Source organism: Pollicipes pollicipes, unplaced genomic scaffold (assembly GCF_011947565.3).
Source record: "Pollicipes pollicipes isolate AB1234 unplaced genomic scaffold, Ppol_2.1 Scaffold_4740;HRSCAF=5597_pilon_pilon_pilon, whole genome shotgun sequence".
NCBI lineage: Eukaryota > Metazoa > Arthropoda > Thecostraca > Pollicipedomorpha > Pollicipedidae > Pollicipes > Pollicipes pollicipes.
In genome coordinates, this window is record NW_023596545.1 from 17,345,998 (window position 1) to 17,466,876 (window position 120,879).

The window sequence follows — 120,879 nt, forward strand, 5'->3', positions numbered from 1 at the left end:
TGGCCGCGGCAGGACTGAGTGACTGCCAGTCGTGACTGACGCGGCTCCCGCGGACCACGCGAGATGGCCACAGCAGGACTGAGTGACTGCCAGTCGTGACTGACGCGGCTCCCGCGGACCACGCGAGATGGCCGCGGCAGGACTGAGTGCCTGCGGGTCGTGACTGACTCGTTGTTCAGCCCGGTGGCCTCTGCACTGCCCAGGCCATACTGACGCTTCACCACAATAGGCGTACCGTGCAGCGTCCCGCATAATGCGGACGGACATGCTCTCGACGAAGATCGCCCGACTTGACTTGGGAGCGGTCGAAACAGCAGCGACAGAGCCGCGCCAGGGAAACGTGCGGCGAATCGGTCGTCCTGCTCCGTTGATTAAAGCGTATGCCGTCAGACTCAGCCGCGAACAAAATTGAGAATGGAGGCACGGCATTGTTTTGTTTGGCGTGCTGGTAGTGCACCATTCTCGGAATCGTTTCCAAGGACGGTGCTTGCTGTAAAAGAGCGTGTGGTTTCGCCACTTTTTTGTCCCCGCTCACCCGATACCCACGCATAACGGCGTTATGAGCGACCGAACTGACCGACTAGGTGGCCTGCTTTCTCTTCACTTAAACGCTCTATTTACTTACTTTTTACCGGATCTCTCTCTCTCTCTCTCTCTCTCTCTTCTCTCTCTCTCTCTCTCTCTCTCTCTCTATCTCTCTCTCTCTCTCTCTATCTCTCTCTCTCTCTCTCTCTCTCTCTCTCTCTCTCTCTCTCTCTCTCTCTCTCTCTCTCCATTTCTTTACTCTTAAATTACGCTTTGCATATTGGGCTTAGAACTGGCTTCGCTTCTGAGACGTCTCCGGTATCAAACGTCTATCACTATGCAGCTTATGGCAGGCGCATGACATGCTTAGCTACCTGTCCACAGGTTTTATCATGATGATTGACTGTGATGCGAGATAATTCCAGGCCATGGCTTTGCCAATCGTCTAGCAAAAAACTCAAGAATTCCGATGCGTCATGAACAAGTTCTAGAACTATGTCTCTGCTTCTGAGACTGGACGACTTGTCCGCAGTATAAGCCGCCCATATCCGGATCGCATGGGTCGTTCTTGCTTACGACTGATGTTCTCTGGCTACGCTTAAGAACACTGGGACCGGTTCGTGCGGTTTAGTGATACTGAACTCCCTGATAGACGTACATGAGGCCGATGAACATGCTAATGGGCAATGGAGTTCCATTTAAACAACTGATAGCTGCACAGGTTACATACATGTGGAGACGTCTTTGTCGATCGGCAATCCTTGTCGGAGCCGACGCTTACAGCGCGTCAGAAGAGTTCGGTCATGGCGGCACAGCTGAGTCTTGTGACCCCACCGACGCCCACACCTGTCGTGCCGGCGGCCTCCGACCCAACGACACGCCTCAGATGAAGTGACACTCATAGGAACAACTCTTCAAGCGACGCGGCGACAAAAGCGGCGCCCCGTGCAGCTCCTGCTGACATAACCAAGAGAGCGTGTTGACGGCGCGTCTTACTGGCCAGCGTGGTCGTCTCTGTTTATGCCCGCCACATGCAGCGACAAACCACGGATCTTGCACGGCCCAGCATCGCAGTTTTGGTGGCTGGCGGGGGCATGGGCCGATCGGGTCACGTAGTCCATCCCCCTGCTGTCGGCAGGGCTCTAGTTTCGCAAAGTGGGTCGGGCGGACTGGACAATGAAGAAGATTCAACCTACCCCGGAATTACGACAAACGGGTTTTAAACGTACCCGCCTGCTGCTCAGAGTTGGGGGAGGAGAACTGGATCTCAAGTTAAGGGGCTAAGGCTCCACCCCAAATGAATAAGAAAGAACATCCCTCGATAAAGACCCGTCTACACCGCCGGTGATCGGTGTACATGGATTTGAGAGATCAAGGGGACCATAAGATCACAGCCGAGCTTTGGTGTGGGCACGCTATAACATTTGGACGTGTACTGTGTTAAAGCTTGGTTTGTTTGTTATCCCGTTATGCATGCGTTCACTGGATACCATTTAACAAAGCTGACGCACAAAAGCCCAGCTGCGGCTTTTCTGAGCATCCGGGTAGTGTTCCTGATTGGCAAAGTGGCTGCGGTTATGACATGGTTTGTTTTGTACGTTGTTAAGCGCATTTGCGAGCAACATTATTCACGTAGATAAGACAGCAGTAATAGCCTTATTCCTTGGAGAAAAGCCAAGAGAATAGAGATATAGATGCGTTGATAATTCGGCGATATTCGTTCATCGAAATGAACAGCAGAAGTGAATTCACTTCTGAATCTACAAGCAGAAGTGAATTCATTTCTGCTATTCGTTATATAAAGGCATGCTGCCGAAATATCATCACGTCTATATCTCCATTCTCCTGCTTTTTCCCGAGTAATACGGCTATTGCTACCATCTTATCTGTGGTTTGTTTCGCATGGAAGTCTTGCTAGTACTCCGTGCTCCCTCGATCACTTGCACTTTACTTCCCCCACGTCACTTCACTTGCCATCGGCGCCGCTGTCAGGCGTTTCTTGAGGAGCTGGGAGATCAATTAGAACTCATTACATGAAAACCGAATAAGAGCGCAGATTCGACTTGTTTGGACTTATCTGCTCCATAACGATGCATCAAACTATTGTGCGATCAGGCGTGCATCGATTTTCCACTCTCTGTCAGCAGCCAGCAGCCACCATGTCAGCAGGTAAAAGTTGTCATCATGTGTCACGACGCAAAAAATGTCAAAAAATGGATATGTAGGTCAAGCGGTATGCCCTCTTAGCTGCACCACTGCCAGCCACCATTGTTAAAGGAAGTGTCCCACCTTGAGGGCACGTTACAAAAACATACTTCGCTGAAACCTCAGGCCCATTCAGCCTAATAACAACCCGGGATAGTGCCACTGCAGCACCATGGAAATGTAATGAGATCAATTTTGAATAATGTTTGGTCCAAATTACTCTGTGTGTGATTGTTACAGTAGACGGCAAGGACCAGCTGCCAAGAAACGCACTGTTTAAAGTTTAAACCAGTGTACCACTATAGACCATGTAATACTCAGTGTCTGGTGTCTGGTGTCTTACGTTGTTCCCAATTTAAGGCCGAACCAAGGTTGCATGAGGCGATGAAAGGTAAGATCTGGCGCCATAGTAATAAATTAACAATACGGATGACATCCGGAAAACGTCTCTAACTTAAACGGTGGACTTCTGCGAAATGTGGCAGGGCGTAACAATGCTATTTTCCTGGATATTTTCCAATACATCAGAAAATAGCCGCTGTCACGATGGAATAATGCGCTGAACAGCTTCTCATTTTTCTTTTCCTTTTGTTTCTGTGAAACTTAAGTGCACATTTATTACTCCAGCAAGGAAAAAGTTGCATTTATGCAATTTCATTGACAGTAGCTGAACCACGCATATATGCGACAAAGTTTAAATTGATTGCATGAAACAACTCTTGACAGGTGTTTTGTATCCATTCCATGACTTTCTTTCACCCAAATTCTAGCAGTGCACCAGGCCTGAAAATCAGTCTTGTGGATCCCTCGAGGGCGTTGGACGCTAGCTGTGTCACAGCTGCTTACGTAATTGCTGTGGAACAAGGCAGGCTTTGAGTATCATTTAATTTAAACACCATCCATCGGGGCTAACGTTGAGGTATGTAAATCCGGTAAATACGATATACCTGTGAACAGGGCCGCGGCAGAATATAGGCGTTTGTTGTGTCATAACTGCGTCGAACATGCCAGCAAATACTTTTTAAAAGTTTCACAAATTTTCGGTTGGATGACATCTGGTACCATACCTGCCCACAGTAGCATGACCTCGCAAATCGACAGCCAACTGCAAATTTATCAAAATATAGCTCTTTGCGTATGTTTTTTTAAAACTTCTGTCTCGCATATCCAGCCGAAAACCGCTGACAGAGATTAAACCATTCAAAACGTGAAATTTTTGAAAGTTCTTTATGGCTTTGCACAGAGACCCTCCACGAAAACGAGTTATAGATCCACTTTTTTCTGCAGAAAACCTGACAAATGTGGATATGTGATTACGTCACGTACTGTTCATCCCGTTTCATTTTTACCACTTAGATTTACGGCACTGGTCGACAGTTGAGGGGTAAAACGACAGCACATCGGAAAAGTATGACAATAGCCATTTTATATAGCACGTGCGTGGCTATATGTATTTTGCAGTTCATTCAGCCTTGTTGTACAGACTTACCTCAGCTGCCTTAAGTGTCTGCTAAGCAGCGCAAAGATGGTAATCACGAAAGAAATGGGCCGCACTATGAAGGTCTGCTTTCACTAAAAATGCTGGCGAGGAGCTCGTCTTGTGACTGAGTTTCCGAAGTTTAAATGATCAAAACAGCTCATTAACCGGTTTACCCGGAAACTTGAGCAGACTGGCTCCTGTGCCAAAAGGTCAGGCACTGGATGGCCCAGGTCGGCCGCATCCGAAAACCGATAGGCGAAGTGAAGGAGCGGGCCTGCTGTCCAGAAGACCGGCGCTGAGCCCACCTGAGCCAACGCAGGGAGGTAGGGTCGCCATGAGTCTTCAGATTGGGCGTTCAGCGGCACCTCCAAGAGAATGAAAGCATTAGGCGGCTTACAATGCCACCGATGACTGGCCCCGTGCGTCAGGAACAGAACTCCCGGACCAGGGCCTTACACCAGAAGATTGGCGGCGACAAAGGCAAGGACGCCATTTGCACCGATGGCAAGGATTTCATGTTTGAGGTGCCGCCAAACGCTCAGAACTGCGGCGTCTGCGAAGAGTGAGCGTGCGGAAGGATTGAGACGTGATATTAGCATATCGAATGGCTATAGCGCACGCATGGCTTATACCTAAAAATTATCCAGTCCTTCCCAGGTCTCAACATAACACCTCACGAGGGGTGGAAGCCTAGCAGGCCGAAACGTTGTGTAAATACCGACACATCTGAAGTGAATGATAGTCTGAACAATTATTTCATCCGGTTAGCCTTGGCGTCTCGTGGGACGGAAAAGGGAGATTTTCTTTTTTGACATCGGAGACTTGGAAGTCCGTCTGGGTGGGCATATCCGCCCCCTGGAAGTAAAGCCGCCGGCATCCTGCAAGGAGCTCCGCCCAACCGGCTCCATTTTCCAGCCGACCGACTCCTTGTCCTACACAAGTCGAGCTACTCAGGAGCTCCTGCCTGGACGTTACCATCTCACGGGAGCTCCTGCCTGGACGTTACCATCTCTCGGGAGCTCCTGCCTGGACGTTGCCATTTCTCGGGAGCTCCTGCCTGGACGTTACCATCTCTCGGGAGCTCCTGCCTGGGCGTTGCCATCCCACGGGAGCTCCTGCCTGGGCGTTGCCATCCCACGGGAGCTCCTGCCTGGACGTTACCATCTCACGGGAGCTCCCGCCTGGGCGTTACCATTTCACGGGAGCTCCTGCCTGGGCGTTGCCATCCCACGGGAGCTCCTGCCTGGACGTTACCATCTCACGGGAGCTCCCGCCTGGGCGTTACCATTTCACGGGAGCTCCTGCCTGGGCGTTGCCATCCCACGGGAGCTCCTGCCTGGAAGCTGCCATTTCTCGGGAGCTCCTGCCTGGACGCTGCCATCTCTCGGGAGCTCCTGCCTGGACGCTGCAATCTCTCGGGAGCTCCTGCCTGGGCGTTGCCATTTCACGGGAGCTCCTGCCTGGGCGTTGCCATCTCACTGGAGCTCCTGCCTGGACGCTGCCATCTCACGGGAGCTCCTGCCTGGACGCCGCCATCCCACGGGAGCTCCTGCCTGGACGCTGCCATCTCTCGGGAGCTCCTGCCTGGACGCTGCCATCTCTCGGGAGCTCCTGCCTGGGCGTTGCCATCTCACGGGAGCTCCTGCCTGGACGCTGTCATCCCACGGGAGCTCCTGCCTGGACGCCGCCATGCCACGGGAGCTCCTGCCTGGACGCTGCCATCTCTCAGAAGCTCCTGCCTGGACGCTGCCATCTCTCGGGAGCTCCTGCCTAGACGCTGCCATCTCACCAAAAAGAACGAGTGGGCCGCCAAGTCTCCTGAACCAAGCACTCTGAACTAGACGTCCAGAACGCGCTACCAGAGGAAGTGTACCGGTATCGCCACCAGAGGTTCCTCAGCCTGAACGAGCTGAGGGAGGCCATCACTACCGCGTGGGAAGGTGTCACAAGGAGCGGTCCCGCCAGTGAAAGCACACCCGTTGCAGTGGTTTGGGCTAATGATGGCTTTATCCCTCACGTGTTTGAATAAAAGGCTGGCAAAACAACTATTTTCACACATCTTTGCTTCTGAGTTGGCAACGCAAACAAACCCGCCTGAGTATGCTGAGACTCAGTCCACACGCTCCCTTTCGTATCTTCTTTCTATATCCAAAATAAAATGCCCGTGGATTTAAACAGTTTTGAGACGTATATATATATATATATATATATATATATATATATGTATATATATATATATAAACATATACACAAATTTTAAACGCTTTTCGGGCTAGGCGGTATATCGTGTCAGTGGGGCGCCTTGCGTGGTGTAGGCAACAGAGGGGAAGTTTTGTTCCAATGGATCAGAACTTTCACAGAAAATCAGAAAGATCAGAAATCAAAACAGCTTTTTTGGTTTCAATGATAATTCAGTCTCTTGTAATCTGACATAACATTACAATGCCTTTGGATATGATTTCAAAGCAAAATGCCGTCCTTGACGGTTTTTACCCTCGATAACAAACTAGTTGCTGTCGCCATCGATTAGCAAAACGAATCTACAGCAGGGGATAGCGTGTCACGACTATGTTTTAACCATAAATTCCTTGAGTAACCAATGACAAGCAGACAAGACAAAGCACAATAGGGTAAAAGGTTATGTATGCATGGTATGTAAAAGGTTATTGTATGATATATAACAGCTTCCGGTGATATCTACTGGGTCATTGCTCACGTGGGATGTGAACTCAATGCTCATATTATTTATGGAAGTTGTTAAGTGCATTTGCGAGGAACATCGTATATATATATATATATATATATATATATATATATATATATATTACGAGAGACAGCGTCAATAGTCTTATTTCTCGATGAACAAACATGAGAGTGGAAAGATAGATGCCATATTTCTGCAACATGCCTTTATCATAAGCTAATTCAAAATTTCCTGCCGATCCTACTCTGTTCTTCAGTTTCAATTAAACAGATCAATGAAGCAATTTCAATTAGACACCGCGCATCATGCATCAGGCATCACTCACGCATGAAAACGAGGTTAAGCAGCATGCCTCACACAAGGCACTAGTCCCATTTGCACAATCGGCCATGATGAGCCCTGTACGCTGATATCTGGTCGCCAACTTTTTATAAGAATAGATTCATTTATTTTTTCTGTCAAGATTGCCCTGTGCTCTGTAGATGACTTGAAGCTCTGGAGCGGTAAAGGGTCCGTACCTCCCCGGATTTCAGCCTGACCGTGTTTTATCAAAAGTGGTCGCCGAAAGGGATACCCGCTGTTTTCTTTTGTTTTCATGATATCTCAGACGAAAAGGGCCCATGAACTCACTGGCATAGATTATACCCCTTCCATGTTTTTCACACAGTTTACACTAGGTAATTGCCTGTTAAACTACCTTAGGTCATATCATTTGTATCAATACAAAGGCAAGCAGGTGCGCTAGGTTTGGGGCGAGGTAAGAAAAGAGAAACTCGTGTTAAACCTCGGTAACGACGTCCGGTGCCTTCGTGACTTGCGTAGTAGTACTCAACGCGAACATTCTAGAATTAATTTGATTTTCATTTCACATTCTAGAATAAAATTGAATCGCGAACAAAATATGCGAATTTTATCACATGCCGGTGTCCCTCGTTCGGTGACATCACCCGCAACTCTCGGGAGCTATCGAACACAAGCCGATGACCTTATTTGGTCTCACTCCAGACAATCGATTGTGAAATTAAATACGTTCGATTAGATCTTCCGGCGCTATGCCATGGTAATTTGCACATTTTACCAGTGCTCTAAAGATGTTAATGATAGCAGTGCGGGAAGGGACTGCGGTGTTTCCTTTACCTTTCAAAGTCATGGTGGACTAGGTTTGTAGAACATTTCGTCAAACATTTGTAGGCATAGTTTACGCCATCGTAATGTCTTGACGCATTAGTGTAATAGTCCTTTACAGCGCGTCAATATTGAAAATCTGCCTACATCACTTGTTTACTTTTGTCGGAGAGCCTTATATCTTAGCAGTCCGATGACTCACCACGCAACCGTGCGCTCGGTTGCCATAAATTCAAAACGTTGCGGTGATGGCTGTCGCGTACTTAGTCACTTAAACGCTGCGGTATGTGATCAAGTCCTTATGATTGTTCTCCTAGCATGCTGGTGACAAGAAAATGGGTAAATTAACGAACCGAACTGAACATATATGGTGGGGATGAGTCTTGAGCTGTGTCATATAAGCAACCACGTAACGCGCATCTGGTCCAAAATATAGTCATTTCTGCCAATGGCGTGGGCGAACATGAAACAAGCGATTCCTCCAACATTTAGCGGTGGGGTGGCGACAGCAACGGTAGGGTTCATTAATACCTCCGATGCGTCACTTTTGAACATTGTGACGGTACTTCACCGCGCAGTCGTACGCGTGCAATTACAAGTTGGGTTCAGTACGTAATCTGACATGAATTAATGGGAACTTAATGAGCTCTTTAGGCTATCGTCTTGATGTTTCCGAGAAAAAACACACCTTGTTTATCATAAATAAGATGAGGTGACGTTTTATGTACTCAGAATATGTATCGGTGGGATCGTCACGCCGGCCTTTCTCACTGGGCCTTTCTCACCGGCCTTTCTCACTGGGCCATGCGGGAGTAGATCTGTGCTTTAACAAAAAATGCGTAAGCATATATTTGTATCTTGCCAGCCTACCTGCCTTCTCCCTCCGTATCATTGTGTGCCATTGCAATCAAATTGTATCACAATTGATTAAAATGTTATCCACATTTTTTATGTAATATGCAGACACATTGAACCTATGAGATATCCTGCGTTACGAGGCCCGGTCCTCGGGCCATCAGTATATTTCAGACAGGATTGGTTTGCTATAACTCCTATGCCGTAAAGCATTGGAAACCTGAGTCACACTAACTAGAACCTGATAAGAATAGACCAAAATCAAGACGGTTTCAAGTTAGGTAGGCCAAGACCAATAGGCCATGACGAAGACAGGTCTTGGTCATTCTGATGTTAATGCAAAGTCGCATGCCCAAGGGGCAGCAAGCCTGGTCCATTGTGTCAGCACTTACCAGTTCATGAATGCTGACCGAATGATTTCTTTTTAACGAAAAGCATTGCGTGAGAGCAATCAAGCACACCGTTGTATTTTATCATCTGCAGTTAGTATTGTAAATGTGCAGACATGAGAGCAAATTGACATCAAACATCATCCAAACATTATTTTAGCCCTTTTTTGGTGAGCTTGATTTGATCGGAGTGGATTTGGACATTTGCAAAGGCAGAATGGAGGGCAGATTGATTCTGAACAGGCCGGACCAGATGGAATCGGATTCCAAAGGTTCAATCTGCGAAGAGCTATAATGCGCAGACACGCATTATGCCTTTGCCTGGAGCTTGAAGAAGAACGTTATATTTCTACTGACCTGCTCTGACCCTTGCTTGAAACTCTCTACTCCTCCTTCCTTGCCAGCATCGTAAGGGTGCATAGAAATGTGAGAATTGGGCCATTATGTTACCGAGCAGGAGCCTTCATTCCAGCATATCAGACATTCAAGGAAAGAGTCATCTTTCAACGAACAACTGTCACAAAAATTGCGGGCGCCTCTGAGACCACCAAATACCCTGTTCACATAAATAATTACATCGGTCGTTTTTCATCGTATCTAACATCAATCATCCCGTCTTAATTACGACACGACGTGCTGCTGCGTTTCTGAAAAAGGCCATACATGTGTGCATCGTAGGTAAGTCCTTCGGTCGGCTGATTCGCCGCTGAGCCGACCAGGGCGGCCAGCAAACCACGCGGAGCCGCGCCGCTCAGCTGCATGCCATTTTTCTCAGAAGCGCAACGCCGCAATAGTGGATGAGCATCGCTCGGCCCGAACATCTGCACAATCTAAAAACTGCCGATGCTGCCTTGCAACGAACGAAACGAGGAAAGCCATGCACACCACATACAAGTGTTTCTATGGCGCCCCAGCGGCGGAGCACCGACGGCTCGTTTCGAGCATATCGTGAGGATCAGCTGCCACAGCGGGTGCCGGCCGACGGCCCACACACTTCTGAACTATCGGCAGATCACGCCCCGTCCCCCACGCAGACAGGTGCTAGGCTTCTGAGCCCATGCTAACGGGATTCTGAGCAGAGCAGGCCTTGCACTCACAGCCGCTGTACTCATGTGCACCGTGTCATATTCGGCTGTTTGCGCAGCAGGTCTTGCACTCACTGCCGCTGTACTCATGTGCAGCGTGGCATATTCGGCTGTTTGCGCGGCAGGTCATGCACTCACTGCCGCTGTACTCATGTGCACCGCGGCATATTCGGCTGTTTGCGCGCCGCGTGCCGGCCGGCGTGTTTATTTGGCTGCGGCGTCCTTCAGCGCGACGGCCCGGTCACCGGAGGGAGTGCCCGACACGAGCAATGCCTGCTGCATGTCCACGTCATCCTCGGATCGGATCGAATCGCTCAGAGCGGAGTTTGCCAGCTTCTCGTGATGACACCACGGAATGAGCCTTATTCAACGTGTTGCAGAAGGAAGATGAGCTTAACATGTGGAACAAGAGGACAAATGTTATCGATAGCTTACACTGTTCTTGGTGGTATATACCAGCTAGAGCACGCAGGCCACCGACCTTTCTCAACGCCTTGATTCACCGCCTATCATTATCAAACAGTCCCATAGACAAGCACATCCACTCTGCAAGTTTTTTTCTGACGACTTAACAAGTGCATATAACGGCTATGTGTCTCCTGGAATGCCTACAGCAGATACTGGCAATGCAAAAAACTTCATCGTGTTCCTGCGAACCCTCGCGTGAAGTTCGGATTAATCCCGTGCACTAAGCCCTCGTGACGCGGCTCTCAGCAAGAAATGACTGGCAATGTTCAGGGGAACGCTGATCACTGGAACCGGCGCATCCTGCAGACACGTCCGGCGCGTGCCACAGTCAGTCCGGCGGCCAGCTGGCCGATTATTTCGCCGCCGACGTGAATTGCTGCATGGCTGACGGTCGCGTCCAGCGATGAGGCAGGCTGGCTGTGACTCAGCCGTCCAGCGATGGGCAGGCTGGCCGTGACTCAGCCGTCCAGCGATGGGCAGGCTGGCCGTGACTCAGCCGTCCAGCGATGGGCAGGCTGGCCGTGACTCAGCCGGCCAGCGATGGGCAGGCTGGCCGTGACTCGGCCGACCAGCCAAACTTTCTTGTTAAAGGAGTAATAGTCAGGCATAACCTAACCCAACTCACAATTTAGCGATGAATATGCACTTGTCGGTTGAATATATATATATATATATATATATATATATATATATATAAATACTTGCGCGCCAGTACAGGTAAAACCTAATACGGCTTGCACATAAGCCAAATTTTAGGAATACAGATGATCGGTCGATGTGTAGGGTCTGCAGTTTGACTGCATTCGCGTATGTGTGTTAACTGAAACGGACATGGGTCTCATAGAAAAACAAACCGCGTTCAAAAGCGGGCTTCTTGTTCTACCGGATTACAGCATGCTGTACATAGAACACGGGGCCCTCACTTGGCGCTGTTGGCTGTCATGGGTGGAACGGCTCTGCAGCCCTTGAAGGAGACTTGGCCTCCAATCATTGTCGCGTCCCCCCCCCCCCATAACCCATATGCAACCACCATCACCATATGCATATATATATATATATATATATATATATATATATATATATATCATGTCCTACTAAAACACTAAAACACAGGCATAACATATATAAATTCAGGGAAAATCTAATATTTGGCTGCCGAATGAATTGTGATCGGCACAGCTAGTGGTGGTTGTCAACCTCGCAGTCCCTCCGGTGACGCAGACAGACGTCGATGACAACAGCGTCAACTTTGGCACGGCTAGTGATGGCTTGAATGTCTTGAGTTCCAGTTCATGTCAGGTCGCCGAGCTGTGACCGATGGTGCCATTTCTGAAGGTTTCCATAGCGGTTTTATGTCAACTGTCAGGTATTGATTGCGTTCAATGACAGCGCATGGGGTCAAATAATATCAACTGTCATGTGCAGTCACTGTAGAATGCTAATTTTGCTAGAGTAAAAAGGTCTTTATCATGTGGGCGACAAATAAACTTGGAGGCCGGGCCAGACTGTTTCAACTTTGACTTGAACCAATTTCAACGCTGATTCACATCCATCTGTCGAGCTCAGAATACAATGGCATCGCCGGTTCAGGCGTCGCCGGTTTACTTGATGGAAATCCCAACATTTTACCTGATGGGGACTGGCCACGTTTGATTTTTGGAAATTAGACGCGATATTACAAAGCTAACTTTTACCACTCCATAAAATTGCTCTAACGCCTTGAATTGTATCCGAAAAGTGTAGACATACAGTGAAAAAGGCATCATAAAGCTTACGGATAGCCATCACAAAATTTCAGCTCAGTTCTGTCCATGCCCAACCACTGCAAATATTACACAACGCTACACGTGAAAAACTAATATGCTTACTATCTACCCATCAATGCCGTCTGTAATAACAAGCCCATTCTTAGCAGCTTCATGGACGCGCTGGGGCATCACGAAACCGAATACTAGAGAATAAAAAGCCCTGGAGTGGACTGGGCAAACGAGCAGGTTCTGCTTGATACGAGCGGTGGGCGATCCGAGCGAATCGCGGCCGCTTGGTCGCACAAACCCAGGCATCGACATCGACGCCAATGGCGAATGTTAATATCAATTCGTGTTAACGTTTTCTCCCGTTAATGTTACCTCTTGTTTATCTTAAAGTGTCATCGTAAATATCAATGTTCATTCGAATTAGAGCACCGATTTGTATCAAGGAGCTTCTGAACCATAACCATGCTTAGCAGATCATCACTATTTCCTCACCCTGTTCACACGCTGGTTATGTATGTACATTTCATGGTTCCATATTTCCCGCCGTCGGCTTGTTCGTGTGGTTTCTTGGGCGAGCCATTTTTGACCGGCACAGTTGCTTGGACCGTCTTAAACAACTATGGACGTTATTCCTCAGCGTAAAGAGCGCAAGACGCGTCAGCGCCAAACCCCCTCCCGCAGTACTTCATCGCAATCAGCTGTAGTCAGTGCCTTTGTGTCCTATAGCTCGCGCGGCCTCCAGAACACCCGGTCGCATCATCACTTGCATGTTTCGCCAACTAAGGCGCGACTTAGTTGAGCCAAAAGCGTGCATCAGCGATCATAGCGGCAGTTGGATGCGGTTCACGATACCCGGCTCAGGCCTGCGATCTTTCAGCAAGTTGACCTAAGAGCTTGGAACCCGGGTGTGGCGTCGGAGACTGACCCATATGATGCACCCAGGGTGAAATAGCAATACCAAAGCCTGGTCATCTCCGCCCGCCCCTGCGTCGACCCGCAAACGCAGGTGATTGCACCCCTCTGGGTACACTGAATAGACCATAATGATGCCTCAGCACTGGACACCGGGCGGAGTGGAGTGGACTGGACACCGGGCAGAGTGTGGTCTTAGTACTGGACAGACACCGAGGGAGAGTGGTCTCAGTGCTGGACATCGGCGGAGTGGAGTGGACTGGACACCGGGCAGAGTGTGGTCCCAGTACTGGACAGACACCGAGGGAGAGTGGTCTCAGTGCTGGACACCGGGCGGAGTGGAGTGGACTGGACACCGGGCAGAGTGTGGTCCCAGTACTGGACAGACACCGAGGGAGAGTGGTCTCAGTGCTGGACACCGGGCGGAGTGGAGTGGACTGGACACCGGGCAGAGTGTGGTCTCAGTACTGGACAGACACCGACGGAGTGTGGTCTCAGTACTGGACAGACAACGACGGAGTGTGGTCTCAGTGCCGGACAGACACCGATGGAGTGTGGTCCCAGTGCTGGACATCGGCGGAGTGTGGTCTCAGGACTGGACACCGGGCGGAGTGGAGTGGACTGGACACCGGGCAGAGTGTGGCCCCCGTGCTTAGCCATCAGTGGCCGGCTATCAGCACTGTCTGGTGGTGCTCAAAGAGTGACGGAAGCTTTCTCATCACCAGCTACCACATACCGTTAGAAACGTTGCATTATAGCTGACACACTGTTGCCGTTTCTCACTATCGCGATGTCTGGATTATCGATCGACCCCAAATATTGACGTGTGTTGAGTGTTCTCCGTGTTCGGCTGACAGTAGTCGCCTCTTGTTTGGCGTTAGTGACAATCGTATTACAAACGGGGACATAATATTTACTGGCCAGAAGGGAAAGGCATTACACAGATCTCTGAAATGTGTTATTGTACGGATTTAAGGTCGAGCAGTATCATCCCTAACAGAAACGGTAGCCTTATTGGCCCGGTTTATTTTCTCAACGAATTAGGACGCAACCGACCCAAAGGATGGTAAGAAAGAATTGATGGTAAGTCGGCAGAAACGTGAATGTTTTGCGCCAGCCATAGAGAATATGCTCGTCTTTATCGACACGAACTTGGCAGTTGTGAGAGCACATGCTTTATTTCACGTCCTGAAGGGTAGAGGAGGGTGGCATTGCTGTGGCCCTACAAAACGCGTGCAGCTTCATCTAGGCCTAGTGACTCGCGCAGGTATATCATCGTGCTGGGCGATTGCGCACACATTTCTCTCCAGTATGAAAGAACGGAGATGCACTGTTCGTTTCGGATCAATGCATCCCGACGCTACGTTGGAAACCAAAGCCAGACGAATGTCTTCAAGGTGGGACCAAGCGAAATGCACATCGAAGTCTCAGTGAGGAACTAGTATTTTCACATAAGCTTCCTTTCCGGTTCGATCGGGAAGTCCATATACTTGGCAGAGCTGAAGGAAACTGCAATGTGTTATTTTGCCTACACATACGGTCATGAGATCATTCCTATTATCTGTCGATGAAGCCACACTATCCCCAAGAATGGAACACCACCTGCTGAGCTCCCAGCTCATCACCGCTGGATGCATACATGTCTCAACTCAATGAAAAAGCATTCGCGCATCTCTGTGTTAACACGCGCTCGGGTGGGGGTCAAATTGACCCCCCGAAAGTTTTTTCAGAATGGTTTCCGAACGGCGCAGCGTAGCCACGCCAAATTTTGCATAGCTGTAGAAAATTGAACAGCGGGTCGTTTTACATAAAAAATGTAGATAAACCTTGTAAGGTCGCTGACCTACGGCAGGTCAAATCAGGCCATGGTTTCAGCGAAGGCAATTTTTAGGGAATCCTTTAATCTGATCCAACAACGGAGTGTTAGACGAAGCCATACATCTCTGAGATGCTCTTTAAGGCAACACAACAGTTGAACGAGCAAATTGCATTGACCTAAGGTCAGGTATGAAGGTCACACCAAAGTCAAAACCAACCTGTTTTGTTTCTCTATGGCTTGCTGCGTGGGATAGTTTCTGCTGCTCATTTCCAATTTCTTGATTGCAGGAACTGCATTATGCATCCTCCATGCACTTCTTAGTGGTCAAAATACGTCATTGACATAAAAGGACCCAGGTCAGCATTTTGTTTTGGAAACATACTGCTTAGCGTAATCTTTGTCGCTTAGTCAAATGCAACACTCATAGCAATCTTGTATGATTTTGGTTACCTTGACCTTCAAAAGGTCAAACAAGGTCTCTAACCTTGAATGAGTATGTGAACTTTTGCTTAGAAATGGTTATCTAGTTTCTGGGGGCACTTAGGAGACCAACCAGTAACTTGATCTTGTTTGACCTCTTTTGACCCTAAGGTCATGACCTGGGAACCTGAAACTTTGACCTAACTGAGTTCACGTACAGGTCAAAACACACTGTAACTTTGGTGTCTTTAGCTCTGTGAGTTCCCGAGCGCGTGCTAAGTGTCAGAAAAGACAACAAAATCTCGCCTTACGGAGCCATGAAAGGATTGGTAGTGGTAGCTGCGTCGGATCTACCACCCGCGCGATCAGAGGCCGTCCCGGAGACCCGTGCAGGCCGTCGGATGCGCTCCGGCTCGACACATTGAGTCGGCGCCCGACACTGACCTGTCGGATGAAGCTGTTGGAGCTGTCGGAGACACTGCCATCGGAGCGCTTGTGCCGACGGCGGTGTCTCACTCCCCTCACCCTCGCCTGTGGGCATATAGGCACTGCTCACCAGTTGAGCCGAAGCTCTTGCACTCTCAGGCTAGCACGGCGTAGCAGACTCAATAAGTCAGCTGCTGGCTTCTCGACTCAGGGATAGGACGCTCAAAGCAGTTCCTACCAATCGCCGGCCTTATGCTTTGGGCTTTACCGAATCCACTGCACCCTGCTATTCGATCCTCGGAATCCTCCACAGCGCTACACCCACGGGCCTGTCTGACGGCAGGGATCAGCGAGATAGTTGACATCCGCGACATCCTACAATGTGCCAATGCTACCTCAACGTCACCTCTTCCAACATTCTCTCAGGTCGTTGAATAATGCCAATTTGTCTGGGTCGTTCAATGCATCCGCAACCAAGGACAACGAGATTCCGTCGTAGGTTGTGCGCATCAACATTCAGCAAACCGGCATGCTACTTACAACGATTGTGCTTAAATTTGCAGTCGGCTGCCTTCCGCAAGGCAGCTAAAACAGAACACAGCCTAATGCCAGCGCTGGAACAAACATTTTCATGCATCTTGAGCATGTTTGGGGGCAGGCGATTGGGAACAGGCCTCCAGTTGGGAAGAAGTCGAGTAACGGGATTCTTTGTCCACCCATTATTGATTACTATTTGGCTTTCGGTTGCGTTCAAGCGTCACGCTTATGCCCCGCAAATGATGACGCAGAATACAAAATGTTAATACTAACGACTCACACCAACAGATTCAATTAAACTGAAAGCTGTCTTAAGCCTCGCTCTGAGAATGTGCTGTATCAACGACAGCGCCACATTTAAAAGAACCTTTTCCGATGCTGAGCATCGGAATCGCGAAGCTTAAGGAGCCATCTAGATCGGAGCAAAACAATAAGGCCAGGTAGCCAATAATCGATGCATCAACTGACGAGAGCCTAAGAGCACCTTCATTAAAGGCGCCGCCGCCAAAAAGCGTCTGCGCCGGGACTTCGGCTCAGGCGCTCAGTCTCAGCCTTTCTCAAGCAAACCAGCACGTGTCTCTTGGACGTGTGCGTCTGACCAGGAGACATCTTGACTCCGGTGGGCGCCTGCCGGTGGCCGAAGCTAGACGCCGGCTGTGCCCAGGCCGTGTCCAGGGTCGCGGCCGGCGAGGAACGCGTGCCTTTCCAGCCGCCGTGCGCGTCACACCTGCCGCGCGGCGGCGGCGGCGGCGGGCGGCGCGGCGGCGCCCTCACCTGGATCTGGTCGCGGAAGAGGCTGCTGTCCTCCTGTTCGTAGTCGGCCTGCGAGCTGGGCCTGGACAATCGCGTTCACGACATGGCGGCGGCGGCGGGGCGTGCGGGCACCGTGTCGGCCCTATGCACAGCGATGGCGGAGGCACTGGCGTCGGCGGCGGCGCCAATCAATAGCGGCCGCTCGCCGATCGATGCCTCAGCTGGGCCGCCGCCGAGCCGGCGCGCGCGCGCGCCGCTCTCGCTCTGTCTGCAGTCGGTGTGTGAGTGCCAGTGTGCGCGGCGAGCGCCTCTCTGCGCCTATCTGAGCGCAGCATGTGTGAAGGTGTGGGAAGGGGGGGGTGCGTGCGTTTGCTTGTGCGCAAGAGTAGGGTTTGCGCGCGTGGGTGTGGGCATGACAAAGAGTGGAAGAGTGAAACTGAGGCAGAAGAATGGACACAGGTAGATGGACAGAATAAATGAAGTCAGCAAGAAAGGTGGACCAATGATGTGTTTACGAAACGTGCGACATATGAAAGAGGTTCGTTGTCGTCTACCATTCCGAATCCGCCTTGTGCAATGAGCTGCAATGGTTTTGTCGTTCTCGTCCATACAATGTTCTACGTAGAGCGCTCGCTACTTGTACATTGAAGGATGAACTATCACCTGCTCCGACATGCTGAATAAACTTTCCGCCTACATGAATGCGAGGGGCCCCACCTAAGGCTTGTTACTTATATCTCCCTGACATGTAACGCGAACACGCAATCAAATTTCCTGTACCCTCTGTGACGTTCCTTGCAAGTGTTCTACCGCCACAAACGTGTCTCTGGCCTTTCTAGTCTTAAGAAGTGTCACTTTATCTAAGATCTACCTACCTGCCCTGAAAATCACAGGTCTGTGTCTTTGCTTCCTATCTGCTCGAAAATATCTGGAGAAAATTGTGAACGAAAGCCTATTACAGGTTTGTCTTCCCACCCTATCCTCATCCCATCAAGGATTCCTTCCAAAGGGTTCCTGCGTCATAGATATTACATGCTTTCCTGAGCAGTACTGGGCATCTGTTTCAAAAGGTAATCAAACCGAGGAAATTTACACCGAGTACTCTTCAGGACTCACAAGCGTCAATCACCTTCTTCTGCTACACAATGTCTGCCTTTTTTGCATCATTGGCCGGGCGTATAGCTGGCTGGAGTCGTACTTGAACAATCGTTCACGATCGTTCGCAGCGCGTTGTAGTGAACAGCAAGAAGTTTGACTGGATTCCCTTGCGGTCTGGTGTCCCGTAACGCAGCATCCTGGGACCGTTGCTGTTCACCTGCTTTTTGGCTGATGTTCCAGACCATATTAATAGTGGATTTCTAATGTGCGCTGATGATGTGAAAACTTATCACCGAATTGACAACGTAGCAAAATGTCTCACACTTCAGGCGGATTTGGATTGTCTCCTGTGAATGGTCCAAAAACTGGGGACTGAAACTGAACCTAGCTGGGTGCAAAACCATCTCATTCACCATCTGTACGTCACCTGCTCACTACTCTCATGACGGTCATCGTCTAGAGACCCGCCAGCAGAGCTGCGATCTTGGCGGCCTCCTAGAAGCCGAACTTACCTTTGTCAATCACATAGGTACAACTGCCTTAAAAGTAAACAGGATGCTAGGCCTTCTCCTGCGAAGCGTGTAAATACCGTCGTGCACTCGTCAGGCGCGTTTTAATGATAAGACTTTGTGATGTGCCTCCAAAGCTTATGTAAGATCATCGACAGGATACGGTAGCATTATTTCGACCGGTGCTGCCGTTTCACATCTCGCTCGGTTCGAGCGAATGCAACACCTGTTTCTCATACCCAGTCATGGTGTCCTCTACTGGACTACGAGCATCTTTTTGCTTGCTTCAAAACAGCATTTATCAAGGTACGATTTGCTCAGTCTGAAATATTATTTATTCAACGCATATCATCAGAGAATTGACCGTGCAAACCTGACAGCACTGTTCGGTTAGACTACACCCGCCCGGCGCTCTCGGCACATCGGCTCTTCCACGAGCCATTTGCAAGGTTAAACACTGCTAAAAACGAATTTGTCACACGTCTACCAATTGCCTGCAACCGCCTTCTTCCACATTCTCCCTCAACCGACTTTCTCCAGCCAAGAAAGTCATTCGGATCTGGTTTATTCAGGTTGCCGGCACTCGTGGGACATTCTTTTGACCGTTTTGGTCCGAGTGTGTAATGTGTACGTGTGCCTGTGTGGGATGTGTATGTGTGTGTGTGTGTGTGTGTGTGTGTGTGTGTGTGTGTGTGTGTGTGTGTGTGTGTGTGTGTGTGTGCGTGTGTGTGTGCGTGTGTGTGTGTGTGTTGTGTGTGTGTGCGTGTGGTGTGTGTGTGTGCGTGTGTGTGTGTGTGTGTGTGTGTGTTGTGTGTGTGTGTGTGTGTGTGTGTGTGTGTGTGTGTGTGTGTGTGTGTGTGTGTGTGTGTGTGTGTGTGTGTGTGTGTGTTGTGTGTGTGTGTGTGGTGTGTGTGTGTGTTGTGTGTGTGTGTGGGTGGTGCATTTATGGTGCATTTATGGTGGTGCATTTATTGTTTCTAAAATTAGACTTCTTCCGAAACTGGACTTTCGCGTGCAGGCTGCTTACGCCCTAAATAAGCAAATAAGCAAACAAATAAACACTACAAGGCAATCTGCCGCCGGCGCGGGCGGCGCGTCGCCATCCGACGAATCCGGTGATCATGGGACGGCACTGGGACAAAACTGTCTCATCAGCGGAACCCAACCATGGCTGGAGATTCTGTGGGGCCTCGGGGGTGCGGATCACCCGAGTCCCGGAAAACCAAAAGTGTTAGGGGAGGGGCCGGGGAAGCAGATCCAAGGGCCCTTCGAGAGGGTTCTTGTCGGCTCGCACAGCGTATAGAAAGATCGCTGTATTGAATGAGAATTCGTTCAAAAAGACCTTTGCCAAAGTAGAAGCTGGGGAGATAAAAAAAAATCCCCCTAGGTGCTCAGTAAGCCCAATCTGGCAACTCCAGACCCTTCAAGCCTTTAAGGGGTCCATGCTCGGGGCCCTGTGGTCTTTTAAAGCCTGTTCAGAACACCAAGTGGACCTCGGGACTACCTATAGCTCTTTGGGCGCTCAGGGGTTGCATTGTCCACTCAGAGCCCTGTGTTTTCAAAGCTCCTCTGGCCGCTCATGGCTCATTTTTGTCATTCAAGGTGTTCCGGACCACTGGTCTCTGGCCATGGTTGCTGATCTTGCGGTAGTCTGGGGTCCGGACCACCAGAGCCCCAAAAACCCAAAATGTGGGGGGTCCGGGGTACAAGGGGACTTTTTGATAGGCTTCTTTTTGGTTCACGCAGCGCAAAGAAAAGTGACCGTACTGAATGAGATACACTTCGAAAGTTTCTTTTCCAGAAAAGAAGTCTAGACAGGAACAAATCACGCCCTCTAGATGCTCAGCAGCCCTATCTGAGGCATCTCGGGAACTTCAGGCCGCTCGGTGGGCGTTTTTGGCAACAGGGGAGCTAAAGGACGGGAGCTCCCAGCCACTTCGGTGTCTCTGACCATCCTAAATCCTCTCAGAACACTAAGAGCACCTCGGCACTACCTAACAGCCCTTCGGACGCTCAGGGGTCGCATTGTACGCTCAGGGTCCCATGTACTCAAAGCCGCTCTGGCCACTTATGGGTAGCTTTACTTGTTCAGGCCCTCCGGGTCTCTGAGGAAGTGAATTCACTTCTGCTATTGTTTCGATAAAGGCATGTTGCCGAAGTACTAGCCCAACTATATCTCTTTTCTCCTGGTTTTTCTCCGAGGAATACGATAATTGATACTGTCTTATCTATATTAATAATATTCCTCGCTAATGCACTGAACAACTTTATAATTATGAAAACAAGGCAATGATGATCGCTAATAGAAATACGATGTCTGGAGTTTCAACACACCAGATAAGGGTAGCGTACATTCATGCTAAACGATTTGTCTGCCGGGTGTTTTCTATCATAGTGATTCATGTATTGTGAATCTGCCATAGTTTTATTTTTGGGCCCCGTGTCGAAGCTAGAGCCTGACAGAACCTACAACGTAGATAACGAGTATCTTATAAAAATCACAGGAATTATAGGATGCGCTGTAGTCGACTATTTCACACCGCGCTATTTCATTGTGCAACATTAATGATTGCCGAAAAAAATATGGTGAGTTCAGAGTTCCTATGCTGACAGTGATCGACCTTCAGTATACCAAGAGGTATTGGGTCAGTTACGTTATTCCGTCAACACTGATCATATTGCTAAAGCTTATCAAAACATCACATTGGCGATATAACCAGTGCCTGTTTGATAACGTCCTTTGAACTACACCTCCTAGAAAACTGAACGTCCATAACTGTCAGCATAAGACCCCTGCACCAATAATGCTGAGAAAAATGGCAGGGGCTTAATGCCCAACTTGTTTGCATCAAGTTGGAAAAGATATGCTGTAACAGGAGCTTATGGCCGAAAAGAGCACGAGATGTCTGGATGGATCAATGACGTTACCGTAACGCCTTTGATAAATTCTTGCTGACATTGCGGGATGGCATTACTTATACGGCATTTGGTCCAAGTGCATACTTTTGCAATGGAAGCAAACATGGCACCTTCGATGGGTTTTGGCACTGTGTAAATTGGCATCGAGTTGTCTGGCTGGAATGGGTCTAAAGAACTCCAAGTTCTCAGTCCCGATTCTGTGTCCTGGTCAGTCCAAGAAGGCCAGCTCGAACGGGAAAGATGTCGAGGAGGAGGAAGTGAAAGCGCCTCTGGACACGACGCCCACCGTCGTTGAGGACACATCGGTGGAAGCGCTTGTGCCATCGTCAGAGCAGGAAGCCGGAAAGGGACCCGAGTCGCCGCAGCCGCGCCAAAGCGGCGACCTGCGCTCGAGTTCGCCACGTCCCATCACGTCAACGGCCGGCATCGGGTATGACTCGCGGCGCGCCAGCACCCGACCGCCCGTCGGCCTGGACGCCGGACGCCAGAGGCGAGCCACTCTGCTGGCGCCCATGACTACCAGCGGGACCGATCAGGGTGACACCAACGGGCCGCGCAACTCGGTCGTGCTCGAGGCGTCATCCATAGGCGGCATCGCACGCCCACCACGCACAAAGTCACCCCGGCTAACAGCGAACCGAAGCATCAACGTGTTCCACCTGGGTAACGAGGCACAACCCTGTGTCGCTACACTTACCATCCAAACAAGGCAACCCAGACAGCTAGGCTTTCTATTGGAGAGAGTCTTGCAAAAGCATGCTAGTGCAAATCGTTGTCAACGCATCGTTCAAAAGTACTTTTTAGATATTAACGTCTCATTTTTTCCCGAATATGGTGATTATCTACGGCTAGTTCACGTCTCATACCGGTTGTGCTTCTTAGCTGGCACTGTTCACATCTCTTGCCGCATAGTTTAAGGCGCACTTGTGAGATAAATGCCAAGTTTAATGCTCGATTGTGGAAGGTTTAAATAAAGGCTAGTGAAAGGTGGTGTACTTGAGTAGCGTTGGTATTCTCGGAATGTCGCATGGCAGCAGCAGTTTCAGACCCAGCCACCCTGCTAGCGGTCATCCATCAGCAATATTGAGTTCTCCGGCGACAATCAGACAACAGATCACCGCATATAGAGTATCTAACGGCCACACTAAGCTTTTGTTTTTAGCGCTGATCACGCCAGTGGCGCAGGGACACCCACGCCCCCTGTGCCATCGACGTAAATCAGCGCTAGTTCCCCTCCTTCGTTGGTTCCGGAGATGCCCAGGGACCCCACCCGTATGGCCGTGATCACAAATGTCAGTCAGAGGACCTCTCGCATCGATTGGAGACCGTTTGGACGGTGTATTCCCCTATTTCCGCCAGAGATCACCAACACCGGACAGTCGACTCTACGTCGATCTGAGCGTTGGCCCCATTTCCCAAGAGGGAGAAGGCTGTGCCACGACTGGCATTGGTCGGGGCTCCTGCAACAAGATGGGACACTGCGTCGGATAGGAGCCCGTAGTGTTAACACATGAGGTCCTGTACAGATGAGCGCTTAGGTGGTGAGAATGGCCACTGATAAATCAGAGCTGCCACTGGTGACTGGATGGCCAGTGACGCTGCTGAGCAAATGCCGCCGGCCAGGAGCTCCCCGGTGACCAGGGAGGTCCTCGGCGGCCAGAAGGGGCCTGAACAGCTAAAACGTCCCGTAGACGATCTTGGTTGCACAATCTTGGGTGTGAATGCGACCCCTGAACGGTTAAAGAGTCTCTTAGTAGGTGCAATTCAGCGCAGCACCCCTTCAAATTTGACGAGAACAGATTAAGGAGGTAATTATATAGCTCGATAAGGAACTAAGTGCAGTCGAAAACATGTGATGACGTCACAAATGCCTTCTTATCCTACTCTAGAGAAGACAGCTTGCCGAGTGTAATGCTTAACAATGTTTGAAAAGAGTGCATCGGGAAGCTAAGTACACTTTTTTGAAACATGGGTCAATATAACATCAAAGGTCCACTACGTGCATGTGCTGACCTATTTTGACTTTTGATTCCACTTTCTGAAAATAACGACTTTTTCAGTTCTCTTGAAACGGACATTCGACTAAAAACCAATTGTTTTCCGTTCAGACTAGAAAAAACTGGACGGCATCTCTTCTAGTTCGGTTGCAAATCGCCTTTGATCACTGACGGACCACGCACGGCGGCACGCCGCGAGCTGACGGACCGGTATTGGGTGATCGGGCGTGATCGGCTCACTGCGGCGGGAACTGTGGTCGTCACCTTTAAATCAACCGTGAGTGTGCAACGATGCGTAAACGAACATATTTCTCATCAACCTCTCGCACTCGGCAACCCATACCAAGATGGCAATCCAGACGTGTTTTCCCGTGATGTGTGACCGCAACTTAGACGTAATGGCGTGTGAATGACAACTGTAGCTGTGCGTTCTATTCAGCGTTTGTACATTTTAACCCACATTCTAATCATTGTTCCGCTTTGCGGATTTTGTCAGCTGTCGCCTGGATGAAAATTACGCCGACGAATAAAACGGAGCAGTACGGTAGACCACATGAGTTGCAAAACAAATCGTAGGCATGTGTGCATCGTCCTAACAGCCAAGCCATCATTGAAAGGCACAATATTTGACCTCTCCATGTTGTGACTCGCCGAGCATTTCGTAACCGCGCTCATAATTGACCTGTTCATCAGCCAGCAATGTGGTCTTTGCAGGTGCGGAACATTCATGTGACGCCAGGATTTGATCCTGTTCTGAGCATTACAGATATCCACATCCGGCCAGGCGTCTAACGATGCTCCCCACTTCGATGCATGGGCATTTCCCAGGAAAGGTAGCGAGGACGTGCAATACATACTTCAGGCCCAAATTCCCAGTATGGTGCCACATGTCGGGGAAGTTGCGTTGGTTCGATCTGGGTCAAACAACAACATGCAAAACAATGCTCTTGTTTTGTTCTTGGCGGGAACTTTATAACGTGGTAGCACACTTTTCTGGATTTGACTAGCACTGATGATATATAAAATTTTGCTAACGAGGTCAAGGGCCGTTTTGAAAGATACCATGAACGGATGCATGTTGATAAGTCACTACTCGCTCAGAAGGATTTTCTCAATGACACCCTTAAACTGTGTCTTGTGCGATAAAAAATAGCATATGGAAAAGTCGGTGGTCTATGGACGAACATTCGTGATGCACTTCAAGACGGCACCCTACTTTCGTTATCCCTTCACGTCCGCTACGTGTTCAACAGTTCCCAGCAACGACGAAGGATTAATGCACGAGCGCGTTGCGTTGTCAACCTGGCAAGTAAACTGAACATATGCTTAGGAATTGTGGCGAATTTTTCCTGGCAAGTATTGCACACAAACGCCACCAGCATTAATACTGCACTCGACTATCACACGCAAACGTATGGCAAGGTTCATCCCACCTGCTAAACATTCGCATGGACAAAGAATGTAACTGCTTTCACATAAACGGACGCTGGTTTTGTCCAGCCGTATGTAATTGCTCCAAGGTGCACCTGGTAATCATGATCGGGAGATCATGATCATAGCCAAATCATGAATCGCGAGATCATGATCTTGCAATGCGGTCCCGCACCCCCGTGGCCGAGCTCGTTGGTCAGGAGCTTGAGTACATAAATTATGTGACCCCGACATACCCACTCGTTGACGGACGGGATTGCATTAACAGTTGAAACGGCAGGTGCATACGCATTTTCATGCAAGCCCAATGCGATTTATCCCCAACGTCTACCACATCGTTTACAGGAGAGTTATCTAGAAAACTGTCGGTGACTTCGCGTAAACTCCTGCTTGTTGCGCTGTGCTTCAGATCAATGGGCTCTACAGTTGTCGTCCGTTTGGCATGAAAATTCGGAATATTTGTGACAGCTTTACAAGTTAACATATCTTGTTCGTGATGATAACAAACGGCTTGCATCGCACTCACCCTAATATCGCTATGCCACGCAGACATGTCTTTTGTTACTCTTTTTCACATTTCAACCTATTTTTTTATTGACCATTCTCTGGAGACACTTGCTGAAGCAACAAAACCGCAGTTTTTCATTTCCACCATCTCACGGCAATGAGACTTCTACACTGACCCTCCCGTGGGCCCCGGCCTGGTTTACTCGGAGACCGCGTCGAATTAGATGCGTGCTGCATCGACTTATATATGCGCTATTCCAGGTGCGGTGTGCCAGCACTGCTGCGGTCCAGGCTAGACTAGACATTGAATTGCAGCTCAGACCAATTGCCCCGCTTCTCCTCATTTTGAGTTTCAGTACACCTTTACATAATAGTTATCGATGTGCCGCTCGGGCTGGGAGAGCACGATGTTGGCATCTGCGCGACTCGTGAGGGACGACAGATACGCGAGGTCGATTAACACGCACCCGGAATGGAGACATTGTTCTAGAGTTCCTGGAGAATGTCAAGGTGACGGGATTTAAGGTTGAAGCGAGTGGTTTCAAGGTCATGGCCACAATCCTCGACGCTGTGAACCGATCGCGTCCGGTCATCCGATACCGAGCCGTCGGCTCCCGCCGAACCGTGCGGATCAACACGCGGGACACCGATGTGACGCAAGTGACACAGATCGGTCAGGGAGATGATAAAAACCATCGAGGGCAAGGAGAAGCGGATTCGGTCGTCAAAGGAGTCGGTGAGTTCATATATGTCAGAGATGCAGAGCGTAATTGAAAACGCTATTGATGGTGCTGTCTCAAGATTGTTAGATCAAGCTGAGCGGAAAATGAGTGTTAATGAAAACAAAAATGAAAAGCTGGAATATGACATCCTTGAACGAGATCAGCGCATTGGAGGCCTTGAGAAAAAGTTGCTAGATAGCCAGCGCGCTGTCGAGGCTCTGAACGATCAAGTGGAAAATATGGGCCGGCACAGCCGTTTGTCAAATATAATTTCTAGGAGTGGGCAGAATGGAAGGCGAGTTGAGAAAAAAGACAGTGACGCGATGGCAGCGTCCCTGATTGATGGGAACTTTCACGGCAAAAAGACGTGAGAAAACCCTTTTTTATTATTCATTGCCTCCAAGGAAGTACAGTAGTCTGTGCCCTTGATAGCAAGACACAACGAAGCTCTATCTATGAAGACCGGGTCAAGCTCTCTCAGAGAAGAGCTGACGCAATAAATCCCTTGTACGGCACTGGGTTCCTAACAGTCGGCGAAAAGGGAAATCTGTAGCAAACCGCTCGAACTCGAAAGGGAGGGGTGTATTTGGAAACAACCTGTGCAAGATGGCTGCCCGTGCTTCAAGCTGCATACAGCCTCGCAATGCACCCAAGTCTACTCGCAACAGTAGCTGCAGCTGATGATGCAGAGAGCTCCGCGTGCTTGCGGTGCTCCTACACCCTCGGCTGGGCGGCCGCCGTTGCCGTCGCTCCCGCCGCGGCCGCCGCTGGCTGGCCGGTCGGCCCGCTGCTGAGCAGGCGCTGGCTGGCCGGTCGGCCGCCGCGGCCGCCGCTGGCTGGCCGGTCGGCCGCCGCGGCCGCCGCCTGACTGACCAGTCGGCCGCAGCTGAGCAGGCGCTGGCTGGGCCCGCAGCGCTGGCTGGTTGGCCCTACTGTAGTCTTTGCCAGGGGTCTGACGAACCTGTTAAGCTGTCACAAATTTGGTTTCCCTGATCTTTGGTGACTTCAAATTTTACACAAGATGAAAAATTTAGCACACGCTATTCATGATCTGACGAGACCTTTACAACGGTATCTTTGTTTATCGTGTGCGACGTCTGGAAGTTGCAGATTCCAGGGAAAGTCATCTTATCCTCTGGCCGCGCACGGTTGTCTCAGACCCCTGGCCGGGCGTAGGTTAAGAATTGCACTCAGGCCGGGTAACACTGCACGCCTCACCGCTGCAATGCGTAATTAGCGATTTTTCGTAATTCGTCATTTGCCTCTATGTGTGAGCCCCTGTATGCTACTTTTCCGTTGGGATCTCATTGCTATCATTTTGTGTCTAAGGCTAGAAATCCTCATTTGTTCACAAAGTGTTATTTCTACATGTAATACATCTGGTGCCTCTGTGGACCGAAACATGTGTGCACTGGTCCATGGCGTCTCTCCCCTCTCCCCGCCCAGTCTTTAATCGCACGCTTCCTTGAAGTCAACAGGCACACACCAATGGCTCCCACTCTCGTGGCGTGTCACGTTAAATGCCGACATTATCATGAAACTCCGGCATTTGTCGCGGTGTTGCTTCATACGGTCCGCTGGTAGACCCCAACGGGGAATGAGCCTAACGCCTGCTCTTTCGCCCATCATGTTTCAAGAGCATGCATGTGGTGGCATGCATATGGAGCATGCATATGGCGCCGCCCACTGCGCTCTCTGCTGCCCTTGACCTGAGCAAACGATGTCCCCGTCTCCTTTACATTCAAACTGCCTCACTGCCTATTGCCTACACTGCCTCCTCCATTGAGGACTTGCAAAACGATGATACGAACTTTGCTTTTGCAAAACGCATGTGTATCCATACTACATGTTCATCCATCCTATATATGTGCCGATGTTATACACACCATCCTATATATGTGCCGATGTTATACACACCTTTATCATTGCTATATCTCCCTCGGGCTTATATGAGGTCGGCTTCACTGCAATCTGCCTCACACGGTTACGGCGATCGGTGCCCTTGGCCGATCAGCAGATTCATCGTGCCATTTTCCCTTACGCCAACCAGCTGTCGCCAAGCACGTGCAGTATGGTGTGTGGATAAAGATGTTTTTATTGGTCGGGCGGGACAGGTTTCACAATCGTCGTTGCCGTTCGGCTCCGGACCACGAACAGATCACTTGTCGCGTGGGCTGGTCTTCGGAGGCGAGCTCAGCTTCAGGTCAAGCGAGGAGAGGGCAAAGATGGAAGCAAGCAAACAGTAGCACCTGACATGATTGCAATTCTCAACAAATTAAGGACTGTCTTTTCCCGAAACATCATTGCACAGCACTCATGCTTCGGGTAGCTTTGTGTTTTCACCTAACGTTTAAGACACTGTGTAAGTGCCCATGCCTGACACAAGTGCCTATTCTATTCAGGTACTCACTTATGCACGTATATAGCCGTGCGATAGATCGACATAAAATAACATAACAAATGAATTCACACATACATACACACTTTGTATCATATACATTACCCCCGGGGCTCAGGGCTGACCCCGGCGGGATTAAGGGATGACGTAAACAAGGAGGGTCCATCGGGATGCTTTGTATGCTGCTTTTTTCGGGTGGATCTTATTGCATACCATTTGGGCCTATGGCTGGCAATCTCCATTTGTTCCGCAGTGTCAAAGTTACGCATCAAATCTTCGGAAGGAGAAGCCCAGCGGGGAGGAGGGTCCACCGAGAGGTAGAGCCCAGCAGGGAGAAGGGTCCATCTGGAGGGAGAGCCCAGCGGGGAGGAGCGTCCACCAGGAGGGAGAGCTCAGCGGGGAGGAGGGTCCATCGGGAGGGAGAGCCCAGCGGGGAAGAGCGTCCACCAGGAGGGAGAGCTCAGCGGGGAGGAGGGTCCATCGGGAGGGAGAGCTCAGCGGGGAGAAGGGTCCATCGGGAGGGAGAGCCCAGCGGGGAGTAGGGTCCATCGGGAGGGAGAGTTCAGCGGGGGTCCATCGGGAAGGAGAAGCCCAGCGGGGAGGGAGGGTCCATCGGAAGAGAGAGCTCAGGCGGGGAGGAGGGGGGTCCATCGGGAGAGAGAGCGGCAGCGGGGAGGAGGTCCACCAGGAGGGAGAGCTCAGCGGGGAGGAGGGTCCATCGGGAAGGAGAGCTCAGCGGGGAGGAGGGTCCATCGGGAAGGAGAGCTCAGCGGGGAGGAGGGTCCATCGGGAAGGAGAAGCCCAGCGGGAGGCGGATCCATCGGGAAGGAGAAGCTCAGCGGGGAGGAAGGGTCCATCGGGAGGGAGAAATTAACGGGGGGGGGGAAGAGCCCTGCAGGAGGAGGAGTCACCAAGGCGGGGACCACTGGGGAGCAGAACCCGCGGGGAGGGTCCCATGGGGGCCCACCGGGTAGAAGCCTTTGGGAAAATCCACCGGGAAGAACTCACCAATGGCCCATCAAAAGGGAGAAAAATCATCCCACCCGAGAATTTTATCCCGCTGGGAAGATCACCCCACAAGCGAGATCATCCCACCGGGAAGATCTCTCCAACGGGGAGAATCACCTCATTGGGGGGAATCATTCCACCGAAACTACCACCCCATCGAGCGCGGTGGAGCCGTTCCGAGTGCACCAGGGGACATCATTAAATGCGATGCACCACAACGACCAGTCCACCAATATAAATAATTGGTGGAAGAAAGACAACCCCACGCTCCTGTTTTTTTTCGGGTTTAGGGATTATCATGATGAATTATTGACACTCAGTATACCAATTGGTGATGGTTAAGAGATGTAGCAGTGCTAGGCAACTACTATATTGACGGCACTCAACATCTCGAGCTGCGCTAGTCCTCAAGAGTCACAGGAGTTCAGAAGCATTTTGCAAAATATAACACATGAGAAGGAAGGCACGTCAATCCAGAAAATGTTTCCGAACTGTTCAGACACTAGCCACTAAAAGCTGCTGAAGAGATGAACCATCCATGGCGTTTGGAGCTCTAAAATAAATCATTGATCAGTGTAAATCAGTATGTGGGTTTGCAGTTTGGACTTTTAGTATCAATGTCAGCACCACTTCGGAACATTTTCAGAGCTCACGTGCCCTATTGCTCATGCTTAAGAGCACCTGCGGTATTTTTTCTGAACGTTTCTGGAACCTTGCCACTCTAGAAGATGAGTGCAGCTCTAAATAGTGAGTACCGTCAATATTATTGTCATCTAGCACTGCGGATTCGTTTCAATACCTCTCAGTATACTGAAGGTCACTACCTCAGCATAAGAACTTTTTGAACTCATAATAAAGATAACTACACTAGGCGGTTCGTCTGCGCGCTGCACCCCCCCCCCCCCCCCTTTGGTTTTGGGTGTGCCAGATATCCTCAGAAGGTTGTCCTCATCCGTCCGTGTATGCTATGACGTCATTATATCACTTATTTTATATCACGGTTCACGGAAGACAAGCCAACCCGAGGGGTAGGACGAAACCACCGTGAACCAGTCGTGTGTTTATCATTGTTCTGGCGTGCTTGTAAACAGAACTAGTACATGACCCAGTGTAGTTATACATATATATATATATATATATATATATATATATATATATATATATATATATATATATATATATGTATGTATGTATGTATGCATGTATTCTCACTTGCAAAATGTGCCACAAATGAAGCAAAGTTGGCCTGTCTAAAGAGCACAGCACATGCTACGGGATTAACGCCTCATGAGATTCAGCAGGGCTCAGGAAAATGACTTCTTTTGGCAATGTTTTTTTCACTAGACCTGTCTCCGTTCCATAAAAAAACTTTTAAGCATTGCTATGCGGCAATCCCTCATTAGTCTCCTAACCGCTGAACGACGCTTCAAATAGAGTTGCGCATATACAAGTAAAGTTATGCATACAAAAGCCTGCCCGAAAATAACAGCAGGTTTGACATGCAAACCACGTTTGACTTTCTTGTGCTGATTGATGAAGCCTATGCCTTATCATATGGGTTATGTCGAGGCCCCTCATACCAGCCAACCATAGTGCGAAGTTAGACACTGTAACAGGAGGTGTCATCCATTTCAAATCACATAATTTGGCCAACGGCGGCACTATGCTGTTGACGACTCTGTAGTTATTCGCTCATCGCTGGATTCCACGGTGGTAGCGATTAAAATTCGCACTGATGCTGCTACCCTGTACCAGGGATCAAGCAAATGCTCATCTCTGACTGTAGAAAACAAGCAGAAACTCATCGCCGATTGTGCTGTTAAAACGCACTGTACTGTTCACGATGTGGCTTAAAAGGCATGCGATTTACTGTAAATGTTTTGTCCAGTTGCTACCTCATTCATTTGTGGAATAATTTTACCTCTCACATGATGTGTGCCTCGATTTTGTTGTCTTATTGAGTACCGTGCAGTTGAAATAAGTATCTATCGACCTAAGTCAATCTTACACATATCTTACATATAAAAGACAACTTCATAACATAAAACAAACATTTTTACTCCCCAAGCGAGTTCAGCTGAGCCATCGCTGTAGATCTCCATTCAGCTAATGTAGTTCATAATGGCTGGTATCGGCCTGACATTAAACTACACGACTTAGAGGCCCTGCTCCTCGTGCTTCCCATATTTTGCCACCCCTTGAGCTGTTCTGAGTAAACCGTACGCACCACTTAACCACGGAGCGCATGTAAGTCACCTTGTCGGCCGGCCTGTGTGGTGGGGGGCAGTCGGTCGAGGTTCTGGGGCTTGAAGTGCACCTGTCAGGCCGATCAGGTGGACGCGAGAACCTACAGCGAATACTTGTGCCTGGAGCACGTCACCCTAACATAGAACAGCACATAGCATAGGAGCGCTGGACGCAGGCGTCCGAAATAAAACACGTTACCATCTAAGCTCGCCCAGAACCGAAAAGTATCAGAGATAAGCGCGGCAACTCTGACTAGTTCCTTGCGCCAGATAGTACAAAAAAGATCCTACACCCGCGCAGCGACGGACTTCAACCAATGGTTATTGAGAAGGATGCTTCATGCGAAGCAATCAAGCTGAGCACGAAGGAAAAAAGCTTCTTCTCCCTTTGCGATAAACACATCGCAGATTGCGAGCTGAATAAAAAACAACATATTTGTATGCGGTGCGATCGGTATGCAAATGCAAGCTGTGCAAGGACACCACATATGTGAGTTACAATTTTAATTTGTTTTAGGAACTCAGCACCAGTCATGTTTGTCAAGGTTTTTGCATTATGAAGGACAGCTTCGTATACTCACAGAATATTCCTTTCACCACTCTAAGGACTAGTATGAGGGACATGAGCAAAAAAGTGTAAAACGTGTACACCATTAGCCAATCGGCGAGGAAGATTTGGTTTTACAATAATCCTGTTCGCTATCTACAAGTGTTTACTGGCTTGCTTCACACATCGCTAGAGGTGTGTCCTCGAAGCCGACTGGAGAAACCTGTCGCACTCTATGGGCGAGTTGTGTTTGCATTATTTCTGAATGCATTTAAAACAGCTCATAGACTTTCCTGACCGGTCCTACCCCTGAATACCATGACACCTGATGGAAACCGAGTGCTTATTACCAGGGACGCATCTGGGACGACACACGTAATCTACAAACTGTAAGTTCGTCCGTCTGTCCGACATGTAATATTTAGTACACTGGATACACAGTATTCGTCATGTCCAACTTTTCTGGATGTTGATCTGGAATGCAGTGAAAGCGTTTCAATTCCATGTAAGTGGTTGTATTCTGTTTGACGAATACAAACCATTTCGCCACATTATTCGTATACCGAATCGGAGATCGAGTTAGCCCTGGCATTAGTTAGGACATCTGAAAAAATTGTCAGTGCCAAAGCAACATTGAATTCACATCATGAAAGGACCCGTGAACTACATAGCTGCATACCCAATAAGTAAACATGGAGGGTATTTGTGATGCCTATATAAATACATCGAACGCGACAGTCACCAATAACGTGCACAAGGGTATATGGCATCAAAGCTGCTCTGCAAGGGAAAGTGGGCATAGCTAGCTAGGGGCGTAAGCGGAATTTTGCAAACGGGGAGCGGTCGCAAAAAAACTGAGTCTAGCCTACGAGCGCGCACAACTTGCTAGTCGTTAAACAAAAATGCATGTTATCGAAGCGGACAAACGGGCCTCATGGAAGCACACTCCAAGAACTCCTCAAAGCCTCGTAGAAAACTGCGAGCTCTCTGCGTCCTTCGACGATCCGGCTGCGAAGAGGACGTTTTTGGTCCAGCTGTTGGCGCGGTCCGGCTCGTCCTCAGCAAACGCCGGATTGAGCCGGCCATTGGCCACTCCTCCCGGCACGTCCTCCTGCCCAAACTCCAGACGGGTCTGGACTGTGTCCTCCTCTGGGCCGAAGATCATGCCGGTCTGGCTCCTGTCGTCGTCCGTCCCGACCGCTCTCTGCGCTCGGACCTTGCCTTCCGACGACGTCACTCCGTTGAGACGACGCGTCCGGGGCTTGGAGGCTCGGTCCTGTGTGGCCGGAGACATGGGGCAGCGGTCAGGGACGAGGTGCTAAACCAACACGACGTCCACCAGCGGCAGCGGGCGGCGTGACACCTACCAGCGGCAGCGGGCGGCGTCACGTCCACCAGCGGCAGCGGGCGGCGTGACACCTACCGGCAGCGGGCGGCGTCACGTCCACGGGCGACAGCGGGCGGCGCGACACTTACCAGCGGCAGCGAGCGGCGTCACGTCCACCAGCGACAGCGGGCGCGTAACACTTACCAGCGGCAGCGAGCGGCGTCACGTCCACCCGACAGCGGGCGGCGTAACACTTACCAGCGGCAGCGAGGGCGTCACGTCCACCAGCGACAGCGGGCGGCGTAACACTTACCAGCGGCAGCGGGCGGCGCCACGTCCACCAACGCAGCGGGCGGCGCGACACTTACCAGCGGCGGCGAGCGGCGTCACGTCCACCAGCGGCAGCGGCGGCGCGACACTTACCAGCGGCGCGAGCGGCGTCACGTCCACCAGCGGCAGCGGGCGGCGCGACACTTACCAGCGCGGCGAGCGGCGTCACGTCCACCAGCGCAGCGGGCGGCGTAACACTTACCAGCGGCAGCGGCGGCGTCACGTCCACCAGCGGCAGCGGGCGGCGCGACACTTACCAGCGGCGGCGAGCGGCGTCACGTCCACCAGCGGCAGCGGGCGGCGCGACACTTACCAGCGGCGGCGAGCGGCGTCACGTCCACCAGCGGCAGCGGGCGCGCGACACTTACCAGCGGCGGCGAGCGGCGTCACGTCCACCAGCGCAGCCCGGCGTAACACTTACCAGCGGCAGGGCGGCGTCACGTCCACCAGCGGCAGCGGGCTCTGACATCTATCCAGTTAACGCCACTCGGGCGCATATTGATACCAAGTCAACACTTAAAGTTTCACTTTGGTAACGCCCTTGGTTTTGTGGAACTCCGAGCATTTCTTGTTCATTAACAGCGTAGCGCTTGGCTTTGAGCGCTTGTTTTAAATATTTCGATGAATTTCAGTTTTTATCTTCAAAATTAAACTGTTTCTACGAACTATGTCGGACACAAGATTTAAGCAGGTTAAATTACATATCTGCCATTTGAGACAACAATACCGCTGACTCAACTTCCATTATCAGTATTCAAACAGGATGTACGAAAATACCTTCCACGGTCAAATCGTTTTAGCATATAAACGTTCACGCAAACGAGCGCTCTGCAAACGGATTGTCAGCCTTCAGAGCACCCCGCTGGAGGAGTGTCAGTCTGCCTAGAGCTCCGCTGGATGAGCCTCAGCCTGCCGAGCGCTCCGCTAGAAAAGCGTCAGCCTGACCAGCACTCCGTTGGAGGAGTGTCAGCCTACCGAGCGCCCTGCTGGAGGAGCGCCAACCTGCCCAGTGCTCCACTGGAAGATTGTCAGCCTGCCGAGCGCTCCGCTGGAACAGCGTCAGCCTGCCGAGTGCTCCGTTGGAGGAGCGTCAGCCTGCCGAGGCGTCACCACCTACCTCGATCATCGGTACGGCTTTTGCCTCGTTCACCAGAGAGGGCCGGCGGACGCAGGGCGGTAGCGGCTGGCACTGTTGCAGCTGTGCCATGGCCAGCGCCCTCTCCGAGGCCGGCAGGCCGGCGGCCAGCTTCGTCAGGATCTGGACGGGGCAAAGGGCGTCATTCTAACTGGTCGGCGGTCGCTGAAGTTCAGCAACTGACGAATGGAAGGGCAGTTACATCGGCATCTGTACCTTCTCAGAATATCTGGCTGGCCACAACATCTCCCACCCCTGGCACAAATGGCATGAGGCACCAATGGCGACCGATTGTCCTGGCCTGCAGTCGACCAGAAACCGGCATGGGTATCATGAGCGCAAACTCAGTGCCATCTCTCGCGAGACTGGTAGCAGGCACGGGGTCTCATATGGCCACTTACACAGGCTTTGTCAGTGGTGAGCCCCGAAAGGAATGCCATCTGCGCATGAGACCGAGCGAGGAGCAGAGTTTCGTGAGCCTCCGGTTTGGTCGGATCGCTCTCCCGATCAGCAATGTCCCTTCGAACCTCGGTTTTAAGGGCAGTTTAAAAGGTGGAATAACTTTGTGGGCATCCGGGCTGGTCTCGGGCGTCGAGACTTCCAGCTCAAGAAACCCAACCAGCATCGTGCTTGAGCTCGAGCGGAGCTCCCAGACAGGGCGGTCATAAGACCTATTCCTGGCTGACGGCAGCGCAGCACATACCGGGCAAGAGGAGATGTGAGAATACGGTGTGAAGTGGTGAAGGAGGATAAGAGCTTTTTGAACGCTTTTTGGCCCGCGCTGTGTGGCGCAGCACTGCAGTCCGACCCAGACCCCGGCTCCCACACACCACACTCACGTCACTGCGTCCCATGTGGATGATAGACTGGACGATGTGACCGATGCCCCGCTGCCGTCCGTATCGACGTCCGCGGTCCACGTATAACCTGGCAAGGGACGCGCTCCGTACGATCAGGTAAGGAAACCAGCGGAGCAGGGTGGCATTATTTGGAATCTCTGCTTGAAGTTATAACCGCTGCGCGGCGTTGTAAAGCTAGGTTAAAGACGGTTGAAAAGCGGAAATTCCGAGCAATTGAAATAGCTGAAAAAATGATCGTTATACTTTCTCTCCGTTGGTTTTTCACATGTATCTACACTTTCGGTGCTTTCAGTTGAATGTCGTGCGTGTTTGAGGTGTTACAAGCCCAAACACAATGTGAATGTACCTATGCCTTTTATATCCAATGCAAATTGATTGCTTCAAAGGGGTCGAAGTACTTTTGCGCGCGAAACAAACATAGCATTGCGCCGACAGACGCAAACGGCACACAACATCGACACCAAAAATTATGTGGCGAACGACTGTTTGATATGAAAATTTCACCAGTGGAGGATGCAGGATTTCGTTAAGGGTGAAGGGGTTACGCAGCATTGGGTCCCCTCCCCCTGGAACTTGAGCCCCCTTCAAAAACATCGGACCATTAAATTTCAAGATTCTTACCTATGCTATTTGCATAAAGGAGCCCAACTAACTGTGCGCGACTTCACAAAACCAGGCGTGCTACGTTGCACATGCATGAAGCTTGTTCATGTTCTCCCGTCAACGTGAATCCTGTCATTTTGAGGCGCAATGTTTCGGCAAAATATGCCAAATGAACTAGAGTTGACTGCTAAAAAAATATCAAACCAAGCTCGAACGTCATTCCTAGCTTATTTGTGGCTAGCCGGCTGATCGATGTGATCGGTGCCCGGCATGCCAACAAAGAGGCTCCCGTCAACAGCACGGGGTCCTCAGAGCAAGTGAGAAGAACCCAAAACCAGCGTGGTAGGCCCATAAACAATCGAGAATGCCCCGGCAGACTAACATATAGAACTCGAGTCAGGGCACAGGGAACATTGAGCAAAGGGAAATCGCCTTGGACCAGTGTACATGAATTAATGCCCCTGGGGAATCAAGAGTGCCCCGGCACGCTAGCAGAAAAAAACCCCGACAACGGTGTAGGGCCTTCCGAGCAAAAGGAAAACAAATCAAGGACAACATGCTTTTCAACGATCGGATTTATCGTGCCAGTGGACATATACGGCCCGCAGACAGCGTGGGGTCTCTGGACAGCGCAATGGGCCTCGAAATTTGACAATGGCCACCCTCTCAATCAATATGCAATTACTTGTGTCTGTTCATAGACCCTTCGCTCTCGCTTGAGACCGTTATTGGTCTCTTGGTAGCCCAAAGGTGTTCAATTTTGTAGTGTTTCGTGCTAAGAACAGCGTCTGCTCGGCCGACTTTGGTTCCTTTGGAGCCTATGGTCCCCTGTGGGACCCAAGGGGGTGGGGCATGGCTCCGTGCCCCCACCCCCCTCTTCCACTGTATCTGACCTGATGGGGTTCGCAAACTGCAGCTGGCAGTGAACGGTGCGAGCGGGAGGGATGCTGCTGTCGACAGTCTCAGCTTCCTGGAGAAGAAACTCCAGCTCGGTCTCCACGTCATCGCCTGAGAGTTTCAAGATATCAGTCAAAGGATAAAGCAAAGAGCAGATACGAGCTGTAAAATGTGCTCCAATGTTTTGAAGCAACCTTACGGACAAGGTTCACAGGAAGTGACAATAGATTGTATCATTTAAATTTATCAGCTTCCTTCCTACCGTAACGTTCCGTGAAGCCCAGTTTTTAGACATAAACATCAAAACGCTTGTGCATCATGGTACGGAGCCACATCCCGAAAAAGGAAAACCCGATGAGCATCTGGATGTATTCTGGGACCATTCAGCGGATTTTACATGGCAATTAGCTCAATCTTACGCAACGAAACAACTTGAGACAGCGTAAAGCCTGTACAGCGTTTTCAGTGGATTGAGCCATGGCACTCTGTAGTTTTCTGACCTGCCCGGCGCGGAGGCCAGACACCGGCCACGGCGAGAAGAACAGCTATATGAAAGCTATAACAGCCCTTCCGATCCCGGCTCATGCCTGTGCCAACCGCGCACGTGGCTGGTGGGTGTGAGCGGCGTTACCGTGTTGCCGAGAGAGCAACCGGCTTACGTGAGCGGATGGGGCAGGGGCTGTGTCCGGCCGGCCTCAGCAGGCAGCCAACTTACGTGAGCGGACGGGGCACGGGCTCTGTCCGGCCGGCTTCAGCAGGCAGCCAACTTACGTGAGCGGACGGGGCACGGGCTCTGTCCGGCCGGCCTCAGCAGGCAGCCAACTTACGTGAGCGGACGGGGCACGGGCTCTGTCTTCCGCCGGCCTCAGCAGGCAGCCAACTTACGTGAGCGGACGGGGCACGGGCTCTGTCTGGCCGGCCCTCAGCAGGCAGCCAACTTACGTGAGGCGGACGGGGCACGGGCTCTGTCTGGCCGGCCTCAGCAGGCAGCCGACTTACGTGAGCGGACGGGGCCGGGCTCTGTCCGGGCCGGCCTCAGCAGGCAGCCAACTTACGTGAGCGGACGGGGCACGGGCTCTGTCCGGCCGGCCTCAGCAGGCAGCCGACTTACGTGAGCGGACGGGGCGCGGGCTCTGCCCGGCCGGCCTCAGCAGGCAGCCGACAGTGCGGCCTCGCTCTGGCGTCAGCACCAGACGAATGCCGCCCAGCTGCGTGGCCAGCAGCAGCAGCTCCTGGGCCCACTGCTGGCCCTGCTCGGCGCGCAGCTCCAGCTCCGGACCCGCGCTGCCCATCTGCCGAACAATCGCACGCGGTCGACGAGGTGTAGCGATCGCGCTGCAGCGGAGTCCGGTCCGCTGCTGAATGTTTTGCCATGCGACCGGCTGGTTTGGTGGTAAGCATCGCAGTGCCCCGTGTCGATTGTAGTAGCAAAACTGACTCACGGCGGGAGGCGAGTCTCAAAACTCGCCACCATTTGGTGAACACACATCGCAGCTCCATGGGATAGGACACACCGAAACGAGGAGGGGCGGGGAGTAGAGGAGGGAGGTGGGTTGGGGTGGGAAGGGAAAGAAAGGAGGAGGGAAAGAAGGAAGAAAGAGAGAACGGAAGAAGAGGAAGGAGGGAGAAAACGATGGGACGAAAGGGACGATGGTCGGGACGATGGGAAGAAAGAAAGAAAGAAGGGGATATATCTTTCACCTGCGGAAACGGAACGACTCCACCTAGGGTGGGGGAATTAACAGGAACAAGCAGGAACAAGGCCGGGCCCGCCACTTGCAACGTTCGGGGTCCCTGACAAAATGAGCGGTTTCTGTGTCGGTCATTGGCCAGTGTCGTATCAGGGGTCTTGTGGCGGCAAGTGGCCCTGGTCGGTCAAGAGTGATGTTTGGGGGGACCGAGGAGGGCTGAATGGTCTCTTGAAACCAAAGATCACGGGCCCGATGGGAGGGCTGAACGACCTTCTCAGGTCACACTGAGCGTTCGCAGGGCGGTATCTCGAATGTCCGTTACGGATGCAAATGTCTCAGATGTCCGTTACGGATGCAAATGTCTCAAATGTCCGTTACGGATGCAAATGTCTCAAATGTCCGTTACGGATGCAAATGTCTCAAATGTCCGTTACGGATGCAAATGTCTCAAATGTCCGTTACGGATGCAAATGTCTCAAATGTCCGTTACGGATGCAAATGTCTCAAATGTCCGTTACGGATGCAAATGTCTCAAATGTCCGTTACGGATGCAAATGTCTCAAATGTCCGTTACGGATGCAAATGTCTCAATGTCCGTTACGGATGCAAATGTCTCAAATGTCCGTTACGGATGCAAATGTCTCAAATGTCCGTTACGGATGCAAATGTCTCAAATGTCCGTTACGGATGCAAATGTCTCAAATGTCCGTTACGGATGCAAATGTCTCAAATGTCCGTTACGGATGCAAATGTCTCAAATGTCCGTTACGGATGCAAATGTCTCAAATGACCGTTACGGATGCAAATGTCTCAATGTCCGTACGATGCAAATGTCTCAAATGTCCGTTACGGATGCAAATGTCCCAAATGTCCGTTACGGATGCAAATGTCTCAAATGTCCGTTACGGATGCAAATGTCTCAAATGTCCGTTACGGATGCAAATGTCTCGAATGCCCGTTACGGATGCAAATGTCTCGAATGCCCGTTACGGATGCAAATGTCTCAAATGTCCGTTACGGATGCAAATGTCTCGAATGCCCGTTACGGATGCAAATGTCTCGAATGCCCGTTACGGATGCAAATGTCTCGAATGCCTCGTGCCGATCGAACCGCTGACTGAGCCCCAAGCTCCTGAGACAGCATTCCTCTGCTTCTGCCAGAGATCACCAGCATCGAACAGTCGGCTCCGTGTCGGTCGGAGCTCTTGGGGCCCATTTCCCAAGCAGGGACAAAGCCCACGATCTAGATTGGTCGGGGTCACTGCAGCAATGCGGGCTCCTGCATGTTTCAGGTGCCTGTCGGTATAACCTACAGGGTATTCAGTGTCAACAACAGGTCTCGAGTCTGTCAAGAGAATATTCGCTCAACTGGGATAGAGGGGGACTCCGGATGGTTGGGGGCCCCTTGCGTTGACCGGGTCCTCTGATGATGAAATGGAACATAAGAGCTCATGATGATTGTTCGCACTGAGGCAATGGAAAGGTCTTGTGGCAGCTAGGGCCCAGTGCCGAACGGTGGGTTCTCCAACCCAGCTCCACAAGCCAAACTGAAACCTATGTGCCACTCATTTGACCACCTGAGGCGATCAGGGATCTGGCTGCGTCAATAAGGATTCCAGCATCGATCCCGGGCTAATTGCGTGGGTCAGGGGGCCTCCCGTGCCAGAGAGGGGCACCAATGGGGTATGACGTATCCTTACAATGGCCTCCGGATTGGTCATGGGATCCCACCCCGTGCTAGCATGGCTGCCGGAAGACACCCCGCGGTGGGCGGAATGGCCCACGGGGCCTTGACCGGGAACAATAATGTGAGCCCTAGTGTGCTCCCGAGGCAACCCCGTTTGCCGGATAAAGGTAAGGGGTCTCATTAGTGTAGTGGGCCAAAACGAGCTATCCACTCAAAAACGGACGAGACCATCCCATGTTTTGCCTGAGAGTATTTATTCTTTCACAGAACCGACTAGTGAAACAAACCATAAAAAGCCCGCGCCTGGGCCCGCACGCCCAGTCTCGGAAGCAGGGATGGCGATGGTTTGGGTTGCAGTTTCCGTAAAATCGAACGGCGTCGGTCACACCAGGCGATAGGTGACGTGGGCGCGAGAGCGACAGTCGTGGAATGATGCACGCCGTTAAAATATTTTGTACCGTTCAAAGCGTATCTTTTGTTTATAAGTTTGAGGTTGTCCTATTGATACAGCTACAGCAACACGGAAAATAGAGATCCTACCTTTAATTCTCCAGTTCTACCACCATATTCCAATACCACTTCGCGGTGCTGTACAGGCCAATCCTTTCAACTCATCAATATAACAATCGTACAGGCGAAATACACGCCTGGGTACCTTCTGAATATACAGTTTGATGACCTTCAGTATTCAAAAGTACGTCTTTCAGATGCATCATAATTTTCGCCTACGCACAACCCACGGTTTAATATTAGCCACAGGACCAATGCATCGCGGCCCATGGAGACTGCAGCACTTGGCATGGAGGCTTTCTTGTTAAGGTTATGATTATTATTAAGCGGATGCTCGAAGCTAAATTACATTATTTCTAACACTTACCACTTCTGACTGACTGATCTGCTGACAAACATTTCCAGACAAACCTGGCTTGGCCATGCGTCGATAAATTGTTGATCCGTTTTTATCTACATTCTGAATTCTACCGGTTTAGACAGTCCCTTGCACCATTGTAAGCTAAAGAACGTCACCTATTTATTTCATGTACTCTTGATATCCCGATTTCCTTCTTCAGATCTGTGTTGCTTCAGCTGATTGACTACAAATTTCAGGCGAAATACGATTCGCGATGGCTTCTGATATTTATTGGGGTTAACAATGGCAGGTAAAAAAGGCTAAAATATGGGGCTGAGCAGTGGCAGCTGAGACGAAGGATGAGTAGGGCGAGAAGAGAGGGAAAAGAGGAGTGGGAGGGAGAGGAGGAGGGGGGGGGGAGGGAGCGATGGGAACGGAAATAGGAGAGGGAGGCCAGTGATGCGGCCGCCGGACCGGGCCGCCATGTCCCCCACACCTAACCGGTGGACGCCAGGTTAGTACGGCACCGAAACACGCGCGCAAGTTTAGCCAGAACGACCAGCACAGACCGTACCCAGCCCACAGATTTCGGTAGTTTCGACCAAGGCCCTTCCGACCAGAGAACACCACTTGAGGACTATAGGATGAAGGAAAATGACAGACGGAGGGCAGACTTCCATGTGCCTGGGGCGCCACGGACACTACCCGGACAGACCGAGTGTCGCGGGCACGTAGGACGATGTTCGCACGTAAAAGACAACATGTATAATATATATACATATATATATATATATATATATATATATATATATATATATGCATATATATCGATTGGCGTTTAGTCTCTTAGATTCTAGTCTTTCCGAACTGACGTGAACATGTCAGAGCTAACTAATAAGATGAGTTTACTTTTTTGGTTTGTTGGAGGCGTTTCGGCCTGTTCAGGCCATTTCACACCTGGAAGACATTATTTCAAGCTGGTATAATTATGTACGTGAAAAGAACAAAGTTTATTGACGTTTACATCGCTTGCAGCGAACCGGTAAGTCTGAGAAAGTCAAAGACAATGCTCAACAATTGGGGATGGTCATCGCCAAGGGCATTTTTTTACAAAGAGAATTCGATATTGTGCTTACGACCAAAGGTCTGCATATGTTTGCATTGCTGTTGATATTTAGTACACTCAATAATATTATATTTAACCGTAAGTGGGTGATCGCACGGCTGACAATGAGGACGAGGGTGATTTAAGTATATGTAACTATTGTGAGTGTAGTGTGTCCAGTTCGTAGGCGGGCCGACACCTTCTCCTCCAGACGGTCTTTGCGATGTGCTGATGGCCAAGGGGTAATGTCTGGTTTCATGTCATGAAGTTGTTTTCTGGTGGTATCGGTCCATCGCCGTAGCCAAAAATGTTTTGTCAGTGTGCGAATCGAATGCTTTGTAGATGCATGATCAACGCGGATCTCCATGATGTGTGGGGCTGTCAAAGTTTCCTTGGCTAGCTGGTCAGCCCGTTCATTGCCCATGGTGCCTCTTTGTCCTGGAATCCACAGAAATTTAATTTTCATGCCCTGTGTGTGTATTACATGATAGAAATTGACGATCTTAACAAGGAGGTGGTGAGTGAAGTCTGGTTCAATAAGAGACTGTACAGCTGTCTTCGAATCCGAACAAATCACTATTGTCTTCGTTGTATGGGAGTGTTGCTGTATGTGCTGCAACGCAAGAAGAAGGGCAAATAATTCAGCCAAATATACTGAGGTGCCATCCGGCAACCGACAATTTTTATGGTAATGTTCGGTGGAAATTACTGCACATCCGGTGTGGTTATTAGCCTTGGAGCCATCGGTGCAAACAAAACTGTTATTTCGATTGCTGGAAATTAGACGATTAAATGTTTGTTGAATATAACTTGCTGTAAAAAAGTTTGCGATCATCAAAAAGAAACAAAACTTTCCGAGGGGTTAACTGCCATGGTGGTACTATTAAAGCAGGTGGCACGGAAGAAGGCCGCAAAGTTAACTGCAGAGTGATACAGTAGGCAATGGTTCGAGATGCTATTGTAAGTCCTGGCCTATGTTCTGCCGGTCCTAAGTAATAATGGTGAATGTGAGGTAAGATATGTATGGATTCAAATGCTGGGTGGCTGGGACTTGTCACACTTTTCTTACGTATCTCAACGCGTTTTCCATTCGTCGGAGGGCAAGAGGCATGGCTTGAGCATCCACTTCGAGCGCTGAAATCGGTGAAGTACGCAGAACTCCTTGGGCAACTCGCAAAAACATATTTTGTATGGTGGATAGTGGGTTAAGAGTGTGTTGGCTGCCTCCTGCCTATATTACGGAGCCATATTCAATGATGAGAAAAGCTAAAAATTTGTATAAACATAATAACGTTTGTGGGTCGGCACCGTATCTTGACCCGGAAATGCATCTAACGAAATTTAGTCGCTTTAGACATTTGGAGCAAAGATGCTCCACGTGCTGTCGCATCGATAATCGTGGGTCAAGTGCGATGCCAAGAAATTTGAAACACAAACCGAAAGAAATGTAATGTCCATCTAATCGGAGCCGAAACTTGGGAGTACCGCGCATACTTTTGCTGAAAGCCATAACTGCAGATTTTGGAGCGGGGAAACGGAACCCGTACCGCTCTGACCGCTGCTGCACCTTGTTCAGTGCAGGTTAAAAGACCATGTCGCAGGCTCGGCTAATGCCCAGAACACAGCAGTCGTGTGGTGTGGATGTTTAAATGAACGTCTGATGTCAGTTTCAAGTCCGATGGTATGGTCTATTGTGTTGCGATTGTGTCGGAAACCACATTGATTTTTTGTGAGCAGGCAGTCTTGTTCTGCAATCTGAAATATTCGCTTCACCACCATCCGTTCAAAAAATTTCTTAGACAGCTGGTAAGTGCAATGGGACGATAATTTGATGGGTCTTTGGTGCTTTCCCCTGGTTTTGGAAACGTGATAATAATGGTGTCTTTCCAAGCGTCAGAAAAGGTATGGGTTGACCACAAATCATTAAAAACTTCGAAAATAAAACGAAGCATATCTTCTGAAAGGCTGCGAAAAAAAGAAAAGTGTAATTGGTCTTGACCTACCGAGGTGTTGCCGGCTGAGTTTATAGCCATTTATAGTTCCAGGAAAGAAAAGGACAAATTATAGTCTTCGGTATTATCGAACGCAAAGCAATTAGAAAGTAAACGAAAACGCGCTTGCGCAGTTCCCACAAATCCTCGTTGGTAATTTCCGGATGAGCTATGTTGAGAAAGACTTTCAGCAAGAGCGTTGGTGATAAGAGGTGTCGTCGAAGTGATTTGGTCATTAATGCGCAAAGTGGGCAATGAAACAGAAGTGCGTTTTCCGGAAAGTGCTCGAACCAGTCCTCATAGTTGGCTTAGGGGAGCGGCAGCAGTCAGTTGTTGGGTGTATCCTTGCCAAGAATGACGATTGGCACTCCTAATAACTCGTATGATTCGAGCACGCCCATAATTTCGAGCAAGAAGATGAGGTACATCATGGTGGCGACGAAAGCAGCGGAAAGCACGTTTCCGACGTGCAACAGCATTCTTAACCTCGGTCGTCCACCATGGTGCTGGGATGCGTCGTGATGGGGGTTTAGTCAGTGGAATTGTCGCGGTCGCTGCAGTATGAATAACATGCGTAATAAGGTCAACACCCTGCTTTGCTGATTCAGAACAGTCTCAGTTCACATAACAAATTTCTTGAAATTTGGCCCAGCCTGCTTTTCGTAAATTCCAGTGGGGTGTGAATCGCGAAACCTCTTCATCAGTTGAATCAAAAGTGGTGTAAAGTTCAATTGGAAAACGGTCGCTGTCGTGTATATCTCCCTCAACAATCCAATCAAAGTATGTCGCTATTGAGGGAGAGCACAGCGACAGATCGATGGCGGTTTCTGTACCAGTGGGTTAGTGATGGTAAGTGTTATGTCCTTTGTTTAACAATACTAAGTTATGAGCATCAATAAGGTCTTCAAAAAATTGTCCTCGGCGATTGACAGCCTGAGTGCCGCTACTCCAAGCTGGGCTCTGACCGTTTAAATCGCCGAGGATGAGATAAGGGTTTTGGATGAGAAAGTGAGTGACTAGGTGATCAAGCTGCCGCGAGAGCCCCGCATTATTGCAGGTTGGGGGAATGTACAAAAAACAGATATCGATGATGCGGTTACGAAGTCGCACAGAACATGCAACAACCTGTAGAGGTATGGTGAGTGGAAGGTGCATCTGTATTATTTCATTTTTGATATAAAGCGCCACCCCACCTTGGTGACGTTTGCCGGTTGTGTCGTCACCACGATATAAGGAATAATTTGAAAATTTAAAGTTATATGGGTCGGCAGGACGAAACCGGGTTTCCTGCACAGCTATAATGATGGGAACTAATGCTGCAAAAAAATCATTTCGGGCCATTTTGAAATAAGACCGCAACAATTCCACTGTAAGACGACAGACATTCAATGGTGGTTTGACCCATCCCCACCGGTTGGTGAGAATCGGCAGAAAGAAACTGATCAAGGCCGGCCCGTGGCTACCCTGACAGGAGCCTGGGACCGGCGGTCTTCGCCCGGGCGCGTTGTAGCAGGTGTTGTTCCAGTGGAGGGGGACGGGCCGTTTGTACGGCGGCCAGAGGGCCCCGGCTGCCGACCGCTCGCAGTCGGAGGGCTGGAGCGCTGGCCGACCCGGAGACGGGAGGGCGCGGAGGTTCGAACGCGAGGCCAGGGCCGGCTCAAAGGAACAATTCTGCCGGGTTTATGTGCTTGATGTAACTGAGACAGTCTTGACTGGAACAAGGATTTTCAGCGGCGATAACTGGGGAAACGGCTCTGTCTGTGTACTAAATTTCACCACTTTTACTTTTGTTGCTTGCGCGTATGATTTTGAGGACGACAAATATATTTTTGCCTCGACAGTGTGTCGTGCTTGTTGGTGAGATACATCTGTCTTGGCCTTTTCGGAGCAGATCTCCTTTTCTTTTCTCTATGCCGGCCACTGGAAAGAATTGGCGCTGTGGTCTGCGCTTCCACAGCTTAAACATCTTTGGGGTGATGTGCACACGGACCCCTCGTGAGGGGTCTCTCCGCACTTGAGGTACCTTGCACTCTGTTTGCAGAGCGTGCAGCCGTGTCCGAACTGTTGCCATTTGAAATATCTGAGTGGATTTGGAATAAATACCCTGACTTGATATCGGAGGTAGCCGGCTGTGAGTCTCTGGGAAGCGGGCGATTGCAAAGTAAAAACAAGTAGGCTGGTGTCCTGATGCTGCCCGTTGCGGAACGTGGTTAGTCGTCGAACATGACAAACGTTGTCAGCTCTGAGCTTCACTAAGATCTCCCCCCAAAACAGGATCCCCTGGCAGAAAGCCGCCACAGGAGCAACCAATTCTACCAGGAATTGTCTTGCCACCCGGGCGTATCCGGCGAATGGGTCGACGATCTCTGTGATTTAAATGGTTTAGTTTTTTGGATTAGAGCCATTTCGACCAGAAATAATCGTTTCAGTGCTGTGGGATGAAGGATAATGGTTAACGGTGGGGTAGACTAGCGCACTTCTCTGGGGGGGGGGGGGGGGAAGGGGGGCAACCGCCGAGCTTTAAATCACGCAAGCGCGCTGGATACCCTATCGGGGTCCCCCCTCCACGAAGCTCTCGGCCCACTCGTGGCTGACGCACGCAGCCTGCCCGTACAAGCGGGATGTCGCTAGGACGCATGGTAAATCAAGACGGAGAATTCAGGGGACGAATGTAAGTTAAGTAAGTAGGTTCATAAGTAGGTTCAAGTAAAATATAGCATATGGCATGTGCATACTACCGAAACGTTCTAGAAATGAGGTTCGGAAATGAATATCTTACGAGTGAGGTACCTGAAAATGTCACCGAAAGAGAAAATAACGCAACCACTGATAAACAACACGGGAAACACAAAAACAAACCGATACTAACCCACCATCTAAGTTGCCGCAGCAATCGCGTTGCGGTTCAACAGTGCCATCTTGTGGCGTGCAAGAGAACTTCAAATGTATATATATATATATATATATATATATATATATATATATACATCCCCTTAATGCTTTCTAATGCGATCCGATTTCCGATCCTCCGACTGTTATTTGAGGGTCGAGGGAAGACGGCTGGAACCGCGACGGGGCCGACGCGTAGCCAAAACACAACGGCGTTGGTCTCTTTAAGCCACAGGGTATACTCAGTAATATTCCTCGGACTCCTCATCTAACACTATCTGATTGTAGGCGCTTGAAAGGTCTTCTTTGAAAAGACTGAACATCCAAACTGCTCAACCCGCAGCTCCTCGACTCCCCGAAGAGGATGCTTCTCCAGACGAGCTATCTGATTTACGGTCAGCCTATAATCCCCACGTGGGCGCAAGGTCCGTCCGCTTTAAGCACGACCGCCAACGACGCAGCCCACTGCCAGTGAAGGACTTCTTCCCAACGTCCACGGCAAAGTCGTCTCTGCAACTCGTCAACCCGCTGCCGATTAGCTGAGGGAACTGAGCGAGCCTTAAAGAACCGTGACACGGCCCCGGGTCAACAACGATGGACATCTCCACCGTGAAACAGCCGAGCTTTTTTTAAGGCGTCTGAGAACTTCTCTATCCGCAGCAGGGGCAAATTGCCCCCGCCCCCTATCTTTTGAGGCAGGGACAAGAGTATCTTTTTACATACACCCCCCCCCCCCCCCTAATTGCGGGTGGTCCAGAGGGGGCATCGGGTATGTGGTAGTACTTGCTTACCGTGTTACCAAAGCCAGCGTAGAAGGCCCATGTCTGGTCCGGAAAGAGCCTATTTTAAGCTCTGGAGGGAATCGTTTCATGCTTGCGAGGGGCCCCTTTTCTGGTCTGGAAAGGGCTTATCGTAAGCTCAAAAAGGGCCTGTCTCAGGTGGGGAAAAGGCCCATCGTAAGCACAGAGATGGCCATTTCAAGTCTGGAAAGGGTCAATCATAAATCCAGAAACGGCTAGTCCCAAGTCCGGTAGGGACCCAACGCAGGATGAGAAACGGGGAAATTTAGGCTAAGAAAGATCTATCTCACTTTTTGGGCATAGGGAAGGCCCATCTCTGGTCTGGAGTGGGACCATCGTTGGCTCGGAAAGCCATTGACGATGCGTCCACCAGGAAAACTGTCCCATTTGTGTGAGGTAAGAGCCAAAACTATTTTTTCCCCATTTCAGGTGGCCCCAATGGACCCTGGCGGATTTGTGGAAGAACTTGGTTTATGGATGTCATCCAAGTGTGCGTAGAGCCCCCATCTCAGGTGCGGAAAGGGTCAACTACAAGATAGGAAACCTCTATAACAGTTTCAGGCACGGAAAGGGCCCTTTCCCGGTCTGAAAAGTCTGCCTGTCTTTGATTAGGACAGACCCATCGCAAACTTAGAAAGGTTCCGTCTCAGATCTGGGTGGGACCCATCGTGAGCGCAGATACGGCCCTCTCAGGCCTGGAAAGGAGCTGTCGTAGGCTTAAGTATGCCTTTCCTAAATCGTAAAATGACACGTTTTACACGGAGAAGGTCGAAACTTCGGGTCCAGAAATGGCCCACCTCAGCACTTAAGCCCGAGAAGAGCCTACCCCAGATCCCACAGGCTCTTTCTTATGCCAGGGGAGAGCAAAATTTTGGTAAGAAGGGGTGGGGGCGTCGCACAGCTTGATAAAGGGCTCCCAGTGGAAAGGCACTTCGAAAAATCCCCAGATTAGGACTATTTTATTTCAAGGGGTTCCACACTTCTTAATTTGTTATCATGATGCCGACGAATGCGCTTGCTGAAGGGACCCAGTGGACTGAATACTTTGGAGACCCCTTACCTTTTGGGGACAGGGAGCCTCGCAAGTGGAAGACTAGGGGGCCCGATTGCCTTTTCCGGTCAGGGGTTGAAGAGGATTTCCGTTTCAACTCGCCACCCGGGGTACCTGCCGGCTACCGCTCTGGAGACATGGCGGCCGCCCTCCCCACCCTCTTCCACCCGGTCGATTAGGAGGGCCGCACAGGGATGCGGCATGCATCGGTCCCCTCCCTGACGCGGAAGGCCCTCAGACCCGGGCAGTTGATCCCGGATCGACGTAGGAGCCTCATTGACACCAAAAGATCGCTTACCGACGCAGGGGTCCAATAATTGGCGCATGACTCCAATTCGGTTCATCGGGCCTTTGCTTGAAATGGAGTGGAGTTCCGCGACAACACTTGTTCTTGGGCCCGCGTCTGACACAGGGTCCTTTCATTGTCTCATCATATACCCTTTCATCGTCATTTATCCTATTTCCTTTCAGTATCGGCGGGCTCGGTCAACTTAACAGGCTCCCTGACATTCGGGATAACGTTTCTGTCCCTGTTCAGAAAACGGAACCATTACCGACTCGAGGCCCTTGCCAATATAGGGCCCCATGTTTGGCGTACTGCGGCACCCTCACCAACACAGCGGTCCCTGATTGCCTCAGGGACCCCGAACAATGCAAAGAGTCTTCTGACTAACAATCGCGGTCCCCAGGATGGTTCCGGCTTTGGGAATGGGCCCTAGGTCGCCAAGGGGCAGACTGTTCGGAATTCGTGGTCGCGGATCAACTGGCGGACCTTGATTGCCTTCAGGGGCCCCCAATCCACGCAAGAGGCCCTCTGATGGACATTTGCAGACCCGGATGCCTTGATACAGCCTCCGGCCAACTCTTAAGACCTCCTAGTCGGGCCCTTGACGGTCAGTCCAGAGAAGCCTTAAGGGCCCGTCTGGACCAAAGGGGAAACATGCGTGCCCCGGTGCCCCCTTCCCCCTCCCCAGCCTGCGCTCCGCCTTCAGCTTATGATGGACCCATGTCAGTTCTGAAAATAATCCATTTCCAGATCAGGAACGCCGATGTTATTTTAGGACCGGACATGGTCCGTCTCCACTCAGGAAAGGACAATCGTAGACTCAGAAAGGGCCTGTTTTCGGTTAGGCAGGGGCCTATGGTGGGTTCAGAAAGGGCTTTCTCATGCCTGGAAAGGGCCATAGTGGACTCAAAAACGCTCTTATAAATTAGAAGACCATCCACTTTAGGCTGTAAAGTAAGCATCTCACGCGTCGAAAAGGCACCTCTGACAGGCCCCTGTACTGGTCGGGGCCAGAAGAGTCTGGAGGGCCCACCGGGTCCGATAATCAAGGATTCGACAAGAGGGTATAAGAGCAAGAAGGGCTGGTCGTAGTCTCATTCCGGGGCCCGGCCCGCGGGGACGGACCGTTAAATGACAGCAAGATGGTCCTTTGCATCAATCGGGGACACCCTGGGCCGATATGGGTCCTTGTGTCGGTTAGGCACCACCAGTGCCGCACAGTCCGCTCCGTATCGGTATGGACTTGAGGGCTTACCCCTTTATCAACGGCACAGACTTACACTGGTCGGTGCCCCTGTATCTGTAAAGGGCACACGGCGCCTAACAGAGGCCCCCGTGCTTACATGGGGTCCTGAGGCAATCAAGCGCAGTGAACGATGAGACCCGGAGAGAGGCCTGGGCCTGAAAGATTAGATGTAGGTCAGACAGAAAACCGTGGCCTGTAGGGTCGCCACCTGAAATGGCAGTCGGATATTCTCTTGTACCGTTTGAGGATCCCTGAGACAACGCTGGTCTTTAACTAGTGCAAAGACCACGAACACCGAACGGTTGGCTCCCTGTTAGTCTGATCCCTGGCTGCAATTTTGCAAGCGGGAGCAAGCCCGGGGTCACGATTTGCCATGGTCTGGGTTCCTGAAACACTGGTTGGGGCCCTTTTGTCGGTGTAAGCTCCGGACGTGCAGCTTCAATTTAGTTCCCTAAACTCATCTCATTGGCCTTTTCTGCCTGTCTCTGTCGCGTCGTTTTCACCGGCTACTTTCCTTTATGTGAGCTTTCCCCGCAGAATCAACCGGCGGTGCGCCGCATGAGCCCATTGAGGACGCTCCTTGGTCTGTATAAGGATCTAAGTTATGCTTGAGTGTGGTACTTTTTGCGTGATGCGTGATGCGTTTCAACGTCTTGGGATTATGTGGCTGCGGAATGACTGTTATTGATATGTTTATAGTTTGCTTCACCGTTGAAGAAACTGGCACGATGATACATGAGGATCCTTGGCATGAATACGGCTTTACGTAGAGCTAGATCCGCTATATCTGCACGCAAATGCCAGGAGCTGCTTCTTCGCTGCGTTGCAAGTCAGAAAATGGGTGTGGCCGCCACAGTCGGTAAGAGGACCACAGTGCATAACAAGGGGTAATGGCTCGGCTAGTGGCCCCTGGTTGGTCACGGACTTTGAGGAAATCTGAAGGGTGACCGGAGGGCCCCTCGGCACCAAAGACCAAGGGCCCGGTTGGGCTCTGGTCCGGCCCCCATCCGTAGTGCCATGGCCCGAATGCCAGCCAGAGGGCTTCTATTAGGTCCCTCTTATTACGGTTTTCTATTCATGCTATATGGGGCCTCGACACGAAGCCAAACAGTTGGCTCCATGTCTGTCTGAGTCCTTGAGACCCATTCCCCCAACCAGGAACGAATCCGAGGTCCACGATTTGCAATGTTCGGGGTCCCTGATACATTGAGGAGCAAATGTATCGGTCAGGGGCCGCAGTGGCGGCAAGTGGGTCGAGTCGGCTAGGAACGCTGTCTGAAGGGGTCCGAAATGGAAGGGTCTCTTGAGGCAAAAGATCAAGGGCTCGAGTGGAAAGCTAAACGGCCCAAAGGGCTGGCTGTAGGTAACATTGAGGATCCCACCCGTGATCTCAAATACCAGAGAGGGTCTAGTACCGATTGGGGACCGCTGAGAGAGAGCACTTCTCTGTTTCCAGCAGAGATCACCAACGCCAAATAGTCAGCCCCGTGTCGGTCTGAGCTTTTTGGGACCCATTTCCCAGGCAGGGACACGGCCGGACCGCGATTTACATTGGTCGGGGCCCCTGCAACAATGCGGGGCTTCCGTATCGTCAAGGGGTCCACAGTGGCGAACAAGGTGTTCTGTATCAAGGGGCCTCGAGCCGGTCGGAGAAAGATGTGCTCAACGGGGACGGAGACGGACAACCATCTTTGACCATCTGCGGTGAGCAAGGAGGTTGTTGCGCTAATGACGATTCACGCGTCGATCCGGGGTCAACTGCACGGGTCAAAAGTCCTCCCAGGACAGGGAGCGGACCAATGTGATATGATGTATCCCTCCAAGGGCCTCCAGATCGGCCAGGGGATGTCGCTCCGTGTCGCCAGAACGACGGCCAGAAAACGCACCGAGGAGGGACAGAATGGCCCTTCAGCTCTTGACCGGGAACAACAACGTGCCCCGTAGTGTTATACTCAAGGGATCCCTTTACCGGAAATAAGGGTCTCATTAGCGCTGAATGAAGTGAGTCGAAATAAGTTCAGAACGCACAAGGCCATCGCACGTTTCCCTAACTACGCTCATTGCCTTGCAGAATCGACTAGTGAAAAAATGCCATCAAAATGCCTGAACCTACGCGCCGGGTGCCGAAAGTGTAGTGGCTCACGCGCCTGCGTTAATCATTGCACGTCTGGGAAACCACAGGTGCGGTGTTCGATTCCCCGCGGTGCCCACCTTTCCCGACAGGGTGAAAGGCTGGCGGTGCCACATACCCCCAGCAACTGTGTGCGTCATAAAGCCCCAAGGACACGGTAGTAATCTCGGGGAGCAAGAACAGCAGTGGCTCGGGTCGCAGTTTAAGTAAATCCGAACGAAGTTGGCGGCTGCAAGTAACGTCAGAGGGCGGGCGCCGGGCGGGCAACAATGCTCGCAGCAAAATCATGTTTCTGCATACCTTTCAAAATCAATTCAGCGACACGACAAACGGAAATATTACCTTTCCTCTTCGAGTTTAACAACCATATTCCAGCGCTACTTCGCGGTGCTATGAAGGCCAATATGTTATTGCCATCCATCTAAAAACCGCACAGGTGAAATATACGCCCGGAATATCTCAAAACGTACTATCTGGTGTCCAAAACCGTTCAAAGGTACTTCATTTAGATGCGTCACTATTTCCATCCACGTATTGGTTACGGCCTAACGTGAGCTGCGGAGCCCACGGAGCGCGGCCCAAGGAGACTGCAACGTCTGGCGTCGAGTTTCTTGTTTCTAAGCCATGCGAGCCCGCACGCTCAAAACTACGTTACATCATTTGTACCACTCATCAATTCTGACCGAATGTTGAAGACATCCAGACAAACATGGCCTGGCCATGTTAATACGAATTGTTAACCCATTGTGATATTCAATCTTCATCCTCGGAATCGTTCTATTTCTGTACAACCCAGACTGACAGTTTCTGAATTATATCGGTTTAAAAACAGTCTACGGAATGATTGCAAAATGAAGAGCACCTGCGCATTATTTCATGTAATCATTTAACGCGTGATTTTGTCAGTTTATTTGCTATAAACTTAAGACAGAATTGATCTCGCGGTAGCGTTTGACCTATATTCCAGCTATACAGGGTTAAGATGTGTAATATATGTATATATATATATATATATATATATATATATATATATATATTGAGGATATATATATATATATATAGATATATAAATATTGAGGATATATATATATATCCTCAATAACAAATGAGTCATATCCAGCAACTTTTTGAGAATGTCAAACCTGTGCCCCCCTTGCCAAGGCCCTGGCTGCGCCCCTGGCGCGACCTCGCCCAGCATCTGGCCGGGGAGTGCCGGCGGCTGCAGCAGCGGTCGCAGGGGATTCGGTTCGCCGCGCGTCCTGAGCCCCGCGCCGCGCCAGCGACTTCCAGCACGCCACCCCTGTGTCCGGAAGGGTCCACTCTGCCCCGGCCGCGCCAGATCAGATCGCCCCGCGATTGGCCGGCGGCCAGCGGCGTTTCCACCCGGTCGACCACGTGACGCGTGACGTCAGAGGTCGCGAGCCGTCCCTCGCTGGAGGCCATGAGTGCGGAGCAGCCGACCTCCAGCGCTTGAGCCTCTGCCGACTCGAATGCGCGCGCCACCGTCAGCGCCGTGTCCAGAGTCTGACCTGTCTGACTCAGCAAACGGGTCTGCAACCTGTGTCCCGAGCGCCGCACACAAGCCTGTCCCGCTGGCTATCCTGAAACACGCTCGCTGGAAACGAGCGGTGCTCAGCCAGCTTGCGCAGCCGGGCCGCAGAATCAATCACTGATTCACCGCCTGCCCGACAGCACAAATGGTACCGGAATCATTGGACTAAGACTAATTTCTACGGCTCAAAGTGGTCCGACAGTGTAATTGAGCTCGGAGGGGTTCCGCGGCGACACCAGGTCTTCCAGCAATCCGTAGGTGCTCGAACTCATCACACTGATGAAATTCGCGCGATGCTTCACTGCCACATCTGCCGGGAAGTAATTGGCCACAAAAAACGTTCCCATAGCCGCACAACCGACGTTAACGATTCCGATCAGTCGCCAAACTCCGGGGCGCGGTTCCAAAGGTCCGCCATCACGCACGCACACAGCCTGCCCCGTCGCCAGCGGCACAGACGGGCTCTCGGTACAGACTGTGCCCGAGGGCACCCGCTGACCGGTCACGGATCGCACCTCCTACGCCGACCAATGGCAGGGCGCCACGCCATGAAGGGCGGTTTGCATACCCAGCCCATTACACTCCTTAAACAAAGCCTGTGACGGACACGGGGCCAGTAGCTAACACATGACCTCCTGTTTGGCTCTGTGGACCCTTGAACGACGCAGGGTTGTTGCAGTAGGTGTGTTATCATCAGCAAATGGCCGACATTGTCCTCAGAGAGAGCCAAATGCTAATCTTGTATTGACTTACAATGACAGTTGGATCACCATACCACAAAGTCTACTGCTATTTAAATCAAAACTCTTGGCAAACAGGAAATGACGATGGAGCCTATACCTCAGTCCCTCCTCATTGCCTACATTTGCTACACCACCTCACGCCTCACTTTTCATTTCCTTCCCATTGCGTACAGCATTAGTTACTATATACATTTCAAGTAACTAAGATTTATGAAAGCAAAGGGCTGAACGGTAAATGATTGCTTAAATGCTAACAAACACTGATGAAAGGAATGCGCTTCAAGCAGGGGCATAGCTTTTTATGACAGACTGGGGGAGTCATACCCTACTCATCTGAGCAACTGAGCGGCAACGTCGCGGCCACGCCGCGGTTCTTAAGCTTCCCTTCAGTCCACCCCGCCCGGCTGACCTGAGTACACACGGTGGCGGCGAACTGCGCCATCTGCCTCAGTTGCGTCATCTCACGCCGCGAGCGCTCCTCGGCCAGCTGCGTGCCGTTCAGCGCGGCCGTCTGGTGCAGCCGCAACAGGAGGCGGCTGACGAGCCGCTGGTTTTCCGTCTGTGCGCCCAGCACGCGCAGAGAGCGGACCAGCGCGCGGCCTGCCGGCTCGGCGTCGGCCGGCGGCGCCGCGGCCGTGGCCGCCGCCAGCTGCAGCGCCGCCGCCAGGCCGCGCGAGGCCTGAGGCAGCGTCAGGCCCAGACCGTGCGGGAACAGCAGCCGGCCGGCCAGGCTCATCGCTGGCGCCACCTGGCGGCACAGGCCGCCTGTCAGGCGCTGACATCGGTTGATCGCCTCGACCAAATACACAGACCTGCACGCTTATGAGTCTTGCGATAATGGCAAAGCATAGGTCCTATACATTTGTATCAACGTGTCTTATTAATCTTATTCATTTCGCCTCACATCCCCGCCTTCCGTACCGAAAGCTGATGAAAACCCATTCTTTACCCGGCCTGTTACAAGAAGTGATGTAGAATTGCGTAGGCACGCAGTTCTTTTGTCCGGGACTTAGTCCATGCGTGAGGTGCAGTGATGATGGAACACGAGACCAGCCGTCAAACCAGTGTGAGATGACAGAAAAATGGCGTAAAAGCTAGTTTCATCGAGGGTCAGCTTAAACATACATGGTCTCCGATACGAAAACCAGGCTTTCAAAATGCACCGGAAAGGGCGAAATGATCAGTCATTAAGTGCATTCATCGCGAACATGATTATCTGTAACCATATGGTCCGTCTATACCCGGTTTTTGTCTCGCCGTCGAAGGTGAGTCAGTCAGATAACGTTACGAGAAAAGGTGTAATGTGCAATCTGTGCCCCATGGTGCTCAATTTGGGATTAAAATCGGCTTACTTCACGCAACTAAATGCATACCTAAGATTCAGATCTTCGTTTAAATTATCTTAAACATCCAGGTATAGTTGCAAGCACAATCGATCAAGTACAGGTACAAGTGAAGAACAATCAGCATAGATACAACTATAATCGATTACAATCGATGCACCACCGCTCATCGTCTACAAATATGACGACAACCAGCTGCGTGTTGAGCATGGCCACGGACTCCTGTTGGCTCTGACAATATGCCCGGTGTGACCGGATGGAAAGTAGGAAAAGCAAGCGTTGTCAGTGGATCAGCGAGAGCTGACAACAAGTATGACGCATTTAACAAAATAATGATGTGAGCAGCTGCGCAGGTTATCGCTTGGGGCTATGTGTGCCCTTCCGTCTCCCTGTAAAAATTGTCATGCGAACACAGCATCAGGCGGTTACTGAAATGCGATTGGCCGCTGACGGGGATACGGAAGACGGGTAAAACCATAGCGTTAAGCGCACGTGATTGGCAGCAAATAAGTTAGAAACTTTATCGGTGCAGCTTTTCAAATTGGCCTACCCGAGTATATGATTGTTTTCGGAATCAAGACCGGGTGTGCTCGTCGATGAACACAGTGCAAGATAGTTGCCAGCGCGCTTACAGTCGCCATACTCTGATTACAACGGCGCCGCCTTCTACCGCCGGTCCTTCAGTACATCCCGTCTCTGCCCGCAGCCCGAAGTTTCCAGAGGCCAGAGGCCTCTCACCAGGTTCACGTCACCATCGCCAGCACCGGCGTCCGTCAGCGTCACCGGCCGGCCACCAGACCGCGCCACCGTCTGCAGCAGTTCGTCCAGGTAGCTGATCTGCTGGGGGCTGAACTGTCCGGGCGGCTGGTGCTGCTGCTGCTGGTGCAGCAGCTGCAGCCAGGCTGCTATCAGCCGCTCCTCCTGGCGCACCTTGCGCCGGTGGGCGCGCACCCAGCGTCGCTCTGGCATCTGAGGTCAGGTCACAGGAGGCTAGTCTCTCGCGCTTTCGGCTAGTCTCTCTTAACACCACCGGAACCAAGCACACCTGACTCATCCAGCCAGTATCATTATCACATTACGCACCGTTTAAAAAGTGTTATTGGTGAGTATCACCCAGATCAACACAGTTCGCTGACCTCTCTCGACCTTCCCCTTCTCACCCCGGGGGCCGGCTCGTCGCGAAGGCTAGTCGCGTGCAACGAGCGCAGAAACCTCTCCAAGATGGCGGCGTCCACACCGTAGTCCTCCGGCGCCGACTCCTTGCGAAGCATCACGTTGTGGCCGGGGAAGAAGTAGCTGCGCAGGTTGCGGTAGCGCAGTGCCTGTTCCAGCGCGTCCAGGATCCGCAGCACGTGTCTGCTGACGGACGCCACACTCCAGTGCTCCACGCGCGCGTCCAACTCCAGCTCGAAGAAAAACAGGGTCTTCAGCATGTAAGTGCTGATGCAAGAGAGGAGGTCCTGGGGAGAAGGTGCGTTCGCTATAAATTGACAAAGAGGACAGTCATCCGTTGCCGTCAGCAGTTTTCCACGTTTATGCGCGGACACCACCACGCTGTTGACAGAATGTTGGGCTTGTACGACATTGATTCTTAGATTTAACGGTTCATACGTATTCCGAATAAAAGGCGTATTACGTGAGAGGTGTACAAATAAAACCGTATTAGCCCCGTCCAGCACCGATTACACGATGCTTGTAAAAGCACGCACGGTATGGATCAGACGCAGTGAGTGTTTCAGAAGCCTTCGTTCTCAGTTCAATGCGTGCTGTGTGTGACAGCAGTCCGACAGCGTCGTTGCGGGATTATCCAGCGCCTATGAGGCGCCAGAGCTCAATATCACTGGCCTATTGTGTTTACCACCGTATTAATCAAAAAGAAAAGATGACATTATTACATTCCGTGTTAACCCATTACTTCTACCTTACACACAACGGGCTACCACGTTGAAATATTTTACTACACCATGACACGCGCGTTTCCTAGATGACTTGGCATGATAAACAATGCCGCTTTGTTCTGAAAGGAATGCTGTCTTATTGTACTGAGTATCATGGTCTTCATGCTTTTGTTTAGATGGTAAATACAAATCAATCAGTTTTGTGATTTCTAACCGAAGCGATATTCTAACATAGCCTAAACATTGCTTGATACTATATTACGAAAGTTAAAGGGAATGTTCGCCATTTTAAGATATTGAAACAAACGTCAGATATGATGAAAAAGGTCGCTTATAACTATTTTTATACTTTTAAGTGGAAAACCCGCACTAAGCAACATAATTTTTGTGTTGAGTAAATATGCTTCTCAATACGCCATTGTTTGGTTACGCCATCGTACCTTGCACAATATTGATTGAGAGCCAGTTGACGGACGCTATGCCTGGAAATCGTGCTTGCGAACGCCCAGGTGTGAACAACCCGACAATGGTATTTCCTTGGCCATGATCGCTGCATGGCTGATGAAATGGCAGGATTTAAACGAAAATGCTTTCAAACATAGAAGTTTTAATCAGGGCAGTTTTTAGCAGGTAACATAAGTATATTATAACCTGCATGATATCAGTGCTGATGTCACGAATTAGTGGTGACACTGTGTTTTTTTCAATGCCCCTTAGCCAAGCGCATTTCACAAATTCTCAGTCAAGATCCACTTCACGTAATGAACGGTACAAACTACTCAATAACGAGCCTTATTACCAGCCGTAAGAAACGTAGCTGGCCTCAGCGCCTTGCGACCAACGTGATCAGTCCGCCGCGCAGTGTTTTACAGTCGGGTCATCTGAGACAGATGGATTCGAATGCTCGCCACTAGGCTGTGAGTTGAGTTCAGTTCGGGGCTGTGGGCTGCCGCTGGTTGTTTACGGTCGGGTCATCAGAGACAGATGGCTTCGAATGCTCGCCACTCGGCTGTGAGTTGAGTTCAGTACGAGGCTGTGGGCTGCCGCTGGTTGTTTACGGTCGGGTCATCTGAGACAGATGACTTTGAATGATCGTCACTCGGCTGTGAGTTGAGTTCAGCACGAGGCTGTGGGCTGCCGCTGGTTGTTTACAGTCGGGTCATCTGAGACAGATGGCTTCGAATGCTCGCCACTAGGCTGTGAGTTGAGTTCAGTACGAGGTCGTGGGCTGCCGCTGGTTGTTTACAGTCGGGTCATCTGAGACAGATGGCTTCGAATGCTCGCCACTCGGCTGTGAGTTGAGTTCAGTACGGGGCTGTGGGCTGCCGCTGGTTGTGTTCGTGTCGTGAGAAGCTCACCGGCTTAAAGGACGCAGTTTATCGGCAGTTTCTTGAAGGCGCTGCTGTATGACTCTCCCAGGAACTATCATAGAGGGCGTCCCTGGTAGAAGTGTTAGAAAGCCCTGCCGATCTAGGAGGCTCGTTGTTTGTGGATACCTGAACTGTGTCTTGCGAGTTACTCGGAGGACGATGAAGCGACACATGTCAAAAATTTATCCGGGGTTTTCTGCTGCCGAGAGGATCAGCGGCCTTGGGTTAAGATGGCGGGTATCGCTGACCTATGCCTCACGTACTGCCTGCCGCACTGCAGATTAGGCGAGCTGACCGGCTAACACTTGTGAGCCAAAACGCCTACATTGTCATGATATTGTATATAAAGTTATATGAAGGCAACACGCCGTTTAAAAATGTATTGTGCATCTTCTGAAATTAAGCTTGCATGAATTTCGTACTAGATTCCGTTGACTAAGACTGTATCAGCCGGTCAGTCTGCAAAATCTACGGTGCGGCAGGTGGGCGTGATTGAAGTAAATGCCTATCGGCAAAACGACTAACTACATACGGTGTCTTGACGATCTAGACACTTTTGCTTCAGCATACCATTACTTATTCTCTAAACTGCTGCATAAAAATTACGGTGGAGCGATATCACGAACACGCCACATAAACTCTGATCGGGCGCCGTCGCGGCCGCGCCGTACAGACTGCGCAATGACAGTGGATGAGTTTTTATGCTGAGCACCCCAATAGCAAATAATGTCATTAACTAACTGAGACAGAAAGTTTTATTTACCCGGGATTTTATCTAAAATAAAGCTTACCGAACGTAAACTAACCTAATCTAATGTCAAGTTCTTGCGCTGTTGGCCGGCGTGCCGCACCAGCTGTCACCGTGCTAATGTCACGTTGCACCAAAAGGCCACATTAGAGTATCGTGGCTCAGTTCCATGCTCACTTGCTCCGCCTGCCACACGGTATGGGATTGCAGGTTCACTTAGTGTTCAACGCTGAGCAACCCTAGCACAGCGCACGAGGAAGGAAAATAAATGCCCACTGTACATGCATATTACGACTATTATCTTGTTCGGACAGCACTCTACTTTAGCAGGCTACTTTTGAGTTCTAAGTTCTAAGCCGGAAATTTACCCTGAAAATTTGTCTTGGTCTCACAATCTACTCAAGCCAAATTTCAGTGTGGAGGCATTTGGAAATCCACAGAGGGTCCCTGCCCCCGTAAAGGCGGCAGAGTCCCACTCTCCCTGGCCGGTCCCCCAGAACCTACTCCAGAGAGGTAACGGTGCGGAGTGCCTCGAACAGCCGAGATCCAAGGCTTACAATGGGCCCGCGCCAGAATGAAGCGGCTTTTCCATCGCACATCTCACTTCTCTTCGGATTCTTACTACAATACATGACTGTCTTATCTTTTTTTAAACGGAGAACTGTGGCAAACCATACCAGTTGGCAAAAACGTGTGCCTACTTAAACCCTTGTGTAGTGACCTGGTTTTTTGTTACTGAGGACTTTTCCAGGATATTTTAAAACACAAGCAAGGTCGCGCTGGACTTATATCGACGGTCGGAATTCTGCCTTCTATGCTTTTATACAAATCCAACTCCACGCGTTAATTTAACAACAAGAAAACACTTATAAACAAGGGCATATCAAATTCAAATAAAAGCGTGAAGGTTCTGTCTCCAATTTGAAATTGAATACAACTTCATCCGACTTCTGGTCGTGACCAATCATCCGAGCTAAGTTGACTGTTGGCGGTGCCAAGAAACCCTCAACTGCGGCGATGAACACTGATCGGCCGTCCATTTCATTTGCTGTTTATACTGCTGTGCGTACCTGTGAATCATGGAAATACATGGCTATGTGAATGTATGCTTTGCTCACATTTATCTTCCTTGCCTTGCGCCGGACAGCATTCAGCCGGTTGGAAATAAAAATGTTGCGTCAGGTTCCCTCGTAACCAGTCTATGCCCAAAAATTCAGGCAGCTTCAGAAAATCGTCTGAGGATAAAAAAGCGCACCACCTAGTTACAGCGCCTGGAACACCTGATGCGGAGCTTCGTCACTGCGCGGCGGTCGCTTACGGCTTCCCTTACCGGAGCGGCCGACAGCTAACGCCGCTACCTAGCATCAGGTGTCCGAATCAGCTGGTCATTGGTGTCACGTGCACAGCTGGACCCGTGCCATACACGGAGGACTGCGCCCGTCTACCATTCCGACCGCCCGTACAATGTCAACCGCAGAACGACTACGCGAGCGCCACACCGCGGCAGGCGACAATCTTGACACTAACCTAACCTGACCTAATCTAGCCTCACTAAACCTAACCTAACCTAACCTAATCTAACCTAACCTAACCTAACCTAACCTAACCTAACCTAACCTAATCTCACTTAACCTAACCTCTTACCTGACCTAGCCTAACCGAACCCAACCTAATCTCACTTTACCTCGGTGCGACTCCTCCCCATGGCGTTTGGAGACTAATGAAGATAGGGCCTCGCGAAAAGAAAACAGTAGATTGGCTTCAACCAGATCTCGCGATTGGTAAGGACGTTTCGCATTACTGGATAAAAAGGGTGCAACTTCCCTGAAAATCAAATATTTTTCAGCTTCACATGCTTCTATGTACGAGACCACGCCCTGTAGTGAAACGATGTTTAAACAAATGTGTTCCGTATCTACTTTTGAGTCCAGTGGTGTGTAGTTTTATGCGTTTTGAGCATACTTTTTAGTTGCAGGATTCAATTAATTTAACAGTGCGGGCTCGCTGCCCGCGCCGTCCGATGATCACTATGCAGTATTCCCAAAAACATCGCTTCCTCGGAAACTAGGAATGCTCGAGACGATGTTTTACGTCAAAACACGCGCAATGGAAGCCTCAGAGACTAGGGAAAACTAAGGCGAGAATTCCCGGCATGCCGGAGAGGTAACCAGAAATAATCTTAGGGAGAAGAGCGCATTCCAGGGAGCTAGAATCGTTTTTGAACTAGGGTGAGAGTGAAAAATTTCATCGCAAAAAGGCCATGCGCGAGTGAAAAAATCAATTAAAAAAAGATGGAAACTTATGAGCTCGTTACTGATGCTTCAGCAAACGAAGGCATCTATTTCAAGTTGGCATGGACGTAATATCAGGAACCTGACAAAACCATTTCGTTTTTTAACATCTTAGGCCATTTAAGTGAGGACAGAATACATTAACACGCGCTCCGGTGGGGGGGGGGCAAATTGCCCCCCCCCCCGAGGCCTTTTTCCGAATGGTTTCTGAACGACGCGGCGTAGCCGCGCCAAATTTTGCATAGCTGTAGAAAATTGCATAGCGGACCGTTTGACGTACAAATTTTAGATGTACCTTGTACGGTCGCTGACCTATGACAGGTCAAATTCAGCCCATAGTTTCAGCGCAGGCTATTTCTAGGGAATCTTTCAATCTGATACAACAACGGAGTGTTTGACGAAGACGTACATCTCTGAGATGCTTTTTTAGGCACCACAAATATTGAATGAGCAAATTACGTTGACCTAAGGTCAGGTATGATGGTCAGACCAAGGTGAAAATCAACCTAATTAATTACTCTAGGGCTTGCTGCATGGGATAGTTTCTGGTGCTCATTTCGAATTTATTGACGGCAGGAACCGCATTATACATCTTCAGTTTACTTCTTAGAGGTCAGAACAGGCATTGATCTAAGATGACCCGGGTCGAACGTTTTATTTTGGGGACATACTGCCTAGTATAATATTTGTCGCGTATTTAAATGCAAAACGCAGAGCAGTCTTGAATCATTTTGGTCACCATGACCTTCAGAGGGTCAAACAAGGTCAATGACCTCAAATGGGCTTGTTAAATTTTCCTTAGAGACAGTTGTCTAGGTTCTGGGGGCGCTTTGGAGACCAACCTGGAATTTGACCTTGTTTGGCCTTATTCGACCTGAAAGTCATGACCTAGAAAGCTGAAACCCTAACCTAAGTAAGTTCACGTATAGGTCAAGACACCCTGTAAATTTGGTGTTTCTAGCTTTCTTAGTTCCCGAGATCTCAGAGGGGGGGGGGGGGTCAAATTGACCCTCTCCCCCTACCATCTGAACAAAGGGCATCTAGCCGGCCAACCGGGAGCGTGTTGAAGCAGAGCTATTTCATGACAGTATTATGAGCATAACAAATTATTAACACCAATAATTAGATGCTGCACTTTTCAATTCCCTTCCGCAACACTTTTAAGAAAAAAACAAAGCACAGGAATTCAATAACAAAATAACAACAGAAAATTCAATAAGCATAAAGTGCTTAAACAAAAAAGCCTTGGACTCCTACACATATCCCATCACCAAGTCAAACAAAATAGACATACTTCTGGCATCTGTTAAGATGGGGTCAGAGAAAACAAACATTTTGCCACTGTTTCTTACAAAATACCAATGCTTATTTCCATGAAAGTAGCCTATGCCTAACCTAAAGAGGTCTTACATCATCTCATCCTGTATGACCTGTTTGTGTCACAGCAGCAGTTGTGAGTTACTGATTCTTGCACAATTCCTATTGCCACTTGCCATGCACTTGACCAACTTAACCTAACTTAGAGTAGCCCATACGATGAACATTATCTCAATCATCTATGTCAGTCTATCATCAATCATCTATCTCAATCATCTATCATCATCTATGTCAGTTGACAGCAACACTCGTGATAAAAACATGATATTTAAAGCTAGTTTTTGGCTGGTTCCAACTTGCATTTTTATTCAGTTCATTTGTGTATGCTTGTTGACATCAAACAAAGCTGATAACACACAAATCAAAACACTTCAAATCACTTTGAACAACTTATTTTGATTGTCATGGTTTACCTATGTCAAGGGAAATAATGGGCGTGCTACACAAAGCAATCTCTCTTCTCCAAAAATATCACAACTTTTTGACGACGATGCCGGTACTGCTGCTTGCCTTTTCATCTGCAGCAAATGCATCCATTCGGGCTTATTTATTCATATTTAATGGCAAAGTTTGAGATGTTGGCTTCACATTTTAAATTGGGTGGTCTGACTGTTTGTAACATACCAATATTTAGCTCATATTATACTTGCTATGCAGCTTAGAGTATTTCTGTGTTAAAAATGTAGTGTATATCAGCAGTACAGTCATTTGCCGGTCAGCAAACCATGACAACTATAGAAAACATGTTGTTAAAGCAGCCATAAGGGACCACTTTAAGAAATTTCGGGCAAATAACCAAAAATATGGAAAAATAAGCTTGTGGTATCAAAATTTGTCTTATGGCAAAACTCGACGCATTAAAATAGAAAATGGTCAACTCTGGTTACCAGCCATGTGTTGAAAGCAGGTAAGGTAAGTAGTTACTTGGTCCACAGGAGACTTACCGGGTTCTTCCCCCTCCCCCAAAACAAAAATTCAGCACATTTTGTATGGTCTGCTGGCAGACAGAGTCATCCGACTCACCCCCCCCCCCCCCAAATATAAGTTTCAATCATGCCCACCAAACTTCGAGATTAAAATGCGAAGCAAGTAAAAGGTGTGCACGATAAACATCTCCAGAGGGCAGAATTTCGCCATCAAACACTTCTGTATTACCTGCGTCAGGTCTGTCCCAAGGCTCTATATGGCAGCCTTGCCTTGCCTTAATAGCATTGCCAGGTTGCCTGGTGAGTCAGACACTCGAAAGGCTTGGATTTATCATTATTAAGTACCGCCATGAACCAAGAAAGCGGTTAACCAAAGGTTTAAGAGGGCAAAAATGGCGGTACAAATAAGTTCCGTGCTTCAAATTGTCTCCTTCAATCCCTGTGAATTGTTTACGCTTGGGTGTAATCAAACATGCTTGGGCGGCTGGTGAATTAATCCAATTTATGTATGAAATGCGTGCAAGTTTGCAGTTGGAGCATCTTGCGGAGAAATTGGTCAACATTTTAAGCGGCAGATGGTACTTTTAAAGACGACTGAAAAGGAAGGAAAAATAAAGTTGCATCACACTCGTATGATGTTAAGAAAAACAAAAGTACCTAAATAAATATAAAGGCTGGTACTTGTCTCGCAAAATTTTGTAATTAGCTGATTCGACTTAAAATCTGTTAATGTAAATGCTCAAATGGTGATATTCATATTGTAAGCTTAAATAAGAAGACGTTTCTTGAACTTTTCACTCATGCATTTCCGGGAGTGATGCAATTTAGTGGTCAAGTTTCCTCGGGAAAAAAGAAATACGTGGAGTAAAATTATCTACCAGGCCTTGCTGTTGTTTGCACCAGGCCCTGCTTTCGTGGCGTGGTGGTGAGGACAAAAAATAGGGGATGCGTGAAAACCTTGCATTTGCGCACTGCTGCAGACTGTGATGCATTTTGTAAGCAAACCAAACTTCATGCGTGCAAGCGGCTGGGGTCGCTGAGGTTCTTGGGCTTGGAGGTACCTGGCGCCCTTGTCCTGTGCATACATAGACATGATTCAGATGTAGGTGAGGCAGGACATAGCCGTAGGTGTCCAGGTTCTGCAGAGCCTCGTTTATGGCTGGTGGTTTCAAGTGATCTCGGTTATGGATGACGTCTGAAAACCTCCGAAAGGGAAATAGGGGTTTGGCATGGGCGATTAGGCAATGCTAGGCAGGAGTGAAAAATTCACATAAAATATGGGGAAAAGGAGTGAAAAATTCCTCCTCATAGGGTGTTGCTTTACACCCAAAGTCGGCAATTCTAGGACACTGGCGCATTCTCCCTACCAATGCGAGGGCTACGTTGTTTTTTGTAGGGTGATTTCCACTCAACTAAATAGCGTGTTACATGATGAATTAAGCAAGCCTCAGTGTGCTTTTTGGACATGGTTCTGTGCTGAATTGATTCCGGGTAATATTGTGGGTGAGTGGTGCATATCTCAAGGGCTGGGAATATCTGTCTTAAAAGCCTTCGCATGATGCGAAGGTATTACCCGTCCCCTGTCAGAAAGGGTGGTTAACGGTTGCAGCTCCAAATATAGGTTTCTGAGAAAATATATCGGCCGGCTTCATAAGATAATATAATTTGATGATCAAACGAAGCATCCAATCCAACGTGTGCGCATATTTAAATCGTATCCATTCACTCACGGGAGACAATGATAAGCACCGGTTGGTCAGGTTAAGCCATCGGGCGCGGCATTGGGACGCGGGTCACCCAGACTCTGGCATGGGCCAGATCAACAGTGTTGCACCTGATACCACCTACGGCCCGGTCGGGTCGACCGGGTGGTAGCTTGGTCCAAAACTGCCGCTCCGTTGGCCAGGAGGTCAACAGTTTCGTTCGCATGATTAAAGCTGGCACGACCCAGTGTCCAGTCTGTGCTTTATTGCAAAGGAAGCTTCCGAAACGAAAATATTAATAATATCACGCGGTGCACTTCAATTGTCTTTATGTTGTGTGTTTGGTCGCATTTATAACGAAATTGCAATGGTTTCCGATGCAATTAGCTCCAGGCGACAATTCAGACTGTTCCAAATTTTGTAGGTAACAGAAAAGACACTTTTTCACTCGTGCATGGCATCCCCGATCACTCAGGTGCCATCTGTTTTTATCTTGAGCCTTCAATTTGTTATCGGCAACCTACAAAAACAAGGAATTATCGACCAGGGCAACGTTGATCCTTCTGGAGGAACTCCGCCTCGGTTCTGGGCTCTTCACAATTGCTTGGAGTGTCTTACGCTGTTTCCGGGGTCGTGTATGTTGACTTATTGGGTCACACGGATTTGGGGTTTGAAAAGACCCCAACCGAAAACGTTTTTGATGTTTATACCGCACAGAACTTCACTTATTTTTCCAATTTTCCTAAGTATTTTTCCGGACTAGCTGGCTGTAATATAACACGTGAGCATACCGTTAGGTCAGTGCGAACGTGCCGGTAGTTAAGTGACAGGGATAGGTATCGATGGCGAAGTGATTGAGCTGCGCGTCAGAGGAACCAGAGGTACGGGGTCCGATTCCCAACGGTGCCTGTCCCTCCTGCCAAGTTGAGAGGCAGGCGACGCCACGTAGCTTTTGCAGCCGAGAGCGCCGTAAAGCCCCAACTCCACACTTGTCCGGAAGCTATGCTGCGCGTGATGATCAGTGGTGGAAATGATGTCAAATGCCCCAAAATGCATGTGGCCCATCATCAGAAAGAACAGCACTTTTCGTCCGTTTGTTTGAAGTCAGGAGTAGTCAGGCGTGGATCAGTGGTAATCAGAAGCTAAATATGCTGCAGCAGAGTCGCACCAATCATTATTGGCGCGGCTCTGTGGTAAAACTAGTTTTTCAATACACAACTTAACGTCTCACTTAGGCCAAGATCAGACTGTCAAGCAGCTTGACACCAGTGCCCAGCAAGGTCACGTGCACCTGGGCGCGTGCTACGCGGGATTTCTTGGACAGACCGTTTTAACACACCTTTTCGTTCAAACCACCATCTATGCCTTGCGAGGCCCTGGAGTTAAGTTTTCACAGATGCCACATATGTTTACCGAGTGTTTTCAGGGAAGCCCGCTATGGCTGCACGCAGCGAGCCGTCCAGTGATTCGCAGACACCACAACGCGGTCCGGTTCGGGGAGCGGGCTGACCATCCCGCTGCGTCCGTGGATGACTTGCCCCTTCTTAAGGTCAAGGTGGTGGATCATGGCCAGTTGGCTGGGACAATAAGCATGCGGCGCTCCCACTCTGACCCGCACATCTCGGCAGAAGAGGTGCGCACTTCAGCGTAATACAACGCACTTCCACGTGATGTACACAAGACGGATGCTGTTGATATTGGCCTCTAAGTACATGGTGTCTGAAACGCCAGTCACCTCACTACACTGCGAACAGGGCGTAGCCATCATGATAGCCGTAGCATGGGATTATCAGCCACTCGGAAAAGGGCTGGCGACGTCCGATGTTTCCGGGTGTTTCAATCCCCTCCGGCGCAATGTTAACCTTGGCAATGGCAGGAGGTTACCACTCCCCTTCCTCTCACCTCTTGTTGTCGGTGACGAAGCCCACGACTTCTAAACGAATCCCCTACATTGCAGATAGCGACAATGACGCTAGTTTCACTTCAGTTAGTAAGTTGTAGCTAGTCCTAAACAACCGCTAATGTAATGACAGGTAGTGGAAATGGCGCCGGTGATACAGATGTGAGCTAGTCAACAAAACGACTAGTATTCGCATTCATCATGCATCAATGAATGACTTCATGTGAATGCATGACTGACCCAGGGGTGAAACCGGTAACTTTTCTGTCACCGACGAAATTTGGAACGGTTTAAAATGTCACCCGGAGCCAAATTGTTCAGCAATCGTTGCCATATAATTGCCTAAATGCGATGCATCATAAAAACAAAAACAAAGGAAATGCCTTGCACCATGAACATGAATGGCTTTCATTTCGGGAGTTCATTTACACTGCAGCATCATTTTCTGGCCATCAGACACTGAATGACGGTTGAGCTTAACAAATTAAATTATCCATATAAAGGTAGTAACGAACCTGGAGTCGTATAGTTTTCTTTTCAGTGTGGGTGGTGGAAGATTATGCCTCCTGACCAGAAATGTAGTTTCCTATTCTTATTTATCATCTTTATCAGAAGCTTCACCCCCATTCCCACCTCTTAAATGAAAATTGGTCAAATCCGGAGAAAGCTGTTTTAATTCCATTTTGCACGCCGGCTCAGCCTGTTTTCTTCCTGACCCTCGATCCCCCCTCCCTTAACTGTTTTTGTTAAAATGCATCGCTGTAGCCCTACACCTACCGATTACCATAGTTCTACGAGTATCTGAATAAAATAACGCACAAGTTACTTCATGTGACCTTTGGCCACGTGAAGTCATCGCGAGATCAACTGGAAGCGTTAACGACCGACACTGTCTTTGCTTAATCATGACCGGCGCAGCACTCGCACTTCCTAAAACGATCTCAATCAACGGAATTTGATATTGGCATCGGGCGATGCAAAATAATTTATGAACACCTTTACTGCCTTCATTCAGCACTATATACAATAAAATGTCAATCACAAACGTTTTATCCCACACCTGTCAACAGCGCAGTTCATAAAATATGCAGTGCGGTGGGCAGTGAGAGAAGCATACAACAGAGATACTCGGCATCTTAGCTCATAGCTGATGTCCCTCTCAGCAGCAGGAAGCCCAAGATGAATCCTTGACGTGTGTCGCTCCAACGCCTTCTGTTTCCCTCTAAAGCTACCGCTCAGATATCCACGAACAACAAGCCTCCTAGGGTGGCGGGGCTTTTTAACACTATTACTAAGGACACACTCCACCGCGCATGCTCAGCAAAGCCGAACAGCACAATAAAAAGCTGATGATAAGCTATGTTCTTCTAGCCAATTAGCCTCTCACGACTTAAGCACGAGCAGCAGCAGCTCACAGCCTCGCATTGAATCCAGTTCATTACCGCATGGCAAGCATTCGAATCGATCTGCCTCCACTGGCGCGACGCTTTTAAACGATCTGTCTCCACTGGCGCGACGCTTTTAATCGATCTGCCTCCGCTGGCGCGACGCTTTAAAACGATCTGCCTCCACTGGCACGACGCTTTAAAACGATCTGCCTCCGCTGGCGCGACCCTTTTAAACGACCTGCCTCCGCTGGCGCGACGCTTTTAATCGATCTGCCTCCACTGGCACGACGCTTTAAAACGCTGCGTGGCCGACTGATCACGTTCGTCGAAAGATGCTGTGGCCAGGTACGACTCCCACGACTAGTTATAAGCCTAGCTATGTGGTATTTGATGCTGTTAAGTACGTGAAGTGAATGTTGGCCAAAAACGTCTGTGAAAAGCACTGATCTGAGAGCCTCGGAAAAACATCGTGTCACCTCTGGTCTGTGACGTCGGCACTGATATGGTCTAGTTTGCAGCATCTTTCTGTTCTCTGCCAAAACTATCCTGATTAGAATTACCATGTTTGGGCACGCCCTGTGGCCCATCTTACGCATACAACGAAACGTCGCCTCGACATTTGCTTCACACATACTCACGCTGTAAGCGTTAGCGAGTTAAGACCAATACTAAGCTTTGAGTTTCGTATAGCTGGGATGGTCTGTTGCAATATGGTCTGGTCTGCTATGATTTGTTTTCATTTTCACAGTTTCGCCACCAATTGGCTGGCAAAAGTATCGGTTTTTGGTACCGGTCATGTCCAGTATATCAGAAGGATTTATCACCCCTGGACTGACCTTGCACCAATTATATCTCACCACATTTTGACCAATAGGACAGGACTGGTTTTGCCCTTCTCGCTTTTGCCTCCCAATATAGCTGTTTTTAATGTAATAATACAGCTCAGAGAAATCCGAAATATCTAACTGGTCAATTACTGACCGATTTGGCTGTAACGCAGCTTCCCCGCCCGTATGATCCCTTAATGCTGTTGACACCGACCGCTTACAGCATGATCTCTGGCAGTGCCTATTACATGCTACGATATGTGCTGTGTTCGTTCGATGACTTTGTTACCATATGTAGTGCTATCAGCCACACAATGTCCATGGTGTTGGTAACATACAATACATTATGGACCGGTGACCACAAATATTTGAACGATTACGACATTGTTGGGTGGGATTCAACGACGAATGAAAAATGAAGCTTTTCCAGAAGGCATGATTAAAAACTTAATCGTGACTTATCCTTGAACGGCCTTGCATGCCGGACAACTATCGTACATCCGTCGTCTAAGAACCCATCAAACCTCGTATTAAACTAGCACTAGCCGTGCTTCTGTATAAATGAACTTGCTAAAACACCACTACATTGCACTAGCTGTAGCGTAGCACTAGCTGAAATGCACTAGCAGAAAAGCACTAGCAGAAATGCTGGCGGAATAGTTGCTAGTTTTTTACATTTTGACGATGTTTATTTGTGTTATCACCATGGGGTTTTTAAACACTTGGGGTTTTGACCACGACTGTCTGTTCGGAGTTTTACAAAAATCTCAGGCCAGTATGGACATGTCATTTGCATAATGTGAGTCAGACACAAGTTGCGGAATAATTCGTGGTTTCAGGTCTCGTCCCAAGTAAAGCAACGCAAAGCAAATTTAGTATAAGTCCCTAAGGCATAGGACACATAAATATCGACTTCATACGAACGTTTTGGTCATTGTTATTGGTAAACACAACGCCAAAGGTGTCCACTACAATGATACGCCGTGTTCTGTTGACCTGACTTAGCCTGTCCGGAGCTGACATGGCATGATATGGCTCGTGACCGCCCGAAAGGGCGACCTCAAGTCGCGCATTTGTGTAAGCAAGTCACGCTCAGGAGGTAGGTTGGAAACACAGTAGGTGTATAAAGAGCCTATTAAATAGATTATATCAGTGGTCTCCACCACGCTCGTAATCTTTCCAAGATCAGCAAAGGTAACCCACCTCAGATGGTCGCGGATGAGCTTAAGGTGAAGCAGGTCACAGGGACTTTGGACGCGCTGATGTCGAATCTGGCATCTTTTACACATCCTTTTCACTCACTCATATTAATTTCAAAGCCTAACAGAGGGCTCTTATTCCATTACAACCGTCCCACACAGACAATAGAACAACTAAAACCGTGTATGACAATCATCGGATCATTCTAGTTACCAAACTTTCTGCTGCCATGCGATGCCAGAGAACAGTCCGACAAAGAGCGTACCTTCCCACGGCGACAAGCCAACACTGAGCATTTGCCTCGTTCCTGGTGCATCCGAAAATCTATCCTTCAAACTGATATAGCTGCTTCCCGATCGCTGTTTTTGCGGACTATCTTTTACCGAAGATCTCTTCAGCTCGCCAAAACGTCGAGTGGTCCATCACCATGGCGGCATATAACAACAAAAAGTGTTAGGATCTAAACAATTCAGTGGTCTGAAATCGACGGTCTGTTTTCTTCTGTTGCGTTTTTGATGCGATACCAGTGGATTTAGAGCTTTTGGTTGCCATGACATGAGCATGGGTGAAGTGCAACGGTACGGCATGGATGCCAAATTCAAAATCAGCTCTTAGAATATCTCATGATCGATCTTATTTCAAAAAGAAAATTTGAGGCCATCTAAGTCAGCAACGTCGGCAGACAAGAGGTCACAAACGTAGTGCAAACCATTGATATCCGATAACACCTATTTTTACGCCGACTTGCCCTTGAGGGTCTTCACGACTTTGCATCGCCCATCTCTGACGTTTCAGGCTGGGTCAGATCAGCCGGGTCCGCTTGCATTAAAACTATGTAGTGATTGAGTGGGTATTAATGTCATTGTGTGCACCAAGTTATAAGCAGACTTGCGTTCGACTCGGTTTTTTAGCCGGCTCATGACTCATTCACAAATTTTGTGATCCATTTAAGCAAATTGTTCAGTACATGAACGAGGTGCATTATTCACACAGACAAGACAGGAGTAATAGCCTTATTCCCCGGAGAAAAAAAACAGGAGAATGGAGAGAAAGATGGGTCGATATTTCGGCAGCAAGTCTTTATTTTTACAATGGCAGAAGTCTTCTGCTCAACCCATCAACCCATCTATACCTCCATTCTCTTGGTTTTCTCCGAGGAATATTATTACTGTCTGATCCAATTAAGCTGATTGAGTCATAGCCGTTTCATTTCTTTTTTACTCCTCTCAGTTCCGACTCATCACTTGCGTTGAATAATGCGGCTCATGACTCAAACGGCTTGCAAAATGAAAGATCTGATTCCGTTCTGGCTCGTTGCCTTACAGTTGCCTTGTTGCCTTACAGTTACAGTTGCCTCGTTGCCTTGCCGATATTATATACATATGTATATAATATATATACATATATATATATATATATATATATATATATATATATATATATATATATATATATATATGCGTAGGCATCATAGTATGAAAAATAGGTAGAAATAGCCTGGTAGCAAGCTCGTAGTTTGAGCCTAACAGATGCAGTGCAGCGAACAATACAGACTTTCCCGTAACCTGTTACCAACCAGTTTTCTCAAGTATCAGCTGTAGGCCAGCAGGGAGAGCCTTAGAGCTTTTAGGTTAAAGAAAAAACTTTAGATCCTCCGCATACTGTACTACACAGCTAGACTTAAATAGGTGTATTTAAAAAGGCATTGCAATTTAACATATTCTTTTGCTCATTTCAAGTCATTGGGTAAGCTACACTTGTGTAAGAAGCATTGTAAAACTCAGGGCAGCTTAACGCGGTCAAAACGCCGATTGCTAAAGCTGCCCTCAGCATGTCAAAAGTCAGGTTATGCTCAACAGAAACCACGTGTGTCATTAAATTCACAAAAAGTAATCGGTCGAATGGCAGCAACAGCACTGTCTTATGAAAAGTATGCACTGAGATGCACAGGTCTGAAAGTAGCTCAGCGATTGCCATTAAAAGGCTTCAAACAGGGTTTAGATACAAACATGCAACCGATATCACAGCTGGTATTAGCACCAACAATTAAAATGCCAGGCGTTAGCGTAAAAGAAGTGCATGTCCACATAATAAGGTTTGCATGGCACCCAAGACCTACGAAAGCGGTGCAGACAAATACCAGGCATCCGGCGTCGTAAAGGTGCGGTTTTATTTCGGGCGTAGAGCTGTGCAGTGAGCGGTGATGGTCTATGTTCGTCTCATGTGATGGAAGCAATGTTGTTAATATCTCCTGCCGATCTGACAGCGAGAAGATCCCACCTCAGATGTCTCCCCCCCCCCCCCCCCCCCCCGACAGCATTGGTGGTCTGTGATCGTCTGATGTGACGGAAGCGACATTGCTAGTGCCTCTTACCGGATTGACATCGAGGAGACCCCGTCTCAGACGTCCCTTCCCCCCCCCCCCCCGCACCATACGCACAGCGGGAGAGGCGAGACGGGTAGCAGGCCGAGGGTATGAGCGGCGGGAAAGGCGAGACGGGTGGCAGGCCGGGGGTATGGGTAGCGGGGAGAGGCAGGACGGGTAGCAGGCCGAGGGTATGAGCAGCGGGGAGAGGCGAGACGGGTAGCAGGCCGAGGGTATGAGCAGCGGGGAAAGGCGAGACGGGTAGCAGGCCGGGGGTATGGGCGGCGGGGAGTTGCGGGACGGTTAGCAGACTGGGGGAACGGGCAGCGGGGAGAGGTGGGACGGGTAGCAGGCCGGGGGTATGTGCAGCGGGGAGTTGCGGGACGGGTAGCAGACTGGGGGAACGGGCAGCGGGGAGAGGTGGGACGGGTAGCAAGCCGGCGGACGGGCAGCGGGGAGAGGTGGGACGGGTAGCAGGCCGGGGGTATGTGCAGCGGGGAGTTGCGGGACGGGTAGCAGACTGGGGGAACGGGCAGCGGGGAGAGGTGGGACGGGTAGCAGGCCGGCGGACGGGCAGCGGGGAGAGGCGGGACGGGCAGCGGGGAGTTGCGGGATGGGTAGCAGGCCGGCGGACGGGCGGCGGGGAGTTGCGGGACGGGTAGCAGGCCGGCGGACGGGCAGCAGACCGACCCTCCCACACGGCGGCAGAGGTCGGCCGTCTTGCCCCCTGGTAGTAAGCGGCGGCAGGAGTCGTCCCATGACGGTTTTAGTGCGATGAAACGCGCGACAGCATCTGCAGCGGCATGCAGAAAATGCGATGAATTTGGGTGTCGTGGTGTGCGGTTTGTGCGCTAGTAAATTCAGTGTGTAAAGATGACAAGGGGGCTTGGCTATCCAAACACCGTAGAGAATGCGCATCCGAATGAGATGTGCTCCATATATGTCAATCCATCGGCTGGATACGCAACCGAGAGAGATGGGAACATCTTGCCTAGTTATTAAGTTATGTATAGACGTTATGTTGTCAGCTATGACAGTTGCGTATATGACAGTTACGTTGTCTGAGCCCGTGAGCTGAGTCATTGTGAGCCTGGGCGCCACCGATCCCAGAAGTCGCAGCCGGCGTGTGTATTCCGGGTAAGGCGCTGGCGGCTGACAGATACCGAGTGTGAGCACAGCAGCTGCCACAATAACCCATTGATTCCGCCGCACGCCAGACGCTTGACGCCATCCGAACTTCGGCGATTGTCGACACCGCATAGCTTCGAAACGTTCTATACTGTCCCGGCAGGGCCAGTGGAAGGACAAGCATGGACAAGCGACTCTGATCGAACGTGTCACAATCGCTGCACTGCGCATTGATGGCCGAACGGTGGAATGCTTTGAGACAACGCAACAGCTTTGTTTCGTGAAGGGGCGCACCAAGTTGTTCTTGTCGAACACGTATGTGATGAGTAAGCTGTTTTCGCAACAGTTGGAAGTTGCGAAGTGTTCATGCAACAGAGTTGAAGTCAGCCGTGACACGAATAAGGCGCAGACCGGTTACCGACCGTGACGGAGCGCCAACAGTGTAGTGCGCGGCGGTATCTCCAGGAGAGCGTACGTCGCTGGGTGGGGGGCGGTACTCTCGTTCCTGTGCCACCGCGTGTGAATGACGTGAACATCTGTCGATTTCCGCGTCACGTCACGGCATAGCCCTCCTCCCCGTCCCTCTACAACCCCTCACTGGACCGGTTTCAAAACCCGGATAATTCATGTCAAGGTTATGGTGACATTCAGACGCAAGTGATTTATTTCCAAGCGCTGGCCAAACTCAGACGAGACATCAAACGCCGCTGAGCCGTCGCACCGTAACGAATGTGACGTCACGTGGCATCGCACCGTGACGAATGCCTTTCAAGACGTACACTGATCTGACGCGCCGATATCTAGCGTCCAGCTGGTCCCCCTCAAAGCTGTTTTGGGTTTGACTTTGTCGTTGTAATGGCAGATATGGTCAGCGGTGCGAAATCATACATGAATTGACATAGCGGTCGGGTCGATGCTGGCGTGGTGCCGTGGCCGCCTGGGGCATCAGTAGCGGGATCTGCACACTCTCTGTAGTGCATGCTGCCGGTGACCGGTCGCCGAGAGGTCGTCAAGAGCTGCCAGCCCCGCGTTACCGACTCACATCGAACCGATGCTGGGCCGACAACCGCCAACCAAAGCACAGGGCGAAACCTCAGCCACCACTGCGACTTGGCGTCTGAGGTGACCCACGTGCATCTGGTGCGGGCAGAACGCGCATAAAACCATGTGAAACTTGTCATGGTTGGGTACTGCTATGCGATCGGTGGGTACGCGCAACGGAAATGATCGTTGTCAAGTCACTTTCACTGGGCATAGTAGGGGAACCCCCTGACCTCCACTGGTGAAGGTTTCCGTCTTTACTTACTGGAATCTCCAGTCACCTTGGTCTTTGTCGGAAGTTCGTTCCCAGAACTTGATCCTGGTGTGCCAATTTTGCTGCCCCTCCCCCCCCCCCCGCCGACCGACTTCACTAGACCACACCTCCATGAATTTCCATACCCGGACCCTGTGCAGTCTCCCTGACCTTTATCAAGGTGATCTCAGTGCATTACCTTCCCAGATCTCGTCTGACCCGGAACACTGTACGCTTAACTTCTCCGACCTGTCGCCATCTGTCCTCGACTGACCTTGACCTCGGTGGGCGGCAGGTCATGGCTTAGCAGCGTGTCCGGCTGGCTCAGCTGGGAGGAGATGATCTTCAGCACACGCAGCACGGCCGCTGGCGCCGAGTCGTGTGAGTAGTGCGTGCTGAGCTCCATCTCGCACGTGGACATGCTCACGCGCCAGGCGGTGGCCCTATCTGCGCACGGCTGGCCCCAGTGCGGCTCCGTCGCCACCATGTAGAAACCCTGCGCCGTGGCGAACGATGGTGTTTGAGGTAGGCGAACAGCGCGGATTCAGAATGCCACGCAACACATCAGAATGCCACACAGCACACCAGGACAGCCGCCGGACTGCCATGGAGAGCCGTCGGCCACACATGCTAGCTTTAGACAACCACCAGGTGTAAGTGGTCGACTTGGTGCGTGCGTTCGAGGCGTAGTTGAGATAAACGCAAATGGCTAGCAATGAGCAGAACAAACTGGCAAATGTTAGAAGTCAAAAACTTTTGCGGGGCAGCGGCCGGTCGTCCGAGGCACGCATATGCAGCTAAATTCGACCAGCGCCATTTTTCTCCGAGAACGGCTAGATAGGCTTCATCCTTCGGAGCAGGTCCGAGTGATATGTGCACACTGTTCAAGCCCCGACAATGCTAGATTCCTGTGGCAGTGCAGTGCTCCTATAAACCAGACCAGCTCCACGGTTGCGCACCACACCGTCCGCGTGTGAAATGTCCGTTCGATATGAAACCGTGACCCAGCCCGGATACAGGTACTTTACCGGACGGCGGCCGCTGCCCGGACACTGCAGCCTGTCCGGGTGGCAGTGCCATGCGTCCTTCTCCCCCCCCCCCCCCCCCCCCCGGCGCGCCACTAAAGCCCCTTCGGTCACGTGAGTCGGCAGGACCTGCGGCCCGGCATCCGTGACCAACAATAACTGATCACGACCGCCTGGCGTGTGACGTCACGTGACCTGTTTGTCCTCGGCTGCCGCGGACGGGGCGCTACGTCCCGCCAGCGCTGTTTGTATGACCCCTGGGTGGAGATGAGGCCGTTTGTATGATCCCTGAATGGAGAGGAGGCGGGTTGCAGCGGTAGGAAAACTGATCTACACCGTGTCTGGCAGGAGCGAATGGAGAGGGAGATATTTCGAATGTGTGGCCAAGCAGCTTCCTACTACTGAGTAGAGAAACTCGTTGAGAAAAAAGCACAGGGCAGGTGAAGTGTCGCAGCGGAACGACGTCGCAATGGTTATAGGCAGAACATATCAGTGTAGAAAGCAGGACGCATCACAGCTGGACGGTGCGACTCGCCATGTTGGAAGACAGGGCGGGAAACTAGATAGACCAGCGGTGCATATACCTATCCACAAGCGGAGACAACACCTCGTGGGCCCAGGGCACACGCCATCCCGTAGGCAAGGCCAGAAGGCGCCCACCTTGCAGGCAGCGCGATGAAAGAGCAGGGCGTCAATGTTGCAAAGTGGCACCCGGGCGGGGAAGTCGGCGCGCTCCGGCCAGCCCTGCAGTCCGACGGCCAGCGTCAGGTCCACAGACACGTGCGTCGGCGGCGAGCGGCCGTCGACTCCGCCCGGAAACTCGACGGCCAGCTTCACCGACGGACCGTCGCAGGTGACGGTAATGTTCAGCTGGCGCGGGTCGGGGAACAGATCGCTCCTGGCGTTACCTGCGCGACACAGAGGGCCGATGTCAGGGGATCGGACCAGCGGGTGGCGAAGCTGGCCCGCTGAGTAGTAGCAGTAGTACGAATGCGATGTCCATGTCTGTGAATGACGTACCTCGTTGCTTCCTCTGTACACACGTGCATTTTTTGTCACTTGCATGTCTCCTTTCCTCTTTCTATCTTTATCTCAAGCCCTTTCTCTCTTCTTCCCCTCCTACCCCCCCCCCTCTCTCCCTTCCCCCCCCCTCTCCGACTCTCTCTCTCTCTCTCCTCTCTCTTCTATGCTCTCTCTCTCTTCTTCTCTCTCTCTCTCTCTTTCTCCTCCTATCTATCCTCTCTATCTCTTCTCCCTCTCTCTCTATCTCTATCTCTCGCTCTCTCTCCTCTCTCTCTCCTCTCTCTCTCTATCTTCTCTCTCTCTCTCTCTCTCTCTCTCTCTCTCTCTCTCTCTCTCTCTCTCCTACGACTGACCAATCGCCAGAAAGATTCGCTGTTCGGGGGGCAGCTGCAGGATATAGTGCAGAACACCCACGTCCACGATCTTGCCGGAGCAGCCGCACAGTGATGCCTCCTGGATATCCCGCATGTTCGAGATCGGCTCGGCCACCGCCTCTCGCACCAGGGACAGGAAGCAGTCTCGTAGCTTGTCCCTGAACGTGCTGGACGCGTCAAAGAACTACCGATGACATGATGAACCCACCGTGCACCTGCTTCACGCGATGCATTATCACCTTTATACCGTGTAGCAGTTCAGTTAGCGTGGGTGGCATTTTAGCCTTCAACTGATTCGTTTTTTACTTTCACTATGCATCTGTACCACGTCGCGGTCTAGCAATATTGACATTATATGCTACTGGACCTCTAACCTTATCTAACGGATAGCATGTACCATTGGACCTCTAACCAGATACAACGACATCACATACCCACTGGACTTCTAACCTTATCCAACAGGCATTCTCTGTTAAGACAATACCAAGCACCAACGAACCCACGCTATCCACATAAAGGCACTGAGGGCTACCGTGCGCTGCCCTCGCCTTCGCTCCGTGCCGTGCGCCAGGCTCGGCCAGGAGTCAAGGCACGTCCACCCACCGCTTCAGCAGACCTTCGCTGTCGACGAACTCGGCCCAGAGTTGCCGGCTGTCTGGTGAGAGCAGGAGGCGGCCGAACCCGTCTGGAGTGCCGTTGTCCTCGAGCAGCTGGCAGGGCGGCTCAGCGGCGTCGCCCGGGTACAGCGGCGGCCACGACAGACCGTCCAGCCGCACCATGTAGTCGTACTCGTCCGGCTCGTTCACCTGCCGCCGACACGCACGAGCCAATGCAGGTGACTGCAGGTCACTGATAACTTCTGACGGTCACTGAAGTTAACTGAAGAGCACTTCTGACCACTGAAGTTAACTGAAGAGCACTCCGGATCACAGAAGTTAACTGAAGAGCACTCCGGACCACTGAAGTTGACTGAAGAACACTCCGGACCACCGAAGTTGACTGAAGAGCACTCTGGACCACTGAAGTTAACTGAAGAGCACTCCGGACCACTGAAGTTTGACTGAAGGGCACTCCGGACCACTGAAGTTAACTGAAGAGCACTCCTGACCACTGAAGTTAACTGGAAGCCATTGCAGGAAATTCGGGGAGAACTGGTTCCGGTCACTGCAAGTCACTGAAAACCAGGGCGGGTAACTGTTCTGTTTGTTTACTGTTCACAGCAGATCCTTTGAGACCTCGTAAGATCAAATGCTATTGTTGGAGCCATACGACACGACATTATGCCAACTGGGATATTGTCGTGTCGCATGTGTTGTGCCTGATAAAAATACACGAGGAATAAGGTTATTGGTACCGTCTTATCTATATAGCGGTTAATCGTGGAGAGAGACTACGAGACGTCGGGTGTTGGAAAAATTGAAGTGATAAGCTGCATTGCTACGCAAGTTCTTATGCCGAATGCAAAATGTTCCACCCAGCCTAGTCTAACGTTGGTTCAACAGACTGAAACTCGACATTCTCGACAAGTCACTGCTCTAGCGATTTAAGCTTAGACCTTCTATTCTAGAGGCAGCTTATGTTGGCAAAAGCATTGATTGTGCCGGTGTTTACATACCACTACGGATATAACTTTTGAGGCATTGTTTTAACAGGACGTATTTTCAGACTGCGAAGAAATGGGCATATTTCATTCCCTGAGGCACTGAGTCATGAGCTGAGTGGTCTGGAGTAGCGGTCTTCGTGGGGCGGATACAATTTGCGAGCATACGGCTGGTAACAGAGATTTCGCAAAGAGTGGTATAAATGTGTTAAGGAAAGCCTCAAAATATTGTGATTGTTTTTATGTTTTTAAAATAGCTCTTCGTAACGTTCTCTCGTCCGTCATGCACAAATGGCGTCACGGACCAACGCTGATGTCAGCTGGCCACGTGAAATTTGACGCGCGGCTGTTAGCGGGGCCGCATCACCGCATCAAATTTGGGACGGAACCTGACCGGCGGGGCGCCATCAGTGCGTGCACACGTGTCTCATTTCTTGAATGTGGAAAACACGAAATTCGTCGACTGACAAAGGTCGCTAAAAGGCCTGGAGAAACCCGGCTCACGACTCTGTAAGGGTGGTGGTAATGGGGGGGGGGGGGGATGTCTCAGCGAAACTGGATCAACACTTCAAATCGAAAAAGAACCGGCATAAGTGTCGGTAAAAAAGCAAATCGATGCGCACAACCGCGCATGTGCGCTCGAGCTCAAAGATAAGATTCAAAGATTTTGAGGCGTTTCCCGGACTTGTGTTTGACCTGGACTACTCAAGCAGATAACGACGTGAAGCCGACTGCACCATGCAGATAACGACGTGAAGCTGACTGCACCATGCAGATAACGACGTGAAGCCGACTGCACCATGCAGATAACGACGTAAAGCCGACTGCACCATGCAGATGCGCGTCGCGTTGGAAACATATTTTCGAAAAGAACTGGCTGGCACCTAAGCGGGGTAAGATGCTGCCAGGAAAGTGACACAGACGTAGGGCCCAGTTCACAATGTGTGATATCCGCCCATTTTTTGCGTTCATTACCATAGTTTGGTTTCATTTGCTTAAAAGTCTGTCACAGCAACATACCCCATTTTCACATGTTCAAAATGTTGTGCATATTTGCTGGCCTACCACCCATTACACATTGTCACTGAGCCTTTGCCAGTTTGCGCCGGCGGTCCCCGCCGCGGAGCGTGTTCGGGCCGGCGGTCCCAGCGCGAAGCGTGTTCGGGCCGGCGGTCCCCGCCGCGGAGCGTGTTCGGGCCGGCGGTCCCAGCGCGAAGCGTGTTCGGGCCGGCGGTCCCCGGCGCGGGGTGTGTTCGGGCCGGCGCTCCCCGCCGCGGAGCGTGGTCGGGCGCACCGCTGGGCCTTTGGAGCCGAGGGTTGAAGCTAAAAAAGACTGACACGATCGGCTGAGACGGCAATATGTGATTGCGGTGATGCTCGTATCTGTTTCCGTGTGTAGTTAGCCACCCGCTGTCGAGTGCAATAGCTGGACTGGCTGTTTCACGCATAGCGTGCGTCACACATTGGCGCAGCGGATATTTAGGTGTGTGGAGGGACCTTGCATGAAGACAGGTGACGTGTGGAGGAGACTCCGTGGCTGTAGTGATGCGGCACCAAAAACTATTTCACCGAGACGAAGGCGTGTTTGTATTGGACATTTCTATTCTGCTTTACAGCTGGCCACGCACGCACCACCGCGGCCACGCACTGCGTTACCCAGGTTTGAATTGCTAGGCCTCAGTAATACGCCTCAAGCCTTATGAAAATATCGCCGAGGCAGTTAACTACACCACACGTGTCCCCCCCATCCGCCGACCGCACTTAAACGGTCACGAGCCACGCCACACATGGGCATGTAACGTGGTTCGGCTCGCGCGCAGCACGCGCCGGGGTCACCCATAGCGGGGGCGGGGCTGGAGGCACGTACCCCGAACGTGGCGGCCCGGGTCCGGAGCCGAACGGACCCAACAATGCGGCTGACCTTCAGCTCTGTTCCCGGTACATTGTGCGACGCGAAGGGTGGCGCAAAAGTCTGCAAACGAATCGCGCCGGCAGGGAACAAACACCTCCCGATGAAGGCAAACAGACCGGCCGGCCGAAACGAGCATCTGGTGGTGACGTGGCCAGCGTTCTAATGGCGCTACCTGGAAATCGCACCATGTGTGGACCAGTGAATACAGGAAACGCATTGCGTCGTGATGGCTTACCCAAATCTGACTAACGTGCACGAGCACCTGCCTAAATCTGATCCAGAATGGAAACTACCTGTCTATCGGCGTATCACTTTTGATCTCGCCTTTCTGACGGCCATATCAGGCCCATATATTTTGTTGTCAAATGACCGCTCATCATGAAGGAAAACATCGTGATGAAATTAATGGTTAAGAATGGTTCTTTATAACATCACGACAGGTCAGATCAAGACAGATGACATCGCCATCCGTTTATGTTTCGGGAGATATGCTGGGACACGGCGTGCCATTGATGAAATGGTCTGCCACAAGGGTGTTACCTACCACCTACATACCAGCTATAGAGCTCCTTACGCTAGGTAATGTCATGGGTATCAGTTTGGAATGGGCAATAGTTTGGCTTGCCACGAAGTCGTGTATCAGCCTACCGCGATAGGTGACTGGTGCAATGCTGCGTCAGGAGACTCTGCGAAACTGGACAAAAGTTACACGCATTCAAGCGGGAGTGGGATGCGACGTCAATTGACGAACCCTTTGAAGTCGGGTGTTAAATTCGGTATGCTGTGCAATCCATGTTTTCATGTTGTATTACATATACCTATAAGGCAACGGTCACTCAAGCCACTTAGGAGTCCTAATAAAACTGAGCTGAACACAAAATGAAGCTGTGCCACTTCTACATGGATCATTTCGAGCTCGGAAATGCGTGGTAGTGGCTGCGGGAATGAGCAAAACGGAATCCATGTACGTATACACCATATTATATTGTAGAATTGCAGGCTGGGATGGGACCTTTTTGCTAAGAGCTCTTTTTGGAAAAGCTACCCCCTGCCCCCACCCGAAAATCCGTGGCACCGGCCGTAGCCGGAAATATTAGTGGAGCCAAGAAACCTGATCACATATATCCGACCCCGAAAACGCTCGGGTGGCTCAAAATTAGCGAACTTTTGTCCAAGCGTGCCTCTCTAGCTCTGCATCAGCTACCATGGCCGCCCACGGCGCCAGAAAGTCTCCGTGCCTCTGTCCTGTGTTCTTATGTGTTTACTCGACCTACGCGAGGCTCTGAAAGTCTTCTGTTACAGACTCCGCGCGTCTGAACTGAGCTCGCCCACTGGTCACTCGTGTGCCGCACCACTTGCACGTGGAGTCGTCCACGGCCAAATGGTAGGGCCCTGGCGTCGGCGATGCATTTATGAGCAGGTGTGATGGATTGGTTACAGGCGGATTGTGCAAATCGTGCAGCCTAGGTACTTTTCTCTGTCAAAAATTGCATGCTCGTATGTAAATGGTATATAAACTAACTGAAGTTCGCCGCCAGGATTAGTACATGTATTGACTCGGAAATGGCAACAATGAATTTGTGGAGATATTGGTCAATACATGCATGTACCAATGACATTCTATGAAAACTGGATGTGTATGGGTCTGGTCAGGCCTGGGGGGTTCCGTTGAAGGAATCGATGACTTTGTCATAATGTACGGTTTTGATGAACGTGAACGAAGTATCGAGCAAGCCAAATACTCTGGATGTTGTCGCAGGGACTGGGCTGGAAGCCGGTAGTGCTTCTATCACCTGAACTCTCTGTTCAGGCCACGGTGCATTGGACCTGGGCCAGCTTTCAGGAAAGGTGGCATTAAACATAACCAACTCTATCTCTTGCTCACCTACTGTTTGCAGTGTTGGGGCAGCCTAGCAAATCGTAGACTGAGCATCCCTGTACGCCATGCCGTTGGTTGGTCTTGCGTGTTCATCTAGTCAGGCGCCGAAAACTGACATCAAACATAACAATGTTGACCTGAGTCAAGCTGGCATCATCCTTAACAATATTCCAGGACGGGTGGATCCATGCCTGCACTCTATGGTACGAGACCGGTTGCCCAAGTCGACCCGCACGTTTGCCAGTTCGGTCGCCATTTGTTTCCGTCGCAATGCATTTGTCTCGTGTCGTTGCAACGTCGTCTCAGTGATTTGGTCCCGGCGTCGGCCCGTGCTGCGCAGCCTTTTTTCCAGTTCGCATGCCCTCCGTGCTATTTAGATGTGGAGATTTCCTTTCTCCCGGCTGCGATGCTGCACTAAATCCCCGCCTAGGGGCAAAATCTCAAAAATGCACATGATCACAACCAATAAATCGTTGCACTTACCATAGCCATATCTGTCTTAAGCTGCCGTCAGCGCATGCAGCGACATAAGCATGTAGAAAGCGCGACAGTTGGCCCGGGTCGGGCAAGGTCAGCTGGAAGAACCCCACAGCTCAAGTAGTATTCACTTGGATAGCAGCTAGCACTCCTAGCTCCCAGCCACTGGTGGTCTTCATTGTACTAGACTGGTGTGAAATGGTAGCTCCCGAACAAACAGGTTTTTAATAGGTTTGATGTCATTTCACAAATTGGTCAAGGTCAATGGCATATGGTGGCCTTATCTGACATAGGAACATTCTGGACAACTTTCGCGCACTGGATGATTTGCCCTATATTTGGTACGCATTGCGCCCAAAAATGGTAGTTTTATAGCTTACATTGATTGTGAGTCTATGATTTTTTGCTGAAGTTATATGATTATTAAGTCTCACTATACTAGGAAGTACTGGTTTCGTTATCAATGCTCGAGGCTCTTTTCTAATTTCGTTTATATTCAAGGTCTCAAGTTTGATCACGAGTGAACTAAAGCGCTAGCAAGTGAGCAGGGTTAAACAAGGTAAAGTAAACGTTTGTATTTCAAACCAAAACAAGTGAATGGAGAAAATGTTTGGAATCTGTGCAAACAATGCCACTAGAAATATATCAAGTAAATAAATGATCCAAGCTCCCACATCCCACCACCCGGTCACGGGCCTACGCTAAGGGTTGCGCGAAAAACGGACGGCTGAGTCGAAGGTTACGTTGACACATGCCGAGCACTGGGTTAGAAAATGGCTTAGCAAACATCAGACACCACAAACCTATACGATCCTTACAGGCATCCCGGGTATTCAGGTCCTCGCAGGAGCTTGCGTTATTCATTATTCAAAGATCTCTTTAGAGAAAATGTCTTCACAGATTCCGAGCATCTCGTAACTTCATGTGCTTTCAAATGTAATCGTTTACTTAACGTTTCTTAACTTTGATTGCTCAAAGTAAAAACACAACTTGAAACCTTGAATATTGACTAACACAACTAATGTTTGCTTGATAACGTCTTTAAACTGGTGTCGCCTGGCACATTAAAGGTTGATAATGTCAGCATAGAAATGCTGAACTACTGATGCCAAAAACTCGGGAGCTCAACTCCTGTTTTACTTTCATCAAGTTTATTGTTCTCAATAGGTTTAGCATTTAGACATATTGCTTCCAAGACCTGATGGACCTGGCCTGGCCGACATGAAAAGTAAAGCCACACGTTAACCTGGATGGGTAAACCAAGCAAATGCTGGATTCCTTAAGGTGTAAAGCTGATTTCTAGCACGTAAATTCAATGCCACAGCCCAAATGAGCCAGTAATAAAAGTTGACAGTGCTGGCTATTTCTCACAGAGAAACGTGCATAAATACACGTTGCGTGTTCTGCCTATGTGGACCTGTGGTCGCTGTAACAAGCCCCATCCATGGGCTAAGGTTCAGCACCTGCAAAACTGCAATGTTTCGAATCGCTGCAGTGACAGCCAGGACCACGGTCAGTATTTGTTTTGTGAGACAAGGGTAGGGGGAGAAGCTTAGCAAATACCCATCATATGAGAACCCGAAAACCCGTCTATAACGTCAAAATAAAAACGTCGGACCTAAGCCTGCCCTCCCCTCTGACTGCGGCCCTGACGACGGCAGCAGGAATCTGACTAAAGCTGGTGGCAATAATTTCATCGGTATTCACCTGTCTTCCCTATGCATCAGCACATCACGAATGTACCTCTCCTAGGCTGATAACGCCAGAGATGTAATCACAACAACTGGTGCATGCTGCTTCGGTCTCACTCTATCCTGTCGCTGGCGGGTCCAACCCCCGCCACGCCAGTGAGGGTCAACAACAGCCCTGTTTGCTGGCGGTGCTGTCGAGGGAGACAAGTGGACGCCCGATCCTCTTTTAGCAGGTGCCAGCCCTCAGCCATCGAGGAGAAGCATGAGGTCAAGTGCGCCCGAAACGCGATCAAGGTCACAAGCTCACGAAAGCCAACTAAATCAAGAGGGCTTGAGAAAACATAAGAATAGCATTATAAAGGTATGCAGTTCTTACACAGGGGTCCCATGAAGGCTTCTGACAGAGGCCCATTCTCTAGGACGGGCCCACTTCACATCCATATGTGCGCGCGCGTTAAGCTGGCGTTCGCGGCTGCCGCCCGCCAGCTCGGCGTCAGCTCGACCCACCTTGTAGTGCTCGTACGAGCTGCCGACGCTGAGCAGGAAGCAAGAGGCGAAGCGGGGATCGCGCGCGCCCACCGTGGCGATCACGCGCTGCACCAGCCTTTCGACGGCCGCTTCCATCGTGCCGACGGCGTCCAGCTGCTGCAGACCGGGCCCGCCGCCTGCGGCCCGGCAGGTCAGGCTCCGGGCGAGGTCCGCTTTTGTTTTTGGTCAGTTCACAGGCCATTAGGCCGACAGACAGACAGAAAGACAGACAGACAGACAGAGAGCTCAGGATGAGCCGGATGTGGCGGAGGCATGGGTCAGGCCACCAATAATTCATTTATCCTTCCAAACACGATGTTGGTCGCTTGGTATGGTCAATCCCGTCCTTTGATATCAGCCGAATTTTAGCGCGGCCGCTACCACGAGCCGGTAAACGAAGGCAAGCGCTCTAACCAACCGCGTTATCGAGACGGATAGTTGAGGTCAACTGCAGATCAGTTTGCAGGTAGTTAGGTCACAGGACAGGCCAGGTGATGATATGGCCGGGGCGGCAATGACAAACAGAACAAGCCAATGGCAAATAAACCATCCGTACTGGCTGGAGCGTGTGGTCCAGAACGTGCACTGACAAAATTTTGAGCAATGTCACTTAAACGATGAATGTATATAATCCTTGCAACGTTTGCAGCGTGGTGGTCCAAAAACTGAGAGCAGTTATTGTCTGGCCGAAACTGAGCCATATGACTGTTGAAAATGCAAGGCTATTCCATAGTCAGTGCGATATCATGCGACACCGACGACATCCAGTGTTTGGTAATGTCATCGTCCATGTGACACACTCACTATGTACATCACACACAGGTGCTATGTCATTGACTTAAATTGGACCAGAACAATTTCCACGATATCGAGGAACAGCATGTCAACTGTCCCAGGCTGGCAGGAAGTGCTCCTTATCTGGATGGGCGCCTCATTACCGGCATAGCAGGGTGGAGTATAAGCCAGGTCTTAAATTTGCGTACATATTTCAGTGGTCTGTCAAGGCAAGGAGTAGCACCAATAGACTGAGCAAAAAGTCAGTCGTCGCATGAGTATCATCTCACCACTGATTAAAACCCATGCCGAATTCGCGAACGTGCTCAGGTTTGCAACGTGTTACGTGTCAACGTGTCAATCAACGTGTTATTTAACACGTTGATCGACTGAGGTGTCACGGGTGTGCGGTGAGGTCACCCAGGCACCGGCGTAGTCGCTCGTACGTCATAGGGACAGGTCATGGGTCACCGTTACCAGAGGACAGGGCATGACCGGGGTTAGGTCACAAGCTACGCTTGCCATTTGCCTTCAGCTTGCAGTCTAGATAGTGATCAACGGTGCTCACTCGCAGCGGCCTTTCACCCGCTGCAGGGTCACACGCAGCTGGTGACACGAACAAGATTCGTCGGTCGTCAGTCGTGGGTGTTACACAATGTGTTTTCGCGTGAAATCTTACAATCAAAATAAAAGTCGGATTCATTTTGTAGTGAGAAATTATCATTAACAATTTTCGCAATGTTGTAACGACCTAAAAGACCAATGGCCGTGCCCACGGGCCACTGGCTCTGTGGATACTGTCCACACCAGCCAGCCCCCTACCTTGTGGCTTCATAGCCGAGTAGTACTCGTTGAGAGCTGCGTTGCAGCGGTCTTCGATCCACGCAAAGCGCTCGTTTAGCTTGCGCAGCTGCCGTTCGCTGAAGGTCAGGCCTGACCCAGTCAGGTGCAGAGGCCCAGCCTCGGCCGCGACCCGGCTCCGGCTCCGGCTGCGGCTCGGGCCGCAGCCCATGGCCGCCGCGAGGATGATAGCGGAGGCGTTCGCCGACCTCGACGCCTCGCACCGCACTGGCGGGCCGGCAGTCAGCGTCCGTCAGCCGGCGCGACTCCCTCCCACTCCCCCGCCCCACCCCCTCTGGCGCGACCCTACCGCGTCTAGCCGCGCCGGTGACTCAGTGGCAGAGGTGTCGCCAGCGGCGCGACCGGCCCCAGGCCATCTCGCGACACTGGTTGGAAACGTGGGACCGTTGCGTGGAGTCAGTTGGGTGGTAAGGCCGCGATGTCAGTAACGCGCGCTCGCACGGAAGAGTTATGATGTACACAGGTGCACATTGCTTTACTCCATGATTTGCGCCACATTTAGATGCGTCGGAACCATGGTTGATGAAATGTGGCAAATACCCGGCACGTTGTCCCCAGCAAAAGCTTTGTAAAGAGCCATATCTTCTTCCTACCTCAAACCAAAGAAGCTTCAGTGACTGATGTCTTCATTGTCATAGACGGCTTCCTCCGCTTCGGGTAAAACCTACGCAATCAATAAGCAAACTTTAAATCAGCAAGCGTTATCCGGGTTTACACAACACAGACCTTTGTGCTTGACAATGCCAGGGTTTCCATCGCGGTCCAATAAGTTCGGTTCTTCTACGTTCCACTTCGTTTCGTGCCGTTCCATCCAACTCCAACATGAATTATTCCTTGGCGTGGTATCGCATTACATTTCCGTTCGGCAACCCGAGGTTCCAACGCAACATTGCTGCGTAGGTAAAAAAACAAATCCGGTCTGTCTGAGCGTGGCGTCGCACCCCTGGGCATGCACGCTCTGGGCCTGACCCGCAGCCGAACTGTCGGCGTCCCCCGCTGTGGTCACTCCTGGGGCCTCCCCCACGCTGGGGCAGCGCCGGCGGGCCTCACCCGGAGCCGGACTGTCGGCGTCCCCCGCCGTGGCCACTCCTGGGGCCTCCCCCACGCTGTGGTCAGCGCCGGCGGGCTTGACCCGCAGCTGGACTATCGGCGTCCCCCGCTGTGGTCAGCGCCGGCGGGCCTGACCCGCAGTCGGACTGTCGGCGTCCCCCGCTGTGGCCACTCCTGGGGCTTCCCCCCGCTGTGGTCAGCGCCGGCGGGCCTCACCCGGAGCCGGACTGTCGGCGTCCCCCGCTGTGGCCACTCCTGGGGCCTTCCCCCCGCTGTGGTCAGCGCCGGCGGGCCTGACCCGCAGTCGGACTGTCGGCGTTCCCCGCTGTGGCCACTCCTGGGGCTTCCCCCCGCTGTGGTCAGCGCCGGCGGGCCTGACCCGCAGTCGGACTGTCGGCGTCCCCCGCTGTGGCCACTCCTGGGGCTTTCCCCCGCTGTGGTCAGCGCCGGCGGGCCTCACCCGGAGCCGGACTGTCGGCGTCCCCCGCTGTGGCCACTCCTGGGGCTTCCCCCCGCTGTGGTCAGCGCCGGCGGGCCTCACCCGGAGCCGGACTGTCGGCGTTCCCCGCTGTGGCCACTCCTGGGGCTTCCCCCCGCTGTGGTCAGCACCGGCGGGCCTGACCCGCAGTCGGACTGTCGGCGTCCCCCGCTGTGGTCAGCGCCGGCGGGCCTGACCCGCAGTCGGACTGTCGGCGTCCCCCGCTGTGGCCACTCCTGGGGCCTCCCCCCCGCTGTGGTCAGCGCCGGCGGGCCTCACCCGGAGCCGGACTGTCGGCGTTCCCCGCTGTGGCCACTCCTGGGGCCTCCCCCCCGCTGTGGTCAGCGCCGGCGGGCCTGACCCGCAGTCGGACTGTCGGCGTCCCCCGCTGTGGCCACTCCTGGGGCCTCCCCCCCGCTGTGGTCAGCGCCGGCGGGCCTGACCCGCAGTGCCGTCCCAGCCGCTTCCGGTCCTGGCCACACCCCGCGGCCGTCGAACCCGGGACAATGCCGTGCAAGCGGCCACCGTTGACGCGCTGGAGACCCGCTGTGGGCCGCAGAGACCGTATCCGACATTCGCCATTACGTGTCCGTCACTGCATTGGCTTTGCTCATATTGTGTTACTAAGTATATTGTTAGAACGTCCTTTTTTACTTTATTATTAGAACGTTACGAACGCTACTACTAGGCTGATTACAGCGTTGGTATTGAGACAATTTTTCACAATTATTGTTGTGAAATGGTCAACATCTGACCCAGTTTAATACAGTTCGGCCATACTCTACCCTTCCTGCACAAAACGTTGGTTTACCACGGATTGCCAAAGTTACCAAAAGTCCAGCACTATGCGGTGGATCGACACTGCGCTTATCCGAACGGTTATCTGCAGTGCGATCCTGAAGCACAGTATAACGCATCTAGCACTGACAATGCAACCAACGCTGGTTAACGTCTCTTACCACTACCTCTTGGTATTTTGGCGGTCGATAACTGTCAGTATAAGAACTCAGGATCAGTGGCGCAGGCAGGCGGGGGGCACGGGGGCACGCATGCCGCGTGCCCCCTTAAGTTTCGAGGGGCTCGACAATTAAGGGCCCGATTTGAACGCTTGAATGACCCGGAAAGCCGACCCGAAGTCGTATTCAGGGGCCTGGCCCACAATGCCGAACACTCCAATGCCAGCCAGAGCGCCCTGAGCCGATCGGAGGACCACTGGGTCAATAAGGGCATATATGTCGGTCAGTACCGGCGATGTGCTTGAGGGCTCATCTCCCAAACAAGGAAAATGCCGTGGCCAGCGATTTTCATTGGTCTGGGGCCCCAGGGTCTGTCAGGAACCCGCAATGCCTAGCATGAGGCCCATTGTTGGCATGGGGCCCGAGTCGATCAAGGGCAAGGAGGGTGTTCAATGAGGCTCGAAGAAGTTCCGGGGCCCTACCGAAGGCGACGAGCAAGGGCCTGATGGGGGACATAAGAGCCCGAAGAGCTGCCTGTGGGTCACATAAAAGACCCCGACCCGCAGGACTATAACCTGAAATATCGACCAAAGGGCTCCTTACACCTATCGAGGACCCCTAGGACAACGTGGGCGTCTAGTCGGCCAGAGACCACCAACACCGATCAGCTAGCTCGGTGTCGGTCTGAAGCCTGCGGGCCCATTTCCCAAGGAGGAGCAAGGCCGGGGCCTTCGAATTGCCTTGGGTTGAGTCTTTGAAGCAATGACGGGCCCGCTGTGTCGGTCAGCGGCCCGTTGTGCCTATCAGGAAGCATGTGCCCGCAAGTGGCCCCGGGTCAGTCACGAGCTTTGTTTTAGGAGGCCCGAAAAGGTACCAAAGGGCTCCTGGGGGCCAAAAAGCAAGGGCGCGAATGGAAGACTGAAAGGGCCGAAGGTTCGTAGCTTTCAATAAGGACGGGCTCCCCGCCTGCAGGGCTGTGGTCTCAAGTGTCAGTCGAAGGGCCTCTTCCATCGATAAGGGACCCGTGGGACAGTGCGGGCCTATATTTTAGCCAGAGACCACGAGCACCGAACAGTCGGCTCCGTGTCGATTTGAACCCTGGAGTCTGTTTCTCAAGCACAAGCAAGGCACAGTGTTCTATACACCAGGGGTTTTATATTGGCACGTAGACCGCGTCTCCAGCAGCTGTGTTTGAGGGGGCCTGAAGAGGACTCAAAAAGCCTACCGGGACCAAAGATCAAGGGTCCGATTGAATCCAGGCCAGCGCCCAACCCGCAGTGGCGTGACCTGAGACGCCATTCAGAGAGCATTCATTAGAACCCCCTTATAGGAACCATCTATCCCTGTTATATAGGGTGTCAGCAAAAAGTCAGTCAGCCTGTATCGGTCTGAGCCCTGGGGTCCCATTTCCCAAACAAGAACAGGACCGGACTCGCGATTTGCAATGTTCAGGGTTTCTCATACAATAAGCGGCTACTGTGTCGGTCAGGAGCTCCCAGTGCCTAACAGGAGTCCTTTGTCGGCAAGTGACCTCGAGTCGACCAGGTTTAAGGTGGCCCGAAAAGGGGTCGGAGTTCCTTGAGACCAAAGGTCAAGGGTCCCGGTTGGAGTGCATAAGGGCCTGAAGGACTGGCTGTGAGTCACATAAAGAATCGCGGTCCGTAGGGTAGTGATCTAAAATATCAGACGGCCTTTTGCACCGATTGGGTACCCCGAGACAGTGTGTTCCTCTATTTCGGGTACAAATCATCAACCAACAGCCAGCTCGTTTCGGTTTGAGCTCTGGGGCCAACTTCTTAAGCAGGGACAAGGCCGGGTCCGCGATTTGCATTCGTCGGGGCCACCGCAACAATGTGGTGGCCCCGACGAATGTGTCGGTCAGGGCCCGCGGTGCCTAACAGCGTGTCCTGCGTCAACAAGGGTCTCGAGTCGGCCATGGGAACATTTGCGGAACAGGGTCGGAACCCCAAATGCCAGAGGGCCTCTTGCATTGGTCGAAGCAAGACCAACTCAAGATCAGTGGGGGTTTCGAAGTCCATTCGGTGTGAACTGTGCGGGTCAGAAGACCTCTCGCGTCAGGGAGAGGACAAATGTGATATGCCCCTGTGTCGCCAGAATGACAACCGGAAGCCGCCCCGCGCTATGATGGAATGGCCTTCAGCACGTCACCGGGAACGAAAATGTGCCCTTGAAATCTACTCAACGGGCCCCGTACACGCTAAAAATAAAGGGTCTCATAAGTCTTAAAAATAGTAGTTGGAAATGAATTAAAACATTTAAAAATCAACCAATGTTTGCTTGAGAACGTTCATTCTTTTACAGAATCGACTAGTGCAACAAGTTGCGTCAAAACGCTTTAGACTTTGCGCTTGCAATCCCTGGAGCAACAAGAGTGATAGACGCGGTGGCAGTCTCCGTGCGTTCGCCACTGCAGGTAAAACCAGGCGGGGGGTACCGCGCGCGAGAGAAAGACCATTGTAACATAAAGCTTCCGAAAGTCTTTCGAGGTATGCCTGCACCGTTCAGAGATTAGACTGGATTAGACTGGACTGGCGTGTCTCTCTCTCTCTCTCTCTCTCTCTCTCTCTCTCTCTCTCTCTCTCTCTCTCTCTCTCTCTCTCTCTCTCTCTCTCTCTCTCTCTCTCTCTCTCTCTCTCTCTCTCTCTCTCTCTCTCTCTCTATACATCCAATATGACATTTAACATATTGTTGAATATCACAGCGAACTCAACGTTCGTGATCTTTTTCATGCTTTCTCGATAAATCTGACGACAGCTTTCGTTGCCTCCTGATGATCGTTTAAAATGGCACCAAAGCTCACGATACAAAACAAGACAGAGATTGTCATATTGTATGACCTGATATAAGTTATATGCTCAGCGTTTCGTCCTTCATTGCATATTTTTTAGACGGACAGCTTGAACAAAACCGATATGATCGTGTATTTGTGAAATTCAAGCACCCTCGTGACTCTTCTTACATGGATTTCACGCCTGCATTTATTTTTGGTTTGGTTTTGTGATACCGGTGAACTACAAACATACTACATACATATCCCAATACAGGCGTAAGCATGCACGCATAACATGAACTCATTGTTAGGTGACAACGCTCATCCGCGATACGCAAAACACCTAATGCCCTTGTTCTTTCATCCCTGATGGTGGCCCTCTGTCCAGATGGAGGGCTCCACGCGCAGTTGTCTTTCCGTTAGTGCTGAAAAGATCAACACTGCCGGGTATGCTGTGATTTTGAACAAAGTACTTAACATACAATATATATATATATATATATATATATATATATATATATATATATATATATATGTTTGCTCGAAACCCATTTACGAGGTGGCTTTTGGGATTTTCGGCTACTTCATCTGTCGCGAAACGACGGTTGAACTCGTCAGCCAATCCAGAGTTTCCTTCTAACTGATCTCGGTTGGCTGATGACGTCATGAGAATCACTTAAAATTTAAGGTTGCTGAAAATGTTGCCGGTCACCATGAGCCATCACACCACAGAGGGAATCATGTCTACCAGCTAGCATGGTACACTTAAGCTGCTTGGAAGCCGCGTGAAGTCGGTGTGAGCCCCTGGGATGCGCAGAGCCTGCCAGGTGCTCCTTGCTGTGTCCTGCTCGGCCATCAGACCCCGGAACTGTGAGTTATCCTACAGCCGGGGGCAACTCTACGGCACAAAGACAAAAAGACCTGAGCGCTATCAGATAAAACAGCATTTGGACCTCTTTATCTTTGGATGACAGGCTGGTGCGCTTCACCCGAACAGTTCTTGCCGGGCAATGACAATCAGTGGCGTTGTTCCATATTTGTATAAGCGTTTTTACCATCATGTTTACATCATTACGTCATGGGGTTTGGCCTAGCCAGCGGAGAGCAGGTCGAGGCAGATGGCATGCTAGCACCCGGTGCTATGACGGCGCCCTAGTCAGCCAGCCTCGAGTGGCGCGTGTCTGGGCTGGCTGACTCACCCTGCCCATCCCCGCAGTGATAGTGACAGGCTGATGATCGGTGTCTGGGCTGGCTGACTCACCCTGCCCATCCCCGCAGTGATAGTGACAGGCTGATGATCGGTGTCTGGGCTGGCTGGCTCACCCTGCCCATCCCCGCAGTGATAGTGGCAGGCTGATGATCGCTGACGATATTTGGTAGAACAGTGACCATTGATGGTGGGTTGACTTGATTAGTGATCGCGTGGTCAAATACCGTAGGCATTAGTAGAATGAGAGTGGGCTTATCCACCAGTTGCGTCATGCTCAGGTCACTGATCAAGTTGAGGCCACTGATCAAGTTGCTGGACAACTGGAATGTTCGGCGCCTAGACTTAAATGTCCACTATTCCCAGGAGAAACGCCAGTCTGCAGGATCAGAACGCATCACGGAGCTGGTCCTGTAATTAGTCCAGACTCGCAGCTCTCGGGCTGCCAGGTGGGATATTCACCACGCCGACAGTCATCGGTGATGCATCACGCCGACAGTCATCGGTGATGCACCACGCCGGCAGTCATCGGTGATGCACCACGCCGCGCTTTCGCTAGCCATAGCGTCTCCAGCGACCCTGGTGATGTTGTTTGACGATTTGATGTCTGATGGTCGGTCAGACGACGTGTCTGATGCAGGACCAGCCGAGCCGGCCGTGCAAGGCAGCGTGGTGCGTGGCTGGGTGGTGCTAAATGTATTGCACTCAATGTCATGGGCTCGGTTGGTTGCTGGATCCGGTGTATTTCGGTGTTCGGCCACGTCCGTTGGAATCAGTGCCCGGAAAAAAAACTGTTCGTGGGTTCGGTCGAGCTATGCTTTGCGTTAAGCATTCATAAGTGTGCGGCGCGCTCCCCTCATGGCGTGACGAGGTCGCCCTTGGCAGTGAGTCACTGGAATTCCATGCTCAGGTGACGAACGCCGCGACCGTTTCGTCTCCGCCCGCGCTCAGTCAGACCTCGCGCTGTCTGGCTGTGTTCTATCAGAGGTCGATCTTTTGCACGGCCTTGGGTCGCACTGCATGGTTGAGTGCCGTCAGCAGTTATGTTCGCAACGTCCGCGCCGCCAGAGGAGGCCGCTACGCGGGGAACGCGCAGGCAGAGGAGGCGGCTCCCCGATTGGAAAAATGACATGTTGACCAACTTCAACGTCAACGAGGTCCAACAAACAAAACCTTGCGTTCTAAAAGCTCGTCACGTTACTAACCCGACAAGGGGAAACGCTCGGTTAACAAAGGTGTACACCACTAGGTAGTAGCCACGTCCCAAAATCTTGCAAATTAAATACAAGCCCAAAATGAGTCAATAAGCAGGTGCGAACAGACAAGTACTGTGCTATAAACATATCTTAACTCCAAAAAGAAAGGCTATTTGCGTCCTGACTTCACCATTTCCTACATGTGCATTGGCGAATACACTCTAGGCAAGCTACACATGTAAGAAGCACATGTCACCACTTCATTCCCTTTCAACTAAGAAAATGGTGCCCTGCAATGGATAAGTGGTTCGCATTCTAACTCTGCCCAGCGAACAGCTTAACAATGATTACCTTGGGCAATGGTGGGTCGGGTTCAGACGTGGTCCTGATCAAAGCGTGTGCATCACAGGAAGCACAGTGGGTATATCTTTCTATCTGATTTCTAGTGCACTGGTTCACCTGTGTAACCAACCGTATGTCCGTTGTCGCTCGTGTCTCTGCCCGCCGTGTTCCACAGGCAAGCTGACTCCCGCCGCGGCCGCCAGCTGGCGCCAGCTGGCGTCAGTGGCGCGCTCAGGAGTTATCAGGCGGATTCGTCGACATGGACGTCGTCAGGGTGAGGGATAAAGGGGGAGCACATCAAACACGGCAGGCAAACTGCGGTAGACGGTTTTAAATTTCTTGTTAGCATCCCGTCTCTTCAACCCACGGTCATTTTATGCTACTTCTTTTTTCATGTTTCATGAAGAGTTTCGTTGTTGATAATATTTTTGTCACCGTCCACCACCATGCCGTAACCCCTTCCCCTTCCCGGTCGACGGGAAGTGGTGGCCCCGAGCCAACAGCTCCACCATTCGACGTGCGGCATATGCCCTCCGATTCGTCCGATGGGCATCTGCATTCGAACTTGAAATGCACATCTGCATAGGATCTTTGGCGTACGCACTTTGTAAAACGGACTTTATCCCAGGGGAACATCTGCGTATGACCTTTGCGTACGGCATCCTACATCGGTGTACGGAATGTTTGCATATGTGCATATATATGCGTGCGAACTCTTCCATGTGAAATTTTACGGCGTACGCACGAAAATTTTTGGTCGCGAACATTTCCCGACAAACAAAATTACTTGACGAACTTTCTTTAACCTGTACGATTTTTCTACGCTGGCTGCGAACTTTTCACCCTGCGAACTTAATGCCTACTGTAGGATTGTACTTTCATATTTGGTTGGGTGGGGAGGACTTGAGCCCCCGTAACTTTAAGAACATGGGCCAAATCCTCAGGAGAAATATGTTTATTGGAGTATTTTGTGGAGAGGGTGAGTCTTTTTCACTGATCCCCCCCCCCCTTCCATTCGTTTTGCGAAACTACGTCCCTGACCCCACATACTCTGTATTGGCAAACTTAAAGCATACGTATTTTATCTCCTGCGAGCACCTGCCGTGCAAACGTTTCGATACGTACGGGTTTGTGGGCAAAAGTACGTAAAGAACAAGTACATATGCCAACTTACAATTATTCGCAGAATTAAGTATGTATGCTTAACGTTCGCCAAGATAGGGCACGTAGAGTACGAAGTTGGTAACGGCGAAAGTTCGTGATGGAAGAAGTACGTATTGATGATCGCATTACTTGAGGACTTGAGGTTGAAGCTCATTTGGCAATAGCACGTACGCAGAACGTCTTGCGCAAATGTGCCCTGAACGATGGAATACAGATATGCGTTTTTGATGACAGCTGCCAGATGAATGGTCACTGCGATGGCCACCACATTCCTCTGACCGGTGAAAGGAGGAGCAGTGGATGGTCGTGGACGGTGACAATTACGTAGGTCAGGTCAGGTAATATGACTAACCTAACTCTTCGCAAAATGAAATTTACGCTCTGAGACAACCAGCAAATGAACACGCATCAATTAAGGTTTTGCAACATGATTCTAAAGCATGTTTGCTGCAGATAACCCGCCGAGTTTGTCGTTCTCCTCAGTTATCTCTCACCCTGACAATGCTTCTGTTCATGACTTCGCAGGAAGGTCTTGAGCGCGCCACCCAAGCCAGCTGACGGAAGCTACGAGTCAGCTCGCCAGTGAAAAACGACGAACGGACGCGTCAATGACACCTGCTACACGATTGCTTCTGTGAAGCGAATTTGATTCTATAGAGGATGACGTACCAGCAAGACCCGCTTTGATGCGCCCTTAAGATGATGGTTATATTCACACGCGCTCCGACATTGCCTGAGAGCATCATTTTTAAACCGTACGCCAGCTGGAGTTAAACACAGCTCATTCAAATTTGTACCTGAGCTCATCCCCGGAAACCAAATTTCAGCGCAATTTAAGAACTACCGGTGCTTGATTTAGTATCCTGGTCGCTGATCTATTCTGAAACACTCCCATCAGGAACGTAGTTCATTCTCGGTAACTAGATTTTATCCTCCGGCCCGGCGATCATACGCCTTTACCGCTCACGAACATTTGCGTGCTTATGTTTTAACCGACTTTGTTCGCTCGAACATTTGCGTAAGTTCAGCTGCATGCGAAAAAAGCGTACGTACTTTGTGTATACGAACTTTCTCTATACGAACTTTTGTTCTGACGAACTTACATCGATACGAACAGTTCCCACACGAATTTTACACGATGCGAACGAACATACACATATACATACAACCAAACATTTGTTCACGAACTTTGTCGAAGGAACTTTTGCTTATAAACCTTTTGCCATGCCATTTTTTTTTTTACCGTGCGTACATTTGCTTACAACCGATTGCGTATATATTTCAGGGCTAAGTACACGGGTGCCAAGTTTGGATTGTTTTATGAGTGCCGATGCCCCCCCCCCCCCCCCTCCCCACTGTTGAGTTGTGCCCAGGTGTGAGTGTCTTCGACGCCCTAAGGCGGCCTCTCGGGGGGCGTATTTCCCTTCCGACCAGAACGGGCCTGGGTTCCCATTGCTCCCCTTCCCCTCCCTCTTTGGATCCGGCCCAGCATGACTACTATTGTTGCTTAGATGAAAACTCTTCCAATTAGACCAAATTTCACGTGTAAATAGCCAGGTAGCCAGGTAATTAGCCAGGTAATTTTTCCTTCGTCCTCCCAGACCCTTGCAACCGAGCCGTTGACCATCGGGCCTGGTGAGGGGTTCTTCGGGCCTCCTCGACTCTGGCAGGTTTGGGGCCCCTTGCCAGCGCATGGCCCTTGTTAGGCACTGAAGGGCCTCGACCAATGTAAATCACCGGCTCTGGCGCTGTCCCTCTTTGGGCATCCTGCCATGGAACCGACTGTATGTCACTGAAGGGGTCTAACAGACATACCGGCCCTCATCGCCTGAACTTACATGGGTGCTTCTTGTCTGAACATGGGCTCTTTTCAGACCTCAGACGGGCCGATCTTAAGCTGTAGACGGTGCGTAGGCCGAACAGGGGAGGGGTGCACACATGTCTCCCTTCGGTCCAGGCGGGCCCTTAGGGATCCTCGGTACCGATGATCAAGGGCCCAATAAGCTTGACTAGAGGTGGTTTCAAGGGATCCCGGTCCGCAAATGTCCATCGGAGAGTCTATTGCGCCGATAGGGGCCCCTGGAGACAATGAGAGCCCGCCAGCCGATAAACGACCACAAATTTCGAACAGTCTGCCCTGTGGAGGCCTAGAGCCTTCTGCAAATGCCGGGGGTATTCTGGGGCCCGTAACTGTCAGTCAGAGAACCCTTTGCATTGATCTGTGTTCCTGGGATAATGAAGGACCGCTGTGCGCGTGCATGCGTACGTGCGTGCGTGGGTGCGTTCGTGCGTGTGTGTGTGTGTGTGTGTGTGTGTGTGTGTGTGTGTGTGTGTGTGCGTGCGTGCGTGCGTGCGTGCGTGCGTGCGTGCGTGCGTGCGTGCGTGCGTGCGTGCGTGCGTGTGTGTGTGTGTGTGTGTGTGTGTGTGTGTGTGTGGTGTGTGTGTGTGTGGAAGTGTGTGTGTGTGTGTGTGGAAGTGTGTGGAAGTGTGTGGAAGTGTGTGGAAGTGTGTGGAAGTGTGGAAGTGTGGAAGTGTGTTACACACTGTAGATCTTAAAACAAAGTGGCCAGAATGCACAGATAATTTTTAGAGGGACCCCAAACTCTAGCGGGGCCCACAATGTTGTGTGCCCTTCCCCCTTGACGAAATCCTGGATATGCCCCTGAGATAATGGTGACGACAGATCGGCAGGGTCGAAAAACCGGCGTATAACACAGACACGAGTTTTCCGAAACGGCTCGTCCGACCGCCTTGAAACATTCACCAACCGATGCTGTGCATTGAGATGAGTCATGGGAAGGCAATATTGAGACATGACCCGAGGTCAAATACCTCGGAAACGCGAAGGGACATTTTACATACAAATGCAAACAGCTCAGATCACAGGGCCTACTGGCCGATCACTGCGAAACCTTCACTATTGGAAGCTCCATACCTGATGTCCTCTAGCAGTTCAAAATTTGGTGATCCTAGGTCAGGTCAAAAGTCGTCAAATTTCACAAAGTCAAAAATTATTGCTTGCAGACTTGTTATAGCTCAGAATCTACCACGTGGATACCTGCCAAACCTTACTATTCAGTACGCCATTTACCCTAATTCTCGGTTGAAGCTACAAGTATGGTGCCATTTATAATTATGTCTTTTCCTTTATGTTTGTTTCCAAGAAAAAGTATAGCTTGGTTAGGCTGCCCTTATAAGGTTGGATCTCCCCTTAACGGAAGTGTTAACCGTGGCGATACCATGCACAATTCAGCGCGTCATCTTAAGCACAACAATTCCCTAAGGAGAAATTCTACCTCGTAAGGTCAGTCTAACCAAGCGGCACTTTTTCCCGGGAACAAGAATGATGGAAAGACATGATTATACATGGCACCACACTTGCAGCTTCAGCACAGAACTAAGGCAAATGACATACTGAACTGCAAGGTTTGGCAGCTATCGCCGTGGTGGATTCTGAGCCCTAATTAGTCCGCAAGCAAAAATTTTGGACTTTGAGAAATTTGACTTTTGACTTGACCTAGTGTCACCAAATTCGGAGCTGTTAGAGGGAATCAAATATGATATATCCAATGGTGAAGATTTCACAATGATCGATGAGTAGGTTCTGAGCTAGAGGCTGTCTGTAAGGATTTTTGGACTGTGAATTTGACGACGGACTTTTCGCCTCGCGTTTTCGAGGTGTTTGACCTCAGATCAGCTCTCGATATTGCCTGTCGAGATTTACTTCAACGCACGGATTCGACTGGTGAATTTTTCAAGGCGATCGGACACATTGACCTATAAAAGACTTGTATAGGTCAATAATCAGACAAGCCGTTTCGGATTTCAGAGCACTTACGCGCCTGCTTCATATGCCCGTTTCGCCTGATAAATCGCGGTCCAGGAGTGCGGTATATGCTGGAATGTATCATATGTATGTATGCAATATATATATAGCATATGTATGTATGTATCATATGCATGTATGTAATATATCATGTGCTGGAATAAAAGCGCGAGGTGACTAAGGGTAAGGATTGGTGCAATTGGTATCACAAAATTTCATTAACAGTGATATTTACAAAAATACTTCAAAATATTTGTCAAAATCTATACAGGGCGTGACTTTAGTTTTTTTACGCCGAAATAGCTTTTAGCAAAACTCCGTTTTGTGAATAGTTTTAACAAAAGACAGCTATGGCGTGTTCCTTCCCACCAAGGTTTTAGTGCGCTGCAGTACACGTTTCGTGTCCTCGGGACTTAAAAGGTTGGTAGTACTAACCACCGGTCTCAGAATTGGTTTGAATTTGTTGATAGGTTAAGGAGTTCGCTTCGTCGCTTTTGGCTGCATGCATATGCGTTCGCAACGTTTTTGTGTGCAGGCTGGACCAGCTCTGCCGCGCTTGTACCTTTGCATCAGGTAACAGGGTGTAGATATACATTGGGACCTAATGTTAGAAAAGAGCATTGTACATCATTTGTCGTGTTTAAGGCGGAAAATATCGGAAATAATCATAACAGGTGGATTCATGCTCCTTCCATCGGATTTGAATAACTACGACAGCGATATCCCACGCACCTTACACACTCTGCCGCCTTGAACCCCCTGCGCCGTTGCTGCGTTATCGTGGCGTGGTTATAATATCACTGCTTTTCATGAACCATGGAAATGTACAGGGCCAAGGTAGCAATAATAATGCAATGAATTATGTTTCTTTTGTGAGGAGTGCTGTTCATGAAATAGGCCAGAACAGTCCAGAGCATAGCAATGACTAGCCTGACCTAATCTAATCTAGGTCAGGGTGTATTTTCCTGTCTCATGTTACAAAAGAGCATTGTACATCAATCATTGTTTTTAAGGCAGAACATATAATTAATTGTAAAACAGGTCATCTATACTGTTACCTGGGGACCTAACCAATTACAATACCAAACATCCAACTGCTGCAAACACACAGCAGTTGTGACACTGGCGCCATTACAACATGATGCATTAGTAGGGTAGTTATCTGATATAGCAATATGATTATATTACACAACAATTGGTGAAAATGGTGTTGGGTTGTTTGGGATTTGACAGGGGATGACAAGTATAATAATGGGTAGTTGCAGGAGTGGGGGTATGCTATGCTCCATGAAGGTCAGTCATTTTAGATTGAGTTTTGATGCATTATTGTCATGTTTCAAGCTTACCTGCTCAATTGAGATGCTGCACAGAGTGAAGCACTTTATGTCTATTTCCTTTAAAGACATGTTAAGCTGTTATATTGGCTAGTTGATGGAAAGTTGGCAAAGGTGCACATTGAAAGGCAGAAGCTGGCCTTGATGTGTCAACATGATGCTATGAGTTGAAGATGTTTTTCTGCTGTTATGATCAAGATCCTTGCATTTTATAGTGGGTGGATGTCTGAAATATGAGTGATCAGGATTTGACACATAGCCAAGATTAACATCAGGCTAGGGTGTTATCATGTAATTGGGGCATTGTATAGGTGCTTTGAGATAAAGTTGTTCTGAAAATTGTTGGTTAGTCAAAAGTGTACATTGAACATAATATGGCCTGCCTTGTGTTTGATGCATGCATTACCAAGATCTAATTTGCTGGTGGCACTAGTGTCTTGATGCAGTGGATGAAATTGTATGCAGAATGGCACAGTGGTTTGGGGATTGTCAGATTGTCACCCGCTTGGTTCAAATAGCTCTTTCAAGGGGATTTAGGCTGTTTGTACCTGCTGCAGTGAGGCAGATTTGGGGCAATTGCAAATATGGTGGGTATTTAAGGAGCACTGCCCCAAGTGCAATTGGTATGTAGTTGATAGAACTTCTTAGCTTATACATAACCTTAATTTATAATTATGGTTAGTATGATATTGGTATTTATCATAATATTTATCAATGCTCATGCAGGGCAATTTGAAAATGTTCAAGCCTTGCTGGTATTGGTTATGATTTTGGCATGATTGCTGCAATCTTTAAGAGTCATGGGGAGGGGCACACCATGTGACAGCCTGTTCCATACCATGTCCAGCATTTGTAATTTTTTCCTTTGGATTCTATGGCTTGTTATAGTTTCACAATTATTTACAATTTTCACATTTCTTTTTGGCTATCACAAATTTGAGTTGCCATTGTTGTGACTGTGAGTTTGGCATTTTGCTGGATGGGTGTGCTTTTTGCTTTGAAGGTGAGCATGATTTGTTTTGCCTGGTGAAGTCACATGTTAGCACAGTTGTTACCATAGGCCACAGGCAGTCCTTGTCAGGGGCTAATAATGTAAGCCTATGGCCACCCACTCCAGATACATTGATCGGTATGTTGGTTAATGACTCGTTTGAAATCACTACAGAACCCTTCCAAATGTGTATTGCACCTCGTGCAATGCTGGTCCCAGAGTTATTTGCTGCATTGTGTGCAACATGTTATCCATATTGCTTATTAGTTTATACAGCAACAAATACTCCATTTGTAATTGTTGACATACTGGCATATGGAAGTGAGAAGTCATCAGTCACTCAGCATCCTGGCAATATCTTTCCCAATGAAAGTGTCCTTTCCAGTTTGGTATGTACAATGCTAGTTTTTCACTTTTCCCATTCCAAATTCCATTTTAGCCCTCATGGCTTTGTATTCTAGTTGACTCCAATCCTGGTTAAGTCTCAGTTCCAGCAGTGCTCCCAATTTCATTCAGTTTGTATGTCCAGGTTGTAAATATGATTTCATGCTACCAGAATCCTGGCTCTCCTGTGGTCCCTGCACTCAATTCATTGGTGCTTATCTGTTGCCCTTTGACCCTGGCAAAGACATCTGGCCTGCTCAGCCTATTTGTCAAGCCTGAGGTGCATAGATACTAGGTTGACAGCCACCTGGTTGGATGCTGATTGGCTGATTTTGAGCAAGGGGAGGGGCCACAGGCAGTGAGCCCAAAGCCAGGGCTTTATGGCATGAAAAATATTGACATTCCGCCACCCAAGTGGCCAAATATTGGAACAATTAGTCTCTGAGACATCATTCTACTGTTACAATAATGGCATTATGCATCATTCAGTTGAAACAGCATAAAAGCCATATTGTGTGAGTGGTCAACCATGGCACATTGCTGGTCTGAGCAGTATTGGAAATTCAAAAAAGCTTGGTATTGAAGTACAAATTTTTTAAACTCAGGCACAAAATTTTGCATATGCTGTGAGTCTTTGCACTGCTATTTAGCTTATCATTGGGGGGTAACAGTACGATGGATGGTCCTCAATAGAATGGCCATGTTTCACACACAGCAATTCATGTAAAAGCAATTGAAATAAAAGAAAACATCAGTATGAAACATGACACAAATGACACAGTCTTAACCTATACAGCATGGAACAGCCGGCCAATTGAGACAGGCAGCACTGAACCGATTTACTGAGATGACACAAATACAGTGCCAGACAGACACAATGCGGGTTAAAAGGAACAACAGTTATTCACTGCTGTCTCTGGTGGATGATACAGGTATGGATGGATTTTTGTGCACTTAAACTGACAGCAGTGCAAAGTATGATATGTACTGCAATTCATTGGTGTGTGTATTCCTATTTCCTTATTCACATTGCCATGAGACCATGGTGGAAATACATATGTAAATTCATTGGTGTGCTTATTGTTATTTCCCTATTCACATTGCCATGTGACCATGGTGGAGAGCAAGTAGGTGTTGCTCTGTTGTAGGTGATTGGTTGTGCAGTTCATTGTCACCATCCATTGCACCCTTTGCAGTAAGTGTGGTTTGTTGTCGATGATAACCTAAATCACATTCAGTTATGAGTGGGTCTGCATAGGGCATAGGAAGCAAGAGCTTTCTTAGTTTACAGACAGGTGTGATTCTGCTTTTTGTTTAACTCCCCAGCGTTGCTCAAAGGCGATTCCAGTCAACATACATACACTTTGGTTTCCACATTTCCGTGCGTAATCTGTTGGATGACTAGGTCATGACACAGACTTCTAGCTGTTGGGCATCCAAGTCAGGTGGATGCAGGGTTGTGCCCTTGCAGATGCCAATACATGGCTTGTGGTGGAAGCAGCAAGTCCCAAGCTGTGGGACCTTCTTGTTCCATTTTGTCCCAGAATAGAGGAAAATTAGTCCTTCCAAAAGCTGTTTTTTGCTCTTGTGGTGCTATACAAGGTATTTCATTCTACCCAGTCACAATCCTAGAGTACAAAATCTGGTATGCATTATATTAGGAAACATATATATTTCCAGCACTTAGTCTGATACCTGAGGCTAGTCTCCAAGCAGGTACATGACCTCCATCTGTCTTCTATCTGCTGCCATACCAGTAGCATACTTACCTGAACTGCCCTTAGCAATATAGGGATCATCAAAGATATGGTCAAACTGGACAAGTCCGCTGGTTGACCCAGTGCCTAACCATTCTTCCATTCCATTCCCATCTTTTGAGCATTTTTGGTTGCCTTGTGTTTCAGTGCATAAGCATGCGTTACGTGGCTGCATACCTGTTGGGCGCCCAGAGCGGCAAGAACCCAAGCAAGGAGGACATCAAAAAGATCCTGGGCTCGGTTGGCATCGAGTGCGACGACAAGCGCGCCGAGCAGGTGGTGAGCCAGATGGCTGGCAAGAAGGCCGATGACGTCATCGCCAGCGGTAAGGAGCCCGCTCCTTGCCCCATCCTATAGTTGAAGTGGTCGGAGGGGGGGGGGGGGGGGGATTGTGACGTGAGTTTGTCATGTGGGTTATGGTGCTACTTGTGGCACGTTTTGAGCACTGACAGTGATTGCTTTGAAGTGGTGTACGAATTAGCTGCTCTCAGGTCCGACATGACTACGCAAAGCGTCGCCTGTAATCGCCTCAGAAGTACCCCATGGTCGGCTGTGTCTTTGTGCCGCGGCCACCGAGCTGTCGCGCCTCGTGCTGACCTGACCGCTGTTCTTGCTAGGCCTCACCAAGTTGGCGTCGGTGCCGGCCGGCGGCGCGGCCGCCGCTGCCGCCCCGGCCGCCGCCGCCGCCCCGGCCGCCGCCAAGGAGGAGAAGAAGCCCGAGCCCGAACCGGAGTCGGAGGACGACGACATGGGCTTCGGTCTGTTCGACTAGTGTCCTGCTAATACACAACTGACCGCTCAAGGAGCTAAAGTGTTTTCCTTGCTAGTGGCACGAAACTGGCGGGCATGCCTGATAACTTTCTTACGTACAGTGAGCATCATTGTGAAACCTTTTAATGCAAGGTGGGTGTGAATTGAGCGCAGCCTGTTGAACATTGTGTCAAAGGCTAGCAGTGGTCATGTTCCAATTAATATGCGTGCCGCAAGTCTTCAGGAGGGGCAGGCTTCGGGTGGGTATTTGCTGTCCAAGCGATTTTGCAGTGAAATGGTTCGGACAATGTGGCCGTGGGCGGGTGCGGCGTCAAGCCAACCAAACATTGATGGCATGAGGAAGTTCCGCGGTTAAAAAGAGAGCTAAGTAGTGCACTTTTTTGTACGCTTGCATAGGTCTTTGAACGCCTATGTAACGAAGTGGATCCGTGATAGGGTCAGCTAGAAAGTGAGTTCATGAGCGGTGGTGTGGCGAGAAAGTCGACTCGTGAGCGGTGATGTAGCGAGAAAGACGATTCATGAACCGTGTTTTAGCTAGAAGTACACTCGTGTGCGGTGATATAGCTTAAAAGTGGACAGACTATAATGATATCTTCTATTTTATGAAGGGCATTCCCAAGATCTTTCATTTCCTACCTTCTCAGGGCCTTTTATTTCCGACCTTCCCAAAACCTTTTATTTCTCACCTTCCCAATGCCTTTCATTTCCGACTCTCCCAAGACCTTCCATTTCCGACCTTCCCGTGACCTTTCATTTCCGCCCTTTCCACAGCCTTTCGTTTCCGAGTTTCTTGCACTGAGACCTATTGACAGTGAAACTTGGGAGGGAAGGGCACAAACACACTGAAGGCGGCCTGTGTGCGGGCTGGGCCCTACCGGAGGCCCCCAGAAGCGTAAGTCCGGCCGTGCTATCATTCGCTGTCCTTCATTCCATTCCTCTAAAGTGGCCGCCCCTGGCCGGGAGAGCTCTCAGGCCGGGCCCACCAGCGGGAGCCGCCGCTCCCCAGATATATCCGGAGGCACGTTGAGCGGCACCGACCTCTGGCGGTCACCGCCACCTGGCGGCGGGTTCTGAACTAGCGTTAAGTGCGCCAGCCACTGGAAACACTAATTTATGCAAGCGAAGTGTCGCCGCCATACAGCAATGCAGCACGCATCGAGCATGCGTCATCGCGTGAAATGGGTGACGCTGACGCCATGTGCTGGTGACTGGAGGCTTCCCTGCCTTGTTCTTGTCTTCTGTGGGACACCTCCGTTGTTCGGTTTGTTCCTCGCCGGCTGTTACGCTGCTTTCGCCTTCTGAACATGATCTGACTGATTCTACCCCCACTTGCTTCAGATATGCGGTGGGTGCGTGCAACCGTCGGCCTGGCGAAGGCGTTGGATCAGAACCTCAATCGCTCAGAGCCTTTATTGGGTTCACACTACAAGGATTCGCACTCGGTGCTCAGCCATGGCAATTCTTGAAAGCATTAGAAACAGTCGTGCTCTGCTGAAAGAGAAGCCATTAAGGATCAGAAGGGATAGGGACAGATGGCGAAGCGCCGTTTCATCCTTGACTGGTCTCAGGTCCAAAGAAGGCACCGCTGCCGGTGTGGGCGTCGACCCTAAACAAGCGGCTGCAGCGTCCGCCCGCGCCCACGCATGGTCTGCCCCGGTCGAAACGCCGGCAAAGAGGGCAGTTGTGCCAGATAATTACCGGACTCTGGCAGCGCTAGCTTGCTCATCTCGTACCCGCATTGCGCTATAGGAGTTGTGCCTCATACCCTAGAACAGCAGGAAATCGACACAGGTATTCAGAGCGCACAATAAATATCTAGGTGTGGCTCCAAAGAACGTGGGAGTTCCCGGCACGCGCAACTAGCGACTATTGATCCGAGCTGTTCGTCGATGGCTTCAGACGAAATGTTCCATGTGCTATCGCTGGGGCACGTCAGAGCATTTCGTACACCGCCGAACAGTACTTAAGAGGGGTTTCGTATAACCACTAGGCATGTTTTGCTGCATCTATACATGCTCCACCTAGACGTCGAGAAAAAGCGCGTGACAGGGAGGGCTGGCATTGCGGCCTCCAAGCCGAGCGCACTGAAAAGACACTTATTTCATTCATCACGATGCGAAGCGTTCAATCATTTGGATTGAGCGTGCAGCAAGGATTCCAACACACTATGTTCGGAATGCATGTCACCGCTGCCGCTGCCACTAATTTACAAGGTCTGCGCGATGATCACTGCTGCGGCTTGCAGTATATAATGCACATTGCTTTACCATCCACGAGCACCGCACTGGATATTATCGACCAGGAATAGCCCGTTGCACATCGTTCAGCGACTCTTGCTGAAAACGTAGCGCCGCTGACAAGAACGTGTTCACAAAATGCGAGTTAATATTACCCACACGGCAGCAACTGCAGCCTTGTCAACCGTCTCTCGGGAAGCCGGGAATTCTGGCAACAGTTGTCGAATCAAATCAAAATTCACCAGGCCTCTTACTGGTTACACGATAATTCATTTCACCCGCGTGTAAGCAACGCTGACGTAGAGCCTGCTGCCGTTCAGCGTCAGTAGCGTGCCTGTCCCGTCATCACCATGAGCTCGCGCGGCTCTGAGTCACACGGGCGGCCGAGCCGGAGCTCCGGCCTGCAGCAGGGCACCTTCTCAAGGCAGCTGCTCGGACGCCACACGGGGCTGAAAGAAGGTCGGCGCCGGAATGCGCGTTTTGGCCGCACCCTGGCTCTCCTTGCGGGGCGTGACGCGAGGCGACAGTGGCGCCATCTCGGCCTCGGCGGCAGCCGGCTCCAGGTGCGGCCGGTACTGGCGCAGCAGCTCCTCCATCCGCTGCAGCACCTTGTCGTCGTCGTCCAGATCTGGCGCGTCCATCAGCCGGTCCAGGATGCCGCCCTGGCGCGGCCGCCCCATCGTTGCTGGCTGCTGGGAGGCGCGCCGCCGAGGACCTGGCGAGGCCGACGTGGCGCGGCCGGGCCCTCCGCCTCCGGCGCCCGGCCGGCGGAAGGTGTCGGCCGACAGAGCGGGCCGCTCGCGTGCGCGCTGGCCACCGCTCCAGGTGTGCTGGCCGCTGCGGGAAGCGCGTCCCTGGCTGGATCGGCTGACGCGCATAGAGCTGCGGCCGCTGTCTACCGACAGGCGGCGGCCCGGCGTCTCCTCGGGCGGCGCCAGCAGGCCGCCGCCGCTCGGGGAGGTGACGCCGCCGCCCGCCTTGGCCGGCCGCAGGTTCTTAAGGCCGCGGAGGGCCGAGGCGATTAGCGGGTGCCGAGTCTTGGCCGCCTTGCCGCTTGGTGGCGTGGCGCCGGCCGACCGGCCCGTGGGAGTGGTAGGCGAGCGGAGAGGCGCCACACGCTCCACATAGTCGCTGGCGGAGGGGCTCCAGCCGGGCGGACCTGCCGGAGGTGCGGAGGTTCGGCTCAGGTATCACCGTGTACCGCCCAGGTACCGCCACGTGCCGCTCAGGTCCTGCTGCCTACCACTCAGGTTCCGCCTGGTGTCCGAACGGCGGCGCTGGGTTTTGAACACAGTTCTGTCCTCCACGGGCGAAAAGCCCCACTTACGCTGCTCCGAAACACGACGTATAACTTCCTGTCCTTGAAAGACGGAACCATGATAAATAAATCCGTGTTGGACGTCAGGCAAAGAAGGGAAAGAAAAGAAAAAGGGCCTGATAGATGATGAACATATTTTTCCGTATTTCATCCCATTTTCCCGTCTTTCATCCCATCGAAGCAAATCATGAAGTGACCGAAACGTGAAATGACTAAAAGCATGCTGATGACGCAAAATATATCTTAAGTGAAAATTCACGGCTATTGAGATAACACTGACGGCAAACCAGGGATTTACGCTTCTGCCTGTTCGTCCCATGGTTTTCGTGTGTTTCAGATGTGGTACCAAATTAGGTCCCTGTCTTATAACGTTAGCTGAAGAAGGGCCACCGTGACCGCACTCAGAAGGGGCCCCGCTCGACAGTGAGACAGATGTGGCGAGCTCTGCGCCAACCCAGCACCCTCACCAGCAGTAGAACTACCGTGGAAGCACTAGGAAGGAGCCCCGCTCGACAGTGAGACAGATGTGACGAGCTCTGCGCCAACCCAAGCACCCTCACCAACAGTAGAACTACCGTGGAAGCACTAGGAAGGTCAAGGAAGGTCGTCACATCTGTCTCACTGCCCCGCTCGACAGTGAGACAGATGTGGCGAGCCCTGCGCCAACCCAAGCACCCTCAACAGAAGTAGAACTACCGTGGACGCACTCGGAATGAGCCCCGCTGGACAGTGAGACAGATGTGACGAGCTCTGCGTCAACCCAAGCACCCTCACCAGCAGTAGAACTACCGTGGACGCACTCGGAAGGAGTCCCGCTCGACAGTGAGACAGATGTGACGAGCTCTGCGTCAACCCAAGCACCCTCACCAGCAGTAGAACTACCGTGGACGCACTCGGAATGAGCCCCGCTCAACAGTGAGACATGTGAGGGGCTCTGCGCCAACCCAAGCACCCTCACCAGCAGTAGAACTACCGTGGAAGCACTAGGAAGGAGCCCCGCTCGACAGTGAGACAGATGTGACGAGCTCTGCGCCAACCCAAGCACCCTCACCAGCAGTAGACATAACACGTCATGTAATAATGGAGCAGCCTGCGTTTCACTATTAAGTCTGTTTGCCGATGGTCTTACGTCTATAGTAGCTCCCGCGGCACGTATTTCTTACCCCCTGTCAAATTTATGGCTATGCATGTAGCAATATGTACGCTGATAGGTGCTGGCAGTTAAGAATGCAGTTAGCACATAAAATCTTAGCGTAAGCTCTAACCCCCGAAATTTATCCAGTCAAAGCGTTCTAAATATTAAAAAGTTAGATCGGGAGCAAGGCATGCTTCTGTACAACGCACGGGAAATAAAGACTATGAAGTCAGTTTTCATGGATTTTTTAAAGTTGTGCTCCCCTTCCCGCATTGCGAAATCCTGTGCACACCCCTGTCCAGACCTGTTGCTGAGACAGCGCGTTTGTTCTCCGCACATTCAGCACATACACGGCGCATATCATCCGGGACCGCAGGCGGGCAAAAAGCCAACGCCAGAGGTCCACACCACCCACAGATGTGCCCCGTCTAGCCAGCTGGGCCCCGGGCTCGTGTGGCCCGCACCTGTCGGCGTGTCGCCGGGCGAGCGCGGGTCGTCGTCGGAGGGCTCGTAGCCAGACTCGGCCGAGCCGTCGTCGTGCGGCCGGCCCTCGGACTGCAGCAGCGAGGGACGCTTGGCGGACGGCGAGCGGTTCCGTGCGGGCTGGCGGGCCGGCGAGCCGCCGTCGGCGTCACCGCTCCTGGCGGCGGGCACACACCGTCAGCCGACCGAGCGCACTGTCGACGCTCCTGCGCTGTGCAAGTAACGCCGTGTTTTTTGTATGGCTGCGGCGACAGACCTGAAGCCTGTGCTGTGTTTCTCAGCCCGTGGTCTTCAGAGATGGCCGATCCTGTGCGTTATGTAATTAGTGCGTACAGCTTGTAAATAGATGACATGGTAGGTTGATGAAGTAATAAGTCACAAACAGTATCACCGTATAAAACATGAGCATAAGATGTATGAACGGTGCATGCTGATGCCAAGAGCCTGGTATTTCTAGCATCTGGTACGTTACTCGGCCACCCCTCTCCGTTCGTGCAAGGCTGTCGCAATGCAGCCGTGTACGTGCATGCGCTCAGTCTCCTTTCACCCACCGTTCGTATGTGACCCCGGACAACTGGCGGTCGCCCTCCCCCGGGCTCGACTTCATGAACAGCTTCGATGACACTGTCGCGCGATGACCTGAGGAAGAGTACCACTGTGTTCACCAGGAGTCCAAGCAGGCAGACCAAAAGTGAGTGAGTTCGTCACAAGGAGTACTAGGGATGCTCATTGGAATGCATTGAGGACCGTCCAACTCGGTATGCTGGTCAGGCCCGGGAAGAGACTCCAAGATCCAGTCTTTGTGTCCGGGATTCCAGACCCGTCTGGGCTCAGGAGCCACGCCACACTTTGCCATAAGTCTGCATTGAAACTTGAATCGTTTGCATCGGCAACAAAAATTGCTACAGGATGAATCACATTTATCTAAAAAATTGAGTGGTTTTAGGATCTGGGGCTCATTTGCAAGCGTGATCAACACGTTTTAACGGGATCCACAGGTTTATAATGGTGAGGAAATCCATCCGCTACCGCGCTTTTTGTTTGGCGTAAGGACAGGAGTCTGTTAAATTTGAACTGAACACATGGCGAGTCACAATCCTGCTACGTATCGAAGATCCAAGTCAACAGACATGCGCTACACAGGGAGATGGCAATCGCAGCAAGGAGCAAGGGCAGGCGCGGGAGACCATGTCCTGGAAAGCCTCGAAATAGGTTTTGTCACAAAGGACTGAAAGTCATATAAAACACTGAAAGCCGCGTTTTTCTGGCCTGATGAAGTTATTCATAGGAACCATAAGATAGCGCAAATAAGCCAATGTCGGCTGCCTCGGTTTGCTACCTGGCTCAGAGACAGAAGACTTGCATCATTTGATGCATAACAATGCGTGTAACGTGAAAATCAGCGCAGCTGGGTGGTTATGCAGCATTAAAGGCTGCATCGTTTTAGGAAGTTGACGCTTTACATCCAAGCATATATAATATGCACATACAAATATACATAAGTTCGAGTTTTACATCTCGTACTTTCACGTCACTATTGAATGCTAAGGAAGGAGAGATGGGGCTGCGATCACCCAGGTCAGTGAAAAAACACATTTTTCCACTATGACATGGTGAGAGCCTGACTAGCACTTTGCTTTGCACTTGCTCTCGAGACTCATTGCCGGGCCCACCCTTGTTATAACCAACATTTTATTCGACCCAGTCAGGAACCTCGTTTTAGAGGCCGGGTTCCGTGTTTGCAGTTTACAAGCTGCAACATATTGAACAGATTATTACCTGATTTAGGATGAACTTCAAAAATCCTATAAAACACATGCCTTAACCCACAAAGGTCTTTCAAGATCCTCTGGGATCCGTCATTCGCCAGGAGACTTTAGTACATACGCGTCCCGGATAAATGATCTTTTTACGGTCCAGGAGTGTTTCCTATATTTTAGCATACCGTCTTCAGCGATTCGAAGCATCTGAATTGCATTTCAGACACTTTGAGACACACCATCTCATATGTTTAAAAGTCTTGCAAGGTCTTGGATCTACGTTGACACCCATACAATATTTGAATTCATAGTTCGATATGGGATTAACGTTCATGGCTCCAGACATGTGCTGGCTGCTCGCCGACCGTGCGGGTCCAAGCAATGCCAGAGTACCATGCGGTCGACCCTCCCGGGACGCGCGCACGGACGCGGAGCGTTTGCGCCTGCGTGCGGCGACGGCTCTTGAGTGGACCTGTGAGCTTCGCTCGTGCCGCCTACACGCGTGTCTTTGTCCTGCGTGGTGTCAACTGTAACCGGAAGCCACTCACCGGCCTTACACCTGCACGGGTCGTGCTTGTCCAGGTAATGCTGCAGCGTGTCCCAGCCGCCCCCGACGCGAACCATCACATGGTTCCGCAGGATCTGAGGCGGAACAGCGTAAGGTCAACAACACTCGGTGCTCACGTCCAGCACAAAGGCACATTTGCATCAAGGCATGCACAGCTACAGCGCTGCCGCTTGAATCGGGGGGTAACTGCAGAGCCATCGCACGCCAAGCACCGTTATGCGCAGCTGTTGCACGTGGGGGAAAACGCGGCAGGGAAAGTGCAATACCACGCTGTCGTCGCGCGCCCGTGGTCATGAGGAGCTCATTAGGCAGCACGTCACGTCAAAACCCTCTCCAAGTCATTGCATAAGGTCGGTACAAAGGAAGGCTTGCAGGCGTGCGGAACACTGCTTGCTGCCACCAGGGCGCAGCAGAGCCGTTCCAGGCTGGCAGGTACGAGACAAAAATGAAGGCATGAAAAGGGGTGGTGCAAAACAGCGGAGAACAAGGGAACTGGCCGTGCTGGGTGAGACCAGTCCAACACGCACAACCTCCCAGAAACAATGAGCTGACATGATCATTACGAGACCCCTGAGTTGTTCTAATAATCGTTTTGGAACGCATGCATTTGTACGATACTAAACAACAGAGTTACTCATCGAGTGGATTGCGCTAGCGGCAAATCTCATTACGCCATTGTCAAGCAGTATGATGGGGATATGATAAGGCGATTGGAAAGAGCTTTCCATATATGCAGGAGGAATTTCAAAACTTGTCACGAAAATCCCAACAAAACGCGACTCCGTCTCACAGGACAACTCAAATGAAATGATAGAATGTCGAACGCAGAAGGCGGCATAAGAAAGTGCTACAGCAAGGCGAAAACACCAGAAGGCATCTTAGCGAGCCAATGCGCAGCTACGTAAAGCAATTCGCACCTTTCCCAAACCCTTTTCAACGTGGCACGTGCTCCCAGAACAGCGACAGGACCATCACAAATAGCCCTTGTATGTGGCACAGGCAGCCTCGACCTCAGCAGCGGGCTGTGGGCTCGCCAGGAGCCCGCGCTGCCGTGAACAGCCCCCCCCCCCCCCTCCCTACCTCCCTCTCGAACGTCGCTCATTAGCCGCGCGCGGTCAACCCCGATTGTACGGCATTGAGCATGTTTCGGCCCTACCCACCCGCGACGGTCAATGAGATGCACTGCACGCGCACCACAGACCAGAGGTCACGGTCAGTCCGTGGGGTTGCTGAGACGGCGAGTCGCTCAGGGCCGGCTGCGGGAGACCAGCTCCACTGCCGCGTCACCTCGCCCGCCCTGGTGTCCCGCAGGGGTCTCGGGTGGTCACGGTCAAGTCTGGGAGCGACTCCATGAAGACGTGGGGCGGGCATCATGCCGTTTGATCGTCGACCAGTTTCGACCCGGACGTGACTGGAGGGCGCGTGAGATTTCCGAGGCCTTGGCTGCAGGCTCGTGCCAACGAGCTATTCGCCGATGCGACAGAAATCAGCCACTGGTGGCCGCTGTATCGATGGGCAGATATTTTTGTCGCGATATTCATCAATGGGTAGCTGAGTCTGATGGCTTTCCGGTCTTGCATAGATCGATTACATCTGACCTGGCCAGGCGCTCACCCTCACGAAGATGAGCGTTTTGCTGTCGCCGATCCTGTACTTGCCCTCGGAGACTCGGATCATGGGAAACTGGCTGGGACACGTGCAGCGAGCCACCAGGATCACGCACCTGAAACGGGGGCCGAAGTCAAGGCGGTGCACAAAACACCCGCGCATCAGCGGGACGATCTTAAAACGGACGGGTCGCATACGTCAGAAAGGCACGCTCAGACTAGCGGCAGGTAATGACAACATCAGAGATGGTTGATCGGACCCGACGGTAGTAATTTTACGGTGACCATGTTTAATTGCACGCAACACTCATAGCGGAGCGCTGTTACCAGGCAAGTGAGACGCGGGACATCTAGATTCGTTATCTCCTGCGCTACCCGTTTGCTGTCCTCTCCCTCGCTCTTTGTATGTATAAGCATATGATGTATATGGATATATGCATGCATGTGCTTCTACATCATATCATCATATAAAGGTCATCATGCATCATTGATATCTATGCGCCCTCCTACACATATTATATACATATATAAATGCATTCATGCATTTCTGGATGGTGATCCACTTAAAACTTGACTTTATGTCCAGTGACGAAGGGCAAAATGGTCGTGAAACAGCTGCCAGTTCGCCGGAGAAGTGACGACACATTCGTGCCGTGGGCACCATTCCCAGGCTAGCAAGGGCGTCCGCTCTTCGTGATTTGCGCCACATCGGCTTATGTCGTAAACAGCCATGTCTCTGCTCACCGGAGTGCGACCTTCTACCACAAAATTCAGTATCTTGTGGAGGAGACCACTGCCCTCGTGTTATTAGCTGCTTCAATATTTCCTGCTTTCTGAATTTCATCTCCCTCCGTCCGAACCTCGCGGAAAAGAAGCCTTGCCGTGCTCGGCACCGCTCCAGCACGCCCTTCGTGGTCTGAGTTGGAGGACCGGTCCAGCCCTCTGCTCAGCCCCAGCTGGAGCCACTCCACCACGCCCTTCGTGGGCTGAGTTGGAGGACCGGTCCAGCCCTCTGCTCAGCCTCAGTTGGAGCCGCTCCAGCTCGCCCTTCATGGGCTGAGACGAAGGGCCGGTCTTGCCCTCTGCTCAGCCCCAGCTGGAGCCGGCCATGAGTCACGCCCTGTCTGTGCCGCGTGGCGCCATAAATGGGACCGCCCGGTCGCCGGCTGGCCGCGCGCGGTGAGCGTCGGCGCCTTCTCGTGCATACAGAGCGGGCCGCACGTGCCGGCCGGGGAAGGGCGGCCCGACCGCCTCGTAAGCGGTCCGAGTCGGCTCGTCCTTGACTCTGCGCCGGCCGGAGTCAGTGTGTCAAGAGCGAAGCGGCGGCAGCGGCCGGCGCGTACGTGCCCCGCCCGCGGCCACGCGCCCGCCCGCCCATACGTCATCGGCCCCCGGCTCATCGGCTGCCGTGGCCGACCGCCACCCAGGGTCTGTCGCAGCACGCACCTGCCCGCCACGATCTATCACAATCTGTCGCAATCTGTCAGTCTCACAATCTGCCACAATCGTGCAAGTAAAAATCATAAGACTGTCAAAAATCGCAAGCGCAAAGGACCATAGATGACTTTTATTCTCGCCACTAGACGTTGTGGCTCTCAGCAGCTGCCGGAGTCCACGCAGATGCACGTCAGTGACCTCAGGTTAGCATCAGTTTCCAATGGAAGCCTCGATGAACCGAAAGAACTCCTCGTTGCTGTCCGCTTGAAGAGTAGGCAGTCGCTGCTCTGTAAACCTTCCCGGGCTATGCCCTATGACGTCTTGCCAGTAGTTATAACGTCATGCCGTACGGGTGGAATGGTTCCCGAAGACCGCTCGGCCCAACCCAGATTAGGCCGAATTCAAAACTGCCCGCTCCGCCGTTTGGTCCATCCTTCCCAATTGCCAACAGGCGCCGTGAATCATAACGAAGGTCCGTTTTGCTCTTTTCACGCTGCACGCGTGAACGCGGCAGCTGCCTTTGTGAGCGCGCCTGCGTCCTGCGCCTTTGTGTGGTTGGGCTCGAGGCGTTGCCCTCCAGGGAGCTCGGAACGGCTGCTTCCGGCCACCTCATCACGTATCGAAGCCGCCAAAAAGGTGGCGCCGTCTGCACCTGCTCAGGCCTGACCGGATGTGAGTGCGCCACCACCGACCAGCCGGCCGACCCGGCCCGCCGGCACCGACAGCTCCGGGAAACTATAACGCGGCTGTCACCGTGCGGCGGTCAACGGGCCCATGGCTCCCCCTGCGGCGCTGGCGGTCGTGTGGCGGCACCACGGTCACTGAGCCGCACGGGGTGGGTCACGGTCGGCCAGCCACCGGCCTCTGCCCCGGTCCGGGCTGGGCGATTATGCACAGTTTTCGGGGCTCTCCCGGTCGCCGCGTTAGATCACTTGCGGCCGACGGGGGTGGAACACCCAAGGAGGCGGGGCCACAACTACACTTGCCATCGTGTCAGAACTTTTGCTGGATAGCTTTCTTTGTGGGCATTTTGTTCTGAGTTGTCTACAAGAATGTCAGCGTGTTTCAGGTTCGTAGAGCTTTCACTTTCTCGATCCGATTCAGGGGAGCTATCGACGAAGAAACCATTCGCCACGTGCCGGGGTTCTCATGTGCTCCCCGCGTCCAGGAAAGACTGACAGGTTATTCCAGTTCCACACGAATGTCAGGAATCATCTGAACCTGGTCCAGGCATTGCTGATTACGGTTATAAGTGTCCCAACATCTAGGTGGTGAGTGAGCCAACATGAACACTATCATCTACCATCACTGGCACTAAGCCCTGGTGACTCAACTATCTCTTACTGAGCCGCATCGCGATCGGCGCGGTCATGATGGTGTTGCCCCGGCCACCAAATACGGGGTATTGAATCACACCCCACAGGGCACACCGACGAAGCCAAATATGGCGGTATGAACCCCAGCGCTGCGGGAGACGGCACGACTGACCGCAGTGTCGACTGGGGCGCCTGCCCTCCGCTCTTGCGAACCGGCTCGGCCCAGCCAAGACGGCACATGCACGGGATCTGAGCACGTGCGAGGTCAGCCATTGTCAGGTCGTGGCGAGGCCTTGGAGTCGCGCAGGGGCGGCCGACGGCAACTCGACCGAGTCAACCCTCAAAAGCCCGCCCTACAGCGAGTGAATGGTGAATCTTCTCCACTGACCGTGCATACTGAGCGCCATGACGAATCATCAGAACTGAAGCTGACGCTGCCTCTTCCGGGGCAAGCGAAGGCATCACAAAGAGCTCCGCGCCAGTAAGGCTCCGTGTCCGGTGCGTGAGCGGCTTGTTATAGCCGGCTCGCGCAGCGGCACACCTCTGCACTAACGGAGATCCTCCACTCGGCCGACTGTTTCCAATACGGCGGCCGGCGGGTCCCGCTACGGAGCGGGCCGCCGCCGAGCGGCTGTAAGTGTTCTGATTGTTCCAGTGGCTCAGCAGGAACGGTACACGACACGCGCCCGGCCGGGCCGGCGCGAGCGGGGCGTAACCGCTGCAAGGCCATCGCGCGTCTCCGGACGACGAAAGGGGCCATTGTCCGGCGCCGGTGGACTGGCGCGGTCGCCTGGTGCCGAGCGGTGTCCGAGGGGTGCTCCGACTCGCCGACGCCTCGACAGTAATCAGAGAA

At 51.0% G+C, this 120,879-nt stretch overlaps 3 protein-coding genes across 3 annotated transcripts in view; 1 reads left to right on the forward strand and 2 right to left on the reverse strand.

Annotated features, from left to right (window-relative positions):
* Positions 1–33,347: 33,347 nt before the first annotated feature.
* LOC119098006 (uncharacterized) lies at positions 33,348–90,106 on the reverse strand. The gene is made up of 15 exons (XM_037220937.1): positions 89,880–90,106; positions 88,263–88,420; positions 80,800–81,002; positions 80,176–80,354; positions 79,460–79,707; positions 78,049–78,270; positions 58,520–58,819; positions 58,098–58,328; positions 56,696–56,764; positions 56,426–56,575; positions 39,106–39,286; positions 37,991–38,105; positions 36,474–36,561; positions 35,617–35,757; positions 33,348–34,118 (listed from the first exon to the last, which is right to left on the reverse strand). Exons 1-15 carry the CDS (start codon positions 90,067–90,069, stop codon positions 33,801–33,803), a joined length of 2,793 nt encoding a protein of 930 aa, XP_037076832.1. The 5' UTR covers positions 90,070–90,106; the 3' UTR covers positions 33,348–33,800.
* A 13,164-nt stretch (positions 90,107–103,270) lies between these two features.
* On the forward strand, positions 103,271–108,199 carry RpLP2 (ribosomal protein LP2). Its single transcript, XM_037222668.1, has 3 exons — positions 103,271–103,348; positions 107,542–107,719; positions 108,012–108,199. The coding sequence occupies exons 2-3, from the start codon at positions 107,551–107,553 to the stop codon at positions 108,164–108,166; spliced, it is 324 nt and encodes a 107-aa protein (XP_037078563.1). The 5' UTR covers positions 103,271–103,348; positions 107,542–107,550; the 3' UTR covers positions 108,167–108,199.
* Positions 108,200–109,537: 1,338 nt separating this feature from the next.
* The window catches only part of LOC119099511 (GAS2-like protein 1), a 41,798-nt gene continuing 30,456 nt past the window's right edge, over positions 109,538–120,879 (reverse strand). The window contains exons 2-6 of the mRNA XM_037222667.1: positions 117,281–117,389; positions 115,647–115,740; positions 113,890–113,977; positions 113,320–113,495; positions 109,538–111,561 (exon numbers count right to left, since the gene is read on the reverse strand). Coding sequence (XP_037078562.1) covers positions 110,822–111,561; positions 113,320–113,495; positions 113,890–113,977; positions 115,647–115,740; positions 117,281–117,343 — 1,161 coding nt within the window. The 5' untranslated portion in view covers positions 117,344–117,389 and the 3' untranslated portion in view covers positions 109,538–110,821. The remainder of the gene's footprint in view (positions 111,562–113,319; positions 113,496–113,889; positions 113,978–115,646; positions 115,741–117,280; positions 117,390–120,879) is intronic.

Excerpts from the sequence above, each read along its gene's own strand:
- RpLP2 (XM_037222668.1), top strand. The coding sequence starts at position 107,551 with ATGCGTTACGTGGCTGCATACCTGTTGGGCGCCCAGAGCGGCAAGAAC. Across the intron at positions 107,720-108,011 it reads CGATGACGTCATCGCCAGCG|GCCTCACCAAGTTGGCGTCG; the intron begins GTAAGGAGCCCG and ends TGTTCTTGCTAG.
- LOC119098006 (XM_037220937.1), bottom strand. The coding sequence starts at position 90,069 with ATGGGCTGCGGCCCGAGCCGCAGCCGGAGCCGGAGCCGGGTCGCGGCC. Across the intron at positions 78,271-79,459 it reads TTCATCGCGCTGCCTGCAAG|GGTTTCTACATGGTGGCGAC; the intron begins GTGGGCGCCTTC and ends GCCACGGCGCAG. Across the intron at positions 58,820-78,048 it reads TGCCGCCCACCGAGGTCAAG|GACCTCCTCTCTTGCATCAG; the intron begins GTCAGTCGAGGA and ends CCTTCTCCCCAG.